General features: G+C 38.4%; 3 protein-coding genes and 2 long non-coding RNA genes across 7 annotated transcripts; 3 read left to right on the top strand and 2 right to left on the bottom strand.

Moving 5' to 3' along the window:
• Positions 1-1,854: 1,854 nt before the first annotated feature.
• Positions 1,855-9,249, bottom strand: LOC107818405 (uncharacterized). The gene is made up of 7 exons (XM_016644410.2): positions 8,813-9,249; positions 7,607-7,944; positions 6,306-6,458; positions 4,766-4,858; positions 4,031-4,089; positions 2,662-2,755; positions 1,855-2,175 (listed from the first exon to the last, which is right to left on the bottom strand). The coding sequence occupies exons 1-7, from the start codon at positions 9,078-9,080 to the stop codon at positions 1,960-1,962; spliced, it is 1,221 nt and encodes a 406-aa protein (XP_016499896.1). The 5' UTR covers positions 9,081-9,249; the 3' UTR covers positions 1,855-1,959.
• A 60,930-nt stretch (positions 9,250-70,179) lies between these two features.
• Positions 70,180-93,608, top strand: LOC107815634 (uncharacterized). 2 transcript variants are annotated; one of them, XM_075243757.1, is made up of 16 exons: positions 70,180-70,680; positions 71,213-71,355; positions 78,954-79,043; positions 80,621-80,683; positions 81,536-81,622; positions 81,711-81,860; positions 81,945-82,102; positions 82,506-82,740; positions 83,517-83,627; positions 85,026-86,084; positions 86,177-86,416; positions 89,097-89,282; positions 89,398-90,552; positions 91,142-91,492; positions 92,306-92,421; positions 92,653-93,608. In XM_075243757.1, the coding sequence occupies exons 1-16, from the start codon at positions 70,392-70,394 to the stop codon at positions 92,660-92,662; spliced, it is 4,443 nt and encodes a 1,480-aa protein (XP_075099858.1). In that variant the 5' UTR covers positions 70,180-70,391; the 3' UTR covers positions 92,663-93,608. The 2 variants fall into 2 exon arrangements, with proteins under 2 accessions (XP_075099858.1, XP_075099857.1); XM_075243756.1 differs by lacking the exon at positions 92,306-92,421.
• A 325-nt stretch (positions 93,609-93,933) lies between these two features.
• LOC142176370 (uncharacterized) lies at positions 93,934-95,863 on the top strand. Of its 2 annotated transcripts, XR_012704888.1 has the most exons (3): positions 93,938-94,071; positions 94,925-95,007; positions 95,733-95,863. It is a non-coding gene; the product is annotated as an uncharacterized LOC142176370 (long non-coding RNA). The 2 variants fall into 2 exon arrangements; XR_012704889.1 differs by lacking the exon at positions 94,925-95,007 and having other exon boundaries at positions 93,934-94,071.
• Positions 95,864-98,086: 2,223 nt separating this feature from the next.
• LOC107815635 (U-box domain-containing protein 44) lies at positions 98,087-102,066 on the top strand. Its single transcript, XM_016641251.2, has 3 exons — positions 98,087-98,985; positions 99,330-99,630; positions 100,440-102,066. The coding sequence occupies exons 1-3, from the start codon at positions 98,212-98,214 to the stop codon at positions 101,909-101,911; spliced, it is 2,547 nt and encodes an 848-aa protein (XP_016496737.2). The 5' UTR covers positions 98,087-98,211; the 3' UTR covers positions 101,912-102,066.
• A 4,764-nt stretch (positions 102,067-106,830) lies between these two features.
• LOC142176754 (uncharacterized) lies at positions 106,831-115,432 on the bottom strand. The gene is made up of 2 exons (XR_012705512.1): positions 115,191-115,432; positions 106,831-107,034 (listed from the first exon to the last, which is right to left on the bottom strand). It is a non-coding gene; the product is annotated as an uncharacterized LOC142176754 (long non-coding RNA).
• Between the last annotated feature and the right edge of the window lie 13,617 nt (positions 115,433-129,049).

Raw genomic sequence — 129,049 nt, 5'->3', positions numbered from 1 at the left:
AAAAAAAAAAAAAAAAAAAAAAAAAAAAGTTAGTGGAGATGGTCACAAAAAATGAATTAAGCTAATGGTCGGCCAAAAAACTGCCTGTTGTAGGACCACCCACCCAAAGGAGGAGCGTCTTTAGGTACAGCAGATTTTTCCAGACACTTCACACCTCTTTTCTCTTTGCTTTCTCTTTAAGGTAGAAAAAAAAAAGTAGTGCTAAATGTTTTTTTCTTGAATAATGATCATGTTTGATATTTTTATTAAGTTCGTAAACAAGTTAGGCATGAATTGATAATGTAGAGATTTATTTATAATTTAAAAATTAGTAATTTAATAATGTAAAAGTTATTTTTGTTTGACGTTATTACAAGACGTATGAGTCTGAATAGATAATGGCATCTTTGTCATTTTAGTAGTTTTAGTTCATAAATTGCTAATATATAAATATTCTTATTTTATATTTTATCTCGACTAAAATAATATGTTTATAAGAAACAAACAATCAAGGTGCAAATTATGCTGATTTTAGGGAGGAGATTGATTCTTTTTATGCGAGCAACCAAACAATGTAGTAATAGCTATGCTGAATATAACTAGAAATTATTTGCCCAATCAAACGGCTCCACGAAGTGATTATACGTAACATAATTGAACTTATTTGGTTTCGTTGAAAGAATATTTGCGATGAATTAAAGTGCTTTTACATATTGTAACCGTATTTTTAATTGATGGCCAAATAACTTCCATACTCTTAAATTAGGTTAAATAATTTGTTTTTTGAGAATCAAATAAATAAAGCCAGTAATCATTTTAATGTTATCTAAAATTTTAAAATTATTATCTACACACAAAGTTGACGTTGAATTACTTTGTTTATATATTTCAAATGCATTTTAGTCACCGAGTTTTGCAAACTGAAGTATTTATCATACCCAACAAAAAGAATAAACTTATTATATCAGCATCTCTTTTAGTTTTGGGAGGAGAAAAAGTAATTTGCAAGTTTAGTTTCGTTCAAACTATGATGCAATAAGAATTAGAGGATCAACTTCCATTATTTTACTCCAAACTAGTGATTGATAATAGTAAAATTACAGCATTTCATTATTATTTTGACAAGATAGTGATGTAACTCAATTATGTAAGTAGTCACCTTTTTTCTCCCTAACTCGTAGCGCACCGCCCATGAAAAATGTGGATATAAATCGAAGTCCTTTCCTAATAGAAGTAGCATGGTGCTGTCATGTCTTGTCAAATGCATGCATAAATCATACAATTGACACTACTTTTGAGCTACTCTTTCTTTTTCTTTATCCTTGCATTTGTTTCAAGATAGTTTTTTATCTTGTTTTTAATATAATTGGTAAAAAACTATGAGCATTTAGTATTTATGCCAAATTAATAACGTAAAGTACCTGTCCAATGGAACACACACTTCTCTAATAATTATAATATTTTTAATTGCTAAAGCTAAATTATATTGTTTGATGTAATCATCAAATGCGGATAACCAGTTATCTTGCGTTAAGTATCAATAATTGCGTGCAAGTGATTGACTTTAAAACAACTACAAGTATCAGTTAAATTTAGGGTGTCAAATGGGTGGATTGGATTGATTTTAGGCGGGTCGAAATAGGCTGAGTCAATAAATGAGTAGGTGAATGAACCCCTCAAAAGTTATTTGGACTGAAATGAATTAGGTCACGTTGGGCTAAAACTTGGGTCATATCCCAACCAGCCCAACATTTATCATATTTTAATCTGTGTGTTGTTTTCTTATGAATTATTTAATTAAGAAATAAGACTTTTTTTCTTTTGTTATGATAATAGTATTATCATAAGGAATCATGCTCATGCATATGGTGAAGATTTTACCAAACCAAACGAATTTATCACCATATATACGAGGGAGCAACATGCATTTCAGTTCCAAAGTTATTCTTGTCTGACATTCAAGATATTTAAATACAAAGTTTATACACCCTTTCGTAGAGCAATTAGTAACACAATAAAAATAGGGAAAAGAAGAAATATAATGTACGGGATTGCCTGTCGAATTGCACCTTCTTCAGGTTCATCCTCTTTTAAGGAATAGTTTACTTTATCCCTAATAAAGGCGTTGAAATAATTCTGATAGCCAAGATTCATTGAAGAGAATGTTGAGCCAGTTACCTTCATCATTTCCATAGCCTGCCATCAATCAAGACAAACAATTTGAGTACTCAAGGCAAACATTTTCCTTATCAAAAATTTCAAATATATCATGAATTTCCAGCTTATAAAAGATCCAACCAAAAGCCAATGGTCCAATTCTGATATACTGAGAGCTTCAATGTTATCTAGGTGACGGGAAGGGGGTTCAATTGTATCCCCTTTGCCGGAAAATTATACTGCACAAGTAGAGCAATTAAGGATATCTGTTTGTTGTTATGTATAAAACGTCGAATCCCCTCGACAAAAGGGAAAATTCTAGTTTAGTGGTAGAGGTGGTTCAAAATTTACTTTAGGCCACAGGTTCAGATACCAACTATAACATTCTAGCATTATGTTTGAATCCTTCTGTATAAATTCCTGGCTGTAATCAACTGTACTTTAAACTTGAACTTTCAATGGGTGTTTAGTCTTTACCCTCTAGTTTGATACACAACTTGTACTCCCCGAATAGCTAAGGATTACCTGAAAGCTGAACATGAATTGCCTTGCTTTCTTGCTCACTTGACCATTAGGATGAGACTGAAGCTTCTCGTACATTGAACGAGCTTCATTTGACCTGTCAATTATGATGTGGATTTGAATGGTCAGTCTTAGAAGCCGGCACAAGGTCCAAAATGCAACTGCAACTTCAGAGTTAAATGTTTTAACATTCAAACATCATAGAGATCATGAAATGACAGAAAGTTTGCTGCAACAATTGTCAATCCACAGTAAAGTTCTAGAGCTCCAATTTCTCGGACTCTGACATAACCAGATTAACACCTATCTTTTATATTATAAAGATTCTATAATGTAAGAAAACTTTCCAGTGCATGCTGATATAACTTTAGTTTTAGCCAGAAACATCACGGTAACAAGAGATTTTTCTGTCCATAACATTTAATTAACTTAAGTGTTAAGCTCTTGATCTTGATAGAGAGACATATAATCATCCATACTTCCACTTAACACTCTTGAGTTTTAGCCCCGTTATATTTTAGAATTGTCAGAAAGAGTAGGTCATGGCTTAGTGAGTAAGGAATATGGGCATGGCTGCAAAACGTGATGGACATATCAGTATTCAGTATGTTATTCCCCTTATAGAAAGCATATGAGAACAATGCAAAACATCATTCTCTTTTCCTTTTTCTTCTCTTGGGTGAGCTGGAATTCTTTAGCATAAATTCTTTAACTACTCTTACAACAGAAAAAGACAGGCATTTCATAAGAACTTATTTAAACCCTTGGAAAACTAGAGAACTACAGATCTAAGTTGCTCCGACATGGCAGTTTAGATGCCGCACTCGTGTCGATACGACACTAGTATGGTGTGGGTATGGGATCCATACCGGATCTGGTCAAACAATTTTGGGTACTTTGACCACGACGGACGGATAAATTCAAGACAAGATACAATTTGATTCCCGAAATCAGAACTGGAACTAGGGTAAATTTGAAGAAAATAGCATACGTTATCTACGAAATCAATCATTTACTTATCTACAACTTGAGAATAAAAAAGAAATCCGCACTTTACAAGCGCTACGTATTTATTTCACAAAATTTCTCATAATTTAAAGATATTTTTATTTTATTTTTTTTGTTGAATTTCAGAAACAGCCTCTCTACCCTATCGGGCAGGGGCAAAGTCAAAGTACATATTACCCTCCCCAGACCCCTCACCTGTGGGATTTTACTGGGTGGTTGTATTTTTTTGAATTATTTTTAATCGGATCCCTACACCCGTATCCGTACTAGGATCCATATCCCTGAATCTTAGAATTTACATCTCGAAGGATCCGATCTCTAGATCCGCACCCGTGTCCGAGCAACTTAGCTACAGATGACATACCTACGAAGCGAGTCTTGACAAATAGACCACTGCAGTGCAGCTAATCCATGAAGTTCAGTCTGCACAAACATTATGTCATAGATTTCAATGTCAAATGTACTGGAGAAGAGAAGTGCCAATTGCTTTCGTGTTTGCATTATATTACTTTATGCTTCTGCTAAAAATAGGATAACACAAAGTATTATGCTTCTGTTAAGAACAAGATAACACAAAGTTAAGACATTTAAAAGTAAGACCAAAGTAATCCTAGTGGCTCATGAAACAGGGCATTCATTCTGTAAGAAAACAAATCTTAAGTTTTCACATCATTCAAAAAACATAAAAAAGTATAAGTTATTACTTTAGTCCTTGTTACTTATGCGCAAGCACATCAATTAGTTTAAGGCCTCTTCCATCATAATAATGAAGTTGGATAAAGCTGGATAAAGTTGGCACCGTTACTCAAATAAGAGACAATGAAGTTGGAAAAAATACATCTAAACAATTCCTTCTTTTTTGGTTTAAGATGTGAAAAGGAGCGGAAGGTCTATCGGAAACAACCTCTCTATCTTCATCAGGTAGAGGTAAGATATGCGTACACATTACCCTACCCAGACCCCACTTGTCGGATTATACTGGGTTTTTTGTTGTTGTTGTTGTTGATGATGTGAATCAGTGAAAGGGAGAAAAAATGACACATGCTCAACTTTGCAGCTTTTAAGTGTTGAAGAATATCCAAGTAGTACAAGAAATTACCTGAAATGGCAACTCATTCATAACTTTCTCATAGAATGGTAGTGCTTCCCTGAGCTTGCCAAGGTCCATGAAAGAGTCTCCATCCTTCAGTGCCTAAGCATGACAACACTAAAATTAAGAAGTAAGTGATACCCCATGATTCTCAATCAATCAAGATATAAATCTGCATAAGAATGGCATAATACTAGAAAGCACTCTTCCCTTTCGAAGGGTTCCTTCAACATAGCTTGTTAACTTATGTAAATAAACCATAAACATAAGTTTCTGAAGTAGTTTAATTTTCACTTTATCTTGCTTATAAGGGATGGGGTATTTGAGAGTAAATCTATTTTACAAAAGCGTGCTTCAATCAATTTCAATCATGTTGACAAGTCGTTGGTCTATTTGCCACTTGTAAATTCAGGAAATGAAACCACATCTAACCTCTTAAATGCATTAAGAAACACAAATGGAAAGACATGTCACCCATAGAGGACTTTTTGGGCTTTGTGGTTCTAGAGAATAACTAATTCAGACCAATATCATTCCATTTTCTTCGCACGTCCCATTGCCAAACCCTGTGAGTCTTTCTATCCATAGTTTTGCCGGTAATGTCATGCTTTTTGTAAAATCAATCTTATATGCACCAGTCGTGCATGTCAGAATGCTTCTCATGAACATGAAATGTTGGCACCCTTAATGCTAAAAGTTAATTCAAGACGACCCGCCAATGCAGAAACAAAGATGTCAGTTGTAGAAACTTCAGGAGTGAATCATACTACTTAGGGACCTAATGTAATAATTGTCCACATCCCAGCATTTAACTTCACTATTTCTCGTTCATGGCCCAATTAAATATAATCTACAATTGCCTGAGTGTGCAAACATATCTAATTAACTACTGGAATGTGGAGATCCAAAGCATCATCTAATCGAGGAAAATTACACTGCTTGGTAGGTGTGCTTAAGTTGTAATGAGTCTGAAGGCCAATATCCCTGAGGTTCTCTAACTCCGCCTGATGGTAATGTGAATTTATCTCCAATCACCAAGGGCCATGGCAATGATATAATTTTTTTGAAAATGCATGGCGATGATATAATTTCCAAGTCTTAAAACCTTTAATTTCAGTCCATCTAAATGGATTTGTGAAAATAAGGAGTACATCAGTACCAACCCTCCAAAAACTATCAATTCTTCCTCATTCAGTTAAGTGACTGACTACGTAACAAGATACCCCTCTTCGTTTCAAAATCAGACTCTGCTTTATGTGTATTCAAAGTAGAAATGATTGGCAAAAACATTTAATTCCACTACTTGAATTAACAAGCCTGGTGTTTATCGAATCAAGCCGCCAAGAACATGCCAATTCATGGAACTGGGAATGGTATACAACAGCTTTTATATGCTGAAAAGTGAAAACTTGTGAATAACTGATGAGAATTCTGCATCAGCTCTCATGATCAATATAAGAAGCAAATTAAATGCATTTTTCCTTAATGAAAGAAATCTGATGCATTAAGAATCATGATATAAAGAATAATAATAGCAGTTAAACTATACCTTCTCACATTCAAGTTTTATGTTTGGATCAATGCTTAGGCCTACTCTTTTCTTGTAGGCAGCAAGTAGCTCCCTTGTACGTGCTTCTTTAGCTGCTTTCTCTTCTGCTGATTCCAGAGCCTCTCCTGGACGTAAAGTTCTTCCACCGCCGAACTAAGCTCCAAACAAGCAATAAGTTTATTCATAGTGTTTTGCATAAATAACTACATTCATTAGTTCAAGAGATCATGGTATTCAGAGAAATTAAAAATTTGATAGAGAGAGGCATAGTCAAGCATAATACAGCTTGTCATTCTTAACTGCAAAAAGAATAAGGTTTCATGCATGGATGAAGTTGAGTGCCAATTTCCTGAAACCTTTCATGTACTCGTCATCAGCAATCTACAATATGTGTGTGTAATATCCTCATAAAACAGAAAACAACTGACTATATAAACCTCTTTTTATTAGCTCTCAACCCACTTATTTCCAATATTAACCAGATGAGTAAACTATCATTTTGCATGCCTGTTTTGAACAGAACTACAATTAAACACTGGATAGTGCACATTGCATTTTTTTTTTACAGTCTAAAGAAGGTCACTCGATGTTCTTATGATATTCTATATAGGATACTACATCTTTTCTACTTTTACCACTTCTCTTCTAAATGATTCCTGACCTGAAGCTTAACTTCATTACTTTCTCCACTGCTGCAACTGGAGTTATCAACAGGGATCCAGCCATCATTAAAAATGCATGTAATGGTCAATTGTATTGCACTACACATCATAGCCCCAGATAATTGCAACAATAAAAACCCCGACTTAAATGCTACACATATTTTTGAAATACCCTGGACAAACAGATTGTTTTACAACATAATGCAAGAAACTGAAGAAACTTAATTTTCCAAACAATGAGCCTGTTATTTTTTTGGAGAGGATTGAAATACGATATCATCTATCCAGTTTTGCTTAGCTTTCTATGTATATCTTTTCATTGTACTTGCATTTACTGTTTCACTTTTGAGTAACTTTCTGTCTTAGGAAGAATCTTAGTCAAATTAGTGAAGTTCTGGAATTGGGAGTTAGTACTAAAATTAACCTACTGCTAATCCATAAAGCATTGAACTCAGGCATATCAAAGTAAGCATTAACTTCTAATTGCACTAGAAAACATTCAAATAAACATATCCTACAGTAGCAGCAAAAGCTGCTATTTCCATGAAATCATAGTAGATAACTATACAACAAAACATACTAAATAAGAAGACAGTGCATAACAAAAAGCTGAAGTGCAAGTCATAATAGGCAACCTACAGCTTTTGAGATGTCGTTTGGTCTGGGGAAAACTCCCCACGTGGAAATCTTCGGCTTATAGGTATTCGTGTCATCTTCTCGGATGCGGTTTGACTTTGATGTCTCGGTATCCACAAACTTGCTTGTATCCCCAACAAGTATCTCTACATCAGGCAAGTTTCCTTCAGGGAATGAGTCTACTATTGGAACCAATCCAGCAGGCAGTCCCCTGCTTTGCTTTTTATCAGAAAAACCAAGCCCCACGAAATCACTACTTGAGATCATCAACTTTTCCTTCTTACTAACACTTTTTTTGGGTAAGGCATTTATGTCACTTTCCCCATTCCCTTTATTTGATCCTACAGAAAATATTCACAGCTTTCAGTGGAATACAACTCAGATTACATAATTTCATACTTGTTTCTAGTTTCATTTTCAAGAATGCTGCAGGATAATGTTGATGCACCAAACGAAGGATAATAAAGCCCTTATCTTTTGCATAACAATCAAAGTCTATAGGGTCATTGGTTCACTTGTTGCTGAGATTATTTTTATGGGGGTGAATAACAATGAAGGGAATATTATACCTAAAGAATAGCAAGTCAGAGAATGTTATGCAGATATTATCTAATCTCTATATTACTTATACATGTATTCTTATTTCATGTTCTATCTCGCATAAATAATACGTAGGTTCTCACACAATTTAATACGCGTATTATCCTATACCGCTAACTAAACAATGCATTAGTATTATTTTTAAACTCTGCATCAGTCACGAATGAATTTATTTTTCATAATCCCTCCTACCAAGCATTTTGTAGTTGGTGAAGTCATAAATTTTTTAATCTCCCCAACCAAACAACCCTTAATAATCTTGATCAAACTACTAACAGTATCTTAAGCTACATCCTTTAACCATGGTTTACAATATCCATAGAATCCATCTACAGTTAACAGAAAATCACACAATATAAAATGCTAAGCACATCCATATTGCACTAAACTTTAAAAAAAAAAAAAATTACTTCCTTCACAACTCCATATTGAAGGTTTTCTAGGTCTAGCTTACTAATTTCTACAAAAAAATATTTACGAGAATATATTAATCATTTGAATAAAATAACTAGAGGGTGGAAACTTTTCTCAAGTTTAACTATTGAAAAGAGTAAAGTGAATAATTCTGGAAAAAAGATAGGTAAATAAGTAAGAAGATATTTGGCTCACTTTCTTGTAGAGTGTTAGTGTCCAATGCAAGTTTATCAGCTGAAGACACCACTTTATCATCACTATCATTAGCTAATTTAGTTTCTTTCTTGTAAGCCTTAGCTTTTAAAAATGCAAGCTTCACAGGATCAGTTTCAGCCTTCTGGTTCTGAGGCTTATCTTCTGAAGCTGAGATTTTGAGAGTCCTCGATTTCATGATTTTGGGATATGGGCCAGACTTGATTGCTGGAAAAGAAGAGAAAACTTGGGAATTGTGGACTAAGGCCATGTCTTCTTTTCTGCTGCTGAATTAATGGGCCAATATTTCCAAGGGATTGTTCTTTATAATAAATAAGGTGCAGAAATGGCCATGGGAGTCGAATAATAAGGCTGCCCTGCTGATTTACAGGACAGGTGCTGTTTGCGAGCTCAGATAAGAGGAGATTTTAGCTGCTACTAATTTCAACCTCATTCTTTTCTCTTTATATTGGTGTTATTTTTGTTTTAATTTTTCTGTGTTTTGCATTTAGGGAAATGTAGAAGAAATGAGGAGTTAATGAGAAAAGTGTATTTATTTGTCTCATCATTCTCTATTTATTTTATTTCCTCTTTAAAGAAAAATATATGTAGTGGACAAAAAATATTGTTTCTTTGTCTCTAGGTAACTTTCTCTTTTCTCTTGTCAAAGCAAACAAGGAAATAGAAAGTTCTAAAAACTATCTTTTCCTTCATTAATTAGCTATTTTGTTTTCTTCCTTCTATTTCAATTGTTCTATACTCATCAAGGAATGTAGCAATGATTTCCTGAATTATTCTTTTGGAAAATCTCGTGGTACGTTCATACTTAATGCTTGCATAATAAGGCGATATGTTGAGCCGAATGTAGAAGGCAATCAGATCCGAAGGTAATAATCACGTTTGTTTCCGAATGGAATGATGTTCATGAAGACGAGATAAATGTCTGACACCGGTAGCATTTAATAGAGAATATTCTATAGCATTAAGTATGTAGTCTGTTACAGAGAATATGGCATTCTCTGCTTTTCATTACACATTCTTCAATGGCCCCCATAATTGTCATTTAAGAGGAGCTTGATCCTAGGACCTTGTTCCTTAGGTGCAACTATAAATAGTGAGCTCAACAGCAATTGTAATGAGGAATTTTCTGACAAACTTATGCTATAAACTATTCAAAGCTCAAAAATATTTTTTCTTCTTGCTTATTAATATTGTTATTGTTGCCTCCGGAAGCTCTACTCCCGAAAACAGGATTTCAGTTGTCTTACCTTGATTTCAACGCTAAGTCTTACATTCTTATTTAATATATTTATCATTTTTGGGATCAAATCGATTCACTTATCTATAAACTACGTATAAATTCAATTGTACCGTTTTATGGGTAAACAGTTTGGCGCCCACCGTGGGACTTAGACGGTTTTGTAATTGAGTTGATCCTTGCATCTATTACTAACCTGTTTAATTCTTTGTTCTTAGCAAAAATTATAAAATGGCAGATAACGATGTTAACATCGCACACAACGTTGAGGCCCAAGGAAATCAGCCTCAGCACGAAGATTCGATTAGTGATACCTGCAACAAGCGGGATAAGGCGACGCCGGTCCATGGCGAGCAATATCCACGACATGTTTGAGAGGCAACTCCTGATGATGCTGAAGAAGAGCACGATGTTGAAACAGTAAGGATCATGAGGGAGCAACAAAAAGCATTATGAGCCACTTCTCACGACAGTATCAGGTCATGATGGAGTTGAAGCAGGCGTTGTCGGGAGCTTCCAACAAAGCGAATGGATGAGGTCCAGTTCCTCCCGGTGCTTCCTTAAACCAAACAACGCAGAGGGTCGACAACAACACCCCGAGGGGCGAAGTCGGTTTCGACAGGGTCGGGGGGAACGATAGCGAATCTGGTAACAACAATGAGAATGATATCTTTAAAATAGAACTCATGTGGTTTATGAGGGAAATAAATGCCCGAATGGATCAAATTCTGGGCGTACCACCAGTGTTGAAAGGACCGGACTCAAAAGAAATATACATAGTTGTCATTCAAACCAAGCGCGGCACCAGAATTGATCCCGGGGTGGTTCAAAATGCTAGACGTGCCGAAGTATGATGGGACTTCGAATCCTCAGGAGCACATCACCACATATATGATGGCGGTAAAGGGGAACGATTTAACTACACACGAGATTGAGTTAGTCCTACTGAAGAAATTCAGGGAGACCCTCTCCAATGGGGCCCTAACATGGTATTCGCTCTTGCCCGAGCACTCAATAGATTCCTTTGAGATGCTCGCAGATTCTTTTATTAAGACCCATGTCGGGGGCAGAAAGATACATGCCTTAAAGGCCGACATATTCAGGATTACAAAAGGTGAGTCTGAATTGTTGCAGGAGTTCGTGACCAGATTCTAGAAAGAAAGGATATTGCTCCCGAATGTACCGGACGAATGGGAAGTTGAGGCATTTACTAAAGAGCTGAATCCAAGAAGTTCCGAAACTTCCTAAAAATTAAAAGAAAGACTTGTTGAGTTTCGGGCAACGATATGGGTAGACGTTCACAACCGGTATGAGTCGAAGATAAGAATTAAGGATGATCAGCTCGGTTACCCAGCATCAACCAAGGGTCGGGACCAGGAGAAGAACAATAAAAAGTCAAATGATGATTTTGACACACATCAGCGGTCTTCAAGAGGTTGGTTTTTGCCTTATAAAAGGGCCGAAGGATGCGGCAGAGGTTTCCGATCGGCAGATATATTCGCTACCGATAAAAGAGTTGATCGCGACCGGAATAACATATCATTGCAGGACAAGGAGATATCGGGTTCCCGATATTCCTCGTACCCCAGGCTTTCGAATACAACTTCAACGTTAGTGTAACTGAGCTAGTGTCGGCTATAAGTAACATTAAGGAAGCACAGTTCCCGAAACCAATAAGATCTAATTCTAGTTAGATGGATCCTAACTTGTGGTGTGAATATCATAGAACCAACGGTAACCGGATTAGAGACTATCGGCATTTGCGCGAGGAGGTGGCAACATTGCTGAAAAATGGCCATCTTAGGGAATTCTTAAGCGACTAGGCTAAAAACAACTACGACCACAATCATGATAACACGGAACTTTTGAAAGTAGGAGAAGATCCTTTACGTTTGACTATCAACATGATTTGGGGGAACGAGATTAATGGTGTGATATTTTCGGCGACAAAAATGACGAAGGTGTCAGTAACCCACAGTAAGAGACTCTGCAAAGTAGCTGAGGACGACATTATTTCACGGAGGAAGACGCAGACAGACTACTGTTGCCGCACAACAATGCCTTGGTAATCTCTTTGAATATCTTATATTTTAAAATTAAATATGTTTTGGTGGACCCATGAAGTTCGGCCAATATTATCTAGTAGTGAGTGCTGGAGCAAGACAAGCTGATTGGAAGTATCATTCCGGCCACAAAACTCCTCACCGGGTTCAATCTAGTAAGCGTGACGACTCGGAGAGAGATCCTTATGCCTACAAATGCCAAAAGGGTAATAAAAGCGACCCTTTTCGAGGTAGTAAATGATGATGTGGGCTATAATATTATCCTGGGGAGATTGTGGTTGCACGAAATTAAGGTTGTACCATCAATATATCATCAATTATTGAAATTCCCAACTTCCGAGGGAATTAAACAAATAAGAGGTGATCAACCGGCAACAAGGTAAATGAATGCAATTTCAGTTTCCAGTAGCAAAGGGAAGGAGCAAGCAGCATAGTAATTATTGGAATCAACACATACTCCCGAGCCGAGTGAAGTCAACCAGGGGGGGAGGAGGAGTCGGAATCCTATCAGGTACCAAAATATTTCCAGGTATCAGAAGAAACAGGGGCAACAAAATCCATAGCAAAAGAACTTGAGCAAGTCGCGTTGTTCGAAAAGTTCTTAGAGAGGAAGCTCCACTTGGGGACAGAATAAAACCTCGAGTTCATGTCTGGATTTATTGAATTTCTTAAATTTAACATTGATTTTTTTGCATGGTCGCATGCGGATATGACCGGTATGCTGCCAGAAGTGGTTGTGCACAGACTAAGCCTGGATCCTAACATCCTTCCGGTAAGGTAGAAAAAAGTCTTATTGTCGGGGTCATAAACAAATTCATCAAAGAAGAGGTAACTCGTTTGCTTGATATTGCTTCAATCCGAGAGATAAAGTATCCTGACTGGCTAGCTAACGTAGTAGTTGTTCCAAAGAAGAAGAATAAATTTTGCATGTGCGTAAACTATAAGGATCTAAATAAGTCATGCCTCAAAGACTCGTTCCCATTGCCAAACATTAATCAAATGATCGATGCACGGCCGGGCATGAGTTAATGAATTTCCTCGATGCTTACTCCAGGCATAACCAAATCAAGATAAACCCGAAGGATCAGGAAAAAACTTCGTTCATAATAAACTTCGACACATATTGTTATAATGTGATGCCTTTCGGGTTAAAAAAACACTAGAGCCACTTATCAGTTGCTCGTAAACAAGATGTTTGAGAAGAAAATAGGAAAAACAATGGAAGTTTACATAGATGATATGTTGCTTAAATCTTTGAGCAGATGATCATCTTAAATACTTACAATAAACCTTTGACATCCTAAGAAAGCATAACATAAAGCTTAGCCCCGAGAAGTGTGCGTTCAGAGTCAGCTCTAGTAAGTTCTTGGGGTTCCTGGTGTTGCAAATGAGGATTGAAGTCAACCCCGATAAAATTAAAGCCACCAAAGACATTCCTGACCAGCTATCAAGTGTGAAAGAGGTTTAAAGGTTGATAAGAAAATTGGATGTTTTAAGCATATTTATTTCCCAGTCTTAGAAAAAAACCATCACTTCTTTTTACTTCTAAAAAAGAAGAACAACTTTGAATGGACTCCGGAATATCAGCGGGCTTTGAAGGATTTTAAAAGGTATTTGTCGAGTCCTCTACTGCTGTTAAAACCAGAGGAAGGCAAACAACTGTTGATCTGTTTAGCGTTCTCAGAGGTGGCGGTAAGTGTCGTTCTAGTCTATGAGAAGGAATGTACGCAATATACTATCTATTATGTTAGTAAAATTTTAATGGGAGAAAAAACTCGCTACCTATATTTGGAGAAATTGGCCTTAGCTTTCGTAGTCGTCGCTCGAAAGCTTAGGCCTTATTTTCAATGTCATCTGATAGCCGTGGTGACTACTTTTCCCCTGCAGAATATCCTTCATAAACCTGAACTTTCAGGTAGGCTGGCCAAGTGGGAAGTCAAAATGAGTGAATTTGACGTAGAGTATAAACCTAGGACTGCGATTAAGTCACAACTTTTGGCCGATTTTGCGGCCGATTTCAGCCTGGGACTGTTACCTTTGGCTACTAAAGAAGCAGTGATGGTGTCATAATCGACATCAAGAATTTGTACTTTGTTCACGGACGGTTGAAAGGGTCCGGGCTCGACGTAATGCTAATCACGCCCTCGGGGGAAAACACTAAGGCAGGCCATAAGAACCGTTCCTCTAACTAACAATGATGCAGAGTATGAAGCTTTGATTGTAGGACTCGAGCTGGCTCGGGGACTGGACTCCGAGGTTATAGAAATTAAATGTGACTCCCAATTGATAGTAAATCAAGTCTATGGGATCTTCGAATCTAAAGAGAAACGCATGCAACAATATGTAGTGAAAGTTCAGGCCCTGCTCGCATGGTTCAAGGAATGGTCAATTACCCACATATGGAGAGAAGAAAACGTAGAGGCAGATGCACTGGCCAATCTGGGATCGTCCACAAAAATGAAGGGATCGGACTCTAGTACGGTCGTGCAACTTATGCATTTAGTATTGGACGTAGACAGCTATTACGACATAAACGTGACCAATTTGGTCTGGGAGTGGAGAAATGAGATCATTGACTATCTCGAGCATGGAAAACTACCTGAAGATCCTAAGGGATCTTGGGCGCTGCATACTAAAGCAGCTCGATACAGTTTAAAGGGAGGTCAATTGTATAGAAGATCTTTCCAAGGCCCGTTTGCTCGATATTTGGGAGCTTCCGAAGCTAACTATGTCATGAGAGAAGTCCACGAAGGGATCTGCAGAAATCACTTAGGTGCGGATTCCTTAGTGTTAAAGCTAATTAGGGCAAGATACTACTGGTCCCTGATGGAACAAGTTGCTAAGGCTTATGTTAAAAAATGCGATAAGTGTCAATGCCACACACTGTTGGTACATCAACGGACAGATCTACTGCACTCGGTTTTGTCGCCCTAGCCTTTCATGAAGTGGGGAATGGATATAGTTAGTCCGTTGCCACCGGCACCCGATAAGGTAAGATTTCTTTTGATTTTAACAGACTATTTTTCTAAGTGGGTTGAAGTAGGTCCTTACCAGAAAATTGACGAACATGAAGTGGTAGATTTCTTGTGGGAAAATATAATTTGTAGATTTGGGATACTAAAAGAGATATCCTGCGACATCGGGCCACAATTTATAGGCACAAAGGTCACAAAATTCCTTGAATACTTGAAAATCAAAAGGATAACATTGTCACCTTATCGAGCGCAAACAGTCAAGTAGAATTAATGAACAAGGTGATAATCCAAAATCTCAAAAAGAGATTGGAAGCAGCTACACGCAAATGACCCAAAGAACTACCAGGAGTAATATGGGCGTATCGAACAACGGCCAAATCAAGCACGGGGGGAGACTCCTTTCTCTCTTGTATATGGAGCGGAAGCTTTGATCCCGGTGGAAGTAGGGGAACCTACCTTGAGATATTTCCAGACAGATGAAGAAGCAAACAACGAGGCTTTGTTGGTCAAATTGAAGCTGCTCGACGAACGTAGGGACTAGGACTGTGCATAATTTGGTAAATACCGAATTACCGTACCAAAATCAAAAAATTTGGTATTTGGTATTCGATATGGTATTTGGTCTAAGTTTAAAAAAAATTGGTATTAGGTACGGTGTTTGGAATATTAAAATAAAATACTAAAATACTAATACCGTACTGAAATATATATTATAATACACAATACACATATTACTAGTTATAACATAAATATAAAAAATCTAAAATGTTACTTTCATTTATTCTCTAAGGTCATCAATTAACTCTAAGCAAGTGACAAGATATTTCTCATGATCAAATTTATTCTTTTATGTACAGTTTTCTCTTTCTGGGTTGGTATTGCTGGTTTTGGACAAAACTTTTGTCAATAAATGTATTTTGTTTTGTACACTTTAATTAAGAATATTACTGTCTGACTCTATGCACTAGTTAGTATTCAAACCGAATAAATTGAAACCGAAAGGAGAAAAATCGAACCATACCGAAAATACTGAACCGGAATATCTAAATACCGTACCGACCGACGAACACCCCTAGTAGGGACTTGGCACATATAAGGATGGCAGCCCAAAAATAGAGAATGGAAAGATATTACAATCGAAGAGCCAACCTTCGTTATTTTAAAGTAGGAGACTTGGTTTTAAGAAAAGTAACTTAGAATACCCGAGAGCTTGATGTAGGAAAGTTAGGTCTAATGTGGGAAGGTCCCTATCGGGTTTCAGCTGTCACAGGGAAAGAGTCATACAAATTGCAAAATAAAGACACAGTAAAGTTGCCGAGCAACTCGAATGTGGTACATCTCAAAAGATACAATTGCTTATGAGCACCGCCTATACTGAAAGTATATGTTGCACTCTTTTTCCTTTCGCCCAGTTTTTATCCCAATTGGATTTTTCTGGCAAGGTTTTTAACGAGGCAATAACGGAAAACATACTACGAATGAAGCTTCGTCAGCAAAAATAAGACCTTTAAATGACAAGTCATGTGAGCAATGAGCCATTACGAAACGGTTAGATAATATTTTGCTTGGTAGCAAAGTTCCTATCGGGAAGTAAAGTTTGCTATCGGGCCAAAGGATACACGACCGTTCACGAGTGCAAGATGTTAGGGGATTGTTAGATAATCTTTGGCTCAATAGCAAAAGTTCCTAAGGGGAAGTGAAGCGTACTATCGAACTAACTATTATTTAACCATTCACTAGAGGAATCTTCAAGGGAGCTAGACTTCCAGTGTTCAAATTCGCATTCTTTGCATTCGAACACTGGGAGAGATGATAAGAGAATACGACAACAATGACTGCCATATCGATCGGGACTACAAAATCCGAAAACAAAGTTATATCATCGGTGTAAGCACGTGATTTTTGCCTTATGAGAGAATTGCTCCCAAAAATTCAAAATAAAATAATTTTTCTTTGTGTGCAATTTTGAGAATTTCATGACATTTTTGGATAATTATTTGTATTTGTTTGTGCATGTTTATTTGTTAAATTAATAAAAAAAAATACAAAAAATATGCCGCATTTGCATTTAGGATTTAATTCTACAATTAGGAGCAATTAAGTTTGTTTTACAAAAATAAAAAATCACAAAAATAATGTATGTTTGCATTTTTAGCATTTAATGTCCAAATTGTGTGATTTTTTTCGTAATTGCTATTTAATTGTGTGGTAATTGTTATTGAGAATTAATTTGCACTTTTATAAATTAATTAAGTTCTATAGGATAATTTAGGATTTTTAGAATTTAGTTTTAGTTTAAGAAAAAATAAAAATAAAAAGAATAAAAAAGAAGCTTGGGAGATAAGAAGAAAATCGGATTGGGCCACCTTTTAATTTAAATCGACCAGGCCCAAACCAAATAAACTCCTACTGGGTCGACCCGACCCGGTCCGCCCCATAACCCCAAACAAACACCCCCCCCCCCCTTCTTCCATTTTTCATTTTTTGAAAAAAAAATTTAAAAACATAAACCTAACAAAACCTAAAAAACCACCCGCCCCCCTCTTCTTCATCTTCCCCAAACCACCCCCTTCCCCCTCACGTCCCATGGCTGCCCAAACCACCACCATCTACGCCATGCCCGCCTACCACCCACTGCCCCCCCCCCTGTTCGTTCTTCGTCATCGTCCCCATTCGAGCAACCGGCGACCACCCAAGCCGCCAGCTTCGTCTTCTTCTCCGTCGTGAACCAACGGCAACCAACGAACAGCCCAAACGACCTCCCCATCGCTGCTGCCTCTTTTGACCACCACCGTAAAACCTCCATTAACGTCGCCACATGAAGCTCGAAACTACCCTTCAAACGACCCCTCCAGCGTCCGCCATTAACGAGCAGCAGTGCTGCTGCGTTTCTGCTCGTTAAGCATCTGCTTCACGTCCAAACCACCATCGCTGCTGCTTCTTCTTCGTCGTCATAGCCACTGCCTCGTCGACCTCCAACAAACCCAAACGCCTAAGCTCCCATGGCTGCCCTTTTGCATCTGCTTCACGTCCAAACAACCACAGTTGCTTCCTTCTTTAGTCGACCCCAGCCACGCCGAAAAAAACAGTACGACCCTCGCTCACATCCAGTTTCATCGTCAAACGATCACCCCTGGAAACTCAGCTGCTATCTCGTCGTTCTTCAGGTTCAATCCGTCGAGGTCGTCGGTTGTCGTTCTGAGTCCGTCCAGGTTAAAAGAGAAGGTGGGTTTTTCGTTAAGTCGAGATCCGGTACGTCGAGGTTGCTTTCCGAGTTTCTGTTCCGTTGCGGTCATTTCTGGTTAGTTGGTTTAAGTTTCATTTCTGTCCGTATTTTGTTTGATATTCTCGGATCTGAAATCAATATATGTTTGATTCTTTTCTTGTTCGTTGTTTATCATTTCTTGATTATTTCTTCAGTTTGTTTTTATTCATTTAAAAGAATTTAGTCTTAATACAGAAGTGTGTTAGTTTAATAACTTGAATCCTTCATCTTGATTGTAATATTGTTAGATTTAGTTTGAGGTTCAATTGATTATTGAGTTTAGTGATTTGAATCTGTTTATTGGTTCTGTTTAAGTTTAATTTGAATTTGAGCTCAGTGATTTGAATATACTTGTTTGTTATTGTTGTTGAATCTGAAAGTAGGTTTGGTGTTAAAAAATATTGTTCAGTCAAAATAATTCCAGTTGTTTCTTTGTTGTTCATCATTTAGTTTGAATTGTTGATTGAATTTGATTAAGAATTGGTTATAGCTGCTATATTTTGGTTAATTGATTAGGTGAATTGGTTATAGCTGGTAATCTGATTTTAGTTCTTAGATAATTTTTGAAGTTTGAACAGATTTTTTTGAATCAGGGCAGTAACAGTAGTTTTAGGGGGTAATACTGGAATTAACCAATTGCAGATTTATTTAATTTAAGTGCTCCGTCCACTAAGCTCTAATAATAGTAAAATATTATAGTGGGGAACAAGACATATGGTAGTGGGAATCTAATACATTTATTTAAGTGGTAGTGGGGAAGAAGACATAATGATGTAAAGTAAAAAGGAGGATGATTAATAATGCGATCTTCTTTGACCACTGAAAAAGGGGGGACTGTGGGGTCCGTGTTGACTGCTTTTACTTAATTAAAAATCAGAAATAGTATAGGTAATAATAAAAGTTAAAAGGTACACATAGTAGAAGAATATTGAGCTGAAGAGTAAATGAGGTAAAAAGGGGTAGTAATAATAGTTTAAAAAGGTAAAAAGGAAATAGGTAAAAAGAAAAGGAGGAGTCTTGCTTTGGATATAAAAGAGGATTCATTTGACACTTAAAAGGGGACGGAATTGGGAGATAGAAATTTCAGAACTAAAGAGGAGATAAAAATAGATTTTTAATCTTGAGAGTTAAGGGATTGAGAGAAAAGGACTGATTTTTTAGAAATCATAGAGAGTCAGTAGTTTGAAAGTGTTCTACTTCGAGTCTTAAAGAACAGAAAATCAGAATTATCCCATTGCCTCTTCTATTTTTTTTGGGTTCATTTTGTCCTGCCTTTGAGAATTATTGGGATTTCTGGGTCTTCGCTTGGTTTTTTTTTCCTAAGTCTGGTTGGTTTTTGGGTTACTGTTCCACCGGTTTTTAAACTCTGTTTCTGGACTATTGCATTACTGCTACTGGTTGTTTTTTGTTGCTGCATTGTTCCTACTGCTGCTGATCCTACTCTTCCTTTCCTTGTATTCAAATACCAGGTACACTACTCTGAATCATTTTGACATATGCATTGAAGCTGAAATGAAATGGCCAGAAGATTTATGCTTCTAATTATAGAATATTCGTATTTTTAGTTAGATATTCATTATGTGTTTCATGTTATATGAATGGTAGAAGTATGTATAATGTGAAGCGTTATATTGCGGAGCTATTGGATGAGTGTCGGTATGAACACCATAAGTATTAGTTTCGGCTTTATAAAAATTTTTAGTTTGAAATCGCATTCAAATCAAATTGGTAAATAGTCAATATGGGAAATCGATTTAATTTGGGGGGGGGGGAAGGTTAGTAAAATCTTGATTTGAATTTGCAAATATTGGAGTAGAAGCAATTTGAGGTTTTTTTTTTTTTGAATCTTGTTAGTAACGAAGATCAGCAAATAGTAGGCAAATATAATAGGCCAATAATTTCGTAGAATCAACAGGTTTGATGCTTTTAATGTGTGATTCAACGTAGCAAGGCTAAGAACATTAATCCATTAGGTGCGAGTTTGAGCAAGATGAGTCAACGTTTAAGTTTAATAAACTTTCTAATAAGCTTTAGTAATTATGGTTAAATCTAGTTTCAAATGGTTGTGAATAATTAATTCCAATAGTTTTTTTTATAACAATGCAAGCTTTAATCTAGCTATAATTGATTTCTTTTGAATATTAGTTGGCGAATTTCGTATTTTATTTACAATTTCGAATTTTTTCTTTTTTTTTAGTAAAATTCCTTTCCATTAATATTTGTCTTAATCTAGCAATTAGTATGTTACGCTTTCTTATTTTTAAGCTCGTAATTAATTAGGATTTTTTTATTTTTATTTTAGAGACTAATTTAAATAGAAATGTAGTCACTTTAGGATATCCTTAAAATAAAGGAGGTGTGCCTCGCCACAGTAAATCATAAATTGTGGGGCCCTCAATAAAAGGACTCAATAACCGGATAGACTTTGGGGTTGGCCGTCTAGTGAATTTTCACGGCCTCTTCCCAAAATAACGATACGATAGTCTCTTTAGGACGCGCCTTAATTAATCTTACCTTCCTAAAACTAGGGTGTGCATTTATGCAACCCAAATCCAAATCTCGACAGAGTCGAAATGTGCCAACGACCACGTGTACACTGGTTGTAACGTGGTTCAAGATGCATTTCCATGACGTTGCAAATTTTTTTTAACTAATGAGACGTGCCTCGCCAAACAAGAATACGCTGGCTGCGGGGCCCTCTATATGTGTTTTGATGAAACTGCTAAGATTTCGGGACGGGGCCGTTTAACAAAATTTTACGGCCTTTCCCAAAACAATAATACGCTAGTCGCTTTAGGCGCGTCTTTAATAAATTATTTTCTTAAATACGAGTTTGCATTCATGTGACCCAAATTCAAATCTCAACGGAGTCAAAATGTGTCGATAACTACGGGTACATTGACTGTGACGTGGTTCGCGATACGTTTTCACAACGTTGCAATTCTCCGTAAAATAATAACAATAATAATAAAATTGATAAAAGCGGTTCAAAGTTAAAATTTGCATATAAGTTCTTAAATTGTTAAAAATCAGATAAATAAGCCGAATATAACAGTTGAGCGACCGTGCTAGAACCACGGAACTCGGGAGTGCCTAACACCTTCTCCCGGGTTAACAAAATTCCTTATCCGGATTTCTGGTTCGCGGACTGTTAAACAGAGTCAATCTTTTCCTCGATTCGGGATTCGACCGGTGACTTGGGACACCATAAATCTCCCAAGTGGAGACTCTGAAATAAATAAATAAATCTCGTTTCGATTGTCCTTTAATTGGGAAAACTCCCTTTTGCGTCCCTTTGCGGTGGCGCGGGCGAAAAAGGAGGTGTGACAGCTCTGGCGACCCTGTTGGGGACTCTTTACCCAGAACCACCAGTTCAGGGTTAGAAATTCGAGCTTGATAAATTGTTGTATTTTGGCTTTATTATCTGATATTCTCATATGATCTGTGCTTAATATGCAAAATGATGCTTATTACTGCTTTGATATTATTTGAACTGTACATATAAACTGTGCCGAAACCTTCTCTTCTCACCTCCGGGGATGTGCTTACTGGTTGAGACTCCCTATTCTGTTAGTGTCATACCCTAAATAAAAGAGGCTCGGAAAGTTTCTAAGCCGGCTGGCCTTTTGGTTCCCGGAAAGGAGCTCCTTCCTCAACTTGAGTTGTCCGCTCGGGCACACTGTCTAGAACATATACCCAGGTTGAACCTAGAATAACTTGACTTCATGCCGGATCCCTAGTAGGAACGTTTATTTGCATCATGTTGCATTTGGCTTAGGGGACTCAACACAGGAGTTGGGTCCGTCTAGGACAAGCAACCTGAAATGAAAAAGACCATTCTGCTGCATCTTGTTTGTTTTGCACATTTATTTGCTTCAAATCGGCATGCTGACCGGCTTCTGAAATCAGGAATTTTTGAGAAAAAAAAAAGAGAAAAAAAAAGTATATAGCAGTGTAGGGAGTAGTGTCAAAACCCTGCCGAAATTTTGAAATATTTTTTTTAGTTTGATTTATTGGAAAAGAAAGGAGTATTGTTTACAAAGTTTAGTTTATATGGGGCGAACTACGCCGGTTTGATTCTCACAGGGCGTGAGATACGTAGGCAACCCTCGTCGGGTCCAACCTCCCATTTTGCAAAAATAGCCCAAAAAAATGTCAAAAATTTTAATTTTTTGTCATAGAGTCGGGTGATACCGTTTTTATCAAAAATAGCCGAATGTTCCCAAAAGGAACGCCGGAAGGCTGACTTTGTATAAACGGTCACTTCTGTCATTTTTTTGTTTTTATTATTGATTGGTTAACTCGCACAACCTTAAAATCTTCGTCCCTGAAGTGCTGAAAGGTCGTGTTCGGAAGATCTGTTTTTTTTTAGGAAAAATGATCAAATCGTTTTGAGTCAAATAAATTTTCTTTTGTTTAATCATATTAATAAATGTGCAGAATTAGCACGACTCAAAATGAACCTTTTTCAATCATGAATAAAATCCCCCTCCAGTTGCAGCTATGGTGGAATGATTTAGGCAAAGAAGGGCGAGACGAAGTCAAGAAACATCTGAAAGGTCTCACGGGTTTGTTGGGTATCAGGCCTCGAGGGGATATTATAAGGGCATTGGTCCCTTACTGGGACCCTGCGCATAATGTCTTCCACTTCTCGGACTTTGAACTCACCCCAACTTTAGAGAAAATAGCAGGGTACCTCGGCAGTGCTGAGGTTCCGTTGAGGCATAAATACCTGGTTGCTCCAAAAGTCGTAGCGATGCACCGGTTTTTGGACTCGTTAAAGATAGTCAGAACAATCCATAACCCTGACTTGGCAAAAGGTTTTTGCACTCTGAGCTTCATATACCAAAGATACGGCCACATAGGAGGATTCGACAAGCCAGAAAACAAGTTGTGCAGCAAAAGTAACCGTCGAAAGTGGGATGAACATATATGGGTTGCTTTCATGATAACCTTCTTAGGGCTTTTAGTATTCCCAAGAAAAGACGGTAATATTGACATAAATATAGTTGGGGTCGTCAGTACTTTGCTCACTCAAAAGGATAGCACGCTTGCACCCATGATTGTATCTGATATGTTCCGAGCTCTCACGTCCTGCAAAGCCGGAGGGAACTTTTTCGAAGGGTGTAACTTGTTATTGCAAATGTGGATGACCGAACACCTATGTCACCGAGCCTAGTTCCTGAGCCATGGATCTTCTGAGAAAACCTGCATAGAGGAGTTCTACACCAGAATTAATGAGGTCCGCCTACCTGAAGGAGTCTCGGCATGGACCTCATATTTCCGGACCCTCAACGCCAGTCAAATACAGTGGACACTGGGATGGTTACCGATCGACGAAGTCATATACATGCCAGCAGCTAGGCCCCATTTTCTCTTGATGGGACTTAAGAGAATTCAACCTTATGTGCCGTATCGGGTTTTGAGACAACTTGGGAGGTGTCAGATAGTGCCAAAAGATGAGGACCTGAGCACCCAAGTGATTGAGATCAGTTCCGATGGCCATTTTCCTGAAGCAAGGGTCCGCCAGATTTGGAGCCAATGTCAATACTTAGAGGCAAATACTTGTGTACTGAATCAAGCAAGAGGGGAAGTTTCACCCGGATATCAGGCTTGGTACAAAGGGGAAATGTCGTCTGGAAGGCCGGCTAAAAGACCTCACCTTCAAGAATTTGCCAAGTCCTCACAAGAGCATTAGGACTGGTTGGCAAAGGAAAAAGAATACAGGGCCACAATAGGCAAGTTGAAACAGCAGGTCATAGATCTTCAATTTGAAAGAGAAATTCAGACCGCGGCCGATGAAGGGGACAGAAAGAAATCAAACCAAGAAAATGACTCCCTTAGAGCTCAAAACCGACAAGTCATAATGGATGCCGACAACCAACGGAGGAGCCAGTCCGATAAAAGGTTGATATCAGGGTTAAGGAATCAGGTCATTGAAAGCCGAAAAGACTTGGAAAGATCCAAGGCTAGCATAGCAACAATGCGGGCCAGATGGGCAAAAGGTACAGCAGCACGGAAAAAGCACCTATGGCAAGTGAGAAGGGATTATGAAGGGAGCATCGCAATATTAAGAGAAACAAATTCCACTCTTAGAGATCGGGTCTTTAAACAAGCCCGAGATGCTAGAACGGATAGGGAACGCTGTTATGATTCGATAGCCCGAATGGAAGAACAAATGGAGAGGTTCCGAGATCAGCTCATTGACAACACTCAAGTATTGGGACTAAATAATCAACGAATAGAACAGTTGTGCATGGAAAAGGATAGAATCAGGGGTAGGATCGATGAGATTGGCGCTACATCACCACGAAGTGCCTAGCATGTGAAGAAATGCCCCGTGATACCCTTTATGCCTCAGTCATGGGTTATGTCCACCGGATCATGGAGGAATTAAAAAGCTTGCAAAGAGGCTTGGCACCAAAGCCCGCGGAAAGGCCGAACGATGCCTCGCGAGCACCAAAATTCAAGGCTTTAATGTATCCCTAGTTCAAGTCTGCACTTGTTTGTTTTTAAGAGTTTGTTGTCTACCCCTCTGTTCTCTTTTCATATCAAACAATGTTAATAGTGTGGAGTCTGTATTTCGTTTGTTTTTTTCAAATGATAGCTTGTAATAGCATATTTTTGTAATAAAATGCAAAATTGAGTCTTTATTTTACTTATGGCAGAACTACGCCCGGTCTGATTCATGCGGGGACATGATACGTAGGCAATCCACATAAGATTCGACCACCACTAAAAGATAAAAAGAAGAGGTAAAGTGAATAAAGAAAGGACATAAGCCGGAATGACGCATGCAGTCAAAGCAAAAACATGTTAGAAACGGTTAAACTGCCTAGGAACACTGCATTCCCCAATATGAAAGTGCAATATGTGTTAAACTCTAACGCTAACAAGTTTGTTGTTTATATCAGAGAAAGAGATTTCAAAACAGTTAGCTCGTTAGAACGTTCTGGCAGATTACCATTACCACACAAGATCAAAAGGGCCCATTCCGGAAAGTATGTCTGGTTCGGACAAAAGTGTTGAGGAGGAAAAGACAGAGATGCAAATGATGAAGGAGGAAGTAGACAGGTTGAGACAAGAGATTGCTGGGATGCACCTAGCCTGGGCTAAGGGACAAACACCACCAATACTTCCCCCTACTCCTACCCTTTCACCAGCTCGGACTCCGGAACACCCTTCTACTGGTCCATCAACGAGCTTCCCCATTGCCCAATACTATCAAGGGGAAACTTCCTATAATCCCCAAGCTCCACCACCCAAATAAAACCCTCCTCCACCAGTTGTTCCTGTTTTCGTGGCACCTCCACCCGCCACATTGCAAAAATCATCCGATGAACCAGTGTTTCAGGTTCACGACAATCAATACTATCCTCCTGAACTCACCTTCAAAGCACCCGAGCCATACACTTACACCCCTCACCTTCAGCTCCCGACAGAAACTGAGAGGCCAGTTAAGAATTTAGAGCAGGACGAAGTGCTCCGTAAAGTGAAAAGCCTGGAGAAATCCTTCAGGAATATGCATGGATTGGGTAGCCAAGTTAGTGTGTCCTATAAAGATCTGTGTCCCTTCCCCGATGTTCAATTGCTGGCAGGTTTTAAGATGCGAAAATTTGATCTATATGAGGGACATGGTGATCCCATGGCGCACCTACGAGGTTTCTGTAGTAAGATGAGAGGGCAGGTGGAAAGGATGAGTTGTTGAATGCTTATTTCGGTCAAAGTTTAAGCGGGTCCGCATTAGAATGGTACACGAGGTAGGATCCTAGCAGGTGGTATACTTGGGACGATCTAGCACAAGCATTTGCAGGTCATTTCCAGTATAACCTTGAGATCGTCCCCAACTGTCTCACACTGTTAAAACTTAAGAAAAATCCCGGAGAGAGCTTCAGGGAATTTGGATTCCGTTGGAGAGAACAAGCAGCAAGATTCGATCCGCCAATGAGGGAAGGTGAAATGGTGGACTACTTCTTACAAACGTTTGAGCCAACTTACTTTGGTCATCTGGTGACGTCAGTTGGTAAATCTTTCAATAAAGTAGTAAAAATGGGCGGCATGGTTGAAGAGGGACTCAGGTCCAACAAGATAATGAGTTATTCGGCGATCAAGGCCACAACTCAGGCTATCCAAAGCGGCACGGGAGGTGCGCTCGGGAAAAAGAAGAAAGAGGAGGTCGCAACAGTCGAAGCAGGTACTTAGTCCAGATCAAGAGGTCTTTCCCCTCTCTACCAACCCAGACCCCATTACCCAAACTATCCACACAATCCATACAACCCTCCACAACCATATTATCCACCACAAGAGCCCCATTTCTCCGTCCATCATGCCCAAACTTACACCCAGCCTCCGGCTCGTCCGCAATGGCGTGCGCCGGCTCCCCAACATACATATCCACCTCTACAAAACACATATCCACCTCCACAAAACACATATCCACCACCGAGAGCATACAAGAATCCTTCAGGGCCAAGCTTCCGCGGAAATCAGGCTTTCAGGAATGAAAGGATGCAGAAGCCGAGAACATTCACTCCGTTGGGAGAAACCTATACTACTCTGTTCCACAAGTTGAGACAAATAGGCCTATTAAGTCCTGTTGAACCCAAATTGCCAATCCCCTTCCCAGAAATCTGGACCACTCAGTAAGCTGTGAATATTGTTCGGGGGCTCCCGGGCATGATACTGAGAAGTGTTTGAAGTTGAAGACTGTCATACAAGATCTTATTGACACAAATAGGATCGAGGTTCAGGCACCAGAGGCACCCAACATCAATGAAAACCCGTTACCGGTGCACCATAAGGCCCACATGATCGAACTAGTGCACGAAGGAGGGAAATTTAAAACACCCTCACAAACGGTAATGATGATTCGTGCTAGTCCGAACGAAAATTCGACCAGTGGAAAGGTAGTGGTACAGTTGGGAAAGGCAGATGATAAGCCATTTGTGGTAATGGGGAAAGATTCGTCTGTTGGTGCGAAGAAGCCAGAGTCAGCCAAGGTAGTGCTGCAGGGAGTATCAAGCACACCAGTGTTGGTGGTGAAGGGGGTCCACGTAGAACCGGTTGTTATCAGGCCAGTCATGCAGTTGCCGATGACAAGTGAGAAAGTTGTGCCGTGGAGCTACAGTCAAGTGACAGTGATACATAAGGGAAAGGAGGTTGTGGAGGAGGTATACGAGGCTCAGGGGTTAACTCATTCGGGAAGGTGTTTTGTTCCTACAGAATTGAGAAGGACCAATCCTGTAACAATAAAGAAGCTAGTAACGGAGGAAGAAGCATAAGAGTTTTTGAAGAAGATGAAGGCCCAGGACTACTTAATTATAGAGCAGTTGAGGAAGACCCCAGCCCAGATTTCGTTGCTATCCTTATTGATCCATTCAAACGATCATTGTCAGGCCTTAGTGAAGATTCTGAACGAAGCCCATGTCCCGGACAAGCTCTCTGTGAACCATTTGGAGAAAATAGTGCACAAGATCTTCGAAGTAAACCGACTGACATTCTCTGACGATGAGTTACCGGTAGAGGGTACAGAACACAACAGGGCACTCTACTTAACGGTAAAATGTGAAGACTCGATGGTCACTCGAGTACTAATTGATAATGGATCAAGTGCCAATAAATGTCCTTTGGCCACTCTGAACAAACTAAAGGTTGTTGATGATAGGATCCACAAGAACATCATCTGCGTCCGAGGTTTTGATGGGAGCGGTACTGAAACAGTGGGTGATATTGTACTGGAACTAACCATTGGTCCAGTCGAGTTCACCATGGAATTTCAAGTGATAGATGTGGCGGTGTCGTACAATCTTTTGTTGGGACAACCCTGGATCCACGCAGCTAAAGCAGTGCCTTCTACACTGCATCAAATGGTCAAATTTGAATGGGATAGACAAGAGATTGTGGTACACGGGGATGACGGCACACATTCCGTCAGTGATGCAATTGTACCCTTCATAGAAACTGACGATGACAAGGGCCCATGGGTTTATCAGGTTTTTGACGCAATCTTAGTAGACAAAATTCCTGAGGGTGGGGGCCTTCCACTTCCCAGAATCACAGCTGCAACCTTCATGATAGCCTCAGATATGTTGAACAGCGGGTTTGTACCAGGAAAAGGTCTGGGGATTGATCTGCAGGGAATGGTCCAGCTAGTTTCTTTACCCAATAACCTGGATACTTTTGGGTTGGGTTTAAGCCTACCGCAACGGATAAAGTGGGCCTGCAAGTTGAAGAAAAGAGTCTGGGTCCTTCCTAAGCCAATCCCACGCCTGTCCAGGTCATTTGTCAAAGCAGGGTGCAGAAAGTTGCCAGTCTCGGAAGTTCTTGGACCCTTGATCGGGCCAGATGGAGATTTGAATAAGGGCTTTGAAAGAATGTTCGCAGATGTCAACATGATAGAAGCTGGAGAGGGTTCCAGTAAGGCAGACATACAGTTTGTGGGGCCTAGGGCCAATGTCAACAATTGGACAGCTACTCCTCTTCCTACTTGGAGAGAGTCCTGGTAGTTGGCTCTGATTTTCCTTTTTGTTTTTTGGATTATTCCAGGGTTGTAATCCAGATTCCTTTTTATCTTTATTATTGCTCAGCAAAGTGTGAAACCTTGTTATCCTATAATTCAATAAAATGAAAAGTTTCTTATTCATTCCTTATTTTATTTTTATTTTTAATTTTTGTTTCTTTCTTTTCTTTTTTTCTGAACAGTTCTTTTCATACTGGTCTTAACGACATGGTATGCACAACGGATCTTCAACCTAGTCTAAAAGATCAATCTGATTTCGAACTAACCATACAAGAGGTCGATTATGATAGTGAATCGGAATACGATGAGGATGAAGCCTTCTAAGAAATAAACAGAGAGCTAAGCCAGTTTGAAGAAAAATCCAGGCCCAACTTAAATGACACAGAAGCCATCAATTTAGGGGATGCAGTCGATATCAGGGAAACTAAAATAAGCATCCACATTGCACCAAATATCAGGGAAGAATTGATCAAAACACTTATTGAGTTCAAAGATGTTTTTGCATGGTCATATGATGACATGCCAGGGTTAAGCACAGACTTAGTAGTTCATAAATTACCTACCGACCCGGCATGCCCTCCCGTCAAGTAGAAATTGAGGAAGTTCAAAGAGGATATGAGTGTGAAGATTAAAGAAGAAGTAACCAAGCAGCTGCAAGCAAAGGTTATTCGTGTCACTCGATATCCTGATTGGTTGGCTAATGTGGTGCCGGTGCCGAAGAAAGATGGGAAGATTAGGGTGTGTGTCGATTACCGTAATCTGAACAGGGCAAGCCCAAAGTACAACTTTCCTTTACCCAACGTCCATATCTTGATCGATAATTGTGCCGGACGTGAGATCGGATCTTTTGTAGATTGCTATGCTGGGTATCATCAGATTCTGATGGATGAAGAAGATGCTGAAAAGACGGCATTCATTACGCCATGGGGAACTTATTGCTACCGGGTAATGCCATTTGGTTTGAAAAATACTGGGAAACGTACATGAGAGCGATGACCACTGTGTTTCATGACATGATCCACAAAGAAATTGAGGTATACGTGGACGATGTGATCATAAAATCCAAGCATCAAGAAGACCACGTAGCAGACCTAAGGAAGTTTTTTCAAAGACTTCGAAGGTATGATATTAAGCTCAACCTGGCCAAATGTGCATTTGGAGTTCCATCTGGAAAGCTGTTGGGATTCATCGTCAGTCGGCGAGGTATTGAGTTGGACCCGTCAAAGATCAAATCTATCCAAGATTTTCCACCGTCGAAGAACAAGACAGAGGTAATGAGTCTGTTGGGAAGGTTGAACTACATCAGCAGATTTATTGCTCAACTCACGGCAACCTATGAACCCATTTTTCGGCTACTGAAGAAGGATGCTGCGATAGAATGGACGGCGGAATGTCAGTAGGCATTTGACCAGATTAAAGGATATTTATCAAACCCACCTGTGTTGGTTCCACCTGAGCCGGGGAGACCGTTAATTCTTTATCTAACGGTCCTGGAGAATTCGTTTGGCTGCGTGTTGGGGCAACACGACATTATAGGAAGGAAGGAGCAAGCCATCTATTATCTCAGCAAGAAGTTTACGGTGTATGAGGTTAAGTACACTCAACTCGAGAAGACATGTTGCGCCCTAACTTGGGTGGCCCAGAAATTGAAGCATTATTTGTCCTCATATATTACTTATCTCATTTTACGCCTGGATCCATTAAAGTATATTTTCCAAAAGCCTATGCCCACAGGGAGGTTAGCAAAATGGCAAATATTACTCACGGAGTTTGACATTGTCTATGTGACGAGGACGCCATGAAAGCCCAAGCGCTGGCCGATCACTTGGCTGAGAATCCTGTTGATGAAGAATACGAGCCGTTGAGGAGGTATTTTCCTGACGAGGAAGTAATGCATATAGATGAGTTGGAATTACCTAAGGAACCAGGTTGGAAGCTTTTCTTTGATGGAACCGCAAATGCAAAGGGAGTTGGAATAGGAGCGGTACTTATTTCTGAAACAGGACGTCATTATCCTGTTACAGCTCAGTTGCGTTTCTATTGTACCAACAACATGGCTGAGTATGAGGCATGCATTTTGGGTCTGCGACTAGCTGCAGACATGGATGTCCAGGACGTTTTGGTCTTGGGAGACTCGGACCTCTTGGTGCATCAGATTCAGGGTGAATGGGAAACACGGGATTTGAAGCTCATACCATATCAACAATGTTTGCATGATCTAAGCAAGTGATTTCGATCAGTGGAGTTCAGACACATCCCGAGAGTTCACAATGAGGTTACCGATGCATTGGCCACTTTAGCATCGACGTTGCACCACCTAGACAAAATTCATGTTAACCCGTACATCCAGGTTCGTGATCAGCATGCTTATTGCAACATGATAGAGGAAGAAGTGGATGGCGAGCCATGGTTTTATGATGTCAAGGAGTACCTCAGGATGGGGATATACCCGGAGCAGGCCACCGGAGATCAAAAAAGAGCCATTTGGCGATTGTCAAATGGATTCTTCCTCAGTGGAGGAGTGTTGTACAAAAGAACCCCAGATTTGGGATTGCTGAGATGTATAGATGCCAGTCAAGCCACGACAGTTATGACAGAGGTACATGCTGGAGTTTGTGGGCCATATATGAGCAAATATGTATTGGCGAAGAAGATTCTTCGAGCAGGGTATTATTGGCTCACTATGGAGCGTGATTGTATCAGTTTCGTGCGGAAATGCCATCAATGTCAGATACACGGAGATTTGATTCATTCTCCGCCGACAGAATTGCATACAATGTCAGCGCCATGGCCATTTGTTGCATGGGGCATGGATGTCATTGGACCTATTGAGCCGGCAACTACCAACGGTCATAGGTTCATTCTGGTGACCATCGACTATTTCACTAAGTGGGTTGAAGCTAAAACTTTAAAGTCCGTAACCAAGAAGGCAGTGGTGGATTTTGTTCACTCTCATATCATCTGTAGATTTAGGGTCCCAAAAGTGATCATCACGGATAATGATGCTAATCTTAACAGCAATTTGATGAAAGAGGTATGTCAACAGCTTAAGATTGCACACCGCAATTCCACCCCATATCGTCCCAAGGCGAATGGAGCAGTTGAAGCAGCCAACAAGAACATCAAGAAGATACAAAGGAAGATGGTAGAAGGGTCCAGACAATGGCATGAAAAATTACTATTTGCATTGTTGGGTTATCGCACCACTGTCTGGAATTCAGTAGGTGCAACCCCTTATTTGTTGGTATATGGAACTGAAGCAATAATACCGGCAGAAGTTGAAATTCCATCCCTTCGGATTGTCGCTGAGGCTGAGATTGATGATGACGAGTGGGTCAAAACCCGTTTGGAACAGTTAAACTTGATTGATCAAAAGAGATTGGCAGTTGTGTGTCATGGCCAGTTATATCAAAAGAGGATGGCGAGAGCCTACAACAAGAAGGTGCGCCCCAGAAAATTTGAGGTGGGGCAGCAGGTGTTGAAACGAATCCTGCCACATCAGGCCGAAGCAAAAGGCAAGTTCGCCCCGAATTGGCAAGGACCGTTCATTATAACCAGAGTGTTGTCCAATGGCGCTTTATGTTTAACAGATATCGACGGGAAATGCGTCGACATGGCTATCAATTCTGACGCAGTTAAGAGATATTATATATGATTTCTTTTGATTGTAATTGTTGTTTGTGGTTGGCATTTATCGGAAAATGAAATGACAGAGGCAATTCTTTCTTCTATCCAAACAATTTAACCTTTGCTTCCCCTTTTGAGCCTTATTCATTCTTTCATATCCCTCTTTTGGAATCAGTAATTAAAATAAAAGAAAAAAAAAGAGAAAAATAATGATAATAAAGACAAAAGAAAAGTCACAAGAAAAACAAAGGAATTGGGAACTACGTTTGACCTGATTCCTCAAAGAAGGATACGTAGGCGCCTCACGGCTCGGTCATAATGTAACAAAAAATAAAAATCCCCAAGCAAGAAAAACTGGGGCAGAAGTTGTGTTTATAATTTTGGGAAAGAAAGTTTGATTCCAAGAGTTGTAGTGTTTTACCCATCAATTTTTTTTAATACCCCTTTTCCTTTTAGCCAGACACGAAAACCCATATTGATGTCCAAAAAGACCTCCCGATCAGTATCCAAGAAGTGCCCAGTCATGAGTCAGGGAATAACACTCTGATCCCCAACAGAAAGGAAGATCGTAAACTGGAAATGAATTAATAGCCGAAAGAATCCCCAGCAAAGAGAGTCATATCGACAACACTCCAATCCCCAGCTGAAAAATAAAAAAAATGAGAGAGTCTTATCGGCGAAAACCTTCACATGCACCATGAGGCGACGGGAGTTGAGAAAAATGAGAGAGTCTTATTAGTGAAAACCCCTCGAAGGGCACTATGAGGCGACAAGACAAGATTGGCGGAAAGGATCTGCATTTGGCAAAGGGTTGAGTACCTGTTTATCCCCAGCAACATGAGGTCGTCTGAAGGGTTGATTGATACAAATAGACTGGGTTGATTAATCCGGAATGTGCGACATGATCGTTGGGATCGGTTATATCATTCAGATAAGTTCTTTTCTTTCCTTTTCCCCGACATTTGTTCAGAAAGACTTCTTATTTTTCTATTTTTTGAAATCATCACTTATTCATTTCTTGGTTTAAAGACTTTACCTCCCCAGTAGTTTGTTTTTCAAAAGGATTTTTAGAGCTTACTACCAGTTGCCAAAATGGTGCAAAGCAAAATGCGAATAGGACAGGCCAAAGATAAGGCGATAAAGTGAAAAGAAGTTGGTCGCAAAACCAAATGATGAATGGGTCTAGATCCCAAGAGGACCAAAATTTCCAGGGGAAGTTGGAGAAAAACGGAAAAGCAACAGTTAAAAGGTTATGGGGGATCCCCAGCAGATTTGCGAGATACAGGAACAACTCCGACATATTCTCGACCAAGTTCCGCAATGGTCGGACAACACAGAGCGGGGAAGGAAGAGAAAAGAAAAACCATCCCTAGCAAAAGTATCATCCTCAGCAAATAATATCATCCCCAACAAGTTTTATAGCAAAGCAGGGAAAGGAAAAAGGGAAAAACTATCCCCAGCAGAAGTGGCACGACCACTCACCACGTTTTAAACTAACAAATTTCTCTTTGATTTGAAACAGGGAAAGGAGATATTATTGACAGCGGGAAGACATGTCCACAAAGAAGATTATCAAACTGGGGCAGAAAATTTTCTCTCGCCTCGAAAATTTTCTTAAAGTCAGATAGCCATTTGGGAAAGAGAGAAGATAAAACAAGTTTTGAAGGAAATAAAATCCCCAGCAGTATACAAGAATGGATATACAAGTTTTTAAAGAAAAGCAATCTTGGAAGAAGCAAGATAACCCAAAGTTGTAAAAGCAATGACCTTTGAATCAATATCATCCCCACCATTGTTAAAAGGAGGAAGATAATTCCCCAGCAGTGTTATTCCCGGCAGGTTTCAGGGAAGTGAAAGCACCAACTTTAAAGGAAATAGTCTTTGAAGAAGGAAAATGACATATTGGTGAAATAAAATATCGGTGTTATCCCTAACAGTTTTCAGAGGAATAAAACACCAGTTTTGAAGGAAGAAGTTTGTTGAAGTCAGGAGCCCGCCTGGAGAATGGAGGCTGATTTATTTTTCAAAGTTGGAGAAGTCAGGAGCCCGCCTATAGAACGGAGGTTGTTATATTCTTCAAAATTGTTGAAGTCAGGAGCCCGCCTGTAGAACGGAGGTTGTTTATTTTAAGTTGTTGAAGTCAGGAGCCCGCCTAGAGAATAGAGGCTGATTTATTTTTCAAAGTTGGAGAAGTTAGGAGCCCGCCTGGAGAATGGAGGCTGAATTATTTTGAGAAAGTTATTGAAGTCAGGAGCCCGCCTGGAGAATGGAGGATGAATTATTTTGAGAAAGTTGTTGAAGTCAGGAGCCCTCCTGGAGAATGGAGGCTGAATTATTTTGAGAAAGTTAGAGAAGGCAGGAGCCCGCCTGTAGAACGGAGGTTGTATAAATTTTAAGGAGAAGTCAGGAGCCCACCTGTAGAATGGAGGTTGTTATATTTTTAAGTGGTTGAAGTCAGGAGCCCGCCTGTAGAATAGAGGTTGTTAAATGTTAAGTTGGAGAAGTCAGGAGCCCGCCTGTAGAACGGAGGTTGTTTATTTTAAGATGGAGAAGTCAGGAGCCCGTCTGTAGAACGGGGGTTGTTATATTTTTAAGATGGAGAAGTCAGGAGCCCGCCTGTAGAACAGAGGTTGTTATATTTTTAAGTTGAAGAAGTCAGGAGCCCGCCTGTAGAACGGAGTTTGTTTATTTTAAGACGGAGAAGTCAGGAGCCCGCCTGTAGAACGGAGGTTGTTATATTTTTAAGTTGAAGAAGTCAGGAGCCCGCCTGTAGAACGGAGGTTGTTTATTTTAAGATGGAGAAGTCAGGAGCCCGCCTGTAGAACGGAGGTTGTTATATTTTTAAGTAGTTGAAGTCAGGAGCCCGCCTGTAGAATGGAGGTTGTTAAATGTTAAGTTGGAGAAGTCAGGAGCCTGCCTGTAGAACGAAGGTTGTTTATTTTAAGATGAAGAAGTCAGGAGCCCGCCTGTAGAACGGAGGTTGTTATATTTTTAAGTTGAAGAAGTCAGGAGTCCGCCTGTAGAACGGAGGTTGTTATATTTTTAAGTTGAAGAAGTCAGGACCCCGCCTGGAGAATGGAGATTGTGTCATCTTTCAAAAATCAAGTTGGAGTCAGGCGTCCCCGCCTGCAGAATAGAGGAATACATCTCAAGATCAAATCAGAAGTTAGTAATGAGGAGGGTTACAACAAAAATCCCCAGCATAACAAGCTTTAATGTAGAAAGTAGTGTCCCTAGCAGACAGAGCGGAATAATAAAACTTGTGTTCAGAAAAGCAAAAGGCCAGTGTCATCCCCGGCAGTTTTCGAAAGAAAGGCACCAGAGGAAACACAAGCCGACAAGAAAGCAAAGCAACCAGAGCGCGTGGAAGATAGATAAGATTTTGTAATTCATAGACTATAGTTTAGTCTAGCTTCTTGTTTTCTTTTAGCATGGTGTAATAAGGAAGTCGGCAAGCAGTAATAACAGCATGCAACAGCAGTAACATAGCAGTCCCATGGTAGTCCCAACTACCAAAACTTCCTGAACTACATTAACCTGATTCCCTTTTAGCCAGGGATATGTAGGAAACCTTTGAAGCAAAGGTTCGGTTAAATCTTTCAAAAAAAATTTCTTCACACGGAGTACTCGGATGGGCAAAAATCGCTCGTATCTGCTCACTTTATCTTGCACGAAAACTCTTCGTGTTTTCGAGCAAAGAGGGGCAGTTGTAAGCCCGTGATTTTTGCCTTATGAGAGAATTGCTCCCAAAAATTCAAAACAAAATAATTTTTCTTTGTGTACAATTTTGAGAATTTCGTGGCATTTTTGGATAATTATTTATATTTGTCTGTGCATGTTTATTTGTTAAATTAATAAAAACAAATACAAAAATATGTCGCATTTGCATTCAGGATTTAATTCTACAATTAGGAGCAATTAAGTTTGTTTTACAAAAATGAAAAATCACAAAAATAATGTACGTTTGCATTTTTAGCATTTAATGTCCAAATTGTGTGATTTTTTTCGTAATTGCTATTTAATTGTGTGGTAATTGTTATTGAGAATTAATTTGCACTTTTATAAATTAATTAAGTTCTATAGGATAATTTAGGATTTTTAGAATTTAGTTTAAGTTTAGAAAAAAATAAAAAATAAAAAAAAAGCATGGGAGATAAGAAGAAAATCGGATTGGGCCACCTTTTAATTTAAATCGACCATGCCCAAACCAAATAAACTCCTACCGGGTCGACCCGACCCGGTACGCCCCATAACCCCAAACAAACACCCCCCCTTTCTTCCATTTTTCATTTTTTGAAAAAAAAAATTAAAAACCTAAACCTAACAAAACCTAAAAAACCACCCGCCCCCCTCTTCTTCATCTTCCCCAAACCACCCCCCTTCCCCCTCACATCCCATGGCTGCCCAAACCACCACCATTTACGCCATGCCCGCCTACCACCCACTGCCCCCCCTGTTCGTTCTTCGTCATCATCCCCATTCGAGCAACCGGCGACCACCCAAGCCGCCAGCTTCGTCTTCTTCTCCATCGTGAACCAGCGGCAACCACGAACAACCATCGTCGTGCCACCCTAAACACCAACAATCAGCCACGTTTGACCACTACCGAAAAACCTCCATTAACATCGCCACATGAAGCTCGAAACTACCCTCCAATCGACCCCTCCAGCGTCCGCCATTAACGAGCAACAGTGTTGCTGCGTTTCTGCTCGTCGAGCATCTGCTTCACGTCCAAACCACCATCGCTGTTGCTTCTTCTTCTTCGTCATAGCCACTGCCTCGTCGACCTCCAGCAAACCCAAACTCTCAAGCTCCCATGGCTGCCCTTTTGCATCTGCTTCACGTCCAAACAACCACAGCTGCTTCCTTCTTCAGTCGACCACCCAAGTCGACCCCAGCCACGCCGGAAAAAACAGTACGACCTTCCCTCACATCCAGTTTCATCGTCAAACGATCACCCCTGGAAACTCAGCTGCTATCTCGTCGTTCTTCAGGTTCAATCCGTCGAGGTCGTCGGTTGTCGTTCTGAGTCCGTCCAGGTTAAAAAAGAAGGTGGGTTTTTCGTTAAGTCGAGATCCGGTACATCGAGGTTGCTGTCCGAGTTTCTGTTCCGTTGCGGTCATTTCCGGTTAGTTGGTTTAAGTTTCATTTCTGTCCGTATTTTGTTTGATATTCTCGGATCTGAAATCAATATATGTTTGATTCTTTTCTTGTTCGTTGTTTATCATTTCTTGATTATTTCTTCAGTTTGTTTTTATTCATTTAAAAGAATTTAGTTTTAATACAGAAGTGTGTTAGTTTAATAACTTGAATCCTTCATCTTGATTGTAATATTGTTAGATTTAGTTTGAGGTTCAATTGATTATTGAGTTTAGTGATTTGAATCTGTTTATTGGTTCTGTTTAAGTTTAATTTGAATTTGAGCTCAGTGATTTGAATATACTTGTTTGTTATTGTTGTTGAATCTGAAAGTAGGTTTGGTGTTAAAAAAATATTGTTCAGTCAAAATAATTCCAGTTGTTTCTTTGTTGTTCATCATTTAGTTTGAATTTGTTGATTGAATTTGATTAAGAATTGGTTATAGCTGCTATATTTTGGTTAATTGATTAGGTGAATTGGTTATAGCTGGTAATCTGATTTTAGTTCTTAGATAATTTTTGAAGTTTGAACAGATTTTTTTGAATCAGGGCAGTAACAGTAGTTTTAGGGGGTAATACAGGAATTAACCAATTGCAGATTTATTTAATTTAAGTGCTCCGTCCACTAAGCTCTAATAATAGTAAAATATTATAGTGGGGAACAAGACATATGGTAGTGGGAATCTAATATATTTATTTAAGTGGTAGTGGGGAAGAAGACATAATGATGTAAAGTAAAAAGGATGAGGATTAATAATGAGGTCTTCCTTGACCACTAAAAAAGGGGGGGACTGTGGGGTCCGTGTTGACTGCTTTTACTTAATTAAAAATCAGAAATAATATAGGTAATAATAAAAAATTAAAAGGTACACATAGTAGAAGAATATTGAGCTGAAGAGTAAAAGAGGTAAAAGGGGGTAGTAATAATAGTTTAAAACAGTAAAAAGGAAATAGGTAAAAAGAAAAGGAGGAGTCTTGCTTTGGATATAAAAGAGGACTCATTTGACACTTAAAAGGGGACGGAATTGGGAGATATAAATTTCAGAACTAAAGAGGAGATAAAAATAGACTTTTAATCTTGAGAGTTAAGGGATTGAGAGAAAATGACTGATTTTTTAGAAATCATAGAGAGTCAGTAGTTTGAAAGTGTTCTACTTCGAGTCTTAAAGAACAGAAAATCAGAATTATCCCATTGCCTCTTCTGTTTTTTTTTTTTGGGTTCATTCTGTCCTGCCTTTGAGAGTTTTGGGATTTCTGGGTCTTCGCTTGGTTTTTTTCCCCCTAAGTCTGGTTGGTTTTTGGGTTACTGTTCCACCGGTTTTCAAACTCTGTTTCTGGACTATTGCATTACTACTACTGGTTGTTTTTTGTTGCTGCGTTGTTCCTACTGCTGCTGATCCTACTCTTCCTTTCCTTGTATTCAAATACCAGGTACACTATTCTGAATCATTTTGACATATGCATTGAAGCTGAAATGAAATGGCCAGAAGATTTATGCTTCTAATTATAGAATATTCGTATTTTTAGTTAGATATGCATTATGTGTTTCATGTTATATGAATGGTAGAAGTATATATAATGTGAAACGTTATATTGCGGAGCTATTGGATGAGTGTCGGTATGAACACCATAAGTATTAGTTTCGGCTTTGTAAAATTTTTTAGTTTGAAATCGCATTCAAATCAAATTGGTAAATAGTCAATATGGGAAATCGATTTAATTTGAGGGGGGGGAAGGTTAGTAAAATCTTGATTTGAATTTGCAAATATTGGAGTAGAAGCAATTTGAGTTTTTTTTTTCTTTTTGAATCTTGTTAGTAACGAAGATCCGCAAATACTAGGCAAATATAATAGGCCAATAATTCCGTAGAATCAGCAGGCTTGATGCTTTTAATGTGTGATTCAACGTAGCAAGGATAAGAACATTAATCCATTAGGTGCGAGTTTGAGCAAGATGAGTCAACGTTTAAGTTTAATAAACTTTCTAATAAGCTTTAGTAATTATGGTTAAATCTAGTTTCAAATGGTTGTGAATAATTAATTCCAATAGTTTTTTTTTATAACAATGCAAGCTTTAATCTAGCTATAATTGATTTCTTTTGAATATTAGTTGGCGAATTTCGTATTTTATTTACAATTTCGAATTTTTTCTTTTTTTTTAGTAAAATTCCTTTCCATTAATATTTGTCTTAATCTAGCAATTAGTATGTTACGCTTTCTTATTTTTAAGCTCGTAATTAATTAGGATTTTTATTTTTTTTTATTTTAGAGACTAATTTAAATAGAAATGTAGTCACTTTAGGATATCCTTAAAATAAAGGAGGCGTGCCTCGCCACAGTAAATCACAAATTGCGGGGCCCTCAATAAAAGGACTCAATAACCGGATAGACTTTGGGGTTGGCCGTCTAGTGAATTTTCACGGCCTCTTCCCAAAATAATGATACGATAGTCTCTTTAGGACGCGCCTTAATTAATCTTACCTTCCTAAAACTAGGGTGTGCATTTATGTAACCCAAATCCAAATCTCGACAGAGTCGAAATGTGCCGACAACCACGTGTACACTGGTTGTAACATGGTTCGAGATGCATTTCCATGACATTGCAAATTTTTTTAACTAATGAGACGTGCCTCGCCAAACAAGAATACGCTGGCTGCGGGGCCCTCTATATGTGTTTTGATGAAATTGCTAAGATTTCGGGACGGGGCCGTTTAGCAAAATTTTACGGCCTTTCCCAAAACAATAATACGCTAGTCGCTTTAGGCGCGTCTTTAATAAATTATTTTCTTAAATACGAGTTTGCATTCATGTGACCCAAATTCAAATCTCAACGGAGTCGAAATGTGTCGATAACTATGGGTACATTGACTGTGACGTGGTTCGATATACGTTTTCACAATGTTGCAATTCTCCGTAAAATAATAACAATAATAATAAAATTTATAAAAGCGGTTCAAAGTTAAAATTTGCATATAAGTTCTTAAATTGTTAAAAATCAGATAAATAAGCCAAATATAACAGTTGAACGACCGTGCTAGAACCACGGAACTCGGGAATGCCTAACACCTTCTTCCGGGTTAACAGAATTCCTTATCCGGATTTCTGGTTCGCGGACTGTTAAACAGAGTCAATCTTTTCCTCGATTCGGGATTCGACCGGTGACTTGGGACACCATAAATCTCCCAAGTGGCGACTCTGAAATAAATAAATAAATCCTGTTTCGATTGTCCTTTAATTGGAAAAACTCCTTTCTGCGCCCCTTTGCGGTGGCGCGGGCGAAAAAGGAGGTGTGACAATCGGGACCGGGGAGTGCGCGACCAGCCCCGTAGAAATAAATTGTACAAGTTAGCCACAAGTAATTGCAATGTTTTTTAGCACAACGAATGCTTATGTGATTTTGAAAATGGAAGGAGCAAAGTAAATTTCTTTTATTTGTATCTTGTTTCTTGTCCTATCGATGAATTAATTTTATCATTTGAAAGTTAAACAAGTACTTCAAATGCTAGTGTTGTAATGAACTAGAGACGTCCTCTTAAAGAGCACCGTAAACATAAGAGGACCCTCTATTATGAAACCCTCACATTAAAGGGTTGATTCCAAAAGAATTTATGCCTGAAATCCAAATGCTATCGGGGAAAAATATACCTGAAGCCTTGCATAACTCGGCACAAAGAGAAAAACTTATGCAATACTTAAATGAAAAGTACACAAAAAGAAAAACTTGCGCAATTTAACTGAAAAGATACTTCTATTTACAGCAAACATGCCAAGCAGCACGAGTACAAAAGTATGAAAAAGAAAAGAAAGCAAAAAGCTAAGCTACTGCATCTCCAGAATCCGAAGGAAGAGAAGCATCTGCACCCCTAGGAGAAGTAGGTAGGTCCAGCGCCGGCTCAATATCTTGGCCTTCAACGTCATCTCTTTCCGGTTCTTCTTCAGTTCTCGAGAACTCAAAACTGGAACCAGAAGAGTCAGTAGCATCAGGTTGGATCGGGAGACCCCTTCGGGCAGTTGACTCCAGCTCACGGGCTCTGGCGATATCAGCATCAAAGTCAATGACGCTCGCTTTGGCCTCTTCCAAGGTTTTTATCCTCATGTTATACATAGAATATGTTTTTTCAACAATAAGGGAAGCCTCTCAGTGCTGAAGTTCTTCCTTAAGATGGTCAACCTTGGTCGAAAGGTTATCTCGCTCAGATTTAGCGGCTTGGAGGCTGATATCAATGTCACGGACAGTGGATTTGAAAACTTTATTGTGTTTCATGACTCTCTTATGCCTCTCTTCCAACCGGGCATACTTCTCCTCGGTAACAACAACTTCTTCAGCTTTGGAGTTCAATGTTGCCCCCAAATTATTCAATCTTTTAATAGAGGCAACCTCGCGATCGAATGCAGCAAGAATGACATTCTGGACCTCGGCCCAATTTGTCTTAGCTTCTTCAAATTATACACTTAATAGGGCGGCCTCTTGGCCGAGGGTTACTGCCTCTTGCTCGCTTTGCTGCAACCAAGCCTCAAACTCAGCAGCCTCAGCAACTTGTGCTTCCAGTTCTGGGAGACGAGCAATAATTTAATCCCGCTCAGCCAACAATCAATCCCGCTCGGAGGTGAGTTTCTCCTTGTCAAGAATCAACCTCTTAAGGACCTCAGAAGCAAGGAAGTTAGCCTACAAAACAGAAGTACAAACTAAAAACCCTGCCATAACAAAAATAGAAGTAACAACATGGGAAACAAAGATTGTAACGCCACCGCGTTGTTCAACAAACACTCTCCCAAGAGAGATTTTATTGTATTGCTATCCTTTTCTGAAGTTAGAGGCTTCGGATCAAGTTCCACCGGCCGGGACAACAGATGGCATCCGGTAAAAATCAAGAGGGAAACACTCATCTTTCTTTGAGGATCTTCGGAGATGGGAGAATAATTATGCCCCAAATTCCCATGATCTGGGACTGGGGAAGTAGGACATCCTCCTCTCGGACGAGTGCGGCCGGTGGAGATTGTGTAGCAATTGCTGGTGGTAAAGGCGAAGTTGGCAAAAAAAGAGATAAAGTTGACGGCGTTGTATGTTGAGAAGCAGCTGCGGGACAAATAGTGCTAGTTATTGGTTGCTCATCATCCAAAAACGGGAGAGACTTGGTACCTAGCCTCACGGTACTAGGAACAGCGACTGGGGCTCGTAAGCGGGAGTTAGCATCTTCCACAACATTATATTCCCCCAGAGCACCGGGACGTCATCCTCGATTGGCGTAACTAAATCAACAGTTTGCGTATTATGTTGAGCTGACGAAGGTCATCATCTTCTATGTAGAGAATCCCCCCATCACTGGCTCCTCCGTCATCATCGATCATCACGGTGTCTATGGCTAGCTTGGGTGCGATGCTCATTACCACATCGTCCGTGGATGGCTCAGGCGCGAAGCTCCTAGCCTTTTTATTTTTGACCTCGCTCGAAGAGGAACATCGCCTTTTTTGTTGCTTGTTCTCCGGCCGGGGAATCTCAGTAGAAGCATTTACACCGGAAGCAGGCCTAATGACACCCGTTTAGGTCAAAGCCTCATGCAACAACGTCACCGTCTCAGCAAGATCAGCCAAATTGTCCTTCTCAGGGACAGTAACAAAGTCCTGTGAAAGACCTGAATTTAACAGAAAAGAAAAGTTAGCCAATTTTTCTATATGAAATGTAAAAACCCGATAAGTTCAACCTACCATGATTTTAGGCCTTCCACCCATATTTAAGGGCCAGTTTTTTCCACTTCCGGGTCTCAGGCATAGTGACATCCAGATTTTTCTGGACCTACTAGTCCAATCTTTCAACCCTTGGTGGTGTCCACCGAGTTGCTGAAATACCGAAAGAAGAAGGATCAATAATAGCATGGGACAATCTTTAACTAGATGGAAAGACAGACGATAAACTTACGAGTGCGGTTCCATGATTCAAGAAAGGGTGGAGTTGTGGCTGGGATGATGTCCATGGTGGCGATCGCAACAAACCTCTCCATCCACACACGATCATTGTCATCATCCAAATTGGTTAGCAAAACATGGTGACCACGTTTGCTGAAGTTTATCATTCCCCCGAGGAAAATCTTAGGGGAATAAAGTTTCATAAGTGGAGTTAGGGATAACTCTTCTCCAGTCTCCTGCATAGACGCCGAAAACACGCAACAATCCGACACACAAAAGGGCTCACCTATGCCAAGCAGACTTGGTAACAGAGGAAAAACTCCAAGATAACGGAATTGATAAGTAAGGATTTTGACTACTTATTAGCGTCTTTTAGCTTTTGTTTTAGTCCAAAAGTGTTTAATTGTATTTCTGAAAACTGATAAAATATGCTTAATTGTAGGAATATTGGAAAAGGATCCACTAAGATGAAATCCAACTTAAGAAGGAGTGATCTGAACTCAAGGAAAAAATCAGGTACAAAAGCTCAAGTGTGAACCGTAGATTTCAATATGCGGCCACAGAATATGAAGGAAAGTTATCAGAGTCCAAGTGCAAAGTGTGGACCACATAATTATTATGCGATCGCAGAAGCTAACCAAGAATAAAAGTTAAGAGAGTTCTCGTTTCAAGATTAAAAGGAAATGCGGACCGCACAATAATTGTGCGACCGTAGAAATCAGTTATGCGGCCGCACTCAGAAATGTGCGGTCCACAGAAGAGCCCTGTGTGGCCGCACCAAGAATTGTGTAGACCGCATAATATGAGAGATGTGGCCGCATTCCAGAATTGTGCGGCCACGGATTCAACTCCTGTCAAGATTGAAGCAAAATGCGGACCGCACATGGAATTGCGCGACCGCAGAACCTCCGAAAGGGCATTTTTGTTCGAAAATTCCAATTTTGTATAAATAGAATAGTTTCACAAAATTAGGTCAAGTTTTGAATATTCAAAGTGTTGTAGCCATTTTTTCTTGCTTCTTTAGGCAACTTTAGCTTATTGTGGTGATTTAATTGGGCTTGAGAAAGTCAAATGGGCAAAATCACTCTCTTACCGAGAGGTATTGAGTGGGTATTTGAGTGTTGATAGTTATAATACACCTCGATAAATAAAACAAGTTTTAAAGTTTACAACCCGTTAGGCAAATACTTAAGTGAAGGTCATAGCCGTAGGCCTTTTATATTATTTGAAAATAATAGCAAAAACAATTTCTTAGTTTCAATTATTTATCTTGCAATCTTAGATTAAACTAGACCTAGAATCAACTAATTTTGTGGAAGTGTAATTTAAGATAGTTCAAGTTCATTCACCATAATATATACCTCTAAATCCCATTCTGTAGCTCCCTGTGGAATTCGACCCCGACTCTCTGTTGGGTATTACTATTGCATCGACCGTTTCATAACCTCAAATAGAGGTGTGACTTGGACGGGATCAATTTTTGGCGTCGTTGCCGGTGAGCTAAAAGCGGATTTAGCTATATATTTGGTTTTGTGTGTGAATTGTCTTCTTTTCTTTCTGTGTTACTAATCTTTTTTGTGAAACAATTGTAGGTGCAAAAATGGCTCTCAGCAACAATGATCCACTCAGAAACATGCCTATAGGGATGTGAACGTGGAAGATGACCAAGTTGAAGAGGTTCCTCTTGAACCTTAAGCAAATAGATGAGGCCGACCGCCTCAAGACAATGTTCCCATTCCACCCCCACCTCCACAAAGAGCGGCTCTACACTGAGTGTTGCCGAATGAAGGGTATGCAAGTTCCATAGTCCAGCCCCGCATTAGGGCGGGCAACTTTCAAATCATGAATGTGATGCTCACATTGCTAGAGCAATGGGTATTCTTCATCGGGGATCCGAGTCAAAATGCATACAAATACTTGAAGGAGTTTGTGGACACTTATTGGGGGAGTAAACGGACAAAATTCTTCGAGGATGATTTAAGGTTAAGGCTATTTCCTTTCTTTCTACGGGGGAAAGCCTTGGATTGGTTAGAGAGATTGCCAAACCATTCCACCCATACATGGGATGAATTAGCGGAGAAATTTATTTCCAAGTTCTTTTCGCCCTGGGATATGGCTACTCTTAGATATGAGATTCTAGCATTCAAACAAGAACCCAGTGAGCCATTGCATGAAATATGGGAGAGGTACCAAACTATGGTGAAAGAGTGCCCAAACAATTACATGACGGAGGCTATGATTCAACAAGCTTTCTATAGGGGGACCAATACTACCAATCAATGCGTGAACAACCAACTTGCCGGTGGAAATTTCATGACAACGCCATATGCGGAAGCTTGTGAGATTTTAGATGAGATGGAGGATACTTCATCGGTATGGCAAAGTAGAGCGAATGTTCCTCAATGTGATCCAAATGTGATTCACTTACATAAAGAATTGCATGATCATGGGCAAGCCATTGCCAAGTTGACCACCATAATGAATCAATTAGCCAAGGCTAAACTTCAACAAGTGCAAGGTCCTAAGCAAGTCAATGCAATGGAGGGAGTTAGTATGATGGTAAATAAGAGATGGCAAAAGGGTCTACAAGTGCAAAACCGTGTGGAAAATTATGTGCAAGAAAATAGTGGGTTTGATCAAAATGAATCTTACAATGAACAAAAGGAGGAAGTACAATAAGTGAACAACTTCCAAGGTCAAAGAAACAACTCTCAAGTTCTGAATCAACAACAATGGCGACCTCAAGGAAATTAAGGGAATTGGAATTCGAACAACCTAGGTAACTGGAATGGTAATAACAACCAAGGAATTGGAATGGTGGAAATAACCAAAAGGCAATTGGAGTGGAAATAATCAAGGATATTGGGGAGGAAACAACTAAGGAGGGTGGAACAATAATCAAGGCAATCGGGAATTGGTCTTTCAAAGGCCCCCGATGTATCAACAACCGAACAACCCACCTCCTTATCCTTCACATGGTCTAAGTTCTTCCAACAATGAGATGGGACGAATTGTGAATATGTTCAAATAAATGATGGAGAAGAATGTCGACTCTGATGCTCAACTAGCCTCACACAATACTTCAATTCGCAACTTGGAAGTTCAATTGGGGAAAATCTCTCAAGCTTTAAACACTCGTCCTAAGGGGGCACTACTAAGTGATACGGTGGTGAACCCAAAGGGTGGGAAAAACACGGGACATGCCATGGTCGTTACTATAAGGAGTAGAAAAGGTGGGGATGCAACCACCTCAAGTCAAAGAAAACTTGAGGATGATGAGCAAGTGGTGCAAGAAGATGAGCTCCCGAACAATGAGATGCAAGCAAATGATGAAGTGCGGATTGATATTGATGACAATGTGGAGGAGACTCAAGAGGAAGTGAAACCGGCTAGGGAGCACATTGTTGACATACCAGAATCAGTAGTACCAAAGGCTAAGGCACCAATGCTTAGGCCTCCTCCTCCATATCCTCAATGGCTTGCCAAGCAAAATGGCAAGAATCAATTCAAAAAGTTTATTGACATGATGAAGAGTCTATCTATTAATGTGCCATTTATTGAGGCTTTGGAGCAAATGCTCGGTTATGCAAAGTTCATAAAGGATTTGGTGACAAAGAAGTGGTCGATGAATTGTAAAACTATAAAGATGACTCACCAAGTGAGTGCAATTATGCACTCAATGACTCATAAATTGGAAGATCCCGGCGCTTTCACTATCCCTTGTACCATTGGGAGTGACAACTTTGCTAAAGCTCTTTGTGATCTTAGGGCAAGTATCAATTTGATGCCCTATTCGATTTTCAAGACTTTAGGGATTGGGAAACCAAGACCCACATCTATGAGATTACAAATGATCGGTCGTACCATGAAGAGACTGTTGGATATAATTGATGATGTGTTGGTTCGTGTTGATAAATTCATTCTCCCGAAGGATTTTGTTATTCTTGATTGTGAGGTTGGCTATGAGGTACTGATTATTCTTGGGAGACCTTTCCTTGCTACGAGGAAGGCTCTAGTTGATGTTGAAGTTGGAGAACTTACCTTCTGAGTTGGTGATGAAAAAGTGATTTTCCATGTGTGTAAGTCTATGAGGCAACCCAATAGCAATGAGGTATACTCTTTCATGGACTTAGTGACTGATGTGATTATGGATAAAGCAAGTGTCGTGATGAATGTTGATAATACATTGGAGGTTGTCTTGCTCAATTATGATGATGAAGAAATGGAGGGTTACGTGGAATGTGTGAACTCTTTGCAAGTAATAGGGTCATACACTTATGAGCCCCGCAAATTATCCTTGGATCTCGAAAATAGAACCGCTCCTCTAACAAAGCCTTCAATTGAGGAGCATCCCATCTTGGAGTTGAAGCCATTAACTCCGCATCTTCAGTATGAATTTCTTGGCCTTTCTTCTACTTTACTGGTTATTCTTTCCTCTTGTTTGACTAACGTACAGGTAGATTCGACATTGGTGGTGCTACAAAAGAGGAAGAAGACTATTGGATGGACATTGGCGGATATTCGGGGAATAAGCCCCGCATGTTGTATGTACAAGATTAACTTGGAGGAAGGTGACAAACCATCTATTGAACATTAAAAGAGACTCAATGAAGCCATGCAAGAGGTTGTTAAAAAGGAGATCATCAAGTGGTTGGATGTCGGGGTTGTGTACCCCATTTCTGATAGTTCGTGGACTTCTCCGATTCAATGTATCCCTAAGAAAGGGGACATGATGGTGGTCACCAATGATAAGAATGAGTTGATTCCTACAAGAACGGTGACCGGGTAGAGAGTGTGTATAGACTATCGCAAGCTCAACAAAGTCACAAGAAAGGGTCATTTCCCACTTCCCTTCCTAGACCAAATGCTTGATAGATTGGTTGGTTGTGCTTTCTATTGTTTCCTTGATGGGTATTCCGGCTACAATCAAATTCTTATTGCTTCGGAGGATCAAGAGAAAACTATTTTCACATATCCTAATGGTACCTTCGCATTCTCGCGGATACCATTTGGGTTGTGCAATGCATCGACGACTTTTTAAAGGTGTATGATGGCGATCTTCATGGACATAGTGAAGGATTATCTTGAAGTCTTCATGGATGACTTTTCGGTGGTCGGGAATTCTTTTGATGATTGTCTAGCAAACTTGGATAAAGTGTTGGCAAGATGTGAAGAAACAAATTTGGTGCTCAACTGGGAGAAATGTCATTTTATGGTTGAGGAGGGCATTGTCTTTGGCCACAATATCTCAAATAATGGCATTGAAGTTGACAAGGCAAAGGTTGAGGTGATTTCTAAACTTTCACCTCCAACTTCAGTCAAAGGCGTGCAGAGTTTCTTAGGCCACACGGGGTTTTATCGGCGTTTCATCAAGGATTTCTCTAAAGTGGTAAACCCGTTGTGCAAGCATTTAGAGAAAGATGCCAAGTTCCATTTCAATGATATGAGAGCCATTGAATTGTTAAAGCTCAAGTTGACTACTACTCCCATCACCGTCCCAAATTTGAGTGTTCCTTTTGAGCTCATGTGCAATACAAGTGATGTAGCGGTGGGGGCCGTCTTGGAACAATGCATCAACAAGATATTTTATTTGGTCTATTATGAAAGCAAAACCATGGATAGTTCCTAAGTCAACTACACCGTTACGGAGAAAGAGCTTCTTGCCATTATGTTTGCTATTGAGAAGTTTCGCCTGTACTTGATGGGTGCAAAAGTAATTGTCCATACAGATCATGCAGCACTTCGTTATCTCATGAGCAAGAAAGATTACAAAGCCCGGTTGATGATATGGGTACTTTTATTGTAAGAATTTGATATAGACATCCAAGATCGAAAAGGGAGTGAAAACCAAGTGGCGGACCACTTGTCTCGTTTGGGGGAGGAGGGGAGGACGCGTGATGGCCTTGAAATCAATGACTCCTTCCAGATGCGCAACTTTTGGGTATTTCTATGAAAAAGGTACCTTGGTTCGCGAATCTAGCAAATTATCTTGTGAGTGATATCATTCCGGTTGAGTTCTCCTCAAACTAAAGGAAGAAGCTCAAATGGGATTGTCAAGACTATCATTGGGACGAACCGTACCTTTTTCGATTTGTACGGATGGAATGATTAGAAGATGTGTACCGGAGGAGGAACACAGTGAAATTCTTGGGGCTTGTCATTCTTTGGCGTATGGTGGTCACCATGATAGAGCAAGAACAACGACCAAGTGTTAAGTTACGATTTCTATTGGTCCACTCTCTGCAAGGATGCAAGTGATCTTGTAAAGCATTGTGATGAATGTCAAAGGACCGATGGAATCTCAAAGAAAAATAAAATGCCCCTCACCACCATTTTGGAGATTGATATTTTTGATGTATGGGGTATTGACTTCATGGGTCCTTTTGTGGATTCCTGTGGAAACACCTACATCTTGGTCGCGGTTGATTATGTGTCCAAATGGGTTGAGGCCATTGCTTTTCCAACAATGAAGCGAGAAGTGTGGTATCGTTTTTGAAGAAGAACATCTTTACAAGATTTGGTACTCTAGGCTATCATCAGTAATGGGGGATCACATTTTTGCAACAAAGCTTTCGACACCTTACTCACCAAGTATGGTGTCACTCATAAAGTCATGACCCCGATCATCCTCAAGCAAGCGGTTAAGTGGAAGTCTCCAACCGGGAGATAAAGAGTATTTTGTCTAAAACAGTGAATGCTAACCAAACGGATTGGTCAAAGAAACTTGATGATGCTTTATAGTCTTATAGGACGGCTTACAAAACACCTATTGGAATGTCTTCATACCAGTTGGTGTTCGGAAAAGTTTGTCATCTTCCGGTGGAACTTGAGTACATAGCCATGTGGGCTTCAAAGAAGTTGATCTTGAGTGGGATGTCGCTGCCAACTTAAGGGTGGCACAATTGAATGAGTTGGATGAGTTCCGGTACCATGCATACACAAGTTTGTCCTTATACAAGGAAAAGATGAAGTACCTCCATGACAAGTACATTCGGAACAAAGAGTTTAAAAAAGGTGAACTTGTATTGTTGTTCAATTCTCAGTTACGGATGTTTCTGAGAAAGTTGAAGTCTAAATGAAGTGGCCAGTTTGAGCTTGTGGGTATGACACACTTTGGTGCATTTGACTTGAAAAATAAAAATGATGAGGTATTTAGAGTAAATGGTCACTGGGTGAAGCACTATCTAGGAAAATTTGATGATGGCCACGTCGTGGCGGTAATTCATTTCAAGTGATGATGATAATCTACATCATGCCGCGACGTTAAATCATGCGCTTATTGGGAGGCAACCCAAGTTTCTTTTTCTTTTTCTTCTTTTTTAGTTAGGTCTTGTTTTGTGCTAGCTGGTTTTGAAGTGTGTTATGGGAATGTGTGTGTTGTGCAAGAACTGTGCTCAGAAAAATTGGCTACGTGTGGAAAAATTGCGGACCGCACAATTTGGAATGCCACAGCAGACGAGGATCTGCGGCCGCACAACTAGAAGTCAAGAATTACACACTCTCTGAAGTTTGCCTGTCAGAGAAATGGCCAAAGTACGTCCGCACAAGGAAATATACGGTACGCACTAAAATCTGCAGCCGCACTCAAAATTATGCAGATCACATATCATCAAAGGGTAAATGTGTAACAAGTAAAGGAGTGCGGATCGCACATGAAATTGTGCGACCGCACTTATCTCTTGAACTCTGGCAAATCACGTAAAGTATAAATAGTCGCCTTCACTCTGCTGTTAGATCTTTATATTCTCTGAGAATTAGAGCAAAGGCAAAAATAGTGTACTTAACTGATTCAAGCATCTGACACTCAATTCATCATCTTTAATCCTTCCTTAACACCTTCATCACTGGTATGTTCAATTCATCTTTTAAAAATTTCAATTTTCTTAATTTTGTTCATAATTAGTTTAGTTATTTTTAAACCAATTATCAAATTCATAACCATGTGGGCTATAATTTGTGTTGGGTAGACTCCTAGTTGCTATATGGGGGATGGATATTTGGTTTGTCATGATTAATTGCTACTATCATGTCAAATTTGTGTGCAAAAGTAGAAACCCTAAGTTTACTGCCCCATTGATTTTGAATTGTGCGGTCCACAGATTTGTAGGCTAGGGCATTGGTGTAGCATGATTGTGCGGACCACACTAGAAAATATGCGGTCCGCAGAAATTCAACTGCGGCCGCAGAAAAGTGTGTGCAACCGCAGATCAAGCAATTCTCTATCTTCAGAGAGTTGTTATTTTTGAGGTCCCAATGTGCGGCCGTACTAAAAATTGTGTGGACTGTAAAATCACCATTGTGGTTGCACTTTCAAATTGTGCGGTCCGCACAAGCCCATCTGCAGTCACACTCAAAAATGTGCGGACCACACTTCCCTACCATGTATAAGTTTTTTTTGTCTGCAACTGTCTGCTATTGTACATTTGAACTATAACTGATTCTTGTTGCTACGTATTGCAGACAATGGTTAGATCTCGTGGACATGGTGATACATTCAAATGGAGGGGTAAATTCTCCCGAGGCCGAGGCAAGATCACTTTACCTCTCGCCGTGCAAAGAGTTATAGCCAAGAAGGTGACAATCGGGAAAGCTTTGGAGCCTGTTGAGTCTAGTTCGTATGTCTCGTCTAGGGAAGCATCGGAGGGCAACTCCGTGCAAGAGCAGCCTGCTGTTCAATTACAGCCAAGGCAGCTTTAAGGGAGGTTTCAGCTCCGAGATGAGCCTTCCACCTCAGCAAACACTTCTAAGGGTTCGGAAGATGATAGTCAAGGTTCAGAGCCCTCATATATTCATGCCCCCGATACACCAGTTATAGTTGATGATGATGATGATATTCCTGATCATGGTCGAGGGGGTGGTACCAAAGTTGCCGGCTATGAGAGGTCAAAGAAGAAAGAAGTGTGAGAAGATAGATTTGTGAGCTTAAATGCATTCAACAGGTTTCCATAGTGGCGGCCTCAGAGATCGCTTGCACTTGATCGTCACTTTGTATTGAAAAACTTGGATAGGTATAACCAAAATGTGTCAAGACAATTCCGGGAGAGAAAATAGTGGACATGGTTCGCTCAAAGTGTGGTGGATGCCAAGGAGCACTTGGTCCGAGAATTTTACGCCAATGTGGCGTATGTCAAGAAGGGGACCAAGGTAATGAAGGTCAGGAACTTAAAGGTAAGATTTGATTAGAGCACCCTGAACACCTATTTGGGGCTTGAGGATGTGGAACCGGTGCAACATTTAGAGAAGTTCGCACTGGGTGATGCAGCTCGCCCTTGGCTAGATGAGATATTGGCAGCTCCAGGACCACCACCACCATGGATCAAAACAAGGGTTCACATTCAGCAGAATACCCTCAACTTTGAAGCTAAAGGTTGGCAGACATTTGTGTGCAGTCGACTAGACCCGTGCCAGGATGAAAACAATCTCTCAATCTTGAGGGCAGTTCTAGTGGCTTCCATCATGGTCGGGTACCCAATCAATGTGGGTTCCATCATATCGGCTAATATGTCTCTGGTAGGTAGACAGGGTGACAGCTCCTACCCGTATACCAACACTATCACAGAGTATCTTACGGATGCGAGGGTGAAGTCCAAGAGTTTTGACACAAAGGTTCGGGCGAAGAAGCCCTTAACATGGTACTTTTTAAAGGACCTGAGGAACCTGAAGAACAAGGGTCAGTCGACTACTACCGTAGGCTAGTCTGATAAGCCTTCAGTGGTAGTTACAAATTCAGTTGACATGCCTACCACTACAGCCATGCCTTTTACCAGTACAGTTGTGATACCTCCACCTCCATCTTCGGGGTCGTCAGTATCAATTCTATCCACTTCTACTCCGAGGACGGTGCATATGCCTACTTATCCACTTTTTGCGTTGCGAGTCTCCCATACACTGGCGAGCCTCAACAACTGGATGCAGATAGCTACTGCAAAGATGTCTGACCTATCCAGTGCTGTTGCAGACCAAATATCTACCCCGGCACCCCAGATTCCTCCGACAGTGGAGGACACTTTGAAGAAGCTATTGGAGAACCAGAAGGCCATCATGGACACTTTGGTGGCACATGGGGAAGCAATTGAGGAACTTGGGAAGCAGGTGAAGAAGATGAGGAAATTCGAGGCTTCGAAGAAATCAGTTGAGAGGTTGAGACGAGAGTTGACCAAGATAGTAGCCGTTGGGAACCTTCCATTTGATTTGCTAATGAAGACAGCTCTAGCAGCACCAGTAGACCCAGTAACACCAATGACACCTGCTATGCAGTCTGAGGAGCCAGACCTTGCTGCCCACACTGCTGAGGCGGTGCGACAAATGTTCGCCAACCCAACTACTCCCCGAGAAGAGGATGATGAGATCCAGCTTGAGGAGCCTGGGGGTGGTGATGCTGATATGGACACAGAGCCCACATAGGGAGTCCTTTTTAATATTTCCCTTCCTTGTTTTTATTTTGTTAAGCATAAGGGACACTGCTTATTCTTTTTCTTTTTATTCATGTACATATTCTTCTCTCTCTCTATTGATGTGTATATTCTCTTTCCCTCTCTCATTTTGTATATTCATTTATGCTTTCAGTCATTTATTTTATAGCTTCTTCATTTTGTTTTCTTAGTAGTCAATGTTTAGTCTAATAACTTCTTATTTACTTTAATAGCTTCATTTTAATTTAGTAGCTTCTTTTCATGTTTAAGTGATCAATAAGCCTTTGGTTTTCTTAATGACGCGGTTCTTTCCATGGGTAGTTTTTGTGTGAACCGGATGACTCTTCCCAACGATGGATAGCGTGACAACCTTCTTGAGGGATTGAGTCCGTTTTTTATGTTTAGGTAAGAATTGTAGTAATAATGAATAAGAGGACCTAATTGAGTAATACTAGAAGATTCAAGCATGCTTCACTTGGTATCAACACACTTAACTATGTGCTTATGATTAAAAATAAGTTCTTGGAAAGAAATAACTCTAGTTAGTGACCTTCTAACTCTTGTGTTGACTTAAGCAATCATCGAGTGGTTTAATCGAACCATTAGTGATTTTCAATCTTGAATATGGTTGTTGTGGGTCCTAGACTCTATCCTCTTTAACAATCTAGCTATGTGAGAGGTGAGATGTTTTTGTTGCAAGTCCAAGTACCCGTGCGAATGGTTTAGAACTTGCCCCGAATGTGTTTCTAGGAGAAATTCTAAGTTTTTCTTGGCTTGAGAAGTGATTGTAGGCTCTCCTTGACCTGTTTGAAATTTTTCATGTCCCACCAATGTTGCTATCCCTAGTCAACCCATTTGAGCCTAAAACTTTTCTCATTTGATAACCATGTTACAAGTCTTTGCCCGTTTTGTAGTGATCCTCTCTTGGCACCTGAGCTTTTCTTAACACTCTTGAGAAATAATTGGTTAAAACATAAGTTTGGGGGAGAGGCGAGGAGGTTGGAAGTTGCATCAAGGCACAAAAAGAGAAAAGAAATGAAGAAAAGGAAAGACAAAGAAAAAGAAAGAAAGAACAAAAAGAAAAATGCAAAAGAAAGTGAATAAGTTGAAGAGTTGAAGGGATTCAAAGAAAAGTGATGATGCAAAGCATGGAGAAACCAAAGAAGGAGAAAATAAATATAATGAACAAGAAAGAGTTATGTTAAGTCTCTCTAGTTCCCCTAAAGGGAAAAGGAAATGCCTCAAACAGTCGGCAAAACATGAGCCAAAAACAAGAGAAAATGGAGTGCTTAAGGAAAGATGAATCTGTTATATTCTAACATATCCAACCATAGTCCAAAAGCATGCATTACATTCCGAAAAAGCCCTATGTGGTTTCAATCTGGGTGAACTTACATTGGTGGTGATTTACATGAGGGGTAAGCATATGGTACTTAGAGTCGTACTTATGACATTCTTTTGAGAGAGATGAGCGAACTTTTCACAAATCTTTGAATTGTGTGCTACATTCTTAAGTGAGATATGCTAAAGGAGAGTAGCGGAGGAGTTTGGGATCCACAATGACCTATATGAAAGAGAGAGCTTCCTTAATGAATAAAGTCAACTCTTAATGCTCAAGTGTCACATTAGAACTATTTGTGCTTTAAAATTCAAATTATTGTCTTGTTGATAATTCATAAGTGTTGTGGGTAATTATTGGTCCTAGTTGATATGTGATTGATGCACCTTAGATTAGCTGAAAATAGCTTTTAACTTGTGGAGGTAGGAATTACCTTATTTGCTTGAGGACAAGCAAAAGCTTAAGTTTGAGGAAGTTGATAAGTGGGGATTTTGACTACTTATTAGCGCCTTTTAACTTTCGTTTTAGTCCAAAAGTGCTTAATTGCATTCCCGAAAACTGACAAAATATGCTTAATTGCAGGAGTTGGAAAATACTCACTAATATGAAATCCAACTCAAGAAGGAGTGATCTGAACTCAATGACAAAATCAGGCACAAAAGCTCAAGTGCAGTCCGCAAATTTCCATCTACGGCCGCAGAATGTGAAGGAAAGTTATTAGAGTCCAAGTGCAAAGTGCGGACCGCACAATTATTGTGTGGCCTCATAAGCTAACCAAGAGTAGAAGTTCAGAGAGTTCTCATTTCAAGATTAAAGGAAATATGGGTCGCACAATAATTGTGCGGCCGTAGAAATCAGCTACGCAGTCGCACTTAATAATGTACGGTCCTCAGAAGAGCCCTGTGCGGACGCACCAAGAATTGTGTGGACCGTAGAATATGAGAGATGCGGCCGCATTCCAGAATTGTGTGGTCGCAGATTCAACTCCTGTCAAGACTGAAGCAAAGTGCGAACCGCACATGGAATTATGCGGTCGCAGAACCTCCGAAGGGGCATTTTTGTCCAAAAATTCCAGCTTTGTATAAATAAAATAGTTTCACAAAATTAGGTCAAATTTTGAATATTCAAAGTGTTATAGCCATTTTTCCTTCTTTCTTTAGGCAACTTTAGCTTATTGTGGTGATTTAACAATGGGTTTTTACATTTTAATCTTGCAATATGAGTTTTATCATCTTTCCTTCCTTGTTTTCTTCTATACCCACTATGAGTAGCTAGATTTTCACTAGGGTTGTGACCCAACCCTAGAGTATAAACCTAATGGATGTTTGATTTATGGCTTGTTTATGGTTGAGTATTTATTATTTAGCCTTGTTCTTACTTTTAATTGTAGAATTAAATATTGCAAACATTAGTTCATGCCTATTTGACTTGGTCTCTAATTGAGAAAGAGAGACTTAGTTTAGGAAAACTCGGCTAATAAGAAATTGGGACAAAATTAAGAGATTGATAGTCCTGGGTTGAACCTAGAGATAGTAAACCCCACTTGAGCATTTTATCAACTGTTTTGTTCAATACCCATTTGGACTTGAGAAAGCCAAAATGGGCAAAATAACTTTCTTACCGAGAGGTATTGAGTGGGTACTTGAGTGTTGATAGCTATAATATACCCTGACCAACAAAACAAGCTTTAAAGTTTACAACCCATTAGGCAAACATCTAGGTGAAGGTCATAACCCTAGGCCTTTTACAATAGTTGAAAACAACAACATAAACAATTTCTTAGTTTAAATTATTTATCTTGCAATCTTAGTTTAAACTAGACCTAGAATCAACCAATTTTGTGGAAGTGTAATTTAGGATAGTTCAAGCTCATTCACCATAATATATATACCTCTAAATCCCATTCGTATAACTCCCTATGGAATTCGACCCCGACTTTCTGTTGGGTATTACTATTGCATCGACTGTTTCATAACCTCAAATAAAGGTGTGACTTGGACGAGATCAGGAATCAAGCCCCCGCTCAATGGAGAACGAGCCCAAAGTAAAGGGATACTGTTACACCCCGCAATGTTACGTCAATATTACGTCCCGCAGTAGTATATTATGATAATGTTATGCTCTGCAGTAATATGTTACAATGGTGTCACCCTCTGTAGTAAATTACGATGATGTTATGTCCTGCAGTAATAAGTTACGACAGTGTTGCACCCTGCAGTATTGTACGTTGAATTTGTCGTAAGGTAATTAACATCAGTCCAAGGAAAAGATTATTTGGAGATTATAAGGATCATAAGTGATGAGTAAATTCATGAAGGTAAGAAGGTAAGTAAAATCGAAGAAAACGAATTTGGTCAATGTTTGGCATTTTAGGATAAAATATGGCCCGAGCTAAAATACCCGGTATTTTTGAACTAGTTCCATACAAGGTACTACATGGCCATGATAGTAAGGTGTATAAGGTATGTGGAAAGTGAGTAATATTTTAAGTAATTTGTGGTAATTTTTAAATTATGCGGGTAATTGGTTAATTACCGGGTAGCAGGACATTACCCGATTAACTAATAAGCGGATAAAAACTTAATAATTATCCCCAACCACACGTGGCAAGAAACCACCAAAATAAGAGTGACTAACTAGTCACTTATTATGCCACCTAGGCATAAGCAAGATTGAGGATTAGAATAATCTGCCAAAAATTCTTAGGAATCAAAGAAGTGACTCCAAAAAGAAAAACTAGTCTTTCCAAGACTTTTAAGAAACAGAAACGTTTCCTTGATCCAAAATGAATACAAAGGATTCTTTCAAATCCTAAAGGGAAATCAGAAATTCGTTCCTTTTTAAAGTTTTCAACCAAAAGAAATGTGGTCTTTAATTGGAACAAGTTCCAAATTGCAAGAACAGAATCGTTCCCTCTCAAAAATTTCAAAGGAACACTGATTTCGTTCAAACATTTCAAGAACCAGAAACAAATTTCGTTCGTGAATCTTTAAGGAGCAGAGGTAGATTTCGTTCAATCAATGAAGGTTTTCTAACGAAATATTATACGGAGTTTTCCCTACTCTAGGTATGTTAAGGCTATCCCTTCTTTCTTTTGGCATGATCCATACGATATGAACGAAAAATGCAAATGCACAAATTCCAAAAGTGACTCTACTCATAGGAGTAATAGAAATATCTATGTTCTTTAATTTCCAGGTGTCATAATATTTTATCATTTATTCATGGGTCTCAGAAAAATACGAAAGTTGAAAGGATGTTACATTATGATATTGCTCAAGGGGCAAAATGGTCTTATGACATTCTGAATGATTTTATTGACGTAAATTTCATGCACTGCATTCATGTGCACTGACCCATGACCAGATGGCGTTATATACGCGTATATATGTAAATATATGTATATGGGATATGGGAAAAGGTTATGGCGTTATATACGCACCACCACCTGATCAGCTGGTATATGATGATGATGTTGCCCACAGTGGCTGAAATATGATTCAAACGGCGTTATATACGCATATATGGGTATGTATTCAAATGGCGTTATATACGCATATATATATATATATATATATATATATATGTATTCAAACGGCGTTATATACGTGTATATATGTATGTATATATATGTATATGGGATATGGGAAAGGTTATGGCGTTATATACGCATCACCACCTGATCAGCTGGTATACGATGATTATTTTGTCCACAGTGGCTGATATGATATGATGGAATACCCTCAGAGGCTGATGATGTTATGAAACATGTACCTATGCACGACATCATTCATACGCATATGCATGACGCTAAAAGTAATTTATGATTTACAAAGTTATTCAGACTTACAGGATGAGTCATGTACTCTATATTTCTTCCATGTCTCTTATGTACTTATTTATATGCCTTACATACTCGGTACATTATTCGTACTGACGGCCTTTTTGCCTGGGGACGCTGCGTTTAATGCCCGCATGTCCCGATAGACATGTCGAGAGCCCTCCAAGTAGGCTATTAGCTCAGCGAAAGATGTTGGTGCGCACCATTTGCTTCAGAGTTGCTTGTTTGGTTAGTATAATTTAGACGTGTATTGTTTGGTATGGCGGGACTCTATCCCGACCATTATGATATTTATGTATTCTTAGAGGCTTGTAGACATATGTCGTGTATGTGAAAGATTGTACGGCCTTGTCAGCCTATGTTTTGAGTTTATAAAAGATCATGTTGCCCTATTAGGCATGTATGTCACGTGTATATGATGATGTATTAAGAAGATACGTTACGTTGGTACTCGGTTGAGTAAGGTATCATGTGCCCGTCGCGGCCCATCGGTTTGGGTCGTGACAAAAGTGGTATTATAGCAGTTCTGTCCTAGGGAGTCTACAAGCCGTGTCTAGTAGAGTCTTGTTTATGGGTGTGTCGTGCACCACACTTATAAGCAGGAGGCTACATGGCATTTAGGATTGTCACTCTTTCTTCTTACTCTAGATCGTGTGATAGAGCTCACTTATAAGAATTCAAATTCCAAAATTCTTTTTTTTATTATTCGTAATAAGACGATACCTACATCCGGAAAGAATGATTGGAAAGAGAGATAGTTGTGGAAGAGCTGAGTCAGAGGAATTGGATTTTTGTATAATGCCTACAATAAATAAATGTGAGGTCTTTAGCAGATCATAGGTGTACTGAAAGGTGAAAGCTTCCTGATAAGAAGCCGTAAGGCAAGAATATCTATCCATCTTTATGGTAAAAGAAAATGAGAGATTAAGAAGATAAATACAAGTTTCAAGAAGTAGAAGAAGCAAGAGGAAGAAGAGTACGAGGCACCCAATTAATGAAGGCTAACAACATTTATAATTAAGGCAGAGGAACATAAGCTTTTTGAGTTATATTCAACAGTAACAGAGGTATATACAATTGGACGCACCCATTGCAGATATGCCCTATGGGGGTTAACAGAAGTAGTATAAGAAGATATGATGAATGAATTATTTGCGTCAGCTGACATTTCCGAAGGATATTGCAAATGTGCTAATAGATCTTTTTATGAGACACCCAGATGGTGCACTCTAAAATAGTACAACTAGATGTGAGTACTACAAAGATAGGCACTGGAAGGCTTAAATGGATAAATATTACCTTAGTATGGCTCCATCCCGAGTAGAACGAGAATGCTTGGCAACCCGAAGAGCCAATGGATGAAGCAAGGGGAGTTAAAAGCAAAAGGATGTCATGTTGAAGTCTTCAAAAGAAAGTGATAGGCAGATATATTAGCAGGGAAATAAGAAGAGAGATAATGAAGCATTATGAATAAGGTATGATACACGGATGACAATGGTAGAGTGTTACAGAACCTATAGTCAAATGAAGAAAGAGGCGAAAAGTGATGGGCCCTAAGACAACAAAAGAGTATAGGCCATGAAGTCATATCCTCATTTTAAGAAGTAAGTTCGTGACCCTAACGTGATTACAAATAGGAAAATCTAGACCCCAGAATAATAGAGATCAGTATGGGCTGGTGAACAAGATAACCTAAACATGAATTAGGGACTGAGTGACTGGTGATAGTCGCCATCATAAGAACTTCAGATTTTGTTCCGCTAATAATAGAATGGACTACAAAAGAAGATTCATGAGAAATTTAGAGAATGATCATTCAGGAAGACACTTCCTTACAACAAGCAACGTGAGCAAAGTTCAGCTTAAGGGACTGTATGTGCCAGTTATACTAAATTTCACCCTCGTGAGTAAGGGATTTTTCTATCCTTGGTATGAGAGGATTACCGCAAGGTGAGTAAGAGTCATCGATGATGTGAAAGGATGCCAAAGATGAAAAGGTCAAACATTTATATGCAGGTCGTCGTAGCTCCAACTCTTAATACTCCCATAAATGGGGAAATATGGAATGATGAAGGAAGAATGCGATAAAAATGAGAAAGGGATGAGATTGCACTTATCTGATTCCTACAGTTATGCTATGATTCCATAATGTTACGTAAGCACGATGTCAGAAAAAGGAAGTATGGTTTCTTGCCCGGAAGGTTATTGATAAATAAGGAGCTAGTGCAAGAGGTAAGTTAGGCAAAGGAAATAACCTAAGAGAGATTACGCCAAATATGGATATGAGAATGGGTCGATGAGTAGTTAGTAGTTGATTTAGGAAGAGCCTAGTCATGGCTAGACAAGAAGTCACAGAAAATCAGCAAATCATGCAAGGTAAATGTAGTAAACCCCAACATGGAGATTTCATCCTCGCAGTAATGTTGTTATAATACTTGAGATATATTCAAATAGAAATTGGGGTAGTTAAAGATACCATATGAGTGTTACGGGGATAAAAGAAAGTACCACTGGGAAGGCAATCAAAATATTAGTTGAAGCAACCCTATAAGCACAAGGGCATGGAGGTAAGCAACTATGGATAATTATAGGAAAGGAAGGACATCAAAAGGTCCGTAATAAGCTCACAGCTTTACGAGAGTCAAGGGTTCTCCCTAAGTACTATAACGAAAGACTAGCTGAGGAAATAAGGAAGAAGGCTTCAACTTAAGCACAACGACCTAAAGAGGAAATGGTCGTGTAACAACAGTATTACAACAACATTATAAGCACTCCAAAGGAAAGTGACACCTACCATGACTAATGAATGGGAAGTAAAATTAAAAGTAATATTCGAGATCATATGAGTTGCATGAAAACTCTAGCATGTATAGGCACTAAGATGAGCTAAGTATAGACGGAACAAGGGGGCTGAAAGACCAGGAAAAGTAATAGATTACGTTGAAATAAAGCTAAAATGGAATGAAAGAAATTATTTGATCAATGATCCAGAGTTGGTTACGTTACGAACTCACTTAAGGGTTCAGAGTTTTATGCATGTATCATATACAGCCGTAGAAGATTCTGGTATACATTAAAAGAAAGAATTGAGCCCAGGTCATAGATGAAGGATTGAATTGTTAAAGGATTTTATCATGAATATCCCTCAGCGCCTATGAAAGGCTAAAGTAATAACTGATACCAGGAGCCGCATGTCGGAAGATATCTTAGGCCTACATAGAGGCTGATTAAAAAGAAGATGAGACTAAAGAGTTACATCGACTAAGCAAAACATGAGGGACCAAGAGAATTATAGACCTTAGGATCACTCTTATGTAGTAGAGGTATAAGAAAGATAGTACAGTAGCCATACTTTATAATAGTTCTATGATGAAGCCAACTGAAGAGTACCGGCCTCATAAGAAGTCAGTACGAAGCTCCCACCGGATTATGTATGCACCAGAGGTGTAAGAACTATAATAGAGCTTCAAGTTATGGAAGTAAATTATACCTATGCGAAAGGGAGGTCATGAAAGAGATAAAAGATATGATGCGAGATTTTAAGGTAAGAAAGGTAAATGGGAACAACGTATGAGATACTCAAGGCAGAATATGTGAATAGTCCATACTTCGGATAAGGCTAGAAGTGATGGGATTCAATATCCAGGAATGATAGCGGCATATTCAGTGGCATATCTCATAGCCTATGGTTTCTAGGTATCGAGGAGGCTAATTAAGACAATAAAGAAGAGTTAGAGATGATGTGATGTCTCGCTTAATATCCCAGAATGACATAAGGAAATTTATGATGCAAGCAAGTTTAAAGGTTGCAAGTAATATAAATAGAGTTGTGTAGGTCGCAAGCCATTGTATAGTGAAGCGACAAGGTTCTAGAAGACAAGAGTAATGATAAGAAAGGGCGAGTGAGAAAGTAACGAAAATGGATAAGTCCTCAGGATTAAGCCCATGAAAATAAGAAGAGCAGATAGTTTCCCTAAATGATACAAAGCTTACTATAGCCTGAATGAACTCAAAAGAGTCTAAGACTAATAGCATTTAGAATGCCACCCTGGTAATAGAATGAGGGCGTAATTGTGATAGATAAAAGATGACGTTTGGGCCTTCAATTGAGTAATGATTCAACCAAGAAAAGAAACGGATCTTATGAATTGGACAGGATTAAAGTACCCACGCAAGGTGAATCGCATTGGGATGCTGTGAGGTACGGTTATGAAAGTAAGGTATTGCCCCAGGTGGATCAATCTAATCATTTTAGACGTTCCCCGATAAAACGTGAATCCTAGCAGCAATATTACATAAAAGATTAAGTTATGAGTGGGTTGAGGTGAATCAACAATGGATGGACAAAAGTTACAATGTATGATATAAGATTAGGCCGTCATTCTAAATAAGAACAGTAATGAGGAAGCATTAAAGGACTTAAATTTATACATATGGAATGAGCAACGAAAGTAAGCTGGTACTTGGTAGCAGACCTCGGCAACGATAAATTAAAGTAAGAGTTATGGCAGTAAATTCATACGGATGGTTAAACGTACCTATGCGATGAGATATAGCAATATTCGTAAATCCAACAAAGTATCGAGCAAAGGACTTCAATATACCTATAGAGGCCCAGAGAGGCATCCTATTAAGCCTTGTATATATAAAGTAAGACCTACAGATTGACTAAAAGGTAAAAGGAAAAAGGAAAGATGAATCGCATAAGTGCACCTACAAAGCCAGGGTCATACAGGTCACATGATAGGAGGTAACAGAAGTTGCAAGATTAGGAAGATTTCGACAACATGTCATGATATGAGCAAAAAATCTAAAGCGGGGGAGGGGGAATACCCTAAACATTAGATTTATTCACAGAGCAACTGCTTGAATGACAAGAAGAGTATTAATGTATTCACAAGAGCTATAAGTTACAAAAATGATAAGAGCATCAGTCAACATTTGAGGACGAATGTTCCAAAGGGGGGAATGATGTTACACCCCGCAATGTTACGTTAATATTACGTCCCGCAGTAGTATATTATGACAATGTTATGCTCTGCAGTAATATGTTACAATGGTGTCACCCTCTGTAGTAAAGTACGATGATGTTATGTCCCGCAGTAATAAGTTACGACAGTGTTGCACCCTGCAGTATTGTACGTTGAATTTGTCGTAAAGTAATTGACATTAGTCCAAGGAAAAGATTATTTGGGTATTATAAGGATCATAAGTGATGAGTAAATTCATGAAGGTAAGAGGGTAAGTAAAGTCGAAGAAAACGAATTTCATCATTGTTTGGCATTTTGGGATAAAATATGGCCCGAGCTAAAACACCCGGTATTTATGAACTATTGTCATACAAGGTGCTACATGGCCATGATAGTAAGGTGTATAAGGTATGTGGAAAGTGAGTAATATTTTAAGTAATTTGTGGTAATTTTTAAATTATGCGGGTAATTGGTTAATTACCGGGTAGCAGGACATTATCCGATTAACTAATAAGCGGATAAAAACTTAATAATTATCCCTAACCACACGTGGCAAGAAACCACCAAAATAAGAGTGACTAACTAGTCACTTATTATGCCACCTAGGCATAAGCAAGATTGAGGATTAGAATAATCCGCCAAAAATTCTTAGGAATCAAAAAAGTGACTCCAAAAAGAAAAATTAGTCTTTCCAAGACTTTTAAGAAGCATAAACGTTTCCTTGATCCAAAATGAATCCAAAGGATTCTTTCAAATCCTAAAGGAAAATCAGAAATTCGTTCCTTTTTAAAGTTTTCAACCAAAGAAAATGTGGTCTTTAATTGGAACAAGTTCTTTCCAAATTGCAAGAACAGAATCGTTCTCTCTCAAAAATTTCAAAGGAACACTGATTTTGTTCAAACATTTCAAGAACCAGAAACAAATTTCATTCGTGAATCTTTAAGGAGCAGAGGTAGATTTCGTTCAATCAATGAAGGTTTTCTAACGAAATATTATACGGAGTTTTCCCTACTCTAGGTATGTTAAGGCTATCCCTTCTTTCTTTTGGCATGATCCATATGATATGAACGAAACATGCAAATGCACAAATTCCAAAAGTGACTCTACTCATAGGAGTAATAAAAATATCTATGTTCTTTAATTTCCAGGTGTCATAATATTTTATCATATGTTCATGGGTCTCAGAAAAATACGAAAGTTGAAAGGATGTTACATTATGATATTGCTCAAGGGGCAAAATGGTCTTATGACATTCTGAATGATTTTATTGACGTACATTTCATGCATTGCATCCACGTGCATTGACCCATGACCAGATAGCGTTATATACGCATATATATATGTAAATATATTTATATGGGATATGGGAAAAGGTTATGGCGTTATATACGCACCACCACCTGATCAGCTGATATATGATGATGATGTTGCCCACAGTGGCTGAAATATGATTCAAACGGCGTTATATACGCATATATGGGTATGTATTCAAATGGCGTTATATACGCATATATATATGTATGTATTCAAACGGCGTTATATACGTGTATATATGTATGTATATATATGTATATGGGATATGAGAAAGGTTATGGCGTTATATACGTACCACCACCTGATCAGCTGGTATACGATGATGATTTTGCCCACAATGGCTGATATGATATGATGGGATGCCCTCAAAGGCTGATGATGTTATGAAACATGTACCTATGCACGACATGACATTTATACGCATATGCATGACGTTAAAAGTAACTTATGATTTACAAAGTTATTCTGACTTACAGGATGAGTCATGTACTCTATATTTCTTCCATGTCTCTTATGTACTTATTTATATGCCTTACATACTCGGTACATTATTCATACTGATGTCCCTTTTGCCTGGGGACGCTGCGTTTCATGCCCGCAGGTCCCGATAGACAGGTCGAGAGCCCTCCAAGTAGGCTATCAGCTCAGCGGAAGATGTTGGTGCGCTCCATTTGCTTCAGAGTTGCTTGTTTGGTTAGTATGATTTAGACATGTATTATTTGGTATGGCGAGACTCTATCCCGACCATTATGATATTTATGTATTCTTAGAGGCTTGTAGACATATGTCGTGTATGTGAAAGATTGTACGGCCTTGTCGGCCTATGTTTTGAGTTTATAAAAGATCATGTTGCCCTATTAGGCATGTATGTCACGTGTATATGATGATGTATTAAGAAGATACGTTACGTTGGTACTCGGTTGAGTAAGGTACCGTGTGCCCGTCGCGGCCCATCGGTTTGGGTCGTGACAGATACGTATAAACATACGTAAAACCCTTCTTGTAGAAGGTTATCCACTCCGCCAGATCAGGAGCGATGATATTCAAATCTTGACACCTACAGTTTTCCTTTTACAATAGTGATGCTTAAAGGATGGATGGAAGAAAGATACACGCCAACAACCCATGTGATGGGGTTATTAGAAAGGTATTTCTCTTCGAAGTCCTTATTTATAGTAAGCTTTTTGAGAATGATGGTGCTCACCGTGGGAGGAGCAACATCATCAGTGTTTTCTTTGTTCTTTGAAAGACTAGAGTTTATAAAAGAGAATGCTATTGTTATCAGAAGAGAATAAGGTTTTTTTTTTCTGAAGAAGAAAATTAGAGAAAATAAAAAACAAGTGTGAGTTGAGTAAAGAGGGTTTGAGAGAGTTTAAAAAATTATGAAGTGTAAGAGGAGAAGGTTGATGCATATAAGTAAAGGAATAAGCAGCTAAGATCGTGGGCATAATTACCTCGACAACTAGCAAGAGTGTTGCTGAATCATGGGATGATGTGTGTTCGGTGCATTAAATGCGGAAAGACGTGCGTCTAATCAACCGTTAGAAACTTTTCATAGGGTGTTGGAGAATTTCCCGCCAAGAAAGGTATCTCTACCAACTTCCTGACGACATAAGGATGTGCCACCGGAAAGTAGGGGGACTATTTGTATATGGTAAAATATCTTCATATTTAATGCTCGCATAATAAGATGGCACGTAGAGCTGAAAGCAGAAGACAATCAGGTCCGAAGGCAACAATCTCGTTTTGTTCCCAAAGGGAATGATGTTGATGAAGACGAGATAAATACATGCCACCCGATAGCATTTAATTAGAAAATATTATATAGCATTAAGTACGTAGTCCGCTATAGAGAATATGACATTCACTGCTTTCTGTTACACATTCTTCAATGGTCCCCATAATTGTCATTTAAGAGGGGCTTGATATTAGAACCTTGTTCCCTATGTGCAACTATAAATAATGAGCTCAAAAACCATTGTAAGGGGGGATTTTCTAACAAACTTATGCTATACACTGTTCAAAGCTCAATAATATTTTGTCGTCTTGTTTATTAATATTGTTACCTTTGCCTCAGGAAAATCTGCTCCGGGAAACATGATTTCAGCTGTCTTACCTTGATTTCAATTCTAAGTCTTACATTCTTATTTAATATATTTATCATTTTTGAGATCAAATCAATTCACTTGTCGATAAACCACATATAAATTCAACTGTACCATTTTATGGGTAAACACTTACATGGTTGGGTATCAAATTTGGTTTTCATAGGAGATGAAAACTTCACTTCTTATATTTTATACTTTTAGTTGACGTTGATGAAAATGCTCATTAAGAGGCATTAGTCGTTATACCTTGAGGTTGTGCTCAAGAATCCTCAATATTTCTTTATTGGGGCTATTTTTCCAAGCTCAAGTCAGAATTATTATGTCCGAATAAAAAACTCTGCTTAATTCAAACGATTTGAAATTGACAGAGATGTAATTAAAAATCTTCGGTAATAGTGTTGAGTTGCATTTTTTCACTAATAACACAACCTTTTTGCTTCACACTATCAAAGAGAATTGCCTATTATAACTTCTATCTCCGCAAAAGATTCACTTTTTCAAAATTAATCCATTCAATTAGTTGCCCGTTCTTCGTCTTACATTCTCATATTACGAGCTTGTTCTGTCTCCTAATAAAAGTGTTTGCTTTTATTAGGAGACCAAAAATAAATGAAAAAGGAATTTAGAGGCGTGTTTTGTTTCCTTTGAGTTATTTTTATATTGGAATTTTTTCATTCATATACATTATCTGAAACTTTATTATCCTTAATGTCCATGTTTAGTTAATTACCCCGCATAAATAAGTTTTGTTTACAAAATATATACAATCCATCTTAAATGGTTATAAACATAATTGTTTTGTGATAATGTAGGCAACAACAACAAAGGGATAAGAAGCCTATGTTGTTACAAATTATGTTCTTAAGGTAACAAAAGTTATGTCCAATAACTTCTTTAAATTTTCGACAATGAAAAGGTAGAAGAAATTTGATAACAAAGTGATTTGTGTATTCTCTATCTGCAGCAGAGGGACCTATGTTGTTACAGAAAGTTTCTTGGTTTGAAACATTTGGAATTGAAATGGCTAGTTTTATAAAAGATGGTTTTCTACAAACATTGAGCTTGCGGAGAACGTTTCCTTTGACATTTTTTATTTTGTTTGGTTGTTGGATACTAATTTGTTTCCTCGAATGCAATTTAATATGCAACCAAAACGTCAATGCATTGGTTTTCTACCTCAAATATTAGTATATTCACGAAATAGACTTACTACGTTATAACTTGGATAAAACATTCCATATGATCTGTGATTATATATATATATAGTGGTAGTGATAATGTCGCTTATGATTGCAAAAGAGTTGAATGTGTACGGTTTGATAGGTCGAACTGTAATGACACCCTCTCATCTACCCCTACTAAAAGTTTTTCCTGGCGAAAAAACAACATTTCCGAGTTCTTTTGTTTAACATTGCAGTCTCCACCTGTAACATATCCAAAAAAGGTTAGTCGCTCATAAGATTTCCGCAACAACACGAAGGTGTATATGTTGTCCGGTGCAAATAAGTAATTAAGAAATTGATATTATTGACGAAGAAAACCACTGTTCTTCTCCACTTCCTTTTTACCTTAAAAGGCTCCCAATCCATTAATTAATCTACCTACAACATCATATAAACTGAAAATAAATTTTATACAACTAATTATATAATATGTAACTTATTTATAACTTATCAACAACTTTCGTACATACTAAAAATAAAATTCATACAACTAAATATAATACGCTTATTTACAACTTATCTACAACTTTCATACATTACTTCTATACAGTTTAATACAACTACAATATTATACAACTTAAATACATTTTTACTACAACTTTCCTACAATTTCGTAAGTATAATGTATGCCATGTCTTCTCCTTCTTCTTCTTCTTCTTCTTCTTCTTCTTCTTCTTCTTCTTCTTCTTCTTCTTCTTCTTCTTCTTCTTCTTCGAGTTTCAATATGAAATTCAGCCAAAATCAAGTCTAGTCTTCACCAGAACACCCTCAAAGTTGAGATATAAACTCCAAATCATATTTTCAATTGTTTGCAACAACACCCAATCCAAACAAATAATGGTTTTTGAAAACCCAAATTCGAATTCAAAACTTCAAAGCTTTTTCATGACTGTCAATGGTGGAATTGTTGCTTTTTTTTCATTTACTTTACATTACTGGAATTAGGGACTAAGAGATAGAGAGACGTAGAGAGAATCCCAATTCTTTGCAACAACACCCAATTCAAATAAATAATATTTTTTAAAAACCTAAATTCGAATTCAAGGTTTCAAAGCTTTTTAATGGTTGTCAATGATGGAATTGCTGTTCTCTCGTGCAAGATACGTGGGGGAAGAGGTGGGATATGGAGAGAGAAACGTGGGGGGAGTGGGATACGGAGAGAGAAACATGGGGCGGGGGGGAGATTTGTAACTTATAGTGATGGTAGGAATTGATTAATTATCCTTAAATCCTAAAAATGTACATGATTGATAATTTTTATATATGAGATAATTATAGTGAAACTTGAATAGGGAGGGCAATAAAATTTTCAATAGTGTATAAGTATGCAAAAATCTCTTTTATATTTTAAATTTTCTTTTTATTTTGTAGTTAGATCCATTTAAATTTGGTTTAGGTCGGTTCGGGTCCAAAGTTGAAGCTAAAAATTTCAAGTCAGCTCTACACTTTATTCTTCACCGCCTTCACTTTCACTTCCTCTGAAGTGACTGCAAAAATCTTCAAAAACCAAACCTTTCTTCACCATAAACCCTACTGTTCTCCTCCCCTACAAGTTTCTCGAACCTCATAGCAGAACCAAATCCCCTAAATTTTCTCCTCTAAAGTTCAAAATTCAAATACACCAATAATGACAAAGGTTTACGGTACCGGAACCTACGATTTCCGGCGCCACCGCGTGGCTGAGTACCCGGTGGAAGCATTACCGCAGCCGGCGGAGCAAATGCTGCCTTCCGTAACAGACAGGCCGCCGGAGTCGAAGCCCGGTTCGAACATTCCTAGCTCCATAACCCTTGCTGAGATCCAGCGCGACCGCTTGACTAAAACCGCTGCTTCTAATTGGGCCAAAACTGGGGAGAAGAAGCCCTTTAGTCCTGAGCTCGTCAAAGAAATTTATGACACGGAGCTCACCGTAAAAGGTTAGTTGTTGAAATTAGAAGAAGCGTTTTAGTGTTTGTGTTTTTATTCTTAAAAAGTAAATGATGATCAGTATGCGTTTCGAGTTTCGACTGAGGTCTGAAAGTCAGTCAACAAAGGACTAAATTTTATAAAAACATATTTGGATATACGAGTTTCTATTGTTTCTGTTAATGTCTGTGTCTAGTAATATATTTATGCATGTGGCACCCAAGTGTGTGGCCCTGTGGTCAATGAAGTGGGTGGAGAACCATGAGCTCCCAGAATCCCTTTGGAGATAACAAACCCTAGTTGATTTCTTCCCATCTGTCCAAGCTGCCTTGGTGGATAGAGTTACCTGGTACCTGTATCGGGAGGTAGCAGGTACCCGGTGAAATAGTCTAGTTATGGACAAGCTGGCCTTGACATTGCTGTCATAAAAAAACAGATATATGTATGTGCATATGCATATGGTGGTATGTGATGATGACTTGTGATTAGGCGGTCATAGAAATAAATTCTGATTGATGATATTTGATTTTGGTTTGTGTAAAGGGGGGAGAAAGACGGTTCCTCTGCAGAGGGTGATGATATTGGAGGTTAGCCAGTATTTGGAGAATTATCTTTGGCCCAATTTTGATCCAGAGGCTTCTTCCTTTGAGCATGTGATGTCAATGATACTGATGGTCAATGAGAAGGTATGATATTTTTAACTACTTTTGGACTCGTCTAAGTTACTTGGAATTTCTGGTTACTTGTTAGGGTGCTCACAATAACAAGGCAAAGCTATTATGCACAGAGATGATGCATGTTCTTACCATGTTTTTGCAAAAAGCAACTTATAATACTATACATCCTCTACTAAAATTGTCTGCCATCTGATAGCATCTGTTACTGCACAACACTTACAGATCACACCTTTCTCCAAGAGAAAGCTTTGAAAGAAAGCTTCCACTTCTTCAACATCTCTGTGTTATTACGGTCTCCTAAAAGAAACATCCAAAGTCACCTTTGTTCCGCCTTCTTAATAGTTGAGCTACGATGGAATTCTTGTAATTCGTAACAACATATAAATTTGGGAAATCTTCTTTCAGAGTTATGTTTTTTACTTCTTACCCTTTGCTACCAAAAATCCCGTGAAGCATTTTAATGTCATTTTCTCCTTCATAATCCCTTTCCACGCATTTGTCCTATGTGTAAACATTTCCTTAAGAACCATCCATAAATCCGTCCATCTTTTGTTTGATTACAACCATACTTCATATGTACACTATGATATTCATGTCTTTCAAAATCTCAAAAATGCAATTCAGTTAGGGATTGGACTCCTTTTATCGATTTTGAACTTCTGGCAGTTAGAGCCCATATAGTTGTTTCTTCACATGCAAATCTGCACAACCACGTCTCCATCAATGCTCAGGTATAAATTTCCAGCATAAGAATACTCAACACGCCCACTAAAATTGGAGCTGTAACCCTGTCCCAACTCTGAAACTATCAAAAGAATCTTACAAGACCTTGTTAGCTTTGAAAAATGAGTTTTAAAAAATCCAAGTGAAGACCTATACAAATGTCTTTCAAAATATAAAAGAGTCAGCTCTACAGTACTGAAAAATCTGCTCTCAGGCACACTCCCCGAGGAGCCTGAGAACCTGGAATTTTGAGTCCATACATACACCATCGGAGAGCCACTACTGACGCAAGCCAACCCCTGCAGACAGCTCCGCCATCAGATCTCCACCACGCGGCCAAGCACCGACGAGCACTCCACCACGCGCCGACGTGTGAGACTGCTCCGGGCATCTTTTCAACTGTTTTCTTCAGGACAGCATCTTCAGCACCCTATTCCAACCCAACCCATCCGGGCGGTTCTAGATTCCGATCACCTTTACTTTTCTCCGGCGACGGGAAGTTTTTTTTTGGCCATTTTTCAATCATTTTTCAGTCAGCTGCAAAACAAAATTCTCTTCTTCCTCTCAAGTCTGCAGAATACCATTACAGGGAGCTTCTCAACGGAGCCAAACATCTCCTTCTTCGGAATCAGTATTCACCCACTGTGATTACTACCAAACACCCTCTATAATTTTTATAACCTGAGCAGCTGGTGAGTACAATATGGGAGACAGTAGGATATACTTCAACGCTGGATTCAAATCTTTCGACATCACCAAATGGAACTCCAACAAAGATATATGGTTTGAATGGGTGGAGAGAAGCCGCAACATGATGAGACGCTTATCCATGGATAGAAAGACAATGGAATGGATTTGCTTTGTACTTAAAGAAGCCTTGACAGATCAAAAGAATTTAGTGAAGAGATGGAAGTATAAGGAACAAATGACAGAATATTTATGCACTAGGAAATTTAACGCTCATGGAAGATATATTCTATCACTAAAGGGAGAAGGGAGGTCAGTTATTATAATCCCAGAGAGCTTTGAATGTAGGCTGGAAAGACATAGCAGCTAAGATAGAAAGATTCATCTATCATGTCCCCAAGCTGAATACCACAGTACCACCCAGAAACACTGTGGAAAACTATCCTTATGTCAAAGCAGTTAAGGAGAGTAAATGGCAATCCAATACCCTTCGAGAGGCAAATGTCAGTACAAACAATGGAGATATCTCTGTTTTGGAACCTTCAGGAGCGGAGGACACATGTTTACTAAAAAGATGCATTATTGGGTATTTTGGGAAAGAAATCACTGAGAGACCCACTTTAGCAGACATAAGGCGATGGGCTACTGCTTCATGGAACAAAGCATACGGAGTCAACATGTATGACATGACTAGCAACATGTTTCTATTTGAGTTTCCGAACAGATACATGGCTGAGTAGATTCTCCAAGGAGATTGGAGATGGAAAAAGTTCAAGCTTCATCTGGAATGGTGGAACTACACTGCTGGATGCATTCCAAACTCTCAAATTGTGGAAACATGCTGGATTAAAGCCATCCCTTCTATGGTCACAGAAGATCTTCAAAGAAATAGGAGATCTTTGTGGGGGATTGATAGCTACTGTAGAAGAAACTGATCTCAAAAATCACCTTAAGTGGGCTAGAATTCAAATTGTTGGTGATGGCAGAAAGATTCCTAATGAGATTGGGATTGAAAGAGAAGGGATCAAATTTTTCATCCCAATATGGGCTGAAAAACAGGCAAGATTTGAGCTGAAGTCGTCGGAAAACACACATAGCCTTGGAGCAGAGAGAAACATGGGCGACCAAGTGGGATGCACCATATTGCAAAATAATAATAAGGGAAAGGCACGAGTGCAACATACGCAAGGTCCAAGTTCGACAGATCTGAGCATGAATGCGGTGAATAATGAGCTGAAATCATATGAGTCTGATTTCGCTGCACAAGTCATTTTTAATGATCTCGTGTGTGAGGCCACTGAAGAATTAGGCTGACGCCTTATATTGAGGAACTGGGGTGCACCTCTTACTTAAAAGTCAGAATCCAATCCAGGGGATCCAATTTCCATTGCAAACCTTGAAATTATGCCACATGCAACACATATAAGTTGCGATCAGCTAGAAGGTGAAGCAGAGATAAGAATACTGGGACAGAAGGCAGGGGAGCATACCATAAACAAAAAGATAGGGGAAGATCAAGTTGAAAATGCATTGGAGCACCAACAACAGCTAAAGCACTTCAACTCTATCCAAGATTGGGAAATCGAGGAGGTTACTCCTATATTAGTACAACAACACAATCCAGTAATGGATAAAGAGATGGATGCAATACTGTGGGTCCATCAAAATATGATCAAATTGGGAAAAATGTTTGGAGTAGATTTTCAAGGACACGAAGAAGAAGCATTGGAGTTACTAATGCAAATTGACAGTTGCAGACAAGTTAGAAGAGTGGAGACAAATATGGAGGTGAAGAAACAAAGGTTCAAAGGCTCACTGGAATTAAAAGGATTAACCTCCTTTGATGGGAAAAAGAGTAGGGGAAGAGATCTTTCTATTATTGCAATACGAAGATCAATTTAATTTCATGGAATGTTAGGGGATTAAATGACAAGAAGAAAAAGGAGATCATAAAAAGTCAAGTGCTGAATTGGAAGGCAGACATTATCTGTATGCAAGAGACAAAAGTGGAGGGGGATATCAAGGAAATAGTCAATCAAATTTGGGGTGGGAGATGGGTGAGGTACACATGTTTAGAAGCTAGCGGCACGAGAGGGGGGATTTTGTTACTATGGGATTGCAGAGTATGGAAAAGGGAGGTGTTACAGTCTGGTGCATACATTTTGACATGCAAGTTCGAGGCTCTTTTACAGAATTTTCAATGTCATATAACAGGAGTGTATGCACCAAATTGCAGAATAGAAAGAAGAACAGTATGGAGAGAAATTGGTGCAATGAGGGGATTGATGGAAGACCCTTGGGTAGTCTGTGGTGATTTTAACGTCACAAGGTACCCTTCTGAAAAACGGGAATGTTCGAGGAGGTCCAGAGAGATGGTGGAATTCTCGGATTTTATAGAAGACATAGAGTTGATAGATCTTCAACTCGAAGGAGGCTACTATACTTGGTTCAAAGGGGATAATCATACAACCGCGTCTAGAATTGATAGATTTCTCATTTAAGAAGAATGAGATGAAAGCTTCAGAAATATCAAGCAAACTCTCCAACAAAGGCTGATTTTTGACCATTCACAAGTGGCTCTATGCTTTGGTGCCTGGGAACAAGCTAAATCATACTTTAAGTTTGAAAATTGGTGGCTGAACGTGGAAGGTTTTGATGACAGAATTAGAAACTGGTGGACATCTTTTGAATTTTCAGGAAGACCAGACTATATTTTAGCTTGCAAATTAAAAGCTCTCAAAGGCAAGCTAAAAGAATGGAGCAGAAGTTGTAAAGGAAATCTGGGATTGCAAAAATCAAAATTGCTGAGTCAATTGGCAGATTTTGAGGCAACCCAACAATTAAGAGCTTTGACAAAAGAGGAATCAGTGAGGAAGGCAGCTACCCTCATGGAGCTCGAGGATCATCTCAAGAACGAAGAAAGTGCATGGAGATAGAAATCAAGAGCTCTGTGGCTCAAAGAAGGGGATAGGAATACAATGTTTTTCCATCGTACTGCCAATGCACACAAGAGAAACAACAATATTGATCAACTAATAATTCAAGATGAAGCAGTTGAGGAGCCAGACAGAGTAAAGAATGTGATCATTGAATTCTACAAGGGATTATACACAGAACCTGAAGAGTGGAGATCGACATTCAATTTCGAAAACAGTCCAAAAATCTCTGAATCAGAGAAGGAGTGTCTACAGTGTAAATTTGAGGAACAAGAAGTCTTGAGCTGTCTGAAGATGTGTGCAACTGACAAGGCCCCAGGTCCAGATGGATACACAATGAGTTTTTTCATTAAGTGCTGGGATATTTTGAAGCACGACATCATCGAGGACTTCAAAACTTCTATTCCTAGGAGATGTTTGAGAAAAGCTTCAGCAACATACATAACCTTGATTCCAAAGAAGACAGGTGCGAAAGAATTGAGAGATTTCAGGCCAATCAGTCTGATAGGGAGTTTCTACAAACTGCTCTCAAAAGTCTTGGCTGAAAAACTTAAGAGGGTGGTAGGAAAACTAGTTGATGCTCAACAAATGGCTTTCATCAAAGGAAGACAAATAATAGATGCAATGTTGATTGCTAATGAAGCTGTGGATTCAAGAATCAAAAAGAAAGAACCCGAAATCCTATGCAAACTAGATATTGAGAAGGCTTATGATCATGTCAATGGGAGCTTTCTACTGAAATTGTTAGAACAAATGGGTTTTGGGCAGAAATGGATCAGTTGGATGAAATTTTGCATATCTACTGTTACATTCTCCATTCTCATAAATGGATCTCCTGAAGGTTTCTTCCATGCACACAGAGGTCTAAGACAAGGTGATCCTTTATCGCCCTTTCTATTCATTATAGCCATGGAAGGACTGAACAACATGATTAAAACGGCTAAAGTCAATGGATGGGTTAAAGGTTTCGAGGTTCACAGGAATGGGGCAAACAGTCTAGAGATCACACATCTTCAATATGCTGCTGATACTCTAGTCTTCTGTGACGCTGAAGAGTAGTCTTCTGTGACGCTGAAGAGGAGCAACCCAGGTTTCTAAGGATCATCTTGGTCTTATTTGAAGGAATTTCGGGACTACACATCAACTGGAGAAAGAGCCATATTTATCCCATTAATGAAGTTAATAACATGGAGCAACTGACACAGATAATGGGAGGAGAAGTAGGGTCCCTACCAACTGTATACCTTGGGATGCCTCTTGGTGCAAGATCCAAATCCAAAGAGATCTGGAATTCAGTCATTGAAAAGTGTGAGAAGAAGCTGTCAAGATGGAAATCGCAATACCTATCAATCGGGGGCAGGCTAGTTTTAGTTTTAATCAACTCAGTATTAGATTCACTTCCTACTTACATGATGTCTTTGTTCCCAATTCTTGCCAGAATCATACAGAGACTGGACAAACTCCGAAGATCCTTCCTTTGGCAAGGGAATAAGGAGAAAACGGTCTTCCATTTAGTTAAATGGAAGACCCTCACAATGGCCAAAAAACAAGGTGGTTTGGGAATAAGAAATTTGAAGAATCAAAGCAAGACTCTTAGAATGAAATGGCTATGGAAATATTCTCAAGAACCTCAAACTTTATGGAGCAAAGTGATCAAAGCTAAGTACGGTGAGGAAAATAAGTGGGTGTCAAACAAAGTCAGCACATCATATGGAGTTAGTGTGTGGAAATCCATCAGAGAACTTTGGCCTATAATGAAGATTCACTCTTCCATAAGAGTGAACAACGAAAGGAACACATCATTCTGGGATGATAATAGGTTGGGACATGGAAGCCTAAAGGAAAGATACCCCGATATGTTTGGTTTGGCACAAAACTAGCATAGGACAGTAGCTGAAATGTGGAGTTATGAGAACTCACTCTTAGAAGACAGCTGAATGACTGGGAGATAACAAGATTAACTGACCTCTACAAAGAGCTGGAAGCATTTAAAGGATTACAGGAAGGGGTGGATTCACTTTGGTGGCAGAGGCACAACAGAGGGGTCTATCAGGTGAAGGATGCATATAAGATTTTGAATCAAAATGATCTTCAGATAGATGCTTGGCCATGGAAGTATATATATGGAAAACAAAGATTCCATATAAGGTAGCATGTTTCTCTTGGCTACTAGCAAAGTAGGCTGTATTAACCCAGGATAATCTCATAAAAAGAGGAATTTCTTTGTGTTCATGATGTTTCCTATGTGGGGAAAACACTGAGACTGTTAGCCATTTATTTCTACATTGCAAGATAACAAACCAACTATGGAAAATCTTTATTAGTCTTAGGGGTATTTCATGGACAATGTCATGCAGGATTAATGAAGTTCTTTATAGTTAGGAAGAAGTTGGTGCTGAAGCAACTAACAGAGATAGATGGAGGACTGTCCCGACTTGTATCTGGTGGACAGTTTGGAGGGAAAAGAATGCTAGATGTTTTGAAGACAGAAGCAACCCAGTACAGAAGATCAAACTCAATTGTATTCTTCTTTTTTGTTTTTGGTGTAAACAGATTTACACAGAAGATACATTGACAGTCGTAGACATACTAGAATCTTGCTAGGTTGCACACCAGCACATCTACTTACCACCTACTTGTAAATCTGGTTTTCAGTACAACCTATGTACTGATGTTATTAATATATACAAAAGTTATCAATTCAAAAAAAATCCAAGTGAAGCGCAATAGTGGAAATGCTTGGTGAGAATTACAACCCCCCTCCAAAACCCAAAAGGCCAAAACAAAACAATATAAAATGTAGAGAAAAACAGAACACACAAGGAAACAGCAGTTACGGAGAATAAAATACTTGAATTTTTCTTTTACTCTGCATATCCTTTTTTAAGGAATGGTAACGTGTATTTTAAAAAAAACACTAAGGCAGTGCAAAGCCATATACTTTTACTCTGCATATCTGTGGGTAATTTTGTTGCATTATACATCTGTTGTATTATGTTCAAAATGGAATTTGATGTCTCTGTTTCTTTTTCCTACAAGTTAAATAGAAGGAAAGCTGTGTTTGACTTATAAGATGATGAAAGACGGACTATTTTAACTCTATTGGTAGAGTTAGTCAGATATATGGCTGCATTAGCAGAAAATTAGCATCTGTCATGTGCAATAGTTTCAAATAAGGATCTTGCAAATGCTTATGATTCCTTTATTTAACCTTTGCACGTTATTTGTCACTGGTTACAAAATATTTTTTGCAACTTGTAGTTTCGGGAGAATGTGGCTGCATGGATCTGCTTCTATGATAGAAAGGATATGTTCAAGGCATTCCTTGATAGGATTCTTCGGCTGAAAGAGGTTTGTTTTCATCTTGGGCTTAACGAATTTCAGTGGTTTAGTTATCCAAGTAATTTGGTAATGCTTGTTCTATCGAAAATGCTTGTTTTCTCACTTGAATCTGCATTTTAACTTGCTTTATAAGCATCAGTAACTCCTTTTCGGCTACTAATGTGAATAATAACTCATCTTTGGTGGATGATTGATCAGTAGGACAAGTTTAGCTCCACATTATTTGCAATGTGTAAAATAAGAAAATATCTCAACACAGTGCTCTCTATCTCTGACGTGACTAGAAAGTGAAAGCGCTGAAAAGAAACAAAGGCAAAGGAGAAAAACAATATCTTTTTGTCAAATGCGCATAACCACTTTACGAACACCTCTTATGGTTTGGAGACCCTTGAAAAATGCATATGTTAGCTGTCTACTTTGCTGAACGATCAAAATAATGCACACCTTATGGTCAAATCTAGGGTTCATATCTTGTGAACTTTGACTTGCAACTTACCTTGAGAATTCAATTATTTAGTTGTTAGGTTCTATATATAGTGTTAGTAAACCATGGAATTGCAGAGTTAGCATATCTACTGCATATGGATAGTTTGGTTGACGGGCTAGTTGTGCAGGGATCATAATATAGGGATTGTTATGTTATGTCATTTAACAATACACGGATCATTATGAAGGGATTATGGATAAAATCAGTAATTAGCACTGCTAATTGGTACACGCATACATGGTATAATTTACAAAAATTCTTAAATTCAATAATGTTGAGAATTCTTACTATATGTTAATATCTTGATTTTCTTAAATAAAAAATATTCTTATTTTTGTTTTTGCGATGATAAGATATCTTAAAATAAGGCAGCTTACATCAAAGGTAAGTCATCTTTAAGGGAATTATGGTCTATTTAGGTGCTCTTCGACTGGTATTGCTAATACAATTGTTCTTATTTCACATTATATCACGCATAAAACAATACATAGATCCTGCGTAGGTTATGTAAGTTAATGACAACTATGACTAATCCCAAGTTTTATGTAACAAGCCCATACTTTTCAGCTCTTTGTGTAACTTCACTGGTAACTATTGTTTGTCCAAAATCTTTGAGCAATTGTTGAAATCTTTTGCAGAGTGGTAAAGAAGAATTTATAATTGTCAGCAGCAATGACTAATTTTTATCTTGTAAGATTTTATGACCATATGTACGTAACAGTGATGACATGGTTTCTTTTGGCATTTTTGTTTTATCATGCATCCTTGGTGCTATAAAATTTCATGGTGGAGGTTGTTTAAGCATTAGAATGCTAGAAAGCTATTGTTTCCGATCATCTTGGTCTCCAGGTCACTGTTTCTTTCTCTTAATTTGGTTGATGTGCGACACTTTCATGCTAGACTGTGGTTCTCGTGTTGTATTTTCTTTTCTTAAGGTAAACTGTTCCATTTTTAAGATTACTTTCTGATTGCAGCTGTTTCATATGGTTGAACATTTTAGTGCGTTGATAGATTGTGAAAAAATGATTGGTAGTTCATTAGTGGTAAAGTTACTGCTGCTATTCGTTGTTTTATCTCACAGTTTAAGACCTGGCTGCAGGGTAGAAGCTTGACAATTGCTGAGAAAATCAATTATCTACTTTTCATGATCAATGCTTTCCAGGTACATTTACATACTTATTGGTGAATCATACTCTAATTTTCTGATTCCATTTCCCTTCACCTCGAAGATCTGACTTCTTTTTCTACATTATCTGAATTTAAACCTATTTCTCTAATTTTAGATCATAAATGTTATGAAGTATGGGCAAATATATATTCCCTGCTCTACCAGCACATGAGATTGGACACATCCATGTTTCTTCTTCCTAGTTTTACAAAATTATTCTTAACCTATATCGATGTTGAATGTATCTCTAAGTCATATAATCGATTTTCTCATTGTTAGAATTGCACGGTTAATTATATGGATTATAATTTCTTTAAGTCATATATGGTCTTGAATAATCCTTCTGCTTGTGCGGTGTTGCATTAGTCCCGAAGGCCATTTTTCAACATGGTGTAGCCAAAACCCATCTCTAATGTTGGGCTACCTTACATTGGTTATCCATGTTATGTTACTGCATGCTCCATATATCCAGCCCTTGGTATGTGGTATGTTAGTATTATTCCAGTATGCTGCTTATGTTGTTTTGGAATTTGGACAACCATTACCACTTGAGCTATCTTTTGTGGTTGAGTTTGGCTTAAGGTCCATTTCTTTTTTAAAATTAATGAAAAGTTATAGCATCTTGAATGTTGGGAAAGCATATTGCTTTTATATTCACCAATAAAAAAGCATATTTCTGCACCTGTAGTGACTGTTAGGTATCTGCATTGCTTCCTGGTACATAATTCATGGCCGTTGTACAATTATTTTCCTATTTTGTTTCTGAGAATGTTATTGATTGTACTCTTTTTTATGTTGTCATTTATTTTTATTTCGATGAATTATTTACTACTTTTGTTCTTTCAGAGTTTAGAAGATGAGATAGTGAGCAAAAAGGTATTGAGATTAGCTAGTCTGCAGTGTTGGCATTGCTTGTCATATGGTCGATTTCAGGTAACTTGTACTGTGTTTCTAAATGGAGTAGAATTTTCCTCATCCCGTCTCGTTTTCTTATAATAATTATTATTCTTCTTGAGAACAGATGGAGCTGTGTCTTAACCCTGATCTAATCAAGAAATGGAAGAAGATTGCAAAAAGAGCCAAGGAGGCAGCTAAAAGAGGGAAATCCTTTGATCCCTCAAATATGCTAGAAGTGAATTTCTTGAGACATCTAATTGAAGAGTTTCTTGAGGTATCTGATTAAGGACTTGTCTTTCCACCATTCATTCTAGCTTGTTTAGCAGAAAATTTCTGATGCTTCCTTCGCCATAATCAGGTTCTTGATTGCAATGTTTTTCCTCATCCAAACACTGAGGTTGATGATCATTTGGATATCACAAATGATTTTGAAGGTGTTAATGATGCCTCTGTCCTATACTGTGAACGATTTATGGAGTTCCTCATTGATCTATTGAGCCAATTGCCAACTAGAAGGTAATAATGCTCTCTGTAGTAGAATAGCTTCCGATGGAGAAAGTTAAAGGATGCTTGGCTATGTAGCAGAAACATAAACATGAGTGTCACGTACGGTGTGGACTCAGATACAAAGTGATTAGTGTTGAAAATTTGGAACATTATACCATTCCAACACAATTTTTAGTTTTTGTGCAGTGATATACCGATAAGACATTGATGCTTGGAGACATTTTAATGTCTCTTAAAGCGTATAAAATTATTTAGTTCTTGATTGTGCTCCTTTTTGCGGAGCTTGGTACTTCTCAGTTTGGCTGACGTTCACTACCACCGTTATATTTGCTATATAATTTATCAACACTAGATTTATTCCAAATAGGTACCATTTTCTCACCATTGCTATTTCTATTTGGTTGTTCTGCAGATATATAAGGCCTGTTGTTGCTGATGTTGCTGTGGTTGCCAAATGTCATTTAAGTGCTCTCTATAGGCATGGAAAAGGAAAACTTTTTGCCCAGCTGGTTGACTTACTTCAGTTCTATGAAGGGTTTGAAATTGATGACCATTTAGGGAGACAAATGACTGATGATGAAGTGGTTCAGGCTCATTATGATCGTTTCCAGTCATTCCAGCTCCTTGCATTTAAGAAGATACCCAAGGTCTGTTTTGATTTCTGTTCCTTTTGATGATGATGAGCTGCTCTGGATATTGTTTCTTTTTAAGATAGTGTCATTTTTATGGACAATCCAGTGTTGTGAAGAGCATGAAGCGAGGAAAAGTGACAAGCCCCTTTTCGCTTAAAGCGAGAAGTGAAGTGCTCACTTTTTTGAAGTGAAGCGAAATATAAAAAAAAAATTAAAATAAATACCGTATAGACAACACATGTAATTGTAAGCAAATGTTCAATACTTCAATGTAAAAACTAAAGAGTAGCATCAATTAAAGCACAAAATGAGCATCCTATTCTTCTGCAAGATTGTCAAATTCTTGTATTCCACTATTATTATTATATAAATTGGGCAGCATTTCACTGCAATTTATCACTGAAACAGTGAAAGAAGAAGAAGAGAATGAGAAAAAGAACTGAAGGGAATTTTTTTTTTGTCAGCATTTCGCTGCTATTTTGGGACTGAAACAGTGAAAGAAAAAGAAAAAGGAGGAAGAAATCACATACCTGGGCTTGATACCTGGGCTTGAACTTGACAAACTTTTTAAATTTTTAACGTTGGCAGCCCTTAATATGTAGAAGCGCTCGCTTCTGTCGCTACTGTTGCTTTTATGCTTCTCGTTTTTTTTTTTTTGCAGAAGTGCTCGCTTTATTCAACCTGCTACGCTTCACATCACAAAAGCGCGAGCGCTTTTCACAACACCGGGACAATCTAACTGTATCACATTTAATTTGTTTACCTCTCTCTTTCCCCCTATGTTTCTGCAGCTACGGGAACTTGCATTGGCAAATGTTGGTGCAATAAACAGGCGTGCTGACCTATCCAAGAAACTTTCTGTGCTTACTCCTGACGAGCTGAGAGATTTAGTATGCCGGAAGGTTCGTGAAATGGCTCTTTACTATCTCCGATATATGACATTGAAAATAGGATCATCGTTCATTATTTATCATGTGAAGTTCTTCTATATACAAATTATAAAGTGTGCAAGTTTACTAATTAAAGAGGAAATTATAAAGAGTGCAAGTTAGAGTTCATCCTTTTGATATTTTCAATGAGGAAAACTTCTGTGTAGTTGGAATCTACCAAGAACTTAGGTGCACTATTTGTCTTGTAAAAGTTAGAATGCTGGGTGCTAAAGCTGTTGAAGGATGCTTAAACCCTTGTGTTTTGTTCTCTTCGACGGTGTTGATAGTCATGTTTGTATAGCTTCTATTATTGTACCTCGTTATCTCAAATTCTATGAAAAGTAGATTTCAGCTGAAGTAGTAACATCTAGACGATGATTTAAATCAACTTTTCTGTCAGTTTATGACTCAGCACACTATACAATGAGGATACAACCAAAAGGTATCACTTTCTTGTGGAGATATAAGATTCAGAGATAGATTAGCCACTAAAGACTAATGATCTCTATAAACCACTGATTCAACTGCTAATGGGGTTTCAGCTATGCTTACTAATCTTTACATGTGCGATTTTCTCTCCGGTGAACCTGCTTAAACGAATTACAATCCGGATAGTTTGCATTATTTGACTTGCTTCTTGGATTTGAACATATTTGGCTCTATTAGAGATGCCAACTCCTCCTTGTCTATTTCCTTGTTTGCGTCAGTGTGATATCCGGTCGTTCTAGCGAGATAACATTGGTACACAAAATTATACCTTTTGTCCAGATTGTTGCCGAGGTTTTCTACAAATGACTAACTTGTTTACCTTTAAAACAATGGAGAAAATGATTGTTCATTTCAGGGGATTGAGGTCTATAAGGACCAAAAAAGAAAAGGAATATAAGGCAGATGACTAGAACTGTAGGTGATTTGCTTAGCTCTATGACAAAAGCTAAGACATGTTTGTTAGAAAATATGTTTTCCGTTGAAGTGGATTTCTGATAATGTTGTTTGATGTGCAGTTAGTCTGTGTGTGCTCTCTTATCTTTAACTATTTAGAGAGCTGCCTCTCAAGCAACCCCTACTAGTTATATTTGCAAAGAATGCAGATGAGTATTCCATTAGAAAAATAGAATACAGATTACCATTGCTGTATGATTTCGGACTGATATCATGTCGGGTTGTGCAGCTTAAACTGCTAAGCCTAGTAAATTCATCTTGTACCTCATAATTGCTTTCTGGTTATTATTGCTAAATGTTCAATATTAGTGCATTTGCTCTTTTATCTCTATGGTAGTTATGCTCACCTATCTCCACGATAGCACGAGTAATTATCTTCTGCAAATATAGATTGTTATTGCTTGTCTGATACCTCCTCCTGTATTGCAGCTAAAACTGATATCAGTGGATGATCCATGTTCAGATAGAGTTGATTTCTTAATTGAAGTAATGGTATCATTCTTTGAGAGACAGCAGTCGCAGAAAGAGGCCATAAATGCTCTTCCTCTTTACCCTAATGAGCAAATAATGTGGGATGAAAGCCTTGTACCAAGTATCAACTACACTGGGGAAGGATGCCTGGCACTTCCAAAGCTCAATCTACAGTTTTTGACACTTCATGACTATCTGCTTAGAAACTTCAACCTCTTTCGCCTTGAATCAACTTATGAAATCCGTGAGGACATCCAAGAAGCTGTGCCACATCTCCTTGCTTATATCAATAATGAAGGTGAGGCGGCGTTTCGAGGTTGGTCGAGAATGGCTGTGCCAGTTAAAGAATTTAAGATTACAGCAGTAAAACAACCAAATATAGGTGAAGTAAAGCCATCTGCTGTAACAGCAGAAGTTACTTTCAGCATCTCCAGCTACAAATCACAAATAAGGTCAGAATGGAATGCACTTAAAGAGCACGACGTTCTCTTTTTACTTTCTATTCGTCCTTCATTTGAGCCTCTCAGTGCCGAAGAGGCTGCTAAGGCAACTGTACCACAGAGGCTTGGTCTTCAGTGTGTGCGCGGCTGTGAAATAATCGAGTTGCGTGATGAGGAGGGAACTCTAATGAACGATTTTACTGGGAGAATTAAGCGGGACGAGTGGAAACCCCCAAAAGGAGATCTTAGAACTGTTACTGTTGCGCTTGACACAGCACAATACCATATGGATGTTGGTGATATAGCAGAGAAAGGTGCAGAAGATATTTATGGTACATTTAATATATTGATGAGGAGGAAACCGAAGGAGAACAATTTCAAAGCCATCTTAGAGTCCATAAGAGATCTGATGAATGAAACATGCATAGTTCCTGACTGGCTGCACGACGTATTTTTGGGCTATGGAAATCCTTCTGCAGCACAGTGGACTAATATGCCAGACCTCCTTGAAACAGTGGATTTTAAAGATACCTTCCTAAATGCTGATCATGTTAGGGAGTGTTTTCCAGATTATCAGGTATTTATTGTCATTTTTTCTCTGTGGTACTTATGTCGTGGTGTTCATTGTACTCATGTCTTTCTCTCTGTTTCCTCATCTTCTTTGTTCAGGTTTGCTTCGTTAACCAAGATGGCATAGAAAGCTTGCAACCAAGCCCCCTCTTTAAGATTAAACTTCCTAGGAATCTGAAAGGGAAAGCTCATGCTCTTCCAGGAAGTGAGAAGTCTACTATGCCAGAAGTTCATTCTGAAAGAGACAAGCTTATTGTTGAAGCATATATCCCTCCTGATCCAGGTCCATATCCTCAGGATCAACCAAAGCGGAACTCGGTTCGATTTACCCCAACACAGGTGCTTGTCACATCATACATGATTTATGGTTCTAATTTCTTTATTTTCTCAGATGTTATCCTCATTGTTTTGCATTTTTTGGGTCAAAATAAATTATTTTTTAAATAAAAAAAAGGGCAGCCCGGTGCACTAAGCTCCCGCTATGCGCGGGTCCGGGGAAGGGCCGGACCACAAGGGTCTATTGTACGCAGCTTTACCCTGCATTTTTGCAAGAGTCTGTTTCCGCGGCTCGAACCCGTGACCTCCTGGTCACATGGCAGCAACTTTACCAGTTACACCAAGTACACAGCTAACTCTTTTTGACTCAAAGAGCTAGTTCTTAAAAAAAAGAAAATGAAAACAAAACTGTATCTACATCACTGAGCAAAATCTGGCTTACAATGCTATTATTTGTTCCAGCTCGGCACCTTCTAGGAAGGGTATAAACTGGAACCTCATCATATATCAGCAATCCAGCTAACTCTATATTGGATGCCTATTCAACCTCTAATTCACTCTTCCATTTACAATTCATCTGGCCTATGATATGGAGTTGTATAACCTCATTGTTTTTATTTGTGTTTTATCGAATTCTGTTACTTTTGCTGTCTTATTCTTATTCTCATAGGTCCCCTAATTTCTAAAATGCTGTCATTTGTATTCTCATATTTGAAAAAAGGCTAGCCGAATGCTTAAATACTATTGTCTAATATGAGTTTGCAGTCTTTGATCAGATACGAAATATGCAAATTCTAGGGGCAAAGTGAAATATAGAATGACTTTTGTAGTTAAGTATCAGTTTAAAAATGACATTGTAGTAATACCAAATGCTTTATGGGTTCTTGAGTCTGCCTGCTAACTTCATAGTTCGTACTGAATGCTTTATGGGTTCTTGAGTCTGCCTACTAGTCTGCTACCTTCACATTGAAGTGAAGATGTGGTATTGGCTCTTCTTTTCTACTATTTAGGTTGGGTTACAAAAACGGTTGTGGTATAGGCAGTTTCCTGCCTTCTAAAGAGATAATCACTTGGTTCCTGAGAAGGCTGAATCTAATATGTGCTTGTGGAGCCTGTAAATCTTGCTTTTAGTGATATGTAATAAATCCAACTATCTACCTTTTTGCCTATAACTGAGTCAAGTTTGTATAGCTTGGGATCCTTTATGCCCTGGCCTAAGAAGGGTAGTAATTTACTTAATGGAGGAATTGTCTAACATCAAGGATACCATGCATCGGTGTTGTCATGGTGTTGAGTATATTCCCCAAGGTTGGGAATGGCATTGTGCTACTATTGGTTACATTTATAATACTGTGATAAACAAAGACTATTTTTCAGTGCCTCTTGTAGATGCAGATTGAAGATGAACTCGTCTTTGCAAATTGGGAAAAAGTATTCAAAGTTCTGAATTATGATGCTTGTGCTGAATCCTTCGGGCACAATTTACATAAAAAGCAAGTTGTGGATTAAAGAGACTCACTTTAATCTTGTTTTTGGACTTGTACTTTGCCCAATTATCTTTTCATTTCTTTTGCTTTTACTTTCTGCTCAAGTGGGTGAATCTTCTCTTTGCTTAACTGTTTTAAATTTCAAGATTCCGAATTTGGTAATGCTTGTTGGTTTCAACGGTTGTTTTAAAATTCTAATAGGAGTTAAAAGAAAGAGCATTTGGTAGGGTCACCCATGAAATCTTATGCTTTTTGGATCTGTTGGTATGAAAATGGCATTCTCAAACCAACACAGATTCACGTCAATCTCTATTAGCTGTGGTTGTTCGAGTGCAACTAGGAAAACATGATTGGATACACATTCTATATCTAGAATTGGCTTCAGACGATTTATAAATTATCATGGCACCTCCTTGCTGTTATATTATCCTGGAATGATAAGTTTCATCAGACGGATGCTATTGTCCTATTTATACCGGTAACACCTGTTAAGCAAAATACATTTCTTGGTAAACATTCCATCAATCACATGGAGAGAGATTGTCTTCAAATACCTGTCGTCATTTGAGATATAGGCGAATTTATCTTAGGAAAAAATACAATGGAAGCAAAGGATTCCTTCCATTTGTACCGAGATTTTTGGCATGTTCCGCTTCCGAGATTCAAAATACATGAATTGGTCTAGTCTTACTTAGATTTGGAAGTTGGTCTAATTGAAGCTCAATAAATGAAAAGTTCCAAACAAATAATAGATGGAGGGTGTGGTTGTGATCAAGAATTAGTTGTTGCACTGGGGGGTCCTTTCAATTTGGTCAGAGACTTGTATATTGGTGTGGGGATAAGTTTGAGATTAGTGAACCTCTAGTTGTAGATAACCCCTAACTTGCCTTAAAAGACCAATTGTTTAGTATTGGTAAGGAACATGCTTGAGTAGAGCATAGTGAACATAAATGGTTCACATAGTCGGCTCCAATTAGTTTGGGACTGAGGTATAGTTGATTTTCAAGGTTTCTGTTTTAAAGATCAGAGGAAAAACAGAGTGGAAATCTGCGGTGCTCCTCTCACACTGTTCGTTGTCTTACTTCTGTACAATCAAATCAAGTATCTTCGACTTCAAGTTATTGCTCTCTTTCATTCTTCCTTGTAGCTTGTCTCTTTTAAGATTCAAGTCTGATCGTGTTAATTTGGTTTAATAATCACTCTGGTTGTTCCACTTAAGTTTACTCTGGAATCTTTGCTATCTTTGGCCTATGTAGGTTGGAGCAATTATCTCAGGCATTCAGCCAGGTTTATCCATGGTTGTGGGTCCCCCGGGTACGGGAAAGACAGATACGGCTGTGCAGATTTTGAATGTTCTCTATCATAATTGCCCTTCTCAACGGACCCTAATAATCACTCATTCTAATCAAGCTTTAAATGATCTTTTTGAGAAGATAATGCAAGTAAGATATTTTCTGGGTCTTGAGTTTTATGCATTTGTAATGCAATATGATTTTGTTGCAATTTTTGCAATTTTTTGTAACTAATAATGGCGTTCCACTGCTGTAATTACTTTAGAGAGATGTACCAGCTCGCTATCTTCTCCGGCTTGGTCAGGGAGAACAAGAATTAGCAACTGATCTTGACTTCAGTCGTCAGGGAAGAGTGAATGCCATGCTTGTTCGGCGGCTAGAACTGCTTAGTGAAGTTGAGCGCCTCGCAAGGTCCCTTCAACTTCCTGAGGATGTTGGTTATACATGTGAAACTGCAGGATACTTCTGGCTGCTTCATGTATACTCACGGTGGGAACAATTTTTAGCTGCTTGCGCTGAAAATCAAGATAAACCAACATTTGTTCGGGACCGATTTCCATTTAGGGAATTTTTTTCTAATACTCCCCAGCCAGTTTTCGCGGGTCAGTCCTTCGAGAAGGACATGCGTGCAGCTAAGGGGTGCTTTCGTCATTTGAAAACGATGTTTCAAGAGCTCGAAGAATGTAGGGCATTTGAATTACTCAAGTCCACTGTTGATCGATCTAATTACCTGATGACCAAACAGGCAAAAATTGTGGCAATGACCTGCACCCATGCAGCACTTAAAAGGAAGGATTTTCTTCAAGTGGGTTTTAAGTATGACAACCTGTTGATGGAAGAAAGTGCCCAAATTTTGGAAATTGAAACTTTCATCCCTATGTTGCTTCAGAGGCAGGAAGATGGCTATGCTCGGCTTAAACGCTGTATACTGATTGGTGACCATCATCAATTGCCCCCTGTCGTGAAAAATATGGCTTTTCAGAAGTACAGCCACATGGATCAGAGTCTCTTCACAAGATTTGTCAGGCTAGGGATTCCATATATTGAGTTGAATGCGCAGGGTAGGGCACGACCAAGTTTAGCTCGGCTTTACAATTGGAGATACAGAGAACTGGGGGATCTGCCTTATGTGAAGGAGAATGCGGTCTTTCATAAAGCAAATGCTGGGTTCTCATATGACTATCAATTGGTAGATGTGTCCGATTACAATGGCAGAGGTGAAAGTGCCCCTTCACCCTGGTTCTATCAGAATGAGGGAGAGGCTGAATATGTAGTCAGTGTCTATATGTATATGCGTTTACTTGGATATCCTGCGAATAAGATATCAATCTTGACTACTTACAACGGCCAGAAACTTTTGATCCGTGATGTTATAAATAGAAGATGTGTCCCTTATGACTTTATTGGTCCACCACACAAGGTAAATATATTGTTACCTCTTTGAGCTGTATCTAGTTGTTTCACTTTCTGGCGTTTTTTCTTTATTGCAATTGGAAAGCAAATTATTCTCTAGTTTATTTTCTCATTGGCATCTTTCTTCGGGGAAGGGGGATTGGCAATCGTGGGAAAAGAGGTGGTTCTGTTGAAACATGATATTTAAGAGCGGGATAATCTTTATTAAAAAAAAAGTGGGATATTACCTAAAATGTCATCAATAGTATAACACGTGAGTCTGTATTTTGGAAGTTTCTGAACAGTTGCAGTGAAGATTTTCTTTAAACTTGGAAAACAACATTTTCTCTTTTATTTTCTCATTGGCATCTTTCTTTTGGTTAAAAAAAAGGGGGGAGGGGGGACTCTGGAAAAAGGGGAAGTTGAGTTAAAACATGACTGGTAAGGGAGAATACCTCAAATGTCTTAAAGTGTAACATGTCGGTGTATTTTGGAATGAATGCTTTCCTCTATCGTTTCAAGGGGGCCCCACAACAAACAATGGTGGAGTTGTTAATAAATGCTTTATGGTTTCTCCCTCTGAATGTCTTAATCTTTATGTTACTTTTTTGGGATAGGTTACAACTGTTGATAAGTTTCAAGGTCAGCAGAATGATTATATCTTATTGTCTCTGGTCCGTACGCGTTTTGTTGGCCACCTTCGTGATGTCAGAAGATTGATTGTTGCAATGTCCCGTGCGCGTCTGGGTCTTTATGTTTTTTGTCGACGTTCTCTTTTTGAACAATGCTATGAACTTCAACCGACATTTCGGCTTCTTTTAGAGAGACCTGACCACCTCGCCCTCAATGTTGATGAGGCAACATCCCTGACAAATCGTCCTGTTGGAGAAACTGGAACAATCAGTCTTGTTAGTGGACCTGAGGAAATGCAGGGCATTGTGAATTTCAAGATGCATCAGGTCTATCAGGTATTCTCTCTCACTGCAATATACAACAACAACAACAACGACCCAGTAAAGTCCCACTAAGTGGGGTCTGGGGAGGGTAGTGTGTACGCAGACCTTACCCCTACCCCGATAGGGCAGAGAGGCTGTTTCCGATAGACCCTCGGCTCAGGAAGATGAAAATAAAACAAGAAAACAAGAAAAGACAATTCATTAGTAACATCAACGTAACCATAGAATCTCTCTCACTGCAATATATGGATGATAATTTTTGGATGACATATATTGGAAGCTTGAAGCATTTCTAGCTTAGTCTTGTGGATTTGATTCAAAACCTTAGTCAATGGGAATAGTTTGATGTCTCCTATGCTGTTGATATCCTGGGACAAACGGGTTAAAAGATGGTATATGATGGTGTTGCCAATTATATATTTTGCTTTATTTAGTATAAGTTTTTTCACAAGTTACCAAGAAGTGTAATATACTATTGGATGGTGTAACATACTGTAACATACTGTAACATACTTGGGTGTCTTGTGAAATCTAGAGACGTAATATTGATTAAAAGATGGTGTATGTTGGTGCAGTCCCCTGTCAACATGAAATGGTAGAAATGCTGTAAATGTCATGGAGCTGTTCTTTCATCTCTTGTTTGTGTAGTTTAAGATATTTGTTTCCTTCTTTTTATGCTTTCTGCTCAACTCTACACCTGAGAGGCCTCCTCGTCATTTCTCAATGTTGCCTAGATACTTCTTAATTTACAGCTTTTACGCACATATTATGTTTCTGAAGGTGGGCCTTAGAGCAATGGTAAAGTTGTCTCCGTATGATTTATAGGTCACGGGTTTCAGCCGTGGACTTAACCGCTATGACAAGGTAGACTGCCCACATTACACACCTCTGGGTTTGGCCCTTCGCAGATTCTCCGTAAACGCGGGATGCTTTGTGCAGCGGTCTGCCCTTTTCTTTGAAATCTAATCAAGTGCATGCCCAAATTTTTTATCATGGTATTTTAGAGAAGTGCTTGTCTCTACCCTCCCAAGGTAGGGATAGGGTCTGCGTACACACTAACCTCCCCAGACCCTACATGTGGGACTTCACTGGGTTTGTTATTGTTGTATTTTAAAGAAGTCTTACGTTTTTCATAATTTGGTGCTCGACTTGTTCCTGTATCTTCTGCACAGGCACGGATGATGAGCCATATTGAGTATCCTTCTTATCCAGAATCTGTCCATGTGCAAAGTGTGGAGCAGAATGCAATGTCCCCATCTCATCGTATGGCTACTGATAAGACAGCTATTGAAGATGGAGCACAAGACACAGGACCATCAGAGTCAACCACGAAGGTTCCACCTGATGATGGAGAGATGTTAGTTGCAAGCCTTTCAAATGGAGAGGTTGATGTTGAGGACCAGAGAGTTGATAGTGGCAGAATGGACATTGAGAACAACTTGAATGTGGAAAGCAAGATGAAAGAGTAATATAAGATATTCCCCCACCATGTAACTTGATTGCCACTGAGATGTAAAATATGATCTTCATTATCAGCGGCCCTAAGTTGTATAGATCTCTTAAAAGGTTGTCAGGTCAAAGACCAGATGTCGTGGAACAGCAGCAAATGCCATGTTATGTTGGCTGCATTCGACTTCCACAAGCAGTACGGTTTAAGCTCCACAGGCCGTGACTTGGTTGCAGAATGTGTAGCGGAATTGTGTTTTTGTAGGTGGTAATCGCTGATATGAGCAGTAAATCAAAAGAATTTTTCTGTAAAGATTGGAGGTGGGGAAAACCCAGGGAAAGAGTGCGGTTGGGGCATGGACCGCACCACGTCGAGATCCTCATCAAGACACTGAGTTTCTTGTTGTGCATACGGCTGGGGAGGGGCTGCAACCTCATTGGTTCACTTACCAGCTGAGTTCAGGGAGGTGCCTGTGTTCGGTAAAATGACTTAACGTTTTGTAACTTATTTCCGGAAATTATTGCCAAAATTCTCCTATTTTGAGAGTAGGTACTATGATATTAAGCCTTGTTTTACTTGTTAAAATCTCTAGCCTGTGTTTTCTTCTAACTCCGGTTGTTCTGAAGCTTAAGCTTTCATTGAACTGGCAGACACTTAAATTTCAGTTTCGACGATCTCAAACACATCTTTCCACATTTCAACCTATCAAATCAAATACTTCTCTTCTCATCATAAAAACAATTGATTTGGGTAACGTGGAATATAGAAGTGATATTATTATTATTATTGCTATTGTTGTTATTATTGTTATTGTTACCCTTTGTGGGTCTTTATGAAATGCTATCTTTTACCTAAGAAACTTCTAAGTTCATCTATATATATATATAAAGCTGGGTCTAAGAGAGGCTTATGTGGCACCTCTCTTAGCCCAACATTGACATTTATCTTTGTTCTCATTTTTTTTTAAATTTTACCTTCTCAAAATAATGAAAAAAAACGTAAAGAAAACTCGAAACGCCGTTTCCCTGAAGAAGAACGGCTGCTTCTTTTACTCTTAAACGGCTTTTCTCTTCCTCCTTTTCGCAAATCTCCTCTTCCCTTAAAGTGTCTTCTTTTTTCGCCCTTCTTCCTCCCCTCGCGTAAGGTAAAATTCTTCCTTTGCTCTTTAATATTTTAAATTTTCCATTGAATTTCTGTTTCTCTTATTTCTACTATTGCTAGAGGTAAATCGCCTCTCTCTGATTTCGTGATTTCTCATCTCTTTCTTATTTTTGACATTTATTTGGTGTGTATTCCTTGTGTCACTGTACCAATATTTTGGGTTTCTTCCGGATAGATTTAGTTTCATCAAGTCATGTAAATCAAACTGAATAAACGGAAGCCGCTTACATATTCTTTTTCGCCGCTTACATATTCTTTTTCGGACAATGAAGTGATATTTTGTGCCTACTTTTTAGTCTTTTCTAATGTTTTTGTAGTTCGTCATGCTTTAGGATTTGGGACTCTCAACATGTATGGCTACACATCTTTTTTCCCCTTAAATATTTTGGTTAGTTTCAAATATTGCTTCAAACTGCATATTGTATGTTATGGGACTCAGCATGTGTGGTCTGTATTGTTATTGGCCTAACATTGATCAGTTAAGACAATCATAATCCACGAAAGAAGCGCAAGAGGAGTTCGAAGTGCAACATATTTACTAGGCCAATTATCAATGATAATTGTTGTCTCCTATGTAGAGGATTGTACTACAATAATATTTGTGGGTAAATATTGCTTAATTTTCCTTTGCAGTGTAATAAGGATAACTATTTTGCTTTTCTTTTACCCAAATTGATTTTCTGATGATTAATTGTGTGTTCACCTTCTTCAGGCTTTGCCTATGTCCCATGTTGTTTGTTCTTTGTGATAAGCTTCTATTTCTTAAATAGTTTTAGTGTGATTTTCTTTGAACTGTATGGTGTGAATATGACTTTGCTTTTTTGAATTTGCTGTAGCTTCTAAGAGTTCTCGACTATCTGATCCTCTAATCCTTATTATGGCTATGACATAATTGGCTTTCATGATATTCTCTTTCCAGGTTTGCCGATTTCATCCAAGTTCAATAAAAGAGTGACCTTTAGTTTGGTGCAACTTTACGGATTCATATCTCTTTGCATATAATTTCTTTTATTAATAAGGACTTACCATGGTCTACATATTTAAGGGAGAAAAAACAAAAGAAAAATATGTATACAAAACTTGAAATAGCTTCCATTAGCTTTTACTTGAACTCAAAAAGCAACTAAAACTTCACTGACATAAATGCAGCTGCACTAGAAGCCAAAACCATTGTCAAATTGAAAATATAATGTCTTAGTTTTTTTTCTTACCTTCATAAAATGTCAAGTGTTATTTATTTGACAAAAAAAATTGTAGGAACCAGTATAGCTTGTCAGATGAAGCTCCTATTCAAGTTATATTATCTTTTGTCTATGTATTATTGATTCCTTTTGTTGTAAGGAAGAGATAATATGTAGTACATAAAAATAGTTTTTTGACATAAAGATTGAAGTAGGACACCTATTAGATAACACTGGAATTTTTTCTTTCAAGGTGTACATCTTAATCTTGGTTATTTAGTTACTAAGCCATGCCAACTTTTGTAAACGAAGATGAGGCAGAATGATACTGTTGAATTGATGAGAGAATTCCTTGATGCTGTGTTAATGGCTATTCCTTCTACACCTACACAGAATTTCAACAATGCAGTTTGTTTGATATTGGTGTGTCTACATGATAACTTCACTTCGTGCCATTTGCTAGGAATTGGAGGAATCTAAGTATTATGAAGAGAAGTGTCACTGGTGTAGAAGAAGCTATATACTGTGTTTTGATCGAGCAACTTCTCAATTTTCTTTTGCTTCTTTCTCCTTAATTAAGCAATTTCAGTTTCACCTTCCTTTCTCCTCATTACTATGCATTTCCCAAATTTTAATGACATATTCCCTTCTTCTCCTACATTCCACATAGAAGCAATAAGAACACTGCTATAGAAGGTCTTCGTAGTTTTGATGCTGAAGTGAAGGTGCAAGATGTTGCAGATAAGTTGGGAATTTATAATGGAGTTTGCGCTAAATAGGAGGAAGGGTGTTATTTTTACTCCATTATTATACGTATCTGGATTAGTTATTTCTTTTAAGTTTTTTATATTTTAATTGTTATTGTATATTTATTTATATACAATAAAGATAAATATTGCAGAGAAGTTGGGAATTTATAATGGAGTTTGCTTTGAATAGGAGGAGAAAGGGTGTTATTTTTACTCCATTGCTATACATATCTGGATTAGTTTTTTCTTTTAAGTCTTTTTATATTTTAGTTGTTGTGTATTTATTTATATATGAGTATTGTTTTGTATATGAGTACTTTAAGCTTTAACAAAGATTTGGTGATAGGGAGATAGTGCCATGATAATAGTAAACATGCGTGTTCTGTTTTTTCCGCAAAACTCTGGCCTTTAGTGCAGGCTGAAATTTAAGCTGGAATGGAATCCGATAATTTTCCGCTTAAGGAAAAGAGTGGGAATAGCATTAGCTTCGAATACAAAAGGTACCTAAGTTACTGAAAAGTAGTCTTGAAAATTTTAAAATAAGACAAGACAAATAAGAGAATAAACAAAAAAAATGAGGAAAAAAAAGTAAGGAGTTGTGTTTGAAGAGAATAGTAAACAATGTTAGAAAAGTTTGTTTTAGAAACATAATAAATGTTCTGTGTTAACTAATGAAATACCTAAGGATATAATTAGTAAAATCACTAAGAAAGAAATTTAATGAGGGATTAAGAAAAAATATGACGGAATATTTTATCTTTTCTATTTTATTGTAATTTTAATTTTTACCCTCATTTAATTTTTCTTTATTTTAGAAATCTCAAAAAGTCACCATATTTATACTAATAAATTTTTACTACTACTTGTATAATTAGTATTACTGATGAAAAGAATTTAAATGTAAATACTATCACCACTAAAACTACAAAAAGGTAGGAATCTTATTTACTTTGATTTGTCTGTTATTTTATTTTCACCTTAGTCGTTTGGTTTTGTAATTTTTATTTTGAATTTTTCTTCAACATGCATGGGACCTCGATATAATTGTTATATGACTAACATTATGTAATTTGTTTTAGAAAATATTTAACAACTAAATTTATAAAAAGAAATATGGCTAATTAACTAGTTTCATATGATTTAAAAATTAAAACGTTACACCCCAATTTTACATTGTGAAACACAGCTTTTCTCTATCTTCCTCCAATAGCCAACTTGTCTTCTAGGAAAAATAAGATTCTCTACTCCTCGGGTGTCATGTCAAATAAAGATGGAGTACCTATTATAATCTCTTTAACAAAATATATCTCAGTCAGCTGCCATTCCATTCCTGTGTCCACATTGTCATAGCTGCCGCCTGCCGGCCGTCAAAATGGTCCAACGCCACCCTCAGAAGAATTCACTTCTTTTCCTAAATCAGGGACACTCCAACAAACTAGGAAAGCTAATTGCGTTTACTTTGTCATCCCTTATTTTTTTCTACTTAATATATTCCATTAAGATATACTCCTATATGCGCTTCATTTTGTGTTGACCTTAATTGACAAGTATACTATTTGTAAAGCAATTTGACTCGTATATCACTACATCTTTTTCGTCTCCTTCCCTATATTTGTGGCAGAAAATTATTTAACGGACTGTACAAGGACCTTTTTGAAAATATAACCATCAAAGAAGGACCAGCCAAAAAAATAAAAAGAGTAAAAGAGAAAAGGAAAAGGAAAAGAAAAAGTGGAGTGTGCGATTTGCACAGTACAAGTCATACAAGAATATTTAGGACTAAGTCAAACATTCAAAGTTTATTAAGTGTATTTATTACGATGTGAGACTTTCTTGGATTATTAGATAGATGCCTGCCTTGCCTTCACATCCATACAAAGCACATCCTTCCAACTTTCTCTCTCCCTTTTCTCTCATGAAAAACGTACTAAAATAAATTTTCAATATAATTCTAGAAAAAGTTGTTAAAAAAATGACCACATGTATAACAAAAAAAACAAAACACCACTTTCAATTAGGGAAAGGATTCAATATATTAAAAGGCAAATTAGCCCTTGTATTTCACGTCAATGAACTAAATGATGAACAAAACAGACAAAAATACTACTACTACTGTAGTAAGAGTTGAACTAAGTCTTGGTCTTTCTTCATTTTCTTCTCTTCTTTCATACTTGAAAAAAGAAAAAACTGCAGATGAGTGTGAAAGAAAAAACATTAATCAGAGAGGTACTGTCCTCTGATCAACAATCAATTACTACTACAACAGATGATACTATGTGTTCATCTCAGGGGAGAGACTCAGAATATTCATCTGCTCAAGAACAACTCTTAGAATTTATGGAGAAACTGAGCTCAATTCTCACTGAATTGAAAAATGATAAAAGGGTTATTATGACCAACAGTACTCCTATTCAGAAAGCCATTGAATCACTTGAAGTCGATTTTAAACGTGCCGAGGCCTTATTGAAAAGCAGCCAATTCTCCCTTGCACATGATGAGCAACACATACAAGTACAAGTGATTGTGCAGAATCTTGCTAGAGCTTTAGGCCTTGTGCTCTTTGCTAGTCATGACGTCGTCGAAATTACTAACAAGGTAGAGATTGAGACACTGAGAAAAGATATGATGAAGATGAGTAGTGTTAATAAGCCTAGTTTGATCATGAGCTCAGATGAATCCGAGTTCTCATCATATGATCGAGAGATAGTAGAAGAAGAAGACGATCGAATAACTTTAGATGTCGATGATGTTGTTGTTCAAATCAAATATAGTGATGAAAAAATTCTTAAGCGCGCGCTCAATGGATTGAATACATTGGTTTTGGATGGTATGATTACTAAAGAAACGGTTCATCATGAAGATATGATCCCCGTGCTGTTTAATCGGCTGAGTTCAAGTAAAGCTGACCATAGATTGATCATACTCAGAATACTAAAAGCCCTGGTCGCTCAAGATGATGAATATAAGGTACATTAACTTAGTATTCCCTCCATCCAAATTTATGTGGCACCGTTCAGATTTCGAGAGTCAAACGAGTTTTTCTTTGACCGTAATTTTTTCATATGCCTTCCAAGTATTCTAAACTGTTGATTACTGTGACTTATAGTACCTTTTACGTAGTTTTTGAATATGTAAATTTTATTTTAAAAAGTTTAGAAATTTTATGTCCGAATTCATGATCAAAATTAAGAATTTTAACTGTCGAAATTTGAATGGTTCCACATGAGTTGGGACAAAGGGAGTATTAGTTAAATGCATTCAAAATTGAGAATCAAGAAGCTGAAAGTTTGGACTTTTCATATTGTGTGCAGGAAAAGATGGCAGAAATGGGGAATTTATCGATACTGGTGAAGTCGTTGGGTCGTGATTTTGAAGAGCAAAAAGAAGCAGTGGGTTTGTTGGTGAGTCTCTCTGATGTTGCTGCAGTTAATAGAAGAGTTGGGAGAATTCAAGGCTGCATTGTAATGTTGGTTGCGATTTTTAATGGGGATGATCAAATGGCTTCTCATGATGCTGCCAACTTGTTAAATTCTTTATCAGGCAATACTCAATATGCTCTTCATATGGCTGAGGCTGGTTATTTCAAGCCTCTTGTACACTACTTGAACCAAGGTAATTTGTGAGTCTTCCATATATTATATATTCTTCTGTCCCAATTTATGTGAGACTCTTTCCTCTTTTGATTATCCCAAAAAGGAAGTCACCTTTCTATATTTAGAGACAATTTAATTTCAAAAGCAACGAGAAGATTTACTGCCACACGAATAGCTAAGTATTGTTTTAGACCGCAAATTTCAAAAGTCTTTCTTTTTTGTTTTAAACTATGTGCCTAATTAAACGGGGCCACATAAATTGTGACAAAGGGAGTATTTGATTAATAAGCTATACTCCCTCCGTTCCAGTTTATGTGAACCTATTTACTTCATGGTCCGTTCCAAAAGAATGACCCATTTCTAAATTTTGAAACAATTTAGTTTAAACTTACAATTCTAACCTTAATGAGAAACTTTTATAACCACACAAATATTTTGGGCCCCTTTTTGACTTGTTTAGGACCACAAATTCCAAAAGTTTCATTTTTTCTTAAATTCCGTGTCTAGTCAGACAAGTTCACATAAATTGGAACGGAGGGAGTATTTACTAGAACCGTTATTATATGAGTTCTACACGATGCTAGATGCAGAGGCACATAATAGACCGATATGAATATAGTAAAGGGCAGTCCAATGCACTAAGCTCCCGCTATGCGCGGGGTCCGGACCACAAGGGTCTATTGTTCGCAGCCTTATCTGCATTTCTACAAGGCTATTTTTCCGGCTTGAACTCGTGACCTCCTGGTAACATGACAACAATTTTACCAGTTATGCCAAAGCTACCCCTTCCGATATGAATATAGTGAACTGATTAATATATGTTTGCAGGATCCGATATGAGTAAGATTCTAATGGCAACAGCACTTTCTAGAATGGAGTTGACAGAACAAAATAGAGCTAGCCTTGGACAAGATGGAGCCATTGAACCCCTAGTGAAAATGTTCACAACCGGGAACCTAGAAGCTAAGCAATCATCTCTAAACGCGTTGCACAACTTATCTACCTCGAAAGCAAACGTTCAATGTCTGATAAGATCAGGCATCGTTGCAACTCTACTGCAGCTTCTTTTCTCCGTGACATCTGTGCTCATGACTCTAAGAGAGCCAGCATCCGCGATTCTTGCAAAAATAGCAGCTCAACCGGAAGCTGGCATTGTACTAGTGAAACACGATGTTGCTCAGCAGATGCTTTCGCTCCTAAATTTGACTAGTCCAGTAATCCAGTGTCACTTGTTAGAAGCACTTAATGCTATCACTGCACGCCCGAATGCCTCAAGGGTCAGAAGAAAAATGAAGGAAAATGGCGCTGTTCGCCTTCTCTTGCCATTCCTAACAGAAAGCCGCAATACCAAGATAAGGAATGGAGCTTTACATTTGATTTACGTATTATCTAATGATATGCAAGGCGGGGAGCTAATGGAGCAGCTAGAAGAAATGCATCTGAACATATTGATCAACGTCGTATCATCATCATCCACTACTGATGATGAAAAGGCTGCTGCTATTGGCATACTAAGCAATTTTCCAGTGAATAATAAGAATGTTACTGATATGTTTATGAGAGCTAACCTATTGCCCATTTTGGTTTCCATATTGATGTCAAGTACTCCTACAACATCATGGTTATTAGCTGAGAACATTGCTGCAATATTAATCCGATTTACTCTTCCTTCGGATAAGAAACTACAACAGTTTTCTGCTGACAATGGGGTGATCAATGCTCTGGTAAAGTTGCTCACGTGTGGTTCAATAGTTGCCAAATCTAGAGCTGCAACATCTCTAGCTCAACTATCTCAAAACTCATTCGTTCTGAGAAAATCGAGAAAATCAAGATGGTTTTCGTGTGCCCCTCCTCATCCTACAGATGGTTTTTGTAGTGTACATGATTGTCATTGCTCTACAAGAAGCACATTTTGCTTGGTAAAAGCAGGGGCAGTGCCTCTGTTAGTCGAAATATTACAAGGCAACGAAAGGGAAGCCGATGAAGCTGCACTAACTTGCCTTGCAACATTATTACAGGATGAGATTTGGGAAAATGGGAGCAATTTCTTAGTGAAAATGTCTTGTGTCCAACCACTTATCAAGAATCTTGAAGAAGGGATCAGCCTGAAAGCTCAAGATAGATCACTTTGGATTTTGGAACGGATTTTCAGAGTGGAGGCTTATAGAGTAGAGTATGGTGAATCTGCACAAGTGGTGCTTATTGATTTAGCACAGAATGGTGACTCATTGTTGAAATCTACAGTGGCTAAACTGTTAGCTCAACTTGAGCTCTTGCAACCCCAATCAAGTTACTTTTGAGACATCACATTAACGAGCAAAGAACTCTTATTTCTTTTCTTATACTTCAATTATTTGTTGATTGATTGAAATATTGAAATTGTACAGTCCTCATACTGATAATCATTTTAAGTTGCAAAATTTTCTCTTTATTAAATAAGGTTTTTGGAGATGAATCAACCTTGTCGTCTTCAGTACATTATTTCAGCATTCTGAAGTGCTAGTGTAGAGGTCACCGCTTCTTCTCCTCCCAAAAGTGTGAGTTTTGTGAAAGAATACTCACATCTATTTCAAAACCTTACAATAACGGGTGAAGTAGCCCAGGATCGTTTAAACCCCTTTGAGACCCTTATCGCGTTCGAGCCTCGAAACAGCCTCTTGTAGAAATGTAGGCTAAGACTGCATACAATACACCCTTGTTGTCCGGTCCTTCCCGGGATCCCGCATCATAGCGGGAGGCGGGAGCTTAGTGCACCGGACTGCCCCTTTGTTTTTTTTTGAGAGAGAGCGAGCGAGAGAGAAGCGGCGGGAGTTAGGGGGGGTGGGGATTGAGTACGGAGAGACACTTTAGGCTCTTCATATGAGGCTGGTTATTTCAAGCGTCTTGTTCGCTACTTGAACCAAGGTAAATGAATTGTTATGATTGTAAATTGTAACTATTTGATTAATATATCCTACTAGTAAATATTTGATATGAGTAAGATTATAATGACAACAGCACTTTCAAGATGAGCAGTTCACAGATCAAAACAGAGCTGGAGCAATGTTCACCACTAGAAACCTGGAAGCTAAGCAATTACCTATATAAGATCTATATATATGGAGTACTAGTAATTAACTCTATGCTAAAAATAAAGTGAAGACGAAAACCTCTATATATGTTGTATCACTTTCTGTTATTGTTCTTGGACCTGGGCAATGACGATCGGATCGGATCATGCTTCCAAGTGAGTGCAAAACAAGGCTTGTCAGTTAATCTATGACGAAACATCCAAACAGTAGCCCAATAATCATTATGTTCATGCAAACCGTAGGATCTATAGAACTTCTTCCACCCTGAATTAAGCACATAAAGCTTAGAATCTGCCCAAGACTTGAATATCATATCGTATGCAACCCCGTCCGGACCATAAGTAGTCACTTGTATTCCTTTACAGTCATAAACATCTTCATGTTCATGCAACATTGGCAATATAAAAGCTATGACTTTGTCCCTATTCAAAGAAAGCCTGTTGAAATTATCACTTAAATCTGTGTGTGTCAAGTGTTTTTCGAAAGGCTCACTGCATATTCCAATGATTCCTCTTAAACTTTGAATTGGTGGAATTCTTGGCAATCTTTTGCTTAGCATATTTTGAAGTAAAATAGCATCTTCCTCTTTCAAAACATGGTGTTTCATTGATAAAAGTATATAGGCTGCATTATTAATGACCTTCTTGTCGTCGTCTCTATTTTCCTCATGGATTTGTTCATTATTCGACATGACTTCCTTGGATTTATTGTTACGTATTGTTCCACTTGACGATCTCTTGAATATGCTTCCCTTTTTCGCCATGATTATTCACTCACTCTTTGAAACCTAATGAGAATTAAACTACGTACAGCAAATTAAAGGGAAAGGGTGTATATACGATAGAGTGTTATGAAGAAGAAAGACTTCTTAGAATCTCAGGCTATTGATAATAAGGTTCCTACTACCATTACAGCTCTGTGGTGTGCGTCTTAGTACTCAATTTATTTATGGATATATATATGTTTTTTCCCTAATTTTTCGTGTTTGTATTTATGATATTTGCGTGTAATTAATTGGTAGTTTAATTAAGGGAAGAAGCTAATGTCGTCAAATATTAATACAGTAGTCTTTGGTACGTAACTGAATATTTTATTTTTACCTTCTACCCTAAGGCCTAAAGCAAGCCAAAAGAGCTAATAATTCCCAATTATCCTCAACTACACCTTATATCAAGGTATTATTGTTAAAATCCCTAAAGCAGCTACGAACTTTCACCGCCTAGTTCCTGAAAATATCTCTCTTCGGCCTAATCGAATTGTAAAGTTCTCCCCTTTTTCTCTTTCAACTCTCTCTCTATATATAGTTCTCACACGCGAAACCCTACCCCTGATTTCTTGTGGTGGAATACTAACTAAGAATTGGGTGTCAATTGTTGCGTCTGCACCTACACAATTACACATGCACGCACGTATATATGATGATTCTTAACGATTTGTTTTTTAATTTTTCTTTTTTCAGCTTTTTTTTTTTTTTTTTTTTTGGCTAATGAAAGGAGAGGCTACTATATTAAAAGCATAGGAAAATTAGTATTACCTAACATAAGGGTAGACCGCATTGCGATTTTCCTCAATTTATCTTTAATAAAAACTGGTAAAATAAAAGTTGAAGGTGTTTCCCAGTACATAATATTATTTTCCTCCGTTGATATATGTCGCCTGATGCTTTCATACTTGGCCAAAGCATCTGCTACAGTGTTGCCTTCCCAGTATACACGTGTTATTTCAGCCACTCCAATAGCATCAAGAAGAAAATGTTGGACTTTAAGCCATTGGACTTTAAAGTAGAAGAAGTGTGAATTGGAAATGGAGGGAAAATGAAAATTTGAAGAAGTGAACTTTTGTCTTGCACTTTGTCCCTCATTGGTGAGGGACAATCACATTTGTGTGCTTATAAATAAATTCACTTCTTAAAGCTCTTAAAAGGAGTTGAAGAGAATGAACCCTCGCGCCGTCGTCGTCGCTCGCTCGGCTCGGCTTCGGATTTGTCAAATGATCAATAAGATTATTTTTTGGACAAAATTTATTTAATTATTTAATAATTAATTAAATTCCAAATCACTGCGGAAACTACGCCAGAACCCAGCTGAAAGTTCAGAGGGCCTCGCTGGCCGCGGTTCTGCCGCGATCGCGGTAGAACCGCGGCAGGCCGCGTATTTTCTGAAAAGGCACCTTTCCAGACACCTCTTCTGATATTTGCCTATAAATTCTGAGGCAAGGCTGCATCTTCTAGACACGAAAAAACACTCTAGAACTTCTTTCTTTCTGAATATACTGCATCCTAATTCGCTGTCTCTCTCTCTCAAATTCGTAAGTGTGATTTTGCTCCGTTCTTTGAGTTCGTTGGTATCCTGCAGTTTGTATTGCCACTGTTGCAGGAAGGTTTATTCCGTTTTATCCTGGGAGGATTTAATCCATTACCTTGGCAATGTGTGAGGGGGCTAAAATTCCTTAAGGACGCAAAAGAAAATTGTGGACTCGGAATATTTCTGATTCTTTACTATTTTATACATTTCTTTATTCTTCTAACAGTTTTTTAATTTTTTGTTTTAACACAGTAACGCTCACAAGCTTAAGGAATATTCAATATTACTAACATTTCTGTGTTGATTATTAAACTGTTTTCTATATACTTTGTTGGAGACTAAAGCCTTGTTGCTTTCTACTCCTATAATAGTTTCTGTCCGGTTTAAAGTTCATAAAAACTTTGCCGGAATAATAAACGTACGGATTTGAAGTATATAGAAACTTCACCATTGTTATGTGTTGTATGTTTGGTTTGGTATTCAGTTTGAAGATATCAAAATTTCACTGATTTAACAAGTTTTGTATTGTTTTCAACTTTACAGAAATATGACGAATGAAAACCAAACTAATGGAAGTGTTGCGGGAACGGTTGCTACTGTTACGAGTGCTGCTGCCTCGTCAAGCCGTTCTACTCCTGCTCATGCTATGGCACCGGCAGAAAAACCCGGAAAGTTTTCTGGTATTGACTTCTGTCACACCTCCTTTTTCGCCCGCGCCGCCTCAAAGGGGCGCGGAAGGGAGTTTTTCCAATTAAAGGACAATCGAAACGAGATTTATTTATTTATTTTCAGAGTCGCCACTTGGGATATTTATGGTGTACCAAGTCACCGGTTGAATCCCGAATCGAGGAAAAGAATGACTCTGTTTAACAGTCTGCGCACCAGAAATCCGGATAAGGAATTCTGTTAACCCGGGAGAAGGTGTTAGACATTCCCGAATTCCGTGGTTCTAGCACGGTCGCTCAACTGTCATATTTGGCTTATTTATCTGATTTTTTATTCATATTGAACCTATGTGCAAATTTAAACTTTTTACCGCTTTTATTATTGTTATTTTTCAACGAGAATTGCAACGTCGTGAAAACACATCTCAAACCACGTCACATCAATACACCCGTGGTTAGAGACACATTTCGACTTTGTTGAGATTTGGATTTGGGTCACATAAATGTGCACCCGGGTTTAAGAAAGTAAATTATTAAAGACGCGCCTAAAGCGACTATCGCATTATTATTTTTGAGAAGGCCGTGAAATCTTGCTAAAACGGCTCATCCGAAGTCTAATTAATTATTAACCATTTATTGAGAGCCCCGCAACTTGTGCGTTTTATTGGACGAGGCTCATCTCATTTATTTTTTTTAAAATGATAATCCTAAAGTGCCTACATTTTTTCTATTAAATTTGTCTCTAAAAATGAAAGAGAAAAGGTCCTAATTTATTTACATGCTTACGAGTTGTTATAGTCGGGTTTCGAACACAATTTGTTAAATTAGAATGTAAACACAATATGGACAGCCCGTTGGCCAACGTGGGCCCAGGTTCACCGCATGTAGTATTAAACTTGACTTGGGCCGTCTTATTCCAATATTAGGCCTAGTTAATTATTTCTACACATGTTCACAATTTTTGTACTTACAGAGATATAAGATGATAGTATCTAACTAAGCAAGTTACATGCAAGTTTTAGAAAGAGCAATTAATTGGAATGAAGTAACTTAAGGGTCTAGTTTTAATCCTAAATTCAAACAATTGATTGTTGGAGCTAAATTGCCATGATATTAAAACAGTGTACTGGCCTGGTTTTATTTAACATGAATTTGAACTTATACTACCTAATAACCAAACTAAAACAACGGGACATTATTGACTACATTACTATAACACTGTCCAGTTATACAGAAATGACAGAAATTTTTTACGAAAACAGTAGTGTATAGAATGTCCTAAGTACAATCAGTAACAAAACTAAATCAAATTAAAACTTCAACTCTTTATTTGTATTCATGCTTCATGTTTCAGCTTACAGTAACCAGCATGTCAGTTGTGTACCTGATATTGGAAGCAAAAGGAGAGGAAGATCAGCAGAAATGCAGTAGCATACAACAACAGCAACACCCCACAACCAGTAACAACCAGCAACGAGAAACCAGTGACAGATTTTAAAATCAAGCAAAAAATCCAGCAATAACCAGTGAAGTAATAGCAAATAACCAACCAAACTCAAGGAACAAACCAAATAAAAATTCAGAAACACCAACAACAATCAACGGGCAGAAACAAAGTGAACCTTTTTTAGATTGAAAGACCAGTTAATGTTTAACCCTTAAATTCTGACCCCTCTGTATATCTAGTGTATGCAGATTGTATATCGGGTGTATACTACTCTCTCTTTAGATTTCCAGAATGTTTTTTTCTGTTCCGAAAATCCTCAAATCTCTCTTAATGTTCAGAGAATCCCCCCTTAATATTCAGAAAATTCTTTTCAAAAATCCCCCCCGAATCTTGTGTCCAGCTCCTCTTTCTTATAGCCAAACTTGAAGCATTTAAATTAAATTCCACCATCTTCTACCCATCCCCCTTTTGAATCCCACTACTTAATGTTTTGTCCTCCACTATATTAAACAAATATTAATTCCCACTAACACATATCTTTTCTTTATTTAATTCCCTTATTCCCCACTACCGCATGCTTTGTCCCACACTATATTAAACAAATATATTAATTCCCACTACCACTTGTCTTGTCCCCCACCATGTATTAAAAAATGTATTAATTTAATATTATTAGTACTTAGTGGACAGAACACTCAAGTTAATCATTTTTTAAAATTTAAAATCCCGAAAATGCCCCTGAAACTACTGAAATTACCATTCTACCCCATCCCTTTCAATCTGTACCAAAAACCATATCAGCTATAACCAATTCACCTAATCAACGATCCAATTACAGCAGCTATAACCAATTCCTAATCAAATTTCATCAACAAATTTAAGCTAGAAACTCAGATAATGTCAAATATCATCAAAACAAAGACTAAGGATTCAGGGAACCAAACCATATGATGAACAATAAAGAAACAACTGAAATTATTTTGATTGAACAATATTTTTAACAACAAACATATTTTCAGATTCAATAACAGTAACAAATTGAACATAACAAACAAGTAGATTCAAATCACTAAACTCAATAATCAATTGAACTTCAAATTAAATCTAACAACATTACAACCAAGATAAATGATTCAAACTAAATCAAAAACTAAAGACCAACACATAAACACTCACATTAAATCACTTGATGAAAAACTAACGAACTTCAAATAAAAAATGAACACGAATTAAATCTAACTCAAACAAAGATCTGGGTTCGAATTCAAACCAACCTATCGGAACAAGAACATAATCATGGAAAGAAGAAAAGGAGCGGAAGATGAATTTACTAAACGAAAACTAAAAGAAAAAAGAACGGAAACCTACTAGTTTGAAGTCCGGGTTCGAACGGAAACTCGACGCGCCTGAACAAACATCACTGTTTTCAACCCATTTTCGTTTTTGATGCAGTGACGATCGAGTTCATGGCTGGACGTAGCAGAAGCGATGGTGGTTGCTCATGTGGAGTGGTCGTTGCTGGTTTTTCCGGCGACTTGGGGTGTTGAAGACGTGACAGTAGAGCTGGCGTTTGGAGTTGTTTCACGACTGCTGTTCGTCGTGGGTATGGGTGGTCGTGGCGGGAAGTTGTAGGTGGCGATGGACTGGTTCGTTTGGTTGAGGGTTGGAGTGGCTGGACGATGAGGTAGTAAGGATGGCCGTTTGAACGACAGAAATGGCGCGTTTCAGGTGGAACTTGGGCGGAGGAAGCTGGCGATCGGCGATGGCAGCGAGAAACGAGGAACGTTAGAGAGAAAAAGGGACTTGCCGCTGGGATGTTTCTTGAGAGTATGGGGAGACGGAGACATTAGGGTTCAAGTGGGGAGGGATCTAAGATGGTGTTTGAAGAAGCAGCAGGTGAAGCTGGCTGGAGCTCAACGGAGAAGATGAAGACGGGTCAGCTGCTGCGTCAATGGCGACGGAGTAAATGGTGGTGAGGGGGCAGCCATGGATGGCGTGAGGGGGAGCAGATGCAGCGATGGCAGCCATGGGAGGAGGGTTTGTTTGGGGTAAGGAGAAGAAGAGGGGGGGGGTGTTTTTTAGGTTTTTTAGGTTAGGTTTTTTCAAAAAATGAAAAACGGAAGAAGGGGGTGTTTGTTTGGGTTATGGGGCGGACCGGGTCGGATTGACCCGGTAGGGGTTTGGTTAAGGGGTTATCTGGTTTGGGCCTGGTTGATTTAATTTAAAAGGTGGCCCAATCCGATTTTCTTCTTATTTCCAATGCTTCTTTTTTTCTTCTTTTATTTTTTCTTAAACTAAAACTAAATTCTAAAAATTCTAAATTATCCTATAGAACTAAACTAATTTATAAAAGTGCAAATTAACTCTCAATAACAATTAACACACAATTAAATAGCAATTACGATAAAATCACACAATTTGGACATTAAATGCTAAAAATGCAACGTACATTATTTTTATGATTTTTTTTGTTCTTGTAAAAACAAACTTAATTGCTCCTAATTGTAGAATTAAATCCTAAATGCAAATGCGACATATTTTTGTATTTTTTATTAATTTAACAAATAAACATGCATGGACAAATACAAATAATTATCGAAAATGCCACGAAAATTCTCAAAATTGCACACAAAGGAAAAATGTTTTATTTTGAACTTTTGGGAGTATTTCTCACATAGGGCAAAAATCACGTGCTTACAACTTCAAACGCTGGCAAATGAAGATGCTCTTCTATCTTACTACGTTGAGTTTGCAACGTTTCATCAAGGAGGATCCTTCGGTCATGGCTGAGAATACTCCGGATGATGAACGACTTGTTGTAACTGAAGCATGGAAACATTCTGATTTCTTGTGCAAAAACTACATATTGAGTTGTTTGGAAGATGGCTTGTACAATGTCTATAGTGTCATGGAAACTTCAAAAGCGTTATGGAATGCACTTGAGAAGAAGTACAAGACTTAGGATGCCGGACTTAAGAAGTTCGTGGCTACAAGGTTTTTGGATTTCAAGATGATTGACACTAGGTCAGTCATAACTCAAGTCCAAGAATTACAAGTCATTGTGCATGACCTCCTAGCTGAAGGTATGACCCGAGTCAATAATTTTATTAATAAGATTTATCTTATTACTAATTATGAGTTTGTTATTGAAGGTATGGTCATAAATGAGGCCTTTCAAGTCGCTGCTTTCATTGAGAAATTACCTCCGTTGTGGAAGGATTTTAAGAACTATCTTAAACACAAGCGGAAGGAAATGACACTAGAAGACTTGATTGTTCGTCTGAGGATAGAAGAAGACAACAAAAATGCTGAAAAGAAGTCACGTGGAAACTCAACAATTGTGGGGGCAAACATTATTGAGGAGGCACCACAAAATAAGAAAAGGAAGAAGGCTTCTGGACCAAAGAATTACCCAAGAAAGAAGAAGTTCAAGGGTAATTGCCACAATTGTGGAAAAACTGGGCATAAGGCAGTGGATTGCCGTGCGCCAAAGACTGATAAGAAGAAAAAGAATCAAGCCAACATGGTTGAAGATGAAATGGAAGACTTGTGTGCCATGTTGTCTGAATGCAACTTGGTAGGAAATCTGAAAGAATGGTGGATAGATTCTGGAGCCACCCGCCATGTGTGTGCTAACAAGGAGTTATTTTCTTCTTATGCCCCCGCAGGTCCCGACGAGACAATCTTCATGGGAAATTCATCTACGGCCAAAATTGAAGGAGTTGGCAAGATTGCGTTGAAGATGACGTCGGGAAAAATAGTGACTCTAAACCAAGTCCTCCATGTTCCAGAAATTCGCAAGAATCTTGTGTCTACCTCACTTCTTGTCAAGAATGGATTCAAATGTATTTTTGTTTCTAATAGTGTTGTACTTAGTAAGAACGATGTATATGTAGGAAAAGGTTACCCAAATGAGGGCCTTTTTAAGCTAAATGTAATAGCAGTTCCTATCAATAAAGTGAATGTTTCTTCTTACTTACTTGAGTCAAACACTTTATGGCATTCGCGTTTAGGTCACGTAAACTTCAAAACATTGTGGAAGATGATAAATCTAGAAGTATTGCAAAATTTGATTGCATTAATTCCAAATGTCAAATATGTGTGGAATCAAAGTATGCTAAGCATCCTTATAAGTCTGTTTAAAGGAATTCAAGTCCTTTAGACTTAATTCACACAGATATTTGCGACATGAAGTCAATACCATCTCGCGGTGAGAAAAAGTATTTTATTACTTTTATTGACGATAGCACGAGATACTGTTATGTTTATTTACTTAATAGTAAAGATGAGGCAATTGATGCTTTCAAGCAATACAAGAGTGAAGTTGAAACGCAACTAAACAAAAAGATCAAAATGATAAGAAGTTATAGGGGTGGCGAATATGAATCTCCTTTTAAAGAAATTTGTTTGGAAAATGGCATTATTCACCAAACAACTGCCCCTTACTCTCCACAATCTAATGGAATTGCGGAGAGGAAGAATCGAACGTTGAAGGAGATGATGAATGCATTGCTAATAAGTTCTGGCTTACCACAGAACTTGTGGGGGGAAGCTATACTTACAACTAACCGGATAATCAACCGTGTACCTCATAGTAAAACACAGTCCATTCCTTATGAAAAGTGGAAAGGAAGGAAGCCTAGCTTGAAATACTTCAAAGTGTGGGGGTGTTTAGCTAAGGTACAAGTTCCTAAACCTAAAAGGGTTAAGATAGGTCCAAAAACGGTTGATTGTGTGTTTATTGGATATGTAACCAATAGCAAGTATATCGTTTTCTGGTTCATAAATCAGAAAATCCTGAGATTCACATTAATACGATAATAGAATCAGATAATGCTGAATTCTTTGAAACTATTTATCCGTATAAAAAGGAAAGTGAAGTGACCTTCCAAAAGTCAAAACGACCTTGGGAGGAAACAACAGATGGTATGCCTAATGAGGAAAATCCGAGAAGAAGTAAACGTCAAAGGACATCTACTTCATTCGGTCCAGATTTTTTGACTTTCTTGTTAGAAAATAAGCCTCGTACCTTCAAGGAAGCAATGTCTTCCTCAGAGGCACAATATTGGAAAGAAGCTGTCAATAGTGAAATAGAATCCATATTGAGCAACCATACTTGGGAATTGGTTGATCTTCCTACGGGTAACAAAATGTTGGGTTCTTAATGGATTTTCAAGAAGAAAATGAAAGATGATGGTACTATTGAAAAATACAAGGCAAGACTTGTTGTCAAAGGATTTAGACAACGAGAAGGTCTTGACTATTTTGACACATACTCGCCGGTAACAAGAATTACATCTATTCGGATGCTAATAGCGTTAGTCGCCTTGTATGGTCTTCAAATCCATCAAATGGATGTAAAAACAGCCTTCTTAAATGGTGATCTTGAGGAAGAAATTTACATGAACCAACCTGAAGGGTTTGTGGTTCCGGGAAAAGAAAAGAAGGTGTGTAGACTTGTTAAGTCTCTTTATGGACTAAAACAAGAACCCAAACAATGACATGCGAAATTTGACCAAACAATGTTGTCAAATGGTTTTAAGATTAATGAATGTGATAAATGTGTTTACATTAAGAACGTTCAAAATCATGTAGTCATTGTTTGCTTATATGTTGATGATATGCTAATAATGAGCAAAGACATTGCCGACATTCAAGCTACTAAGCGTATGCTTGCTAGTAAGTTTGATATGAAAGACTTAGGAGTTGCCGATGTAATTCTAGGAATTAAAATCCAGAGGACTCCTCAAGGTCTAGCTTTGTCTCAATCACATTACGTGAAAATGGTACTTGAAAAATTCAAACACTTGGAATTTAGAAGTGCAAGGACTCCAATTGACTTAAACCATCATCTTATGAAGAATAAAGGCGAAAGTACATCTCAATTGGAGTATGCTCGTGTGTTGGGAAGTCTAATGTACATCATGAACTGTACACGACCCGATATAGCTTGTGCAATAAGTAAACTTAGTCGATTCACAAGTAATCCCAACAAGCATCACTGGGTGGCTATGAAACGAGTTATGGGATATTTGGAGTATACCCAAGACTACGCTTTGCACTACAATAAATATCCTGCGGTTATTGAAGGATATAGTGATGCTAATTGGATAACCGGCTCATTAGAAACAAAGTCCACAAGTGGATATGTGTTTACTGTTGGTGGAGGAGCAGTATCTTGGAATTCTTCCAAACAGACATGTATCGCTCGCTCTACAATGGAATCAGAGTTTATAGCATTGGATAAAGCCGGTGAAGAAGCTGAATGGCTTCGGAATTTTTAGAAGACATTCCGTTCTGGCCAAAACCTTTGGCTCCTATTTGCATACATTGCGATAGTGAGGCTGTCAATAGGACGGGCAGAGAGCGTTATGTATAACGGAAAGTCTCGTCATATACGACGAAGACATAATACCGTTAGACAACTACTTTCTAGTGGAATTATCACTATTGATTATGTAAGATCAAAGGATAATGTTGCGGATCCACTTACAAAAGGCTTAACTAGAGAGAGAGTTGAGAAATCATCTAAGGGAATGGGACTATGGCCGAGGACAAGTCAACATGGCGGTAACTCTACCTAGAAATTTGGATGTTCCGAGATCTAGGTTCAAGGAGCTCAAACAAAGTTGTGATTGACCGGTTCAACATTGTCAAAATAAAATCTTTGGTCCATTCTCGCGATGAAGACAATATTCAGTAACAAGGATAGAACTTTACACGTTCTTTAATGATTACCAACGTTTGATGAGGTATCTATCAAATAGTGTCAATCTAAAGGATTACACATTTAGGAATCACCTATGTAAGTGTGAAGTAGAAGCCGCTTCAATGAGAATTCTGTAAGGCCAATTCTCTACGCACTTATGAAACCAGGCGGTGTTCATGGCTAAAACGAACACAACAATGAGAACCAAAAGACGGTTAAGGGTTGGTTGTGTGACATATGGCTGTCTAGGTATACACTAAAGTTCGACGGTTCAAAGATATCAAATCTACCGATTGACCGAGTATATCCGACATATGTTCACTACGGAAAGTTCAAAGGGAAACCTACTTATCCAGATGTAATTAATCCTTACTTGCAAAATCACATAGCTTTCATCTATGATCTTTCTTGATACAGCCATTCCCATTCATGTGGGGGATTGTTGGACTTTAAGCCATTGGGCTTTAAAGTAGAAGAAGTGTGAATTGGAAATGGAGGGAAATAAAATGGAGGGAAAATGAAAATTTGAAGAAGTGAACTTTTGTCTTGCACTTTGTCCCTCATTGGTGAGGGACAATCACATTTGTGTGCTTATATATAGATTCACTTCTTAAAGCTCTTAAAAAGAGTTGAAGAGAATGAACCCTCGCGCCGTCGTCGTCGCTCGCTCGGCTCGGCTTCGGCTTCGGCTTCGGCTTCGGCTTCGGCTTCGGCTTCGACTTCGACTTCGGATTTGTCAATCGATCGATAAGATTATTTTTTGGACAAAATTTATTTAATTATTTAATAATTAATTAAATGCCAAATCACTGCTGAAACTACGCCAGAACTCTGCTGAAAGTTCAGAGGGCCTCACTGGCCACGGTTCTGCCGCGATCGCGGTAGAACCGCGGCAGGCCGCGTATTTTCTGAAAAGGCACCTTTCCAGACATCTCTTCTGATATTTGCTTATAAATTCTGAGGCAAGGCTGCATCTTCTAGACACGAAAAAACACTCTAGAACTTCTTATTTTCTGAATATACTGCATCCTAATTCGCAGTCTCTCTCTCTTAAATTTGTAAGTGTGATTTTGCTCCGTTCTTTGAGTTCGTTGGTATCCTGCAGTTTGTATTGCCACTGTTGCAGGAAGGTTTATTCCGTTTTATCCTGGGAGGATTTAATTCATTACCTTGGCAATGTGTGAGGGGGCTAAAATTCCTTAAGGACGCATAAGAAAATTGTGGACTCGGAATATTTCTGATTCTTTACTATTTTATACATTTCTTTATTCTTCTAACAATTTTCTGATTTTTTGTTTTAACACAATAACGCTCACAGAAAACTATAGTCATGAAGAAGATGTGAGTAGCGAAGTTGTTCGTCATTAAATAAGTTACATAATACCTGTGAATCTGTTTCCACTACAGTGGAAGTGGAAGAGAGATTTTTTGTGAAGGAGAGTTCTAGTCCAGCCATTAATGCTAGCAGTTCAGCTTGGAGAGCGTCTGTAGGTGCCTTTGTTTCGAGAAGTATGGCTTTCCGGTGCGTTTCGCTAAATTTTGTTAGCTTACCCTTTGATATGATTATTAATTTATTATTTGCTGGTTTAGATCTGCTTGTAGGAATTGGTTACGGATTTGACTGAACGTCTGTCTGTTCCTTCGCCAATGCGGATAAGGTACTCGTTTATCTAGTTACTAGTAAGGATGACCCGTGCTCGGGCCCAAGTTCAAGTAAACTAACACAACTTAAGTGAATTAATAGTTTAACTTTATATTCTATAAGTTTGAGTATGATTGAGAAATGTAATCGCAATTTAAGTTAACGTTAGTGAAATATTAATTTTTTTTGTTTAAGCGAAATAAATGCAATTTTTGGCGCAAATTATCAATAAATTTTTTTATGTTAAGTTTATGTCCAAACATAACTTAACTTGAAAACACTTTTTTTCTTTCCAAATTACAACTTCAAATACTTTTTTCTTTAGCCTCAATCAAGTATTGGTTGAATACTTGTTAAATTTTGAATTTGAACCGTGGTGATTATTATACATAACTTGTTAGACCCTTTATTTTGAGAGAAAGGGGGTATATAATAAAATGTGATTAAGATCCAACATTAATAACTTGTTTTGATGGTTGTTACTTATTATAATGTATCGTATTGTTATCTCAAATACAAAATTTATTTTGATTGTTACTTTAATTTTATTATATCGTATCGTTAAATTTTTTTGATTACATAATGAAGAAAAGTGACACATTATAGAACGATCGATTTGATCTGAGTGCGTAGTTACCTTTTTTTTTAAATTTTTTATCTTGCCCTTTTTATTACTAAATAATTTTATTTTAATATTTATCCGATCTATTTATATAATAATTTTACCCCGTACCCTACTTTTTTTTGTAATGAAAATATCCTTTTTTCAAAAGTTAAGGCATATAGTTTAATATTTTTATTGTTTGCTTTTTCTTTTAACAGATCCATCAATGCCCTTGAATCCCAATTAAATCATTCTTTTCGTCTTAATTCCTCTGTAAAAACTTCTAAGTTTTTGCTTAATGTTTGTAAATTTATTAGCATAATGTAAAATATTCTTCCTCTGTTTGATTAGGAAATATGTCTTCCATATTATTGTGAAGAACTAATCATCCAACAATATTACAGTAAATTTGCACCAAGCTAATTACGTAGCATGAAATACTTCATTTTAAACTATTGAACTTTGCCGGCTTATCACTTCAGTTTATATATATCGTAGCTTGCTTGATAATACTTGAAAATGTTTACATCAGCCATTCGATACTCTTGGAACAGTTAGAAGGTTCTCAAAGTTCACAAATTTATACAAACACCAACGTCATTTAAAGTAAAAGTGATAATTCAAGGGTATAAATAAATATTAATTGTGACATTGAAACATTAAAAGAGGGGTCCACATGATAGGAAGTGGCAATTTCAAAATCTACCTAGACACGTGGCATGGGAATTGAGGTGGCCCCCACACGATCAGAAAATATGTACAGGTGATAAAGCTTCATGTACAGTAGCTTGAAAGTAGATAAACAATGAAATTCCAGAAATGTCCTCACAATAAGCAGGCATGTTGACTGCTAACTCTCTCTTATAGAATAGTGGAATATATGCGCTCTCTCAAGTAGAGCTGGCAAAATGGATAAAATATTTGAGTAACCATCTAACCCACCCAGTTAAGAACGTATGGGATAATTAACTTTGTTGAATTTCTATCTAACTCATATTATCCACTCAAAAAGAGGAAAAAAAATGTATATCCAAAATGGGTATTTACGTGAAGTAACTGCTATGGCAAAAGCTGCATGTTTATGGGAAAGTTTTTTTGCCCTTGAATTGATGTATATTGAGTCAAGAAATTCTTCCAACAATTACCATATTGAAGAACCCATGAATAACATGGTTATCCATATTATTTATGACTCACTTTATTTTTCATTCGTATTAAATATGGGTGTATCGGATATTTTATACATCTTGTCTAGCCCGTTCTCAACCTGCCCATATCGGATCCGGCCTACTCAATTGGCACCCTTAACCTCATGTTTTATCCTAAATTTATAAAGCAATTGTCTGCTCATTGTGTAGGGCAGATAGCCGTAAAGCCGTCATGGTCCATCCCAACCCAGAATTGCTTACCATGGTAAATTCTGTCACTATCTTGTCCTTGCAGTTATTGCAAAATGGTTAAAATATTTAAAGTATTCCGTTGCTCTGGGCGTTATTTGGAGCGTTACTGAGAACGTGCTCATCAGGTGCGCACCTCACTTTAGTTTTTTTCGTTTTCTCAGTTATTTCCAATCAATAGTTTTGTGGAGGTCCATGTCCATGAAAATCAAGAAATAGGTCAAAGTTACCGTATTGCTACCACTGGTTCATCCTCATGAAAAGCTTCAAAAAATCAATACTAGCATGCATTTTCTATCCTTTTTATTCCTACACCAAAAGTATACATTTTGAAGTCATCTAGCTAGTCTTTTTTCCTCAACAAAAAGCATGTGCTATTTTTGTCCTTCAACGCATATGTTATTCCTTCCTAGCCACAGGTAATGGTTCTCCCAATCTTCTACCAACTCTAACTCTCCCAGCACTCACATAACATATTTCTTCTATACTCCAACTCTAATTGTCCTAGAAGCTGAAACATGTCACGATCCAAATCCATTTGACTGCCACTCGACACACGACTTGAGCGAACCAAACCACATGATATATCTCAACCACAACCACATACATGAAAACCGAATAACGAATAACCACGGAAGTTATTTGAAAATTATATATATTTTTACACAAGATAGGGGTAAAGTTTGTGTACTCTACCTGTGTACACTCTAACCTCCCCAGATTTCACTTGTGGAATCACACTGAGTATATTATTGTTGATGAAGATATTTTCAAATTAAATCATAAAACCTTTAAGAATCCAAAATCATCTATGAAGCTTTTCATAGGAATAATGAAATCGAAATAAAATAAGTATTCTTTTATGTGACCTTCAAATATTTAGCACACATTAGACTTCTTAGTGGCCTTCAATTCTCTCCACGTACTATTAAAAAATAACCCATTTCCAAATGAAATATTTTGACCGAAAAAAGTAATCGAAAATTTCCGTCGGAATCGGTCGAAAATGGCCTAAAATAATATTTTTCAAATTTTATTAATGTTTACGGCAGATATTCCGTCACAAATTTTGGCGGAAATATCGTTTTAGTACGTTAGCGTCCGAACGGTCGGATAAATAGAAAAAAAAAGCTGCAACAGATTCCATCTCAGATATTCATTAAAATAAGGCCTGACTTTGTTGACTGGGTTTGCCACCGAATCGGTCGAAGTTTTTAAACGTATTTAAATTTCCGACCAATTCGGTCGGATTTTTTTAAAAATCCCCTCGGACCCCTTTCTTTTTTCTTTCTCACTTATCTTCCTTTTCTCTTTTCTCTCTCTCTGGAAAACCCCCTCCCCCAGGCAGCTCAGTGCTTCGGCCTCCCGTTCTTCGGCGACACTCATCTCTCCGGCTTCCGGTGACACCCTTCTCTCTTTCCCTCAATTTTTTTCTTCTTTTTTCCCATTTAGGGTTGTAGGATTAGTATGCACTTTTTAATTTATTTGGGGCAACTAATTGTTATTCTTTTTATACTTTTGTTGTACTTTTCATATTAATTTGATAGTTGAATCTAGGTTTGAGATTGTTGTCAAAGAATTTGATTGAATTAGTTGATTGACATTTTGGATTAATTCTTCAAATACTTAGATTGTGACTAGATTAGTTCATTTGACAATCTTTAGCTAGATTTGTATCAATACAAGTGATTTTTTTTAGCACTAATAGGATTTATATACTACTTACTAAAAAGAGTTTAACATATTACAACCCGTAGTGTCACTTGTGAAGACATTAGGGTTAGGTATCCCCATAGACAGGCAGACAGTGTTAATTGGAGTGTCACATACAATATTTTGATTGCTTAGAGTTCTAAGTATATTACAAACTATAGTAGGTAGTTATTTTGAAAAGGTGCATTCCACGCTCCCGTCCGTAGTTAATTGTTGCATCACAAAAATTGGCGGTTCAGCAAAAACAAGTGAATTAGTGTCGAAGAACTGGAATTAAGTGGTGACTTTTGAAATTGAGGTTATTAATTCTGACTCAGAGCTTGAAACTAAATTCACTTTTTTTCATTTTTTTTTTGATTAAACAAACTTTCCATTTCATCAAAAACTGTCTTTTACAGAACCAGGCAGATGCGGACTATCCACCTCCAAAAATAAGAAAACAAGATAAAACTATACTAATTACACTTCTAACAAATTGAGCCATCATTCTAGCATATGGATAATGATTCAAGCCTTTCAATATTGACTGCCATTTATTTTTTGATCTCCCTTGTATGTGCATGTGTATTGAAATTTCTCTGCAGGTCGTGTCATCATCGTAGTTCTTTTTGCTAATCTGATGAATTCCTTTCACGCCAAATACGAGGAACTTGGAGATATATTAACACATGGTAACCCACCCGTATTTAACACTCCAGAAGAAGGTCACTCAGTTCATATCGATTATGAAGAACTTACTAAGGCAATGCAAAACCTTTGAATTTACTCTTTTTTGGTTAATTTACTTGTTATATGTAAACCTTTCAATTTGTAAGTTTGAATTTTGAAATAAATGTAGCACTTTATAAATGCAATTTTTTCCCATCTTCATTGTATTATTTATATTTTTACTTTATATTAATATAACTTACAATAGTTATACAAAATACAAAAAAAAATAAATTAAAAATAACACAAACCCGGCCCGGCCCCATGAACACGTAACCCTTACGGTTCAATTTTTACCCGGATGAACCCGAACCCGTTAAACCCGGTATGTCCCAACCCTTAACCGGCCCGGACCATAACCCGTACGGGTACTAAATTTCCCTACCCAGTCCGGCCCACCCGTTAAACACCCATATATGAAATACGTTAATAAAATCTCTCAGTACGTCATAAGACCATTATGCCTCTGATTAATATCATGAAATAAACTTTACCAACTTACGTATTTTTGAAACCCATGAACATATGATAGAATAATATGACATATGGGAGAATAAGAATATACACATCTCTATCGTTTCTACAAATAGAGTAATTTATGAAAGTTGTGCATTTGCTCGTTTTGCTTGTGTCGTATGGATCATTCCAAAAAGAAAGAAGTGATATCCTTAACATACCTGGAGTAGGGAAAAATTCATATAATATTCTTGAAAAAGATTGCATCGTACTCCTTTAGAACCGCAAAATTTTGCGTTGCTACGGTTCTAACAATTCTCGTTGGAATTGCTTGGTTGCAAGAATTTCGTTGAAAACTTTGTAGGAAAATTCTAACGTCTGATGGTAGTGTCTTTTTGAGAATAAAAACTTGGTATTCATGATTTATGGCTAATCAAGATTCGCTGTGTAACGACCAACTATTTTCACATATCTTGACCACTTAATGAATCATTCACGAATTGTGCACGTATAAGGACAATTCATACCTAGTATACTACGAATCTGCAAATTCTCTTTTTGTACTTAACACATTACTTTTATAAGTAAAATATTAGAAATGATGTGTCTTCTTATTAACACATTACTTGCCATTACTTGCCACCTAGACAAAATGACTAAGAGTAATTTGGTTAAGAATTGGCTTGCTACCACGTGGGGTGGGGTGGAGTGGGGTGAGGATTTTAAATCTTTATCTACTAATTTGTTAAGTAATTAAGTAATATCCCGCTACCCGATAATTAATCAATTACCCATATAATTAAGAATTATCTCAAATTACTAAAAATTTTACTTATTTTTAATATACTTCACCATACTATCTTGGTCATATGGTACCTTGTATGGTACTAGTCCATAAATATCAAGTATTATAGCTCGGATCATATTTTATCCTCAACTCGACAAACTTTGACGAAATTTATTTTCTTTGATTTGCTTACCCTCTTACCTTCACGAATTTACTCATCACTTGTTTGAAATAACATAATGCTTATAATCTTAAAATAATCTCATTCCCGAACTTACGTCGATTAATTTACGACGAAACTTTAACATACAAAAATTCGGGATGTAATGGCTCATTTCCGATCTTCCATCAATTTACTTATGACGTACTTTCACGTACGAAAATATGGGGTGTAACAATCTTATCTTCTCGAAATTTGATAATTGCATCTCCAGTGGCCAGGAGAGGTCGTCCCAAGATTATAGGAACTAACTCATCAGCCTCGTAATCCAGGATGACAAAATTTGGAGGGAAAATAAACTTCCCTATCTGCAGCAGGACGTCCTCAGTTACCCCTCAGGATAAACATAAGATCTATCAGCTAACTGTAGTATCACCGTGGTGGGTCTCGGAGCTCCTAAACCCAATTGTTTGAACACTGACAACGACATCAGATTGATACTTGCACCCAAATCACACAAGGCTCTACCCACATCAATTTCACCAATCCTCACGGGGATGGTAAAACTACCCGGATCCTTAAGCTTTTGTGGAAGCTTATGTTCAATCCTGGAAGTGCACTCCTCAGTAAGTGTGACAGTCTCAAACTCAGTTAACCTCTTTTGATTTGCCACTATATCCTTAATATATTTTTCATATTTTAGGACCTCACGGAGCATGTCCACCAAAGGGATGTTCACGTGTATCTGCTTCAGCATATCTAGAAATTTGTGAAATATGTGGTCATCATTCTTATTTCTCAATCTTTGAGGAAAAGGGGGTGGCACCCTCTCTGATATTTGCTCAGACTCTATTTTGTTTCTCTCATCTACCTCTACAGGTTTTGGCACTGTTTCATCTTCGAGCCCAGACTGCTCCTTTTTCTTCTTAGGCACTTCTACCAACTCTCTCCCATTTCTCAACATCACTGCATTGACTTGAGGATTTTTTTCTGTATCACTTGGGAGAGCTCTAGCAGGTCTAATATTCTGATTGTTAGCCATTTTCCCAAACTGCCTCTCTAGATTTCTAAACTCTGTGCGCAATTGTTGATTCTCAGCCATAACTTTCTGATTGTCTAGCAAGAGCTTTTTCATCATGTCAATCAAACTCTCTTCTGCTTGTTGTAAGGGTTTAGGTGGCTAATTATAATTAGCTTGAGGCCTGATATTCTAATTTTCACCCCAAGAGAAGTTAGGATGATTCCTCCAGTTCGGATTGTATGTGTTACCATATTGAGCATTTTGATTCATCGACCCCTAGCTTGTTGCCCCACATAGTAGATGGATTCTGGATTCAAAATTCACGAGGCATATGTCACTTGTATGACATTCACCATATAACTCACAGGAAGTAGCCATATGTTGCACATGCTACATATGTTGTTCTTGGTGCATTTCATTTTATTCATCTGATTTGCTAATCACGCTATATCTACCCTCATGGCTTAGAAATCATCAAGCTCGATCACACCTACTGGTCTTTGTTTAAGTGATCTTCGTGGTTCCCATCTCCTTGCCAATTATTATCATTAGTAGTGAAATTGCTTAGCAGGATCTGGATCTCACTATACGGTCTTGCCATGCCCCCACATGCTGAGTCAATATTTATCTTTGATGCCTCGTCCAACCCATCAACGAAAGTGTGACCCAACACCTCATCAGTCTGACAATGATGTGGGAAACCTCTGAGTAGCTTCTTGTATCTTTTCCAAGCTTGTCGAAGAGTCTTGCCATTGTATGGGTCAAAATCTGACTAAAGATACGACACGAAGTGATATTATTAAAAGTAATTTGGCGAGGTAGACTAATGACTAATGGAACTCATTGCCGAACAGTCGATCGTGGCCGAGGTCAAGTGTCAGAAGGAGCAGTAATGGCTATTGAGGTAACATGGTTTTTGAGGGAATACTCCATTGAATATTCCTTCTGTTTGTACTTTTAGGGTTAATCAAGGGTATGTCTCTTATAAATAGAAATGGTGATCAGGTGATAGGCATGTACTATTCTCTGATAAGAACTCTCTTGAAAAGCATACTCTCTAGATAAATACAAATATCACCTTTCCAAAGAGATTCATTTTGTTGATTATTCTATACTGTTCCCATCAGATTCGAGAAAGTCTCCAATATTCTCATAGTTATTTGCCATTCATTATTGTCAGAAAGACGAATCATCCACCTCATTTAATATTGGGTGAATCATTCTCCTTATTTACATTTAGTGTCATTTATTGTTATTTAATGCTTGATATTCTCATCCCATTATTGACCTTGAAACATTAAATACACATTACATTAAACCTGTTCCGACACTATTCTACATCATCAACATAGGTTGATTATAGATCTGAAGTTATTATATTTTTTGGTCAAATAATTTGGCGCCATCTATGGGAATTCCTGTTAGTTTGTATGAGTCCACCAAACAGCAGAGTACCCGGTCCTCTATGAGGTTAAGCTGAGAATGCTAATAAAACTGTAAGTAAAGAAGACAAGGGATTTTTACGTGGAAAAATCCCACACAAGGGGATCAAAAAATCACGACCTACACTTGTAGGCTTTTAACTTCAATAACTTTCAATCTCACTATTACAAACCACTTTGTAATAACCCTATTACAAAGACTTTAACTAACTTGTGATGCTCTCACCACAAGCCACTTTGTGACTCTTCTAGTTACAAAGACTTTAAACTTATGACTAATCCTAGTCACAACATAAACTCGAAAGTTTATGGATTTTTGGTTTTCCTAAGACAAAGCTTCTAAGAAAGAAAAATAGGAGATACAATGAAGAACAAATAACAAGATTACAACTCAACTACGGATATACATAAACTCATTATGAAACTGATCCTTAATGGAGTTGTCTTCTTGTTCTTGACACACCAGTGACTTCAATGCCGGATGAACACTGTTATGCTTGAGAGAATATCACTGAAAGCACAAGTGAAGTGTTGTGCCTTGCACCAGGTTGTTATATCACAAAAGACATCACAATGGATAGTGATGTCAATTCTTGGTACACGCTTATTCCCAATGAAAAGTGATTGCTGCACTGTCTGCTGCACAGTCACTTTTGTGCAGTTGCGTTCTAACTGTATAGTTGACTTGTACTTCTATTAGAGAACACTAAGGGACCAGGTCCTAGTTGTGTTCCTCTTTTGTAACAATTGCGAGATGGTCACTTTCTGCTGTTACATTTCAGCTGTACAGTTGACTTGTACTTCAGAGAACCCTAAGGGACCAGGTCCCTGTTGTGTTCCTCTTTATAATGGTTGAGGACAGTCACTGACTTGTATTTTTGTCGGAGAACCATAAGGGACCAGGTCACCAGGTCCCTGTTGTGTTCCTTCCTGTGGTTGTTCAATAATTTGCTAGAGATCAGACTGGACATTATTCATTTAAAATGTATACCATGTGGGTCAGGTTCTCTATTTGGTTCTTCACAATAAGTTTGTTAGATCATCAAAACATAAGAAGCATAAGGCAAAGACAGTGAAAACCCATCAATTTCCCCCTTTTTGATGATGACAAACTTTGGCATTGATAGTATTTGTTTAGAGCAAAAATAACCAGATAAGACCCTTATTTTCTTCTTCCTTTTGATTCCCCCCTAATCTCAGATCCCTTAAATCCCTTATGACTTTATCTCTCTTTTGGCATCATTAAAAAGAACACAAGCAGGTAATTAGCATAAAGAAGTCTAACACAGCTAACTCATGCCATATATGTGCACACAACATGACAGAAAAGAGAAGCCAGAGGAACACAGCATTGTACAGGCAAAAAGAGGAGCTGTTTCATTAATATTAACAATGGACTGAGTAAGACAAGAGCAGTCAAAAGGAAAGAGGATCACATCGATCACCTGAAAGAAGCCTTCGATTTACTTAGGCGATACGGAATGAAACTGAATCCCGAAAAGTGCGCATTCAGCGTGACCTCAGGCAAATTCCTAGGCTTCCTAGTATCAAAATGAGGCATCGAGGTCACCCCTGACAAAATTAAAGCTATAGAGGGTATATCAGAGAATTTAACCAACAAAAAACAAGTTCAGAGACTGACCGGCCGTGTAGCCGCCTTGTCAAGATTTATCTCACGGTCATCCGACAGATGCCACAAGTCCTTTGGCATACTCAAGAAAGACAACAACCTCCAATGGACCTCCGAGTGCGTTGATGCCCTGAAGGAGTTAAAGGCTTACATATAATCACCGCCACTACTCTCCAAAGCGGATCCCGGGAAATGCCTCCTCATCTACCTGGCCATATCCGAAGTGGCGGTGAGTGCAGTCTTGGTCCGAGAAAATAAAGGTACGCAATCTCCCATCTATTACATTAGAAAAACCTTAGTCGACGCCGAGACGAGGTACCCTACCTTGAAAAATTGGCCCTGGCCTTTGTTGTAGCTTCACGAAAGCTTAGACCATACTTCTAGTGCCACCCCATCTCGGTACTCACGACTTTTCCCTTAAGAAGTACTTTGCATAAGCCCGAACTGTCGGGCAGATTGGCCAAATGGGCGATAGAACTAAGCGAACATGATATCACATATCAATCTCGAACAGAGATAAAGTTGCAAGTACTTGTCGACTTCGTCACCGACTTCAACGCAAAAATAATGCCTAAAGTTGAAAGGGAAGCCGCCAACGCCTCTCCTAAAATATAGGATCTATGGATTTTTCACACCGATGGCGCCTCTAATGCATCAGAGTCTGGACTGGGACTCGTACTCGAGGTCCCAACAAGCGAAGTAATTCTCTAGTCTATAAGATGCCAGGACATGACTAATAATGAGGCTGAGTATGAGGTGGTGATTGCAGGATTAAGGCTGACACTTAAGTACGGAGCAAGGCGAGTTGTCCTACGCTGCGACCCTCAACTCGTCGTCAACCAAGTCATAGGGACTTTCCAGATCAAAGAGAAAAGGTTACAAAAGTATCAGGCCGAGATCTGCAAGATGCTGCCCGAATTTGATGAATGCCAGCTCGACCAGATCCCTCGAGTGCAAAATATCAAAGGAGACGACCTTGCCAAACTAGCGGTGGCCACTAAAAGCATAACTAGAGAAAGAAACGTGGTCACCCTCCTCCACTCATCGATCAATAAAATCGAGGTAAGGACTATAAACCTAACTTGGGACTGGCGCAACCATATTGTTACATACTTGCAGGACGACGTGCTCCCAAATGATGAAAAAGTAGCCAAGAAGCTTTGAATGCAAGCGACCAGGTACATTGTCATAGACAACAAACTATACAAAAGGACGTATTGAGACCCCCTAGCAAAATGCTTAGGCCCAAATCAGACCCGGCGCATTCTAGAAGAAGTCCAAGAAGGCCACTACGAAGCTCATTTCGGCAATCAGGCTCTAGTCAGATGTCTCATACGAGCAGGCTACTGCTGGACCACCATGAAAACGCTGACTTCGTGAGAAGATGCCCTTATGATCCACCAAGCGGGCGAGCACCTCCGTTCGGTCACTTCACCTTGGCCCTTCATCAAGTGGGGGATGGACATCGTTGGCCCCCTCCCTGCGGGGTGAGGTAACATACGATTTCTTTTGGTTTTAACTAACTATTTTTCTAAGTGGGTTGAGGCAGGAGCATTCGCCTAGATACGCGAACAAGAAGTGATCACCTTCATATGAAAAAATATTGTGTGCCACTTCGGCCTCCCCAAAGAGATCAGTCGTGACAACGGACCCCAATTCACCAGGAAAAAAGTCACCGAGTTCTTCGAGAAGTGGCATATCAAAAGAATACTCTCCACCCCATACCATCCCATGGGCAATGGGCAAGCGGAGTCCTCCACTAAATCAATACTGAACATCATGAAGAAAAAGCTTGAGAACGCCAATGGACTATGGCCAGAAGTGCTATGGGCATACAACACAACACCAAAAATGAGCACAGGAGAGACGCCCTACTCATTAGTCTATGGGACCGATGCAGTAATACTAGTTGAGGTCGGAGAACCAAGTTTGAGATACTCTCATGAGAGCGGGTCGAGGAATGACAAAACCAGAAGGTATGACCTCGACGAAGTTGAAGAACGGAGAGATATGGCTGACATAAGGATGATCGCCCAAAAACAACAGGCAGAACGCTACTACAATAAAAAAGGCTAGGTCAGACCACTCAAAGTCGGGGATTACATGATCAAGGCCAAAACATAAGCAAGTAAGGACCCTCAGGAGGGAAAATTGGGATGGCCCATACAAAATCACGGCAACAACAAACAAAATTTCATTTCAACTAGAAACAATGGAAGGGAAACTACTACCAAACAACTGGAACGTCGCCCACCTCAAGTACTTCAACTGCTAAGGAAAAATGTTCTCTGAGCCTTACTCTTTTTCCCTTACCTGAGTTTTGTCCCAGTTGGGTTTTCTCGGGATGGTTTTTAATGAGGCGACAAAGAGGACATTTTAGGCTAAACTACGAATAGATGAGGACACAGGTCGATTAGTTCATTGCCCAACCTCTTAATACTTCTCCAGGTCGACCAATGAAGAGACAAGATAGACTGGGTCTGGAATGCCAGCCCAAAAAACATGTAAATTTCTCCAATATATATAAGCAAAGCAAAAGCACAAGAAGTTTGCCCATGTTTTTGCCAAAACAATGCTGCATCGATTAAGCAAAAGCAACATTTGACCTCATTCGAATTAACTAGAGTAACATTCGACCTCGCTTGAATTAACTCACATTCGACATTGTTTGAATCAGCTTATATTCGACCTTGTTCAAATTAATTAAAGTGACATTCGACCTCGTTCGAATTAACTAAAGTCACATTTGACCTTGTTCGAATTAATCCACTTCGTTCGAATCAATTAAAGTGATATTCAACCTTGTTCGAGTTAACTAGAGCAAAATTCGACCTCGTTCGAATTAACTCACATTCGACCTCGCTCGAATCAACCCACACTCGACCTTGTTTGAGTTAACACCTACCAGCCCGACCATGACCAAATCCAAAATTCTTATAGTCAAGGAGACTAAATGATAAAAACATACAAGACCAAACCGAGAAAAGATTCAGAAACAAACAGCAAAAATAGCATTCCATATTCCAAAAATATATTTTTAACAAGGGCCAAACAAACGCCCGCAAAAGTAAGCACAAAAATTACAAGGGAAAAACTACTCAGCAGCGCCATCCCCACAATCACCATTAAGGTACTCATCCTCGTACCAAGCATCCTACTCAATCCCATCCAAATCCTCCTCGCCATTGCCGGTCCCCGGTGTAGCAGGGTCATAATCACATGCGGTCCGAGCTGCACGAGCCTGCATCCTCGAAATCAGCTTTAGGAACTCTCCCCATCGTCATTAAATCCTAGAATATGTCTAGATGGGCCTCGATGTGGATCCACTTCTTGTACAAATCCTGTGGAATGTCAGGACAAGTAGAAGTGTGAGAAGAGGATGGCTGAGCCAACAACTGTGTCTTCTCTTCCTCGAGGGCGATGATATGATTACCGAGGTTCGAAACCGCTTATTCCAGCCTCCAATTAGCTCATCAAGTCACTCCTCCCTAAGTATGGTCATTTCCATATCATTCACCCGTTCAAACCGGAGGACGCAGATTATATCCTCCAATGACTCAACCTTTGACAAAACCTCCAACCGAGCCAACTAGACCTTCTCCAAATCTGCCATCTTCTTGACAACTTCATCACTCAAAGCATTGGCGCTGATCGAACACTACTCGAGCTCGGCCCGTAAGGAT

The sequence above is a fragment of the Nicotiana tabacum genome, chromosome 22 (genome assembly GCF_000715075.1).
Source record: "Nicotiana tabacum cultivar K326 chromosome 22, ASM71507v2, whole genome shotgun sequence".
In the NCBI taxonomy this organism is placed as follows: Eukaryota; Viridiplantae; Streptophyta; class Magnoliopsida; order Solanales; family Solanaceae; genus Nicotiana; species Nicotiana tabacum.
Note: the sequence above shows the minus strand (reverse complement) of the source record. Positions and strands in the feature narration are given on the sequence as shown.

Coding starts and splice junctions, on each gene's coding strand:
- LOC107818405 (XM_016644410.2), bottom strand. CDS start 9,080: ATGGCCTTAGTCCACAATTCCCAAGTTTTCTCTTCTTTTCCAGCAATC. Junction 7,945..8,812: donor CACTAACACTCTACAAGAAA/GTGAGCCAAATA, acceptor TATTTTCTGTAG/GATCAAATAAAGGGAATGGG. Junction 4,090..4,765: donor TGAATGAGTTGCCATTTCAG/GTAATTTCTTGT, acceptor ATGTTTGTGCAG/ACTGAACTTCATGGATTAGC.
- LOC107815635 (XM_016641251.2), top strand. CDS start 98,212: ATGAGTGTGAAAGAAAAAACATTAATCAGAGAGGTACTGTCCTCTGAT. Junction 98,986..99,329: donor CTCAAGATGATGAATATAAG/GTACATTAACTT, acceptor TATTGTGTGCAG/GAAAAGATGGCAGAAATGGG. Junction 99,631..100,439: donor TGTACACTACTTGAACCAAG/GTAATTTGTGAG, acceptor ATATGTTTGCAG/GATCCGATATGAGTAAGATT.
- LOC107815634 (XM_075243756.1), top strand. CDS start 70,392: ATGACAAAGGTTTACGGTACCGGAACCTACGATTTCCGGCGCCACCGC. Junction 86,417..89,096: donor TTCGATTTACCCCAACACAG/GTGCTTGTCACA, acceptor TGGCCTATGTAG/GTTGGAGCAATTATCTCAGG. Junction 90,553..91,141: donor TTATTGGTCCACCACACAAG/GTAAATATATTG, acceptor TTTTTGGGATAG/GTTACAACTGTTGATAAGTT.